The sequence below is a fragment of the Candoia aspera genome, chromosome 1 (assembly GCF_035149785.1).
Source record: "Candoia aspera isolate rCanAsp1 chromosome 1, rCanAsp1.hap2, whole genome shotgun sequence".
Lineage (NCBI taxonomy): Eukaryota > Metazoa > Chordata > Lepidosauria > Squamata > Boidae > Candoia > Candoia aspera.
This window is the reverse complement of record NC_086153.1, coordinates 173,299,606-173,443,784: the sequence shown is the minus strand read 5'-3', so window position 1 is coordinate 173,443,784 and position 144,179 is coordinate 173,299,606. Positions and strand designations below refer to the sequence as shown.

The following is a 144,179-nucleotide window of genomic DNA, read 5'->3' as shown; positions in this document are numbered from 1 at the left end:
ATTGGCACATTGTGGGTGAGTTCAACATGCCTTGTGGGAGGACCTTCCACTGGTACCGAGCAGTAGGCTTTGAATTGTTAAGTTCCGGTATCGTAAATGCGAAAATAATTCTGTCCTTTTGTGCCAAAGGTATGGAAAAAAAACAATCCTTGAGGTCTATTACAATAAGGTCGTGTCCTTCCGGAATCAAGTTGGGGTTGGGAAGTCCACACTGCAAAGGTCCCATGGGCTGAAGGATGGTGTTGATAGCCCTAAGATCCTGTAGGAGGCGCCATTTGCCAGACTTCTTTTTGATGACAAATACCGGAGTATTGTATGGGCTGGTGGAGGGTTCGATATGGCCTTCAATTAACTGCTGTTGGACCAAAATATGTAAGGCGTCCAGTTTCTCTTTGGTGAGTGGCCATTGATCAACCCATACCGGCACAGAGGTTTTGAGAGAGAGAGAGAGAGACCCTAAAGGGTCCTGTAAAGCCATTAGGGAAGTTGAATAAAAGCGTGGAACTGTGAAAGCAAGTCACGGCCCCATAGGTTACAGTGCAAAGGCAAGATATAAGGCTTTAGATAAGCTGTAATATGAGAATGAGCAGTCACAGCAGAAAGCCAATGAGAGCTGACCTTAGCGGCCTGTGCTCCGCCTACTCCTTGCACCGAGGAGGCTTCGGCGATAGGCCAGGAGGAGGGCCATTCAGCGGAACGAATGACAGAGACATCGGCGCCGGTGTCAATCAAGCCTTCGAAAGAGCGACCATTTAGTGTGACAAGGAGGGTGGGTTTAGAGGTTTGGACTGGTTGCTGCAAGGCAAACAATGATGGCATATCAGGAGAAGGGAGAAGTATGAGCGTGGCGACAATTGTTCCTTTATCTAAGGAAAAGCACCTATCTCCCACTCCTGCCAAAGCAATTTGTGTCAAATCTGACGAGTCATACAAATAGGGAGCAGCAACCATTCCCTCAAGCGTGAGCAAGGAGTTGGGAATAAGCAAAGCAGGGGTAAAAGGAGGGAGGGGTTTATGCAGCGTGACAACAAGAGGAAGGGAAAGGACAGCCCCTGGATCGTCATACAAAAGATCCTCTGCCAACTCCACAGGGAAGCTGGTGATGGGTAATTCAGCCTTTGGGGCGGGGTTAGCTGACAACCCCCGATCTAGTTTTCCGAAGGCTGGTGAGGGGAGGAGTTGTTGCGACATTGCGAGGCCCAATGATAGCCTTTGCGGCACCTGGGACAAGGAGTTTTAGGTTTGGAGGGGGGGGCGGCCCCCTTTGAGTGGAAGGGGGCGCCCCACCTCCCCCGGGTGCACGGCATTGATTCTTAAAGTGGCCCGGCTTCCCACAATTGAAGCAATTTCCATGACGAGTGATTGCGAGGGCTTCCGGGGAATGGAGCTGAGGGGAGGGGTTAGTAGAAGGTAGCGAGGTGGTAATGGCGGCAGCGAGAGCGCTCACTTTATGAGAGGTGGTACCAACGATTCTGCAGAGTTGCAGGAAGTCTGCAAGCTTTACACCCGGTTGATTGACTGCGGGTTGCAGAATGGTCTGGCAGTCATGATTAGCGTTAGAGAAAGCAAGTTTCATTAGCAGCTCTTGTTTAGCCGTGGCATTATCAATTTGTCGGTCTAAAGCAATCTGAAGGCGACTTATGAAGGAAGCATATGGTTCATTTGGTTCTTGCATTATTTTCAAAAACGTTTGGGTGGATTGAGAGTCGGAATCATCCACTCTTTTGAGAGCATTCATGGCGCACATGTGAATGATAGCAAAACAACGACGGGGGGAGTTCTGTTGCTGGACTAAGGTTGCGAATTGTCCCTTTCCTAATAATTGATCTGCGGTCACCCCTGCGGGAAGACCTCTTCTAATTTCTACTTCCACCCCTTTGTCGTATTCAGATTGCCACACAACGTATTGCGCCGGGGTCATAAGCATAGAAAAAAGCATTTTCCAATCATACAATAACATAACAGTGTTAGCAGTAACTAAAGAGTCTAAAACTCCCCTAGTAAAAGGAGAGTGCAAGCCGTAGGTGGTTACAGCATCTTTGATTTGTTTCAAAACCTTAAGTTCAATATTGTTATACAAATTTCCTCCCGCCGCCCCTAGGCCGATGGTCATGGGAAAGGCAGAGGGACTCTCCATTTCCAATGAGAGGGGGGAGGAGAGGAGTTCAGTGATGGCGCCTCCTAGGGGGTGGTGTTGAGGGGAGTCGGGGGTTGGAGCTGAAGGGGGAGGAGGAACGGCTGGGTATGGAGGGGGTGGTGGTGAGGCAGCATCGAGATGGGCGGCAAGAGGGGGTGGGGTTTTTGGGCCGGGAGGAGAAGGGCAAGTTTCCGGGGAAGACGGGGGAGGGAAAAGAGTGTTGATGGCCGCCATAACAGCCTTCCAGGCAGTCAGAATAGGCACGGGTGCTCGTGGGGTATCATGAAAATATTTTCCTATCCTTTCCCAAGTGGATGCTTTGAGCGACCCCTCTGAAGGATAGACAGGGCAGTGTCTCTCCATGTACAGTAGGAGTTGAGTCACCGAATTTTTTGAAATGGGAAAGATGGTCGTACCGTTAGCCTTTTGACAAGAGTTAGCCTTCTTCACTAAATCATAAAGTTCGTCCCTATGAACTGACGAAACTTTGGAGAGTGGGGAGCCCATTACTTACGATTGCAGAGCCTTTGCCAGGTGCGTAGTAACGAGAGTGAAGGCAGTGCACCTCTAGACAGAGATCACACTGTGAGACCGAAGGGATCCCGGACGAGCCCCCAGTTGTCGCGTCGCGCGACCAGTCCTTCGCCCTTCGGTCTATGGGATTCCCTGGGGGGGAATGAGCCAACGATTCCCTCGCGAGGGTGAGGTCGAAAAAACAACGGTAGGTACAGGATTCTTTTGTGGTGAGAGACGCCACATCTCAGGAGGTTGCTGGTACTGCCTCCTGGTGCCACGCCCCCACCTCCTTTTATTCAGCAGTTCTATCAGGGCGGGGGAGTGAGTACAAAGAGAATAGGGAAATACAAGTCATGCCCTTATAAGGGAATATACAGCATTCTGAGGCTACGTGAGAGACATGCAATCTAGCTGTGCAGTAATGGAGTCAGGTTCGTCACATTGGGCCCTGAAGATGGAGATGTATCTTCGCAGAGAGGATCTTTGGCTGCCAATTGGTGAGCAAACCCCCCAAAATCCCAGTGCTGAATGGCTGAGACAGGATGAGCGGGCTAGAGCCACCATTATCCTGGGAGTTGAGGACAATCAGCTAGTCCACATGCGAGGTATGCAGTCTGCAAAGCAACTTTGGGACGCTTTGAGAGACTTATATGTAAAGGCAACAGCAGGGAGTAAAGTTACTCTGACGAAAAAGCTGTACAAAGCCTACCTTGCAGAAGGAGATAGCCTTCCTGAGCACCTGCATTATATTCAGCAGCTGTTTGTTGAGTTGCAGGAGAGAGGAATGGAATTTACACCTCTCACAAAATCCTATATCCTCCTGTCCTCACTAAATGAAACATGGGACACGCTGATTTGTACCCTGGAGGCTATGCCTGAAGCAGACCTCACCCCATCGTATGTTACACAGCGCTTACTCGCTGAATGGGAGAAGAGAGAGGAAAGATCCCCCCCCATCTCTTCTGGAAAGCTGCAAGACCAGAAAATGAGAGAAAAGAAGGGAAAGGAACCTGAGGCCACAGCGCTAGCAAGCCAGCGATGCTTCACTTGTGGTTCAGCTGGACATTTGCAAAGAGACTGTGCCATGAGACCCAAGAGTAGAAAGACAGAGCAGAAGAACACAAGGGCAACACAGAAGAAGGCTCTTCAGACAACCCAAATTGCACAGGTTGCTGAGAAGGGTAATTCTGATGTATGGGTGTTAGATTCTGGGGCCAATTGTCATTTATGTAATTGTAAAAGCTCTTTTGTGTCACTGTCTAAAACTGAAAGACAAAGTGTATCTTTGGCTGATGGGACTGTGACCAAAATTATGGGACAAGGTGACTTGTATTTATCCTGCTTAGGAGAAACTGTAAAAGGTGTGTTGTATGTGCCAAATTTACAATCAAACCTTTTATCTGTGGCACAATTGGCTGCAACAGGGTATATCATAACATTTAAGAAAAATGGTTGTGAGATACGTAAAAATGGGAAATTGTGTGCTACTGGTATGTTAAAAGACTCCTTGTACCTTGTGCAAAATGCAAGGAAGCCAAGCTGCAAGGCTGCAGTTGGCAACACACCATATCATGACCAATGTGTACACCTGATGCACAGGAGATTTGGTCATGCTAATTTCAAGTATATAGCACAAATGCCACAGCTGTGTGCTGACCTAAAGATAAAACCCTGTAATAAGTACTTAGACTGTGTAGTTTGCAAAGAATGCAAAACACTAAAAGCTCCTGTGAGTAAGCACAGTGACAGAGTTACAACTAGACCTTTGGAAATTGTACACTCTGATATTATTGGTCCTTTTGCTCCAAGTCTTGGACAAGCAAGGTATGCAATGACCATCATTGATGATTTCTCAAGATACACATTTATCTACATCTTAAAACATAAAGATGAGGCATTTGAGAAATTTAAAAGTTTTGTGACATGGGCAAATGGAAAATTCCCTAGGCCTGTATCTGCACTCCAATGTGATAGAGGAGGAGAATACCTTTCTCACAAATTCAGAAGGTTCCTAGTGGAAAAGGGGATAGAACAAATTCTTTCTAACCCGTACACCCCTCAGCAAAATGGTGTTGCTGAAAGAAAGGGCAGAACCTTGCAAAATGCGATGGAATGCATGTTAAAAGATTCACGATTATGTTTTAAGTACTGGGGAGAAGCTTTATCGACTGCTTGTTATGTACAGAACAGGTTGTATAACTCAATGATTCAGGACACTCCATTCCATTTGTTTTATGGTGTGAAACCAAAGGTAAGCCATCTTAGAGTGTTTGGTAGCACTGCATGGGTTCACATTCCAAAACAGCAGAGAAGGAAAGGAGGCCCCACAACAAAGAAAGCCATCTTTGTTGGCTATGAACAAAGCCAGAGGAGCTACAGGTTCATAATGGGAGAGAAATTAATAATTAGCAAAAGCGCTTCTTTTGCTGAACAAAACTGGGGGAGATTAAATTCTAGCTCTCCAGTTGAATTGACCACCACAAGAGAACAGCAAGGACTTGCTGATGGTGATCTTTTGCCTGATGAGGACATTAAACCAGAAAAGCAAACTGAAGATCTGTCTGATGAGATAGATGCTTCTCAGGAAAGTGATAGGAGTCAAAATTTAAGCCCTGTATTACCTCGCAGATCTCAGAGGAGTAATAAAGGCGTTCCTCCATCACGTTTTCAGGCTGAAACAGTAAAGGCTTTTCACATATTTACAGAACCTGAGTCTTTAGAACAAGTGAATGCTTTACCACCTGAGATTGCACAAAATTGGCATTCTGCCATGCAACAGGAATTAGCATCCTTGAAAGAAAATAAAACATGGAAACTGGTAAATCTACCTCCCAATGAACGCTGTCTGGGTTGTAGGTGGGTTTTCAAACTGAAAAGGGATGCTGATGGCAAAATCCAAAAATATAAAGCAAGGTTGGTTGAAAAAGGGTTCACTCAAAGGAAAGATTTAGACTTTGACAAGACTTTTGCACCAGTTACTAAAGGTGAATCAATTAGATTACTGTTAAAAGTTGCTGCACTCAAGGGAATGTCAGTTAACTACTATGACATTCAAACTGCATTTCTCTATGGTGATTTAGACCACAGATTATACATGCAGCAACCCTCTGGCTATGAAAAAGGGGAGAATCTAGTCTGTGAACTGCAGAAGTCAATCTATGGGTTAAAACAAGCTGCTAGATCCTGGAACCAAAAAGTAGATGAAAAACTGCAGAATTTTGGTTTTGAAAAAGGAAAAGCAGATCCCTGTGTATATATGAAGGACAAACAAGGCTGTATGTATCTGTGCATTTATGTTGATGATTTGCTGCTGTTCACATCAACAGAAAAACAAAGGCTTGATTTTGAAGCCTGCATGAAAAGCCATTTCATATTAAAAAGCCTTGGAGTTGTGACCAATTACCTAGGTTTGGAAAAACACAGGAAGAAGAATGGTAGCTTTCTGTTAAACCAAAGGGGAGATAATGGTAATGTGAATGGAAAGACATATAAAGTCAGAGAAGATTGGTTTGCATCTTAATCTGTAGTGTAAAAAGGGGAGTGTTGAGGTTTTCCTACTAACAGATTAAGACTGCTATATGTGCCTAGTCATTTTGGCCCGGTGAAAAGGTTGCAAGTGATTGTCTCCTCTCACGTGCTTCATGCAAATAGCCTGGGGGGAGGGGAGGAATCCTGCCCGGACTTGTTCTTCACTTCCTTTTTTTCTCTCTGCTGGAAATGTAGCTCAGCAAGGCTTGCTCCAAAGGGAGCTAAGTCCTTTAAATGTTTTGTTTTTGTTTTTGCTTTCTGTAAATAAATTATTTTTATAGAAATGCTTGGTGTGTGACTTTTTTGACCTCTCCTGGGCTAAAGGCTTTCCCAGCATCTGCCAACATAAAGCCCATAAAACAATTTCTAATCCAACTCTGCTATCACTCTTGATTTAGCTTAATATCAATCCTTATGCTCTCCTCCTATTCCCTCTTTCTTTCTGAGAACTGTTTTAATAATTTTAATTATATATCAGGAAGGAAGGAAGGAAGGAAGGAAGGAAGGAAGGAAGGAAATATATTCACACACATTCACACTACTTTCATTATGGGCCTTTCCATTTCATCAGTGTTTTCACACTCCAAGCCCTCAAAAACACTTTACAGATAATCCGCTATTATCTTCACTTTTATCCTCTTGAGATGTTGAGAATAGGAAGTGAAAATCACTGCCTTCCTGAAGCTGCTGCAGGTTATGTAGCAAAAAAAAAAAAGTATTTACCTCACCCTGAAGAGGAGAGGAAAGGAGCAATAGCTTGGCATTTTGCAAGTGTAGAAGAGAGGGGGGAAACTTCTAACACTCTTGAGAATTTAATATTCTCCAGCAACTGAGTGGGAGCTGGATAGCTGTTAAGCTAGCATTGTCCTTACTAGTCCTGAAGTTCAGGAGCCAGGACCATGGGTGAGGCAAGAGAATCCACCACTGCGGAACCACAATGTCTCTAACAACAACAACTGGATTTGAGACAGTTTTAGCTACAGCACAGCAGCAAAGCTGGAAGTAAATTGGCTCCTGGGAACGGGGAAGTTTGGAACTGTTTTCATACTGGTTCAGAATATTTGTGTGGAAGGGCCCAGTGCTTTCAGTAATTTACTCAATTAAATTATGACAAACATGACATGCTGTCCCTTGTACTTTCTACCTGTTTTGCTGGGACAGGACCTGCAATTTGTGTGGGATATATGCAGGGCACTAAATTAAGTTGTGGGTGTCCGTGAAAAAATCCTTTCGCCTTTTATAAATGGAGTAGCAAATTAAAATCCAAGCCATCAGTATTGCAAACAAGGATATAAAACAATGCAAAACAGCTTATCAAATGAGACTGAGATACTAATGCTTGAGTTACTACTAAGTTACTGTTAAAAGATGTAGAAAATAAATATTAAGCACTTCTCCAATTGTCTCCTTCACTGTTTTCCAGAGGCCCTACACCTTTGCAAGCCTCTGTATTTGGCTTCTTAAATCCACCCAACCATCCCCCCAAAGGAAAAAAAAACCTGGGCTGAGTGTTTGGGTCCCATGAGTTGTGGAGATCTCTGGGAGCATAAAAAGGGGAGCGGTGGATCACAAGACACATTTTTATACCCATTTGAGCTAAAAAGGAAACGCTGTGAAAGGCACAGAGGAAACCATTATTTTATGTACCCAATAGCTCTGTGCTAGCCTTGTCACAGGGTTCATCTAAAACATATACACATTGTTATACTGGGATGGGCTGTAAATTGGAAATGTCCCCCTAAGAAAACAGACTAATATGATATCTCATTACACATGTTCTTGATGTACTTGCCTTGGTTTGTGGTCATGCTGCAGTTGTGTTGAAGGTTTATGCATCCCGTTTACTTCCATAGAGTGATGACTAAGGGTGATGTAGCAGACAGATACAGAAAGGGGCACTAAGTTCACATTCCTGCTCCTGTTCACCTGAGGGAAAGTGACGAAGACTTACAAAGGCTGGCAGGGGTTGATATGGGCTAGCCTCGTACTTCATGCAGCTGCAGCCATGCTCAGAATCAAGAGGAAAGAGAGGAGTAAGACAGTTTGTCGCCTTACTTTTGGACATCAGCGCACGTTGTTATTGCTTTTGGAAGACTTTCGGAAGCAGCACGATCTGACTAAATTGGGAATACTTACAGATTTGGGGCAAGTGCCCCTCCCCTCAATACTTCCTTCCCTTAATTGAGAAGTAGATTGTTGCAATACTATAGTTGGAGAAGCTCACACATGCATTTCCCCCACTCCTTAGAGGCAGCATAGGATACAAATATGGTTAATAAATAAATAAATGGTCCATGACAAGCTATTAGTGAAGTTACCTGCCCCTTCCACTTCGGAGAACTGAAGGAAAGATTAAGCCCACTGGGTTTTCTTTATTTCCTATCATTTGTCAAAATGACAGGAATCTCAAATGGACATCCCCTCCTATGTTTTGGTTATTCGCATCTTCTAAAGCATGGTTCAGATAACGTCCTGATCTTGGGCAAAAAACTTAACAATGGCTCCTCTCAGCCTTCACATTTAAGAATTTGAGTTGGTAATTCTTGCAGAGCTTGTCAGGTATCTGCTACCTAAGTGGAAAAGCAGCCTCTTTAATACCTGAAATTCTGTAATGTCCTCTATTGGTCTTACCAATAATAATTATTTGCAGGGATACTTTTATATTCAGTGAATAATATAAAGTAATCAAAACAGAAAGGGAAAATCCATATAGGCTACAGAACATCTTGTAAGAAGGTTGGATACCATTGTTAAGGATATGTCAAAAATAGCAGTTGCTATGTTATTAAGATTTTGTTAATTTATTATCATAGCAACCATATGAGTTAAGCTAGGCTGAGAGGCAAATATGGGCAAGGCTGTCCAGTGGGATCGATGTTAAACTTCAGCTGAGATCTTCCACAATCACAAGGCTGGTTCTCACACTCAACAGCTCTCCCCCCCTGCATCCGGAGCTTGAGATTTGTTGCTTCAATGGCAGAGAACACAATCAACAGATCTAACAACTCTTTGATAGTGGGTTCTGACATACTGCGTCTCCTGAAAAAGAAAAATATCTAATATGATTAATACAAAGAAATTATCAAGCAAAACAATTAAGGTTTAGACTTGCTAGGATACTTTGCATGAAACTTGTTTACAAGATCTGGAGCCCTCACATGACAGCTATCCACCCACTCATGGTCCTGAAAATGTTTCCACTGGATTAGATATTGAAGTTTCCCCCAATGTTTTCTGGAGTCTAAAATTTCTTTCATTTCGAAATGCTGTTCTCCATTGATCATGAGGGGAGCTGGTACTGGGGTTTCAGAATGCCATTGAAGAGCTTCATGCAGACGTTTCAGAAGGCTGCAGTGAAAGACAGGATGGATCCTTTTCAGATTTTGGGGGAGTTTTAGCCTCACAGTTACTGGGTTGATGATTTGTTCAATTTCAAAGGGTCCCACAAACTTCAGGCCTAGTTTTTTAGACTGCTGCAATGATCTTAAATTTTCTGTAGACAAATATACTTTCTCTCCCACCTTAAATTTCCATTCTGGAGACCTGTTGTTGTCAGCATATTTTCTGTAACTTTCCTTGGCCTTTTCAAGTGTTGTTTGAATTACTGACCATTGGGCACATATCTGTTTCATCCACTCACTAGCAGCATGGGATACAGATGGTTGCTGTGGTAGTTCAGGGATAGGTACAAAGTCTTGGCCATATACTACTTGGAAAGGAGACAGTCCTGTACTTTGGTGAATAGAATTATTGTGAGCAACCTCAGCAAAGGGCAATAAATCCACCCAGTTATCTTGCTGGTAACTTATGTAACATCTTAAGAATTGCTCTAAAGTAGAGTTCAATCATTCACAAGCTCCGGCCAATTCCAGATGATGCGAAGATGATAAGGCTTGGGTAGACCCCACCTCTCTTATAAATGATCTCCAAAATTGGGAAGTATACTGGGGCCTCCAATCACTCACAATCCTATTGGGTATGCCATGTAGGCAGTACACATGCTGAATAAAGAGCTTTGCTAGCTGTTTTGCAGTTGGCATACCTGCACAGGAGATAAAATGTGCTTGCTTAGAGTTACTACCCAAATCACGGTTTTCTTTCTGCTTTCTGGCAACTCCCCTATAAAGTCCATTGCGATCTCTTTCCAGGGTGCGGTGGGATTAGCCACTGGGTGCAGCAACCCTTGTGGCTTTCCTCCTTTCTTTTTAGAGACTGCACAAACTGGCAGCTGGCCACATAGTCCTTTACATCTTGTCTCATGTTAGGCCACCAAAATTGTTTGCGAATTAAATGCAGTCTTTACCAGTCCAAAATGCCCAGCTGACTTGGCATCGTGGCTGCATAACAATATCTCCCTTCAAAAGGTTAGGTAAAGGTAAAGGTTTCCCTTGACATTAAGTCCAGTCATGTCTGACTCTAGGGGGCGGTGCTCATCTCCGTTTCAAAGCCGAAGAGCTAGTGTTTGTCCATAGACACTTCCATGGTCATGTGGCCGGCATGACTAAACAGAATGCCGTTACCTGCCTGCCAAAGCGGTACCTATTAATCTACTCACATTTGCATGTTTTCGAACTGCTAGGTTGCAGGTACATAAATCTTATTTTCCAACCACCAGAGTTCCTCTCTTTCTGTAAGGGAATCTTTATTAGTGTGCAGCCAGGGATTGTTCTGAAGTTCCTTAATTAGGTTCTGTTTTACGTCACCAGACACTTTCGGTTTTGTTGTTGTTTCCTTCGCCTGCCTCCTTGTAACTACCAAGCCCAGTTGTTGCTTAGAAAATACAGTGCCTACTACCTCTTCCTTTTGGCTGTTATGTTGGGGAAGGCGCAACAGTGCATCTGCCAAAAAGATTTTCCCCCTGGGAGATACTTCAAAGTGAAATTGAATCTGCTGAAAAACTGTGCCCACCATATTTGCTTGGCAGTTAGTCACCGCCTTGTTTTTAAAGCTTCCAAATTCTTATGATCAGTCCACACTTCAAAAGGTTGTGCAGCCCCCTCCAATAGATAACTCCAAGTTAACAGACCCCAGCGCACAGCAAATGCTTCCTTTTCCCAAACATGCCACCTGCGTTCTGTTTCACTAAACTTTTTTGACAAATAGGCAAATGGCTGCAACTCCCCCTTTACATTTTCCTGCAACAACACTGCTCCAGTTGTGACATCTGATGCATTGGCGTGAATGACAAAGGGTTTAGTGGGATCAGGATGACACAGGATTGGTTCAGCAGTGAGCAACTGCTTTAAATTGTCAAATGCTGCCTGACATTCAGGAGTCCACTTTAGCAACACCCTGGGGCTTTTAGTCTTTTTTGCTTCTCCAGTCCCTTTCGTCTTTAATAACTCAGTCAGTGGTAATGCAATTTGTGCAAATTGTGGGATGAACTGGCAGTAAAAATTCGCGAACCCTAGGAAACTTTGTAATTGCCTCCTAGTTTTAGGGGCCGCCCATTCTAATACATCTGTGACTTTAGTGGGATCCATCTTGATGGCCTTTTCAGACACCCTATACCCCAAATAATGCAGTTGGTTCTTATGGAATTCACACTTAGACAGTTTAGCATACAACTTAGCATCCCTCAATTTTTCCAGCACTTTGCGCACCAGCTGGATGTGCTCTTGTTCACTTTCTGTATAGATTAAAATGTCATCAAGATACCCCAAACAACCTTTGTACAAATGTTCATGTAACACCTCATTTATCAACTGCATGAATACTCCAGGACCCCCCTTCAACCCAAATGGGAGAACCAGGCACTCATAGCTCCCCAAAGGGCAATTAAAAGCTGTCTTCCACTCATCCCCTTCTCAAATTCGCACTCTGAAATACACATCCTTTAGGTCCAACTTTGTGAAGATCTTCCCCTTTGACAAATGAGACAATAAGTCCTTCATTAGGGGCAAAGGATACTGGTTTGAACTGCAAATGCCATTCAGGCCTCTGTAATCGGTGCATAATCTCAAAGACCCATCTTTCTTTGTTCGGAAAAGCACCGGCGCAGCCAAGGGAGAATTGGCTGGGCGAAAAATCAGAAAAATCTGAATATTTCCACACAGTGGCAAATATATTGGAAAACTGCTTTAATGGGAAGGTTGACCAAAAAAAAACCCCCCACACATCAATTTTACAATAATGCAGGTGTTTATTTTTTCATATCTGATTTAAACTTATTAATCACATATAACAAAAACATATTGGTTGTTTACTACCTAGTTACAATTTCTTAGATAATTTAATGAAATCAAGTTATATGTATTATTTTACATTCTTATCACCTTATTGTAAATAAACTTCAATTTAGGTTTAAAGAGAAGTTTTAAAAATTGACTCTTGCTTATTTCAAAACACCACCATTAAAACAAATCTTGAATAAGCATTATGTGCAAACCAGGCCAGTGTCAGTTTTTTACAGAGGCTGAAAGGTATTGCATTGCGCATAGTTTTTCTGTGTCTTTCTTAAGCAGTGTTACTAAGCTGGCCAGAGCTATGTATCTCAGGATCCCATCCACCCACTCTTATACATGCACACACATATACATACATACAAATATGCAAACCCACACACACACACACACCTTTTAATGACTTACCTGTTTGATTCTAGCTGCTTCCCTGTGCAGTAGGATCCATATTTCAAACTTCAGGGGTTAAACAAAGTGACCAATTTCCTCTGACTAATCGAGCATGCAGTTTGCTTGTATTTGGCCAAAAGGATTTATTACATTGAGCAACAATAAATGTTTCAAGTACCATTATGGGGCAACTCTGTGTTGCAGTTCATTAACTTAAAAGCGGGAGGCTGCTGAAGTACCATTTCTATTTTGGGCTACTTTGTTTCAGGTTCACTGTGTATTTACAGCTCCCAAAGCAATAAAACGTCTGAGAAATCCGCCACGGAAACTAATTTTACATAAAAATTGCTAGCTGCGTAGGAGGGTGTTTGCTTGCTGTTCTCTCACCTTGAAGAATTAGCGACTCCTGCTGTATCCCACAGCACTCTGTTTTTTGACATGCCAATCTGTAATGCTATAGCTTGCTTCCTCACACTGTAGATGCTCAGAATTGCAACCTTTTATTCTGGACTGATGAATCCAGAACCGCAAAACAGAAAATGGGTTTATTATTTTATGCATTAATTTATATAAACCATTTATATCTAACTATTCCACTTCTAAAACCGATAACAAGGTCATTAAAATCATAAAAGTACAGAAACAAAATCCAGTAAATCCAATCCAACAGCCTCATTAAATTCACATAAACCCCATTCACATCAAGACCAGCAGTAGCACAACAGGATAATAGAATCTAAGAGTGATGTCAGAAGGACTTTCCACAACAGTAGGTTCATAAACTAAGACCAAGTTTCTCTTTCCGTTTCACTCCCCAGGAACCGCTAGGACCACCAAGATTTTTCTTTGGATAATTTATGCTACTAGCAGCTTTACTGATTTGGCCGTACCCTGCATAGTGTGCACGTGTATTTGTTTGTTGTTTCAGCAAACTTTTTAATTCAGTTGCTATTCATTTGTTAAGTATTATTTATTGTCTAACAGATCCTTTTTTGTGATCTGCAGAGCCTCTTGAGAGCTAGTTTGGTGACCCATGACAATGCCCTACGAGGACAGGCTGAAAGAACCGGGAGTGTTCAGTCTAGACAAAAGAAGACTGAAGGGAGACACGATACCAGTGTCCAGGTACATAATAGGGGCCCATAGGAAAAATGGTGAGAAAGTATTTTTGTTGCCACAGAAATTAGAACCAGAAATAATGGGTATAAGTTCCAACTATCTAGATTTCATTTAAATATAAAGAAAAACATCCGGATGGTGAGATCTGTACAACAGGGGAACAGTCTTCCCTAACCTTAAAGGCTGTGGTCCATCTCTGCAGGTTTGTAAGAACAGCTGAACAAGCCCCTTCTTGAGGATGTTGGTTTGTTTGTGCACTGCAGAGGATAGAACTAGATCTCTGTGGTCCTTTCCAATTTCATAACTGCATGATTCTACTAATCCTCCAAAGGACAGTCCCTTCAGCTCCTGCTCAATTTTAGGCAAGCCTGCTGCCAATTCCTCCACCGGTAGGGGGAGCTCTAATGGGTTACTTCCCCTCTTTCCATGGATCCAATAAAGAAAATACATATCTCTAGTTATGAGCAGACAAGAATAGCTTTACTTCGCTATAGGTAGTCCTCTAACCACCTCCTTTAGCCACCATTTACAGTTACAACAGTGATGAAAAAGTAACTTTATGACCAATCCTCGCATTTATGACCTTTGTGGGTCTGTAAAGCAAAGGAAAGCTGAAGTAAGATCATAAGCACAGTTACAGTTTCACTGCTTCACTTAACGACCAAGTTGCCACTCCCAATTGTGGTCGCTAAATGAGGACTACCTGTACTTGTGTTTGAAAAGCAATATTCATACAGCTGTGACACATGAACAGTATTGCATAGGTACAAGAATATAGATAGTTCTTGCTTACTGGCTGCCTCTTTTAGTGGCCATTCAAAGTTACGACGATGTAAAAAAAGTTTTGTGACCAATCCTCACACTTACAACCATTGCAGCATCCCGTGGTCGCATGATCACCATTCATGTGCCTCACAACCGACTTCTGACAAGCAGAGTTAATTTAGAATGTGGAAGTAAAATTTCAGGCCACAGTCATGTGATGTTTCACTTAACAACCAAATGGGAAGTGACATCGTAAGCCTGCTGCAGTCACATGATTTTCCTATTTAGCGACTGCAGTGCTTAACAGGTACAGGTAGTCCCTGCTAAGATCCCAACTGTGGTTGCTAAGCAAGGACTACTTGTATCTTACAACGGCAATTGAGACTGGAATTTCCATCGCTAAGCAATGTGGTTATAAACTAAATGTCATATGAACATGTCACTTAGTGACAGCAATTCCGTCAGTCCCAGATGCCATCGCTAAGAATCAAGTGATTGCGACTTCTGACTTCCTGCCAGCCCATTGACTTTGCTTGTGGGAAGCCAGCAGGAGCATCAGACACTGCAATCTCATGGCCACCAATCACGTGACCACGGGGATGCTGCGATGGCCAGAACTCCAAGGACTGGTCATAAGTACCATTCATTCAGTGCTGTCATAACATTGGTCACTGAACAAATGGTCATAACCTGAGGACTATCTGTAACTTTAAAGCACAGTAGCTACTGAATATGAAGGCAATGAATCTCTCAGTTCTGAGAGGCTTTCTCAGAGATAGTAATCTCTCCCTCTTCCTCTTTCTTTCTCACTAAGTAGCTGGAAAGGTTCCTTGAAAAGACAATACAGTACAATCAAAATCTCAGTTCAAATTCAAACAATTGAACTTGGCTCTCACCATTCCTAATCCAACACTCTGATTACTGTCTGATGATTCCCTTCGTTTTTAGGTTTAAAAATCTACAAAGACAAAAACTGCAAAGACCCAGGGAGGGACATTTTGGGAATTATATATTTTCTGCTATAATAAAGCCCAGGCAAGCAGAAGGCTTAATGAAAACTGGGTGCAACATGAGGAAGTGGACAGAATAAGGGATGAAATCAAGGACAGCCAACAAAATCAGGATCTTATTTCCTCTCTGGAGAAGGTCATATCTCTTCAGCCAATTACCTTCAGAAAAAAATCTAACTACAAGCACACACATTGGAGTCAATAGAAAGCTCAGGTGCCAGCCTCCCCTCCTTGCAGCCATCTTAGACAAGATTTATAAGCTCCAGAAAGGGAACACAAGATATATGACTTCAGACTAAATCACTCCACTCCCATGTTAATAGAACTACGTAAGTAGACTAGTGGAAACTGTATGATGCATGCCTTGGCTGGAAGAAGATCCCATTTTTGTATAATGTCAGTCATTTTTCCTTTTAATTTCTTGATATATTTTTTCAATTCCTTGTAAAAAGATATAACTTATTTATGGTTTCACTGATTCTGAGCCAGGGGATTGACTGTATTCACAGAAGTGCATTATCTGTACAATCTTTGTTGATGCTGTTTTGTTTTTCAAAATCTGTAAAATTGAAGTGTGATTAGACACAGAAGCAGCAGCTAGTTCAAAGAAAAGGAACAGGTAGCATGAAATCCAAGGGTCACTAAAACAGGATTTGAACATGAGTATCTAAAAATGATGTCACGTATCTCATGCCATCATTTATGTCACATATGTCATCATCATCATTCCAGATGCCTGTGTCCCTGGCTAAGATCAGTGTGGTAGTTAACAAATGCTAGGCTCTAGAACAGGGAGAGAGCCACTTTGGCGTAGTGGTTAAAGCATCAGGCTAGAAACTGGGAGACTGGGAGTTCTACTGGCAAACCACTTCCAAAATCTTGCCAAGAAAACTGCAGGGACTTGTCCAGGCAGTTGCCAGGAATCAACAGTGACTCAAAGGCACCACCACCAACAAAAAAAAGAGTGGGGTGGGTCACATTTTGACATTGTGACACAGTTAAAATTTTGTGTGTGTCCAAATCTTCAGCCTTACAGAGGTTTCCCCTTTAACTTGCATTATTTCACATTCAAAAATGTAGTAAATCTCCCTGCTGCATCTGAGGATTCTCCTACTCATTTTGCCAAGTATAATGCTGGGTTGTCCCTCTAATGGCATAGGTGGTTACGATAAACTATTCCCAGTTCTAGGTTTCTGCTGAACGTTGCATAATGCTCATTCTACCAGTACTGTCCTGCTCTGTTGCTGTAGGTCTATGGTTGTAATGAAAGAAAATGAAGGGTAAGAATTTGCTGTAGAAGATAAATATGCCATATCCTGGTGTACACTGCCATCTGGTGATACTGTGTTATGCATTCATCATCCTCTGACAGCAGGGGAAAAAAAACACTTTCCTTTTACTTGTGGTGTCCTTGAAGATATCCACCAGGTGTCCCATGCATGCTTTCTCATTCAGTTTTTCCTATATGTCTTGATCCAGCTGTGACAATATTTCATCTGCACCCAGCAGATGAAGGGGAAGCAATAAATACAAAAAGATAGTCTTGCTGCTGTTTCCTTTCAGACTTTATTTTACCCAGGAGCATAAGCAATCATATTTCCAAGGAATTTTAAAATAATTAAAAATAGAATAAAGCTAAAGATTTACAAAAGAATAGGGCTGAGATACATGGAGGACAGAAGAATATTTTTTTTTTGCTCTGCAATCAATACATAGAGTGGGAATTTGCAAGAAACAACTGTGTTTTGTCTGCCAATCGTAACAGATCTTCTGTAAGGGGGGAGGTCTACCCTAACATTATATCCCCAAGTGTTACAACTGCTTCACCCACATAACACATGCCCCCACCTGTCCTCCTAATGCTCTTTTCTTTCAAAAATCTGTTTTTCTCTAACTGCTTTTATAGTAGATCTTCTAGACAATAACAACTTCCTTGTGCAGTTCAGCGGTGTGTTGGGGGGTTGTGATAGCATCAACTTTACTTGTAGGACTTTGTTTTTAAAAGTGCATACTACTTATATAACAGGGAAAATAAAATTGGGGGTTTTCCATGAGCATTGTGAAACAGCCTGCAGGATTATGAACTAGACTGTATTGGGAATTCTGATCAAATCAGGTTGCAAAATTTACCATAGCCTGGACAAGTCTCTAGCGGACAATGGTTAGGATTAAAGTTAGTACTAGGATCACTGATCTCTGCTCCCTCTGAAGGACTGGAGGATAGGAAGGAACAGCTCCTCTAAATTCTGTACCCAGTATGCTATATGAGACAGTTCATATTTGCAGACAGAAAACAAAAGTTCTGGAATCTGAACATTCTAAGAACATGGAAGTGATGTTTCATCTATCATGTTATTAGTTGCCAAAATCACATGGCCTTTCTAGCACCTCCTCCTCCTGGATTTCCAAATCACTTTCTGAACACAGGATATTGCGCTATACTGTTTGTCTGCTGAACAACTGCTGCTGCTGCTGCAAGGCCTCACACATGAAAGGCCTTCAGTTTGCATCCAGCTTATGTCTCTAACTGACCTGGAACAAAAGCCCTCTGTTACTCTTTATGGCTCATAGCGGGAGGGTTCCTCATGTCACTTTTACTTCAGCACATTACTTGTATCTGTCATTTTATTTTTAACTGCCTGTTACTTTTAGCCTATTCTCTTTTTAGAGTTAGTCTGCAGAAACATTTTTGGGGAATCCTTCTGCCAACTGACTGATGGGGAAAGAGAATAAGAGGACAGGCAGAAAGAAACTCAGCTCCCCAAGACCCAGGAAAGTCTGAAAACAACTGATGATTGATGAACTAGTTCTGATGGTGGACCATCAGTAAACAGGGACCATTTATTCACACGAAACAATCGGTTTGAAATGGAAGCCATGGAGAGAAACAATGGAGTGGGCCTCCTCCCTCTCTGAATGTGGTCTTATTTCCTAATAATAATCAAACTAACAACCCAGGCAGAAACAAGCCACAGAGGAATTCCTGATCCCATTCTGATCTTCCATCAAGCCAGTGCTTCCCCTTGGCAGATGAGGTATCCTTCGCCTATCTAAACATCACCTCCATTAATGACAAGCTTGACTCTGGTTGAACCCTCTTCTAAATCATCTGTCTGCTTGCGTGTGTGCTGAATGCAGCCCCTTGCTGCTGGCTAGAGGGATAACTTACCGCCACCTAGAGAAGAAAGGAGAGACTCCTCCTAAGTTTCCTACTCCCTGTGGCTGCCAGTCTGTAAAGTACTGGACAGTTTCAATCTCATGAGGCAGGACTCCTGGAACAAGAGATTGAGGGATGTGAGTAATGATTATGGGAGTGCAAAATAGCTGGAAAAGATCAAACTGAAATAGAATGTGAGGAAGAAGTGGCAAGTTTCTGGAAAAATAAACTTGACAGCTATTTGACTGATTCGGAATTCATGCAAAAAATGAGTATATAGCAGATGGAAAAGAAGCAGATTAAGGGGGGATGGGTGAGAAGAAGAAAAGTATAGAAAGCGCAAGATCAAATCAACAATTTTGAGAGGAACAGAAGGGTGGGGGAAGATCTGGAAATGCTGCCATTTGTGGAGAACCAAGTTGGAATTTCAATACAGGAAGAGTGAGAAGAGTTGAAGAATTAGAACTACAGAAGATGGTACAACCTCTTCAGATGCACCCCCCCAAAATTTCCTTTCCTAACTTCCTCCCCTTCAGCAAAGGATCGTTACCTTGTCGTGGTGCTGGAGCTTGAGCACCTCAATGATGCCATGAGCTAAACCGTGAAGGGCCACCAAAGACGGGAAGGTCATGACAGAGAGGTCAGACTAAATGCGATCCCTGGGGAAGGTAATGGCAACCCACCCCAGTATTCTTGCCGTGAAAACTCAATGGATCAGTACAACCAGAGATATGTCGGTATACCATCGGAAGGTGAGACCCCCAGGTCGGAAGATGGTCAAAATGCTACTGGGGAGGAACAGAGGATGAGCTCAACTAGCCCCAGACGTGATGACGCAGCTAGCTCAAAGCCGAAAGGACGGCTAGCGGCCGACGGTGCTGGTGGTGAACAGCGAATCCGATGTTCTAAGGATCAACAAACCATTGGAACCTGGAATGTAAGATCTATGAGCCAGGGCAAATTGGATGCAGTTACTGGTGAGATGTCAAGATTAAAGATAGACATTCTGGGCGTCAGTGAACTGAAATGGACTGGAATGGGCCACTTCACATCAAATGACCACCAGATCTACTACTGTGGACAAGAGGACCACAGAAGAAATGGAGTAGCCTTCATAATTAATAGTAAAGTGGCTAAAGCAGTGCTTGGATACAACCCAAAAAACGACAGAATGATCTCAATTCGAATTCAGGGCAAGCCATCTAACATCACAGTGATCCAAATATACGCCCCAACCACAAATGCTGAAGAAGCTGAAGTAGAGCAGTTCTATGAGGATCTGCAGCACCTACTGGACAACACGCCTAAAAGAGATGTTATTTTCATCACAGGAGACTGGAATGCTAAGGTGGGCAGTCAAATGACACCTGGAATTACAGGTAAGCATGGCCTGGGAGAACAAAACGAAGCAGGACATAGGCTGATAGAATTTTGCCAAGACAATTCACTCTGCATAACAAACACTCTCTTCCAACAACCTAAGAGACGGCTTTACACATGGACTTCACCAGATGGACAACACCGAAATCAGATTGACTACATCCTTTGCAGCCAAAGGTGATGGACATCTAAACAGTCAGTAAAAACAAGACCTGGAGCTGACTGTAGTTCAAATCACGAACTTCTTCTTGCACAATTTAGGATCAGACTAAAGAGATTAGGGAAGACCCACAGATCAGCTAGATATGAGCTCACTAATATCCCTAAGGAATATGCAGTGGAGGTGAAGAATCAATTTAAGGGACTGGACTTAGTAGATAGGGTCCCGGAAGAACTAGGGACAGAAGTGCGCAACATTGTTCAGGAGGCAGCAACAAAATACATCCCAAAGAAAGAGAAAACCAAGAAGGCAAAGTGGCTGACTTCTGAGACACTAGAAGTAGCCCAAGAAAGAAGGAAAGCAAAAGGCAACAATGATAGGGGGAGATATGCCCAATTAAATGCAAAATTCCAGAGGTTAGCGAGAAGAGATAAGGACTTATTTTTAAACAAGCAATGCGCGGAAGTGGAAGAAGACAATAGAATAGGAAGGACAAGAGACCTCTTCCAGAAAATTAGAAACATTGGAGGTAAATTCCAGGCCAAAATGGGTATGATCAAAAGCAAAGATGGCAAGGACCTAACAGAAGAAGAAGAGATCAAGAAAAGGTGGCAAGAATATACGGAAGACCTGTATAGGAAGGATAACAATATCAGGGATAGCTTTGATGGTGTGGTCAGTGAGCTACAGCCAGACATTCTGAAGAGTGAGGTTGAGTGGGCCTTAAGAAGCATTGCTAATAACAAGGCAGCAAGAGATGATGGCATCCCAGCTGAACTGTTCAAAATCTTGCAAGATGATGCTGTCAAGGTAATGCATGCTATATGCCAGCAAATTTGGAAAACACAGGAATGGCCATCAGATTGGAAAAAATCAACTTGTATCCCCATATCAAAAAAGGGAAACACTAAAGAATGTTCAAACTATCGAACAGTGGCACTCATTTCACATGCCAGTAAGGTAATGCTCAAGATCCTGCAAGGTAGACTTCAGCAATTCATGGAGCGAAAATTGCCAGATGCACAAGCTGGGTTTAGAAAAGGCAGAGGAACTAGGGACCAAATTGCCAATATCCGCTGGATAATGGAAAAAGCCAGGGAGTTTCAGAAAAACATCTATTTCTGTTTTATTGACTATTCTAAAGCCTTTGACTGTGTGGACCAGAACAAATTGTGGCAAGTTCTTAGTGGTATGGGGATACCAAGTCATCTTGTATGCCTCCTGAAGAATCTGTATAACGACCAAGTAGCAACAGTAAGAACAGACCACGGAACAATGGACTGGTTTAAGATTGGGAAAGGAGTACGGCAGGGCTGTATACTCTCACCCTACCTATTCAACTTGTACGCAGAACACGTCATGCGACAAGCTGGGCTTGAGGAATCCAAGGCTGGAGTTAAAATCGCTGGAAGAAACATTAACAATCTCAGATATGCAGATGATACCACTTTGATGGCTGAAAGCGAAGAGGAACTGAGGAGCCTTATGATGAAAGTGAAAGAAGAAAGTGCAAAAGCTGGCTTGCAGCTAAACCTCAAAAAAACCAAGATTATGGCAACCAGCTTGACTGATAACTGGCAAATAGAGGGAGAAAATGTAGAAGCAGTGAAAGACCTTGTATTTCTAGGTGCGAAGATTACTGCAGATGCTGACTGCAGTCAGGAAATCAGAAGACATTTAATCCTTGGAAGAAGAGCAATGACAAATCTCGATAAAATAGTTAAGAGCAGAGACCTCACACTGACAACAAAGGTCCGCATAGTTAAAGCGATGGTATTCCCAGTAGTAGCATATGGCTGTGAGAGCTGGACCATAAGGAAGGCTGAGAGAAGGAAGATAGATGCTTTTGAACTGTGGTGTTGGAGGAAAATTCTGAGAGTGCCTTGGACTGCAAGAAGATCAAACCAGTCCATCCTCCAGGAAATAAAGCCAGACTGCTCACTTGAGGGAATGATATTAAAGGCAAAACTGAAATACTTTGGCCACATAATGAGAAGACAGGACACCCTGGAGAAGATGCTGATGCTAGGGAGAGTGGAAGGCAAAAGGAAGAGGGGCCAACCAAGGGCAAGATGGATGGATGATATTCTAGAGGTGACGGACTCGTCCCTGGGGGAGCTGGGGGTGTTGACTGACAGGAAGCTTTGGCGTGGGCTGGTCTATGAAGTCAGGAAGAGTCTGAAGTGACTGAACGAATAAACCACAACTTCCTCCCAGTCCCTGACCCAGCCACCTCATTTCTTCTTCAACGCTAATACCACTCACTTCAAGGTATATAGGTTTCTGAGGAGATCATGGTAGGAGGACAGTGCTTTGCTTTCTACTGAAAACATGGAGCTGGCCTTGATTGGCCATCACATCAATTCAGATCTGAGCAGTGAGGTAAGAATAGTTAGGGGTTCTAATTTTTTGCGGGGGGGGGCAGTACTTATAGATGTATATCATTCTACAATGTAAATTTAGATACTTTCATGACAGTTTAATTTGGGGGGGTTATTATCAATTCTTATTGGATATTTAGTATGTATAATTATTCTTTAACAGTACTTCATAGCAAGATATATATTTACACATTCGTTTTATGTTTAATTGTATTTTAAAATTTATGTATTATTACTTATTTAAATTATAGAACATTTAAATATCATTTCATGGAATACAAGAAGATGAGACAAGGTGTTAGAATGAGAGATACTCTAATCTAGTCTTGACTGTGTATGGGAGAATCGATTATGGTAAGAGGGCAACATCTGGCCATGTTATCTGGGAGTGTTCCTGCTCTGTGAATTCTGATGAAGTAGACAGGGTATTCTTTTGGTTGTCTCCAACTACTTGTGGGCTTGATTCCTGCCCCTCATGGCTCCTTAGACAGGTGTTCTGACAGGCTAGATCCAGGACACAGTCAACACTTCACTATGACAGGGAGTGATGCCAGCAGCCTTGAAAGAAACTATGGTTTGCCATTTCCTAAGAAGACCTCCTTGAATCCCAATCTCTAACTTTCCCTTTTTGGAGATTATTGAGACCATGGCTGGTATTCATCCTAGAGGAAGCAGATTATTTGTCAGCCCTTTGAGATAGGCAAGATCAGGAAAAAGACATCTTGAAGACTTCTGGAATGCCCTTGTTTTAGGGCATAAGTAAAGAATCTTGAAAGCCTGATAAGAGTTTCCCTCTGCCCTCTCTTATACCAAAAAAACCTGAGTTGTTTTAGGCTCTCTTGAGCTTCTTTCTCACTCTTTCTTCTTTCTCAGGGCTAAGTTGTTGTTTAATTAAGCATTCTTGCATTGTTTCCACAAAGTTATAGCCATACCCCTCTGCATCACCTCTTCTGTCACACTCACTTCCCCACCCTGCTTGGCAGACACCTGAGGTCACCAGATAAGTCTTGCCATGTAGGATTGGACAGAACTAGAAAATCTCCCCTGCTTTCCTGTTGTACGTCATCCTATACTAGAGAGTCTGTTGTGGCAGAAAGCACAGAATCCTCTGCATACTGTCTATTGATAGTGGTGGCAGTTCATGGGGATTAAGCTTGAGCAGAAATTTCAGATGAAATTGATGTACAATGTGTGGAGCGTGGACATCTGTTACACCTTCTCACAACTTCTCAGATTCAGGGCTGCCTTTCCAGTGAGTCAGATATTCCAAACGTTCCCTTCTGCATCTAAAAGTCACAATACAGTCCACTTCATATTCTTCTTTTCCCTCCACTAGAACAGAGCAGGTGGAAGGGTGGAAGAGAGAGGAACAGTTATAGAATGCAAGAGGCAAGGAGGCTCGTCACAAACAAGTAGCGCCTGATGGAATACCAAATCTTCATTGAAGCAGGCAGCTGCAAATGAAAGACCACCAGGTTAATTCGCTGAGTAACTGGGAAGGGGCCAATAAACCGAGTCCAGTCTTTTAGATAGGCCAGCAGAAGGTAAAAACTTACTGGAAAGTCATGTTCAAATCCTCCAATCTTGGCACCTCTTCCCTTGAAGTGCCTACAGCCCATTTGTATGAAGCCTTTATCAAATCTAGCTGTTCCTTTAAGATGACCTGAGCAGCTTGCCTCTCCCTCAGGAAGTATGAGCTGTGAGGAACCACAGATTCTGGAAACCTGGAGGGCAACATGTCAGGGAAATAGCCATAGACTGCCTGAAAGGGAGTTATGTATTGAGTTATTATATGTAAATTCTGCAATAGTTCAGTCTAATTATCCTGCTGAGAAGAGACATATAGCACTTGAAATACTGTTCTAATAATAATATTTAATTATCCATTAAAAATCAGATGATTTGAGGATGACAAATGAATCTGAATGTCTAATACCTGAAAAGGGGCCTTCCAAAACTTGCATGTAAATTGAGAGCCATTGATCTAAGAGCACATGATTTACTAAGCCCCCCTCCCCACCCCCATTATCTAAAAATTTGCTCTATAAAAATTGTGCAGTCTCCTGAGCTGATGGAAGGCCCTTGCAAGGAATAAAATGAGGCATCTTGGTAAACAAACTATCTACCACAAAAATGGTTGTGTAACCCTGTGCAGGGGGAAAACCAATAACAAAATCCATTGAAACAGAATCTCATGGTCCCATTGATAAAGGAAGGGGCTGAAGTAAACTGGCCAGCCTTCCAAAAACCACTAGAACTCTGAGGATTCAATGCAAAATTTTAAACATTCCCCCACATACAGTAGTTCTGTTCTCACAGCAGAGTTGCAATACATCTTCGCATAAAGGAAAGGGAACATAGAAATGGCCTTTGTCAAGCAAATGTCCATCATTTATAGAGAAAAAGGAAGGATCAGTCTGTGGGTCTGCCTGGAGGTCATCCATCTGAGCCTTGAGATATGCATCTTGTTGCTGCTGCAATCTAATCTGATCTGGCAGATGTACTATGTGTCTCCCTGCTTCCAAACTTTCTGGAAGGTCTAATTGTGTGTGTGTGTGGGGGGGAATTGCTTGGTTTCAGAATCATAAAAGGAATGGATGAGCACAGAAGATAATATTCAAGTTTATGTGATAATACATCTGTTCTGTGAGCCAGAAATATACATGATATAGGAACTGACATGGGAAAAAAATGGCCCACCTGATCTCGTGAGGCCTGAGGGATCATGCCTTCTGTGACCCATTGTCAGCCCTTCCAGGTAAACCAGAGAGGAAACACAACCAGACGAGCTACTTCTACTTTATTGTAGGTTACATTAACAGAATCTTGCAAGTCTGAAGGCACAAATCTCCCGCTGCCCTTTTTTACTGCCTGCCAAGTTAGGGCAGATTGTTTCTAAGTTTCTTTCTTTGTCCGTTACTCAGTTGTGGGATCCTCCCCCTTTTATTTGATCATTCCTAAGCAGTATGTCTCCCCCACATCTTCCAAGGTCATTCTCACATTCCATTACACCAATACACACTTGAATTGGGTGGATTGCTCCAAGAAATGTCTCTGTTGTTGGAATGCTGCTTTTATCACCAGCAACTCTTTATTGAAAATATCATCATTCTTTTCAGTTGAGAGCAGCAATCTGGAATAAAAGGCACATGGCAGCAGCTTTTTTCTCACTCCCATCTTTGGAGCTTGGAAGAAATTGGTTCCTAATGCTGTTTGATGTGTCTGTTTGCACAGAAAAAGGGTCAAGAGATAACAGGATGTCTGAGTGGCACCTGTAAAAAAAAGAATTTTTAAGTCCTACAGTGTTGCTTGATCTTGAGTAAACCATTTGAACTTACATTCTTTCTTTAAACGTTGACAGGCTTGTTCACTCTACAAAATTAGGGATGAACATTCTATAAACATTTACAAAACTTCAACAATTTTTTGCTGGCAGGGACCCCTCAAAGAACTGATGCCATCTTGATGAACATAGAGAATTTTCAATGCCTCTCTGAATAAAGACTGGGGAGCCTTTCAAGATTGATGTCAGCCTTTCAAGGTCAGGAAACAGACACCACAAAGACTACTGGTGCTTTATTGTTGTAGGGTATAATAACAGAACCTTGAAAGCCTGACAGTTTCCATCTGCTCCTCTTATACCAAAAACAATCAAGACAGGGTTAACTTGAGCTTCTTTTTTCACCTTTTCTTCTTTTCCAGGGCCAAGTTAACGTTTATTTGACCATTTTTGCATTCCTTCTTCAAGGTTATCTCCTTACTCCTCTACACTATCTCAAAACTTTCCAGTAGGGATTCTGGCCTAGGCATGGGACCGAGTACAAAAAGTAAGGATTAACAATTGAAGGCATTGTTTTTCAGTGATTCTGCTCCTTCCTCAGTGGGAAATTCCAGTCAGGGGTTGTGAGAATGAAGAGATCAGCCAAGAAACCTCTTCTCTGTGGAGCATGCCAGGGCTTGGTCCTCTCTCCTGGCAGCCCTCTGAGGTACACAAAATCAGGAAGCAGTTTCCACAGAGAGACTAGAACTATACTTTGATATAACCAATAGTAACAGAATCTTGCAAGTCTGGTTGTGCTTTTCTTTCCTCTTGAACCTCAGTGAGTCAGGGGAAGTTAGCCTGAGTTTCTTCTTAATGCTACCTCCCTTCCCAGGTGTTAAGAAACACTTCTGACCGTTTTGATTACATTACGGTTTCTAAATATTTGCTTCAAGCCTGTCTCCCTGACTCTCTACATCTCCCTTACATTTTATTATCTACATGAAACTGCTCATCAGTTTGGAGTGTGATGTCATCAACTGGTGATGACATCCAGCTGTATATCACTACCCCAGGCTTCATAGGAGAAGCTCTTCGTGTCTTGATCCAGTGCCTGGAGGCTGTGAGACAAAATGGGCCAAAGCTGAGTTATTGACATCTCCAGTGTTATCTCTTGATGAGACGGTACTTTGAAGGAGCAAGTTCCTCACCTCCTGGAATCACGGTTCTTGCTAGATAGCCAGGTGGAAGCCAAGGCCATGGGGCCCTTTGCCTAACTTTGGCTGATGCACCAGGTCCAGCCTTTCCTGGAACATGAGGACCTTGCAACAGCGACTCATACCCTAGTCACCACTCGCTTGGATTTCTGCAATGTGCTTTATGTGGGGATGTGTTTGAAAACCACCTAAAAGTTTCACCTAGTCCAGAATACTGTCGGCCAGCTGTTGGCTGGCACACACTGGCATGGGCACATTATAGGGAAGGGGCAAGGCCTGCACTGGCTTCCTAATGGGTTCTGAGTGCAATTCAAATGCTGATTTTGTCCTTTAAAACCCTACATGGTTTCCCCCTGCCCAAGGTGAATGAGAACCTTTTGGTGGCTGCCCACTTTTAGAAGGTTAAGGGGATGGAGGCTTGCACATACTGCTTCTCTGCTACTGTACCTGCTTTGTGGAATATCCTTCCCCCAAGATACAATCAGTCTTCATTTTATTATTTCATAAATCTATCAAACAAGAGTTACTTAGAAGAACATCTGAATTTTATTTTTATTTTATTATTTATTTTATTAACTTTATTATGGCTGCCCTCCCCATAAGACTCTTGGCACCTTCCGATATCCAAATATACAATTAAAACAGTTAAAAGCATAAAACAAAATGCAGCAGCCCAGACTGAAAACAACCATAACAATTTAAAAAAAAATACAACAGGGGCTCCACTGAGACAGAGCCAAAAAATATACAACAGGGCCTTCCAGCACTCCAGGAAAGTGGGTGCCATATGCGTCTCTGGGGGGATGCTGTTCCAGAGGGAAGGGGCAGCAACAGAGAAACCATGCTTCCTCAGTCCCTTAAGATGGCGACATTTACTTGAGGGGACCTGGAGCACACCCACTTGGCCTGAACATATTGGGCAAGCGGAAACAACTGGAGATCGTGACTGTGAATTGTGATTACTGCCATCTATTCATTAATTCTAATTCTAAAAAATAATTACTTAGTAGTTTGTCATGTATTTTATTAGATTTTTTTTCAAGTTTTAATTTTATTTTATAGTGTTATTTTTATTTTATACTGTGGATGTTGTAATGGATTGGATGATACTGTTAGCCACCAAAAGTTGTTTGATTGTAGCAAACAAGAAATTATACACACACACACACACAATGTGTGTTTGTGTGTGTGTGTGTGTGTGTTTGTGTGTGTGTGTGTATGTGTATGTGTGTGTGTGTGTATGTATGTATGTGTATATATATATATATATATATATATAATCAATATCATAGAAATTGATTCAAGACATTATGGATCTGGAACCCTTATTTTTTTTATCTAAAGTATATGAATGAGTTAGCCTAAGTGTGCATTTTATTTAAGCAAAGGAAGTATTTATCACTAGATAGGGTAGTAGATGCAGTGTTAGGTAGGCTAATTGTAATAGATTTTTCAATTTAAAAAAGTCACTGGATGTAAGTTTTGAATAGATAACTTTAATCACATGGGCTATGTTTCTATAATCAGAGAGCAAGAAAGGCATTGGGGTGCCATCTAAAGGTTTTATACTGAGCATCAAATCTTCAGGATGGGTGTTTTTAATAACCTGGACAGGACAACAGATAAAAGTTTTTTGGTTTAGAATTTGATGAAAAGAGCTTCTAGAAAGCCATTTGTTGCCTAAGTTAGATTTGGAAGATAAGCTCTTACTGTTGGTAAAGGTTTAGCTTTTTTCTACCAGGAAGTAGAGGGGTCTATGTGGAAAATTATCTGCTTGCAGAAAAAGCTGGGCTTACGTTTTTATTATAATTCCATGTCCAATCACAGTACCCTGATGTCTGATGGGAGGATGAGTGCTTTGCATCCACATGGAAGCTCTCCGTAGTAACTGAAGGATATAGAATTGGATTTTGACAATACAAAGCAGCTGAAAAAAAAATCTTATGCGGGGTGCTCCCTCTGCAAGCTGCTTTTGATATGTGGAATGGTGAGAAGTTCTGGAGCTGTGTACTGCAAGTAGGTTGAAAGGTCATACAGCCAGAACCTTTCATAACAATTTAGCCCTGCATCATAAGCCAATCCACGTGTTCACGTATCTCCGGCAAGTCACCATTGTCGGCAGGTGAAATAGCAGCTTTTCAATAAATCCAAAGACATGACTGCTAAATTTCACTCAAAGCTAAGGAAGAAGTGGGTTAAACACGAGACCTTCCAGGCTAAAGATGCCATAGTAGATATGGATTAAAGTTGAAGAGAAACAGAGGTTGGAATGAAGTATTGCTAATGCAATGATCGATACACAATTTTACCTCTCTTTGCCATCTTGGAATGTTAAGAAGATGATGAAGACTCTGAACGGGACAGACCTGCATCCTGTCACGGTGACTACGATCTTACCCATAAAATAGGAAACCTCTGTATTCCGCTGTATTTTGAATCAGTGGTTTCAAACTTCCTGAGATTGTGGAACCTGCCCTAGGGTTCTGCAGAATACAGTTTGAAAAGTTCTGGTCTGGATGGTTGGCTTAAATTTATATTATTTCTGTCATTTGCTTACTGACATAAATACCCAATTGATACAAGTTGTTATTTGTGTCAAACTGTAATTTATGTCAAAATATCAATTCAAAATAAAAACAGAAAAGGAAATTAGACCGTTTCAAAAATAAAACCCGTATTTCAGGTATTATGCAAAACTAAGCAATCTTCTTTCTCCCATTAAAATATGGTTTTAAATTTGATTATTTTATTTTCAATGAAATGGTTTCATGAAGATGCAAGATTCTATCATTGTCTCATCTGATATACTGAGCAAAATTATAAATTATAAAATGTAATATAGGTATGGAATACTTATTTGTTGCCCAACCCTAACCCAGGGGATATAATTTATTTTGGGGGGGAAAGGGGCTCACACAAACTCATTTATCACTTTAGGGCAGTGTTTCTCAACCTTGGCCACTTTAAGATGTGTGGACTTCAACTCCCAGAATTCCCCAGCAAGCAAGGCTGGCTGAGGAATTCTGGAAGTTGAAGTCCACACATCTTAAAGTGGCCGAGGTTGAGAGTCACAGCTTTAGGGGATCGCAGGAAGGCCACAAAATTTGAGAATTCCTGACTTAAACAGTCTCCCTTAAGCCATTGTCTTTGTTCACCATCATAGAGGAAAATAACAGGCAGCACAAGTGGAATTAGGAGCGCAATCATCCGCTTCTGGATCAATTTTTAAATAGAAAATCTCCACGTTGAAAACTAGTTCTCGTTCTTTTTGCATGAACCGTTGTGGGATCACAAAGGAATGCCTTGTGAAACTCACCTGTGGTGGGAATCGGTGCTTCATCTTTGCACGCCTAGTTTCCCATTGAGCTGCTTCCTTTGACCCGGTTAGTCGGGTTTTGTCTTGATTTGGACCAAATTCCCGGCTCTCATCCCAAAACAGGCATTCGAGAATGAGCGGGAGTCCGGTAGCATCTTTTCCCACACATTTTGCTAAATATTAAATCATTTTTAAAAATAAAAAATACGTAGTTTATAAAAATCAATAAAACGGAAAAGGTGCTACCGGACGCCTGATTTTTTGCTGCCATAGACCAACACGGCTCTCCTACCAAGAATCTTTTCTCGATTTCCTTACGTGCAACCGTGTTCCTTTTTTTTGTTGTTGTTGCCGTTCAAGCATTTTCTCGCAGTTTGCGTTTCGCATTCCCACGTCTCGCTCGCTTTTGCAAAGCCCTGGATTCCCACCCAGGCAGAACCAAAATCCCCTTCCGCCCGCCTAAACTCTCCCCGGCTTTGCTCTCCCTGTTATCAAAACAGCTTCTGCCGCTTCCGTGACAAGGCGGCCAGAGAGTAGAGCCTTATTCGCCGGCCTGCCTCTTGCTGTCTTCGGATTTGCTCGTCTCTTTTCGGAAATTTGCGCCTCTAGCTCTAACACACAGTCTCCGTTTCGGTTACCACGGGAGGGGCGGAGGGTTATCGGGCAAAACGAAGAGCATTCCTCTCTGCCAAGAAAGCAAGCAGCCCGAGAGGCGTGTTCTTTCTCTTGGTCCTGCCCTCCTCTTGGATCATGAAGGCGAACCTGCGCTTTCTCGGTCGGGCTGAGCAGCTAAAACGTCTGCATGATCGTTCCCGCTTCAACAGCAGGCGGCCCCCTCCTCCGCGATTCCGCGCCGGTCCGCGGGCAGTCTCTCGGTCGTTCTTTTCCGCCGCGGCCGTTCAGCCCCTTCGGGCATTTCCGTGGGGGCCGTTCGGTTCTTTCCGTGCGCGGAGAGGAGGGAGGGGGCGTGCGCGGGGCGGGGGCGGAGGAGAGCCGAGGCATGCTCGGCGGCGCTTGCTCCCTGGCTGGCTCCTCTCTCTCCCTCTCAGTCGGCCGCTGCTGCCTGCCTGTCGCCGGGGCTGGGAGAGCCTGAGAGAGCGTGTGTGTGTGTTATGTGAGTGACGCGGCGGAGGTGTAGTTTGACGCGGTGTGTTACGTGGGGGAGAGAATAAAACTGCGGCGAGAGCCTAGGCGCGAACGAAAGCAGTGACGGAGCAGCCTGTAGCCGGTAAGAGGAGAAAAGCAAAGAGGAGGAAGGAAGGCGACTAACAGCCCGAGAAGAAAAACAGGGAGGGGCGGCAGCCACAGGGCCGCCACCACCAGCACCAGCATCGGCGCGGCCGTTGAGGCGGGGTTGCTTCGCGGGCGGGTGTTGGTGGGGAGACCGCGATCGGGGGGAGCGGGCGAAGGATGGGAGAGCCGAGCCCCGGCCTGGCGAGCCCAGCAGCGCCGGGTCGTGTCCCCCTCTGCCCCGGGGTGGCCTTTATTTTAAAATGGAGGCGCCTGTTACCCCGCAGCCGCTCCTCTCCCGCCGAGCCCGGCCGCCGCCGGCCCGCGCGAGGAACAAAGAATAATGGCGGATGGAGACGGCGGCCGGGCGAGCGAGCAAGCGAGCGGCGGAGGGAACGGCGACGCCGCGGCCGCGCTTCCTCTGCGGGGAGGGGACGACTCGGCGGCCGTCCAGGGCTCCGGGGAGGGGGCAGTAGCGGGAATCCTGCTTTCCCGCCGCCGCCCTCTTGACCTCCGCGCCTAGAGGGAACCGGCCTGGTAGAGCGCTGCCGGGCGTCTTCCCCCTCTTGGCGTGGCCGGGTGGGAGGCCCCTTCCTGCCCTCCGGCAGTGAGAAGCCTCCGTGGCCTGAGTCGTGGTGCGGATCGCCGCCTCACGCGGGCGGGCCTCCCTTCCCTTCCCTTCCCTCGGCTGGTGTGGCTTCGGGCGCGGGTGTCCCGCTCGGCTGCAGTGGTGACTCGAGAGCAGCAGCTTGCTCTGGCAGTCAACCCCGTTTTTTCCTGACTCTGCTTGTGCTAAGAGACCTCCCCTCCCCTGCACCCCACCCCCTACGCAGCTTGGCCACCCAGCCCTAGGTAAGGAAGAATTTGGCGGCCCAGCCCCAGAACCCGCTTTGGGTTTTCCCGCCCCTCTCCAGGCAGGGAGTTCCCTGGCACTGTTCACGGGGTTGGGGCAGCCTGGCCAAGCTTGGATGCTAAGATCTGCAGTCTCTGCCGTTCTTCCTTTCTGTTTCTTGAGTTCCACATAGCCAGATGTTTCCAGGGTCATTTGTCAGAAGACCGTTTAATGCAAATTTTAAGAAGCTCAGTGGTTTTAAATTATAAAGACATGCCCAAAATGTGCATTGAGATTAAAAAGCCTTCCGACTTCCTTTGTAATAAAGTGCTTTGGATCAAACCTGTATTCTTGAACAAATTGTTTTCCCTCTCAGCTCTCTCCCTCTCTCTATATATATATTGTGAAAGGTTGGGCCTATCTAAAACAAAGTTATATATCAGCTTTTGGGAGGCTTGGTTTCACTTTTGCTCCAGTTTCACTTTTTGTACTTCACCTGTCAGGCTCGGTAATCCATGACCATGGTTAGAAGGAAAGTTATATTAAATGAAGTAATTCTTGATTATTGGTGGTACATTTTGTTTAATATTCTAAATATTAAACAATATAGCATCCATTTATATTGTGCTAAGCATAATATAAAGCAGCCCTTTTAGAATTAGGGCTACTAGATCTACGCTGCAAAGATACAGACAGCCTCAAGGTGATAGTAAATATATAGTATCTGGGCTCTCATCAAGTGGTTATCTGTACTTTTGCACTCCAGGTCTGCCAGCCCTATTAGAATATTCTAAGGCTAGAAAACAAACATGTAATTATATTCTATCCTAACAGCTTTTAGGGAAATATAGTAGTACTCAAAACGCTGAGACGGCGGCTAGTGTAAGGGAGCTTACACCTAACTTAAACTGCAGGATTTTTTTTCCAGTTTCAAATTTTATTTATAGATAATTGTAGACAGTTTATAACATACATTATTTTTAAATGCATTATTAAATTATCACACTCAGATTGGATATTAAAACTACAGCCATCTCTGAATACACCATAGAAAAGCATTCTCCAGCTTGTGCAGATTGGACACTGTTGACCCCTTCCAAACCTCAGTGAAAAAGTGCTCATGGGGATTAAAGGCTTTTTCAAAACCAGAGGATTGCACTAGTTAAGTGGATTAGGGTAAACTGGGTGTCCCTGTTGTCGCCAGCTGTTGTTGCTAGCTGATGTAGTTAGATTTCACAGATTTCATCCTTATCTTCCGTTGGCAGCTACATGCTTTGACAGAAAATAAAACTTGGGCCTAAAAGGTGCTAAAGCCTAAGAAGCACAGGTGCTCACATTCTTTTTTTTTTTACTTCCCTAATAATTATGTCTCTCTCTCTCCAACTGTTCTCCAATACTTCATGTTAGTTATTGAAAGAAAAATTATTAGGAGGAACACCATATCAAGATTTAAAGTAGTTTATTTGATTTGTATTCCACCTTTATTTTTGGTCAACTCAAGACAGTGTACACACCTCATGCTCCCACCTCCTGTTTTCCCCACAACAACAACTCTGTGAGGTGGGTTGGGCTGAGAGAGAAATGACCCAAAGTCATCCCGCCACCTTCTAGGCATATACTCTATTCTATATTTGCCTGTTAAAGAGAAACAGAGTTAGGTGGACCTTTTAATTCTATAGTCCCATATACTGATCAAGTTTACTTTACAAAAATGCAAATATATTATCTATTGCAGATAGTACACAGGTAGCGTTGAACTACACAGCTTAATCAATGGTAAGGATGCAGGGACTGTAGTTAAGCAACATTTAGAGGGCCACAAGTTTCTCCCTCAAATATAATTGGAGGAGGAAACTCCATAACGGTAGAAGCTGAAATCCCTGCAGTGTTGAAAGGAAAAAGTTGTTTGGAAGCTATATTTTCAGGCCATTTTGGTTCTTTCAAGTAGTTCTGGTTTTATTCATATCTGGAGGGTTATATTATATTGCTGTATCTAAAACAGTCACTCCGTTGCTTTTGGTTAATAGGATAGTTAGTATTCATATGCCAAGCACAATAATCCAGGATGCATTTATTCACTGCTTTCCTCCTCCTGTACTTTGAATAAAAAATTTCGATTTGCCTGTTAAAGAGAAACAGAGTTAGGTGGACCCTTTAATTCTATAGCCCCATATACTGATCAAACACCTTATTTGTTAAAATACAATGACTATTCTTCATATAATCTGTTCCGTATGGATATCATCAGAAGATGTCTGTTTTTTAAAAAGTGTGCAATACTCCATTTTCCAGGGGATGTTGCTTGTAAGTGGAGCTTTCTATTGGATTGCCTGTGCTGCAGGCCATAAATGGACTTCTAGCCAAGTTTACTTTACAAAAATGCCTCTGAAAAAACCATTGGCATTAAGGAAAGCTTGGGAAATATAATAGGACTACTAAATCAGGGCTACAAAAATTCAGACAGCTACAGGAGGACAGCAACAAGAGTTTGGGGTATCTTATTACTGCCGTCTACTAGTCATTCAGATTTTTGCACCCTGATTTAGTAGCCTTAAAAAAATAGGGCTGAACCAATGTTGATGTGCTTCAGTTTTCAGTAGTCTGTAATAGGCTACTGTAGTTACTTGTTCTTAAAAGAATACAGAACTTTTTCCATCTTGCATTTATTTTTTGCAAATTTTATAATATTTCTAATTGCTACATTATGTGTAAGGATTTTCAGAAGAATTAAATGTACTTCAGCCATGCATTACAAACCTAACATTGGAAACCTTGATATTACATATCTATTAATAGCCTGAAAATCTAGTCTATTATTTAAACTTTAATCCTAACCTCAACTATGAGATTCAATTTTTACTTTTTTTGTATATTTCCATGTATTTGCTGTTCACCCCAGATAAAATCAAAATATGTTGTGGCAATTTGTGTGGTCTGCTTGTGGATTGTGTAGAAAATTAGTTTCTAATCCAATAATTTCAAAATTTTTGGAATCATGTTTACCTGTGTCAGGATCATATTTGAAGATAAACAGTTCTCATCAACCGGAGTTGCATTAAGCCATGATCTGAATGAACCACTGTTGGCTTTTTTTTTTTTTTACATCATACTAAGTCACACAAATCATGTTTTATACATCATAGTGGCTGGATTCATATAATATATTACTAAACAAGCACCAAACAGATAACATTTTGTACAATATGTGAATCAATTCATAAAGTTGTCCCCAGACCTGTTACTCCTTTTTACCTTGTATGTGCTCACAAACAAATGATTTTCAGACTTTGTTCCCTTTAATATCTACCTCCAAAATACCAATTATTTCATGGTTCGGGGGGGAGTTGTTTGTTTGTTTTTGGTGACCTTTGCGTCAGTCTTGACTCCTGGCGACTGGACTGGTCCCTGCAGTGTTCTTGGCAGGGTTTTTCAGAAGTGGTTTGCCACTGCCTCCTTCCTAGGGCTGAGAGTGAATGACTATCCCAAGGTCACCTAGCTGGCTTTGTGCCCAAGGCGGGACTAGAACTTACAGTCTTCCGGTTGCTAGCCCAGTGCCTTAACCACTACACCAAACTGGCTCTTTGTGGTATAGCACATACACAATCCTGCACAGAGTGAAGTATAAGCAGCCTTTCATGATTTTGTCATAAAAGGCAAAGTGAAACTTTTAACTAATAGCTCTTCTGGCTCAAGCTTGAGTTGATAGGAAAAGTGTGGGAGAAGTTTTCCCACAATTCTAATGTGTATCAGTGATGGGTCTCTGTTAAAGGGCTCATCTTGACTTGAGTAATGATAATAGAAAGTCTTCATCTGCCTCATGATCTTTTGCTTAGGTGCATTTGCTAAGCTATAAACCATGGTTTTACATCAAAATGGTTGGAGTCATATAGGACATTAAGGCAAACTAAAGTCACATATTCATTATGGCTTAAGCACATAGTATAAATGAGAACCAAGCCTATATCTCCTAGAAATTTGCATGTAACTTTTCAGATGACTCCATCTTGTAAGTCCAGCAAACTTAAGAATCACCGACCTGGAACATACCCAACACTTGTGGCTTTACACAGAAGAAGAGTGGTAATGCAAATAGCTTATCTTTAAGAGAAACGTGTCTGCCATTACTCATCTGTCAAGATTGTAAGAACTTCTCCAATGATTCACTTTAGCAGACTTACAGTTATTCTGTAATCATGCTGTCCTAATTACATGCCTAAACCTGCAAACTTACGCAGATCACTTGGACATAAGGCTGATTGGACTTTGGAAGATTGACTTCCATGTAAATATTGGGCTATGTGTGATCAATTTAAAATAGTCACGTGTATGCAAAAACTCAAAATTGCATTGTTTTTTGAAGAATAAAACATTGAAATCTATGGATATTTAGGTATAGATGCAGATAAATTATTTGTTTAGCCCAAAGTCATCTTTTACTTCATTTTTATCCGAATAAGATACATAGTAACTAAGTTTTAATATGTTTGCAAATCTAAGGCAATTATCCTCCAATAAAATTAAAGCAAAAATATTTATTCAATCAGCTGTCTGCATTCTTGAAAAAAGCTTACAGCATATCAGATATACAATAAAACAGTTCAGAACAGAGCAAAACTTAGCGGCCTAGACAAGTGGCTCCACAAATACACTAACCCCAGGCTTGTGAAAAGAGCTAGGTCTTAATGGCCTTCCAGAACCCTAGAAGAGTGGTGCCATGCGTATCTCGGGGGATTTTTACCAGAGGATAGGGACTGTGACAGAAGGCGAAGGAACACACAAATAACTATTTTCCTTTTTGCAGGTAAAATTGTTTTAGTAATATATTCTTCATTAATGGGTCTGTAGTAATATAATTTATCCTGATGCCCTTACATTGGTATTATTAAAGAGTTTACCATGTGCCATTTACAATTTTGAATTGCTCCAATAAAATTAATAAAATTCTATTTCTGGTAAAGGCAGTGTTTTTTAAAAGTTCATGTTCATTTTCACAGAAACAATATAGCATCTCAAAATAACATGCCCATGTTTTTGTAAATTGTTAATATTCATAATTTACAAATGAGCAAATCTTCATTTTCATAGAAAACCCTATATTGAATCAATGACTGATAAAATTGTGCACCATCCAGAGCCTGTAGATTGGGACAGTATATAAATACTGAATAATAAATAAAACCATTGATTCTGTGTAGATATTAACTAGACAGCTAGTTAGCCTTATATCCTGATTGTGTAATATGAATCTAGTTGCTATTTAAGAATAATATAATTATATATAGAGAGAAATAAAATTGTGACACAAGTTTTAAAAACCTTAAAATTTTAAAAAAATATTTTATCCATCCTTATAGACTGTGAACTTGTATCACTGCCTTAAAAATTTGTAAACAGTTGAACATTGCATTTTAATAAGAGGTTTGTACCAGTTTCTTCCTCTTGTTGCCTTTTTTCCCTTGACATTAGAGTTGCACAGGACTATATCCAGACAATAATATGTCCCATGATTGCCCTAAGCATGCCATTTATATTCAAGTCCCGTTGAATTCAAATGATTTAATCCTGATTAAATGAATGGCAGATTCAGTGATAATTGTTGTTAAACTGGAAGTAGACAGCAAGATACCAAAGGAAGAGATGCATGTGAATGAGAACCTTGAACACTACAGTCCATGAATGGGACATTATTAATCCTGCTGAATCCTGATAGCCTTAGGTTCTGGGTTAATAGTGGTTAGCAAAGAAATTGATAAAATCCCTGGATGATTGAAAAGAGCATGTCAGAAGAGTAATAGCATGATGACATGCTTCTTTAGTTTGTAGTGTGTCATCAGATAAGGACAGAATAATTGTTTCTCTTTACCTATTCCAAATCTTAGGGATAAGGGAAATTCAAAATGTAGATAAGGAATTGGCCCTTACTACTTTCCAATTGATCTATAAGCAAACACACTTATCAGCTGATCTTAAACTATATAACTCAGTCAATGTGCTTTCATTCAATTCAGAGAACAGTTGTAGGTCTTTGTCTTTAGTCTTCAGTAAAAATTCAGGCCATGTTAGCATTGAGAATAGGATGTACAAAATGATAGGACAGTGACATTCGCTTTGTGTAAAACAGTTAACAGCATTCTGCCTTGTTTTAGTTGTACAAGTTTGGGGGATGTGTAGGTACAGTCAAGCTTGATTCATAGTGACTAAGGTTCAAAATATATAGTGTCCCTGAGTGTATCTTTTACAATGTTTCATAAAGCCCTGCCTTTGATAGGCTACAATCAGAAAATCTTAAGAGTTGGAAGGGGCCATTTAGACCGATAAGTGTGACCCCTTGCTCAGGGTAGGAATCTGAGTTAAGAGTATCTCACAACAGATGACTGCTTTCACTTGAACATGTTGAATAAAGGGGAACCCACCATTCCTCTGGGTAATTGGTTTCATACTGTTCTTACAATTCAAAAGTTTTCTCCTAACATTTAATTGCAATCTTCCTTTCTGTAACTTAAATCCATTACTCTGAGTACTGCTGTCTGGAACAAAACAGGTATCTCCTGTGTGATACCTTTTCAGATATTTGATGAGTAATGTCATATCCATTCTCAGTTGTCTTTTTGCAAGGCTAAACAGTGTCTTCAATCTCTCTTTATATGACTTTGTTTCTGACCATTCTTGTTGCTCTTCTCTGAATCTTGGAATATTTCTTACAAGGTAGTACCAGAACTGAACACAGTTCTTGAGATGGAGTTTCATCAAAGCAAAAAAAGGGAATTGATTACTTCCTTTAATTTGGAAATTATAGTTCTTTTGATGTGGCCTAAAATTGCATTTCTATTTGTTGCAGCCACTTCACAGTACTACCTCATATTGCAAATCAAACATTTGTTATGATCAGAGATCAGTAATACTAAAAGAAATTTGCAGTAAATGTTAATGCATTTTCACTGGAGCCACACAGAATTTGGCTGCTGTATTGGTAATAGTATATATTACCTCATATTCAATTTGCAGTCAACTCCTGTTCCAAAATATTTTTCATCAGTACCATTACCATCCTAGATATCACCCATCCTATACCTGTGCATTTGATTTTTGTTTGCTAAGTGAAGAAATGTGCACTCATCTTTACACTGTTACATTTCATTCTGTTGCTTTCAGCCTTTTTTCCAACCTATCAAGATAATTTTGAATTCTACTTCTGTCTTCTTGGTGATTGGCTATGCCATCCAATTATGTGTTAGCTGCAGATTTGATGAGCATTCCATCAGCCTCTTCATCAAAGTCATTAATAAAAACATTTAACAACAGAGACTGATCTTTGTGGCACCAACTTCATTTCTATCTCTAATTTGAAGAACCATTGATCAACACTTTTTGGATACGATTTTAAGTCAGCTATGTACCCTCCTAGTTATCATGCCAGTTCGCACTTAACAAGCTTGCTAAAAGCCTGTATTGTAATGGAGTGCTTTGTCAAATGCTGTGGTGATGTCAAGTTACATTATGTCCATTGCATTCCTGCAGTCTGTTAAGGAAATTAGAAAGCCAGTATGGTGTTGTGATTAAGGCACCAGACTAGAAACCCATAGACTGTGAATGCTAGGCCCGCCTTAGGAACAAAGCTAGCTGGCTAACCTTGGGCCAGTTGCTCTCTCTTAGTCCTAGGAAGAAGGCAACGGCAAACCACTTCTGAAAATATTGCCAATAAAACTGCAGGTACTTGTCCAGGCAGTTACCAGGAGTCAACAGTGACTTGAGGGCACGTGCATATGGACACACAATTAAGAAAATTACTCAATCAGAAGATAAGTTTCATCTGGGACAATTTGTTCTCAACAAAACCATGCTGAATTCTGTTATTACTGCACTGCTTTCAAGGTATATATTCTAAAATCTCCCCATATATTGGGTCAGGCTAACTGATCTCTGCTGGAACTTCTTTCCCCCATTTTTGAAGATAGGGAAGTTGGTTCTTTTTCAGTTATCTGGCACTTTGCCAGTTGTCAGGATTTCTCGAAGATAATATATAAGAGTTAGCCAAGCTCCCTTCTGCTTGACATATAAAAACACACAATCTTAATCTGTGCTCAGAATAATCAAATCCAATTCAGTGGGATAGCTCTAGAAGTATGCTGTGAAAAAGCTGGCAGAGTAAACAAGAATCTTATGCAGGCTCATTCTTGGTTTCTATAGTCCAGTACTGCTTATTGAAACAGCCACTTAACTGATCATTTTAATCTGGGATAAATTAAATGGTGTATTCTGAAAATAAAGTATGTCCTATGCTACTAAGTTCTGGGCTGTCTCCAAAGCTGAAATAGGCTGAAACATTCCCTGTCCATTATATAAATAAAATTTGAACAGGCTGAGTTGAGGCTCCAAAATGTGTTTAAAAATTGCTCAATATCTTACTAAAACTTTAAACCGCTTGTCTGTAGGGATTTTTTCACCATTTTTGTTTGTTTGTTTGTTTTTATAAGGAAGAGTTACACATTCCATAGATTCACATATCTAATGAACATAAACTGGACACAAAATAATATTGTGTAATCTGATTGTTGTTGCAGCCAGTACAGGGTATGACAGCTCTGTCTCATGGTACTGTAGGTGGAGTTAATATTTCTCTAGCCATCATAGTTGTCCAGCTAAGAATGTCATTGGAGGCTCTTAGCTATATTTTCATTAAACTCTAGCAGACAGTTATTGCATCAAAAGTCAGGATGGCTTTCATTGCCAGAGCATTTGGGGGTTTTAGGCATAGAGTATTGTTTACTATAACCTTTAGTCAATATCATGCTACTTCAGTGGTAATTGGAAAAATAGCCATATTTTCATAATATGGTCGGGTTATGGTAAAATAGTTTTAAGGAAAATTAAAATTCGTTTCAGGTATGGGTAATTGAATTTTGATAAATCCTTATTTTAAAGTTTGCAGGTTTGTTCCATGTGACATATTCCCAGTTGCATTTATAAAAATACTTCATAAGCATTTATGTTTATTTCCTGGATATATATTCCTCCCACGGCTCAGGGTGGCTTATATATTATTCTGTCCTCTAACTTTTCCTCAGAAGAAGCATTAGATTAGACTAGACTAGACTAGACTAGTCAAGAGAGTGCTTGACTAAAGCACTAGTAAGCCACCTAGTAAGCTTCCATGGCTGAAGGTGGACTTGAATCTGAATCCGTCTAGTCTCAGTTCAGCTTCTATATCACACTGGCGCAGAATGTTTTGTTGTGTATCAACCAGTGAGATTTTCTTTGTGTGTAACTAGGACAAACATAAGGCTTCTAAATAAAATTGCACTTCTTTCTGCTATTAATTTTGCTATCTCTCCCAACTGGGGAAGGCTGTCAGTGATGGCATGGAGCCTTGATGATGCAATTTTAAACTCTCATTATCACAGCTTTCCTCCTGAGTTGTAAGGAAAATTTGCCTCTTTTTTTCCTGCTCAGCCAAAGACAGGAGTTGCAGGTTTATAACCTCCTGCTTAACAAAGTTGGCTAATCACTTTGATTTGAACATACTAAATTGGGTCATTCTGGAAGATTGCCCTGTGGAATTCCTATGCTGGTCTGGGCCTTATACATCAATTGTAGATTATTGGTTGGTTTCCTGATTATACTCAGTAGTGTAAATTTTATGGAGGTTGAGTCCTGACCAAAGAGTGATCACTTCTTTATCATTAAGAATTGATCTCCCTCTCAATTAGTCTGATCTGTAGACAGATGCTTTCTCCTGGTAGAAGCTAAGGCAAGAACTACACCCATTGAATGAAATGAATATTGGGGTATTTTCCTTTTCAAAGTGTTAAGCTTGAATGAGATGGTAGAGAACCATACAAATCTAGTAATAGGTGAGAAAAATTCCCAGGTACTTGATTATACATCTCTATTCAAAACCTTCAGGAATATTTCATTTCTGAGAGGAAGAAAAATACATTGGGTCCAAGAATTACTTCTAGAGGATGGTTTGGCCATGACTCTGTGGCTGCTGAGGTTTATTTGATCATTACATGCTGTGTCATGCCCTATGCTAATATTGGAGGAGGGGTGTACAAATCCCTTTTGAAAATTAAAAAAAAGAAGCCCCAATGAAACAGTGGCAGTGCCAGTTTTCAACAGCCAAAAACAAAAACTCCTTTTTATTTTACCCACTGTAACATGGCAGTTAAATGATCATTCATCTTATCAGTTATGACCAAAGTTATGTCAGAAGTTGCATAGGGAGGAAATGTCTGCCAAGCAGGGCTTTTGCTCATCACAGTGAGAAAAACCTCATTAGTACTATTCTTTAGTACATTTACAGTGGATATAAAGATGTGTTAGGATAACAACTTTAAAATTCCCAAAGGGCCATATTCTCCAAGAGGAGGAAAAGAGCAAGCAGGTTTTAACAGGTAGATCAGAACTGTTTCTAAAGACGGCGGGAGGACATGTAATCTGAAATGTGATGCATTGTGGATTGGAGTCTTCGGTGAGACTATACTGAAACACTGAGAAACTATAGTAACACTGGGCCTTGTTTCACTTCAGTTCTTCCCATTCATTCATCATAGCACAGAGAGTTTTACCTTTTCATCTTCAAAAGTAGAACTGCTATTATTGCACACAGTGATGGTGAGCTTAGCAGCAATTCAAGTTTCAACTCCATTTGCGCTTTAAGAGTAATAAATATCCTGCAGATGAGCTATAGTAACAACCCTGCATCTTTGATTGTTTCAGAGATAAGCTTGCGTTATAGTGAATTTTATATTTAATAGTGCTCTAAACTCTAAGAAATAAGAAAAGTAGATCCAAAATATAGTACAGTGTCTTATATGCTAAAAAATGCTTGATTACCACAAGTGTCAACTCATTTGTATTCCACTCACAGGGACTCCTACTGTAGAAAAGGGAGGAGTTTTGTTCTGTTTTTGGTACACAGTTCCTTGTCTTACCTGCAACTCTTTATAGTCCCATAAATATGTTCCAAAGGATTGGGTGATTCTCTGGAATAGTTGGAGGTTACAGAGGAGGCTTTAGGATAAGGCATGCAAGTGGTCTCCCTACCATCGTGATACCATGCTGTCAACATTCAGTGTCAAACAGGCCAAATGTCAGTTCAGACTAGACTTTCAGCTTTGTTGGACTGGGAAGGAATATAAGAAATTTCCACATAAAGTACATACCATTTCTGCTGTATGACAAAGCTTAATTCTGAAATATTTGGGCCTGTGATTTTGTACGGTGGTTTGTTTTTGGGGGGGGGGGTGAGAGGAATATCAGAGTTTTATGATTTCTTGAAATTTGTGTTTATCAGTCAGAAGTTACCAATCGTGCTTGTGCTAAATCACTGCAGCATTTTGGAGAAGTAAAATCCTGAGTTTTTAAAATAAACTTCCAGAAGTGTGAAATAATCTGAAATGAAGTGGTAATAAGAACAACAATAACAATAAATACTGCAAATGTAAGCATTTGCCTGCCTCACTACCAGGGAATGTTGATACAGTAGTTTATTTCTTGGGGGGGTGGGAAATAAAAACTAGCCCAAATGCTAGGTTTTTAAGAAGTAAAATGTCTTACTTGTAATGCATATTGTGTGCTAAGAAGTATGATAAGTTATAGGTCTTCCTTTTTGTATTAGTCGTTTTAGAACTTCCTTTATCCAGGAATATATGATTTTGAAATTCAGTTCTTTGTTACAAAAGTAAGAATACTGGAAAGTTTGATAAAACTATAAATTTATTATCAAACTATTTTGCTGAGAATTCAATTACACCAGAAATTTACTGTAGAATAAATTATATTATCAGTGATTGATTTATGGATTATGTTCCATCAAGTCAGTGTAGACTCTTAGCAACTGCATAGATTTTCTCCAAAACAAATAGTTTTTTAAAAAAAAGACACCCCTCCCCTCCAGATGCTTGTGATTCCCTGGGGGATCCCTTAGGGGTGATTTCCAGGATTCTCCTTAGCTCTGGAGAATTCTTCAGGCTGCAGGAGTCCTGCCTGCGCCCAGAAAAAGCTGCGCTGCTGGCTCCACTTCAAAAACAAGGAGCTGATCAATGAGTCATTTCCCAACGGACATCCCTGCATGTGGACTTTATTTTCTTCATTGACACACAGACTTCTTAAGTATAGCATTCCCAGTGTGTTCAGCTTATTTTATGTATCTCCTGACATGCACTCACTTACATGTAACAGGATAGGCAGAAACACATTCTTATACAGAGCCATTTTTACTTCTTCAAATAAATACGCATTTATCACAACAGACAACATATAAGACTTCTTTTAAACAGACTTCTCCAAAGCATATTTAACAAACTAATCCCCCATAGGTCTTGCATTCACTCATGCAGAATATCCCCCTGGGTAATTCCTTAGGTGAGCACTAGCGCAGCTGCTGCCTCGGATTTTGCCCTTCCTAACGGAGGAGTTGACTGAAGAGAGTAAATAGTGGGAATTTTGGGTACCTTGTTCTTAATTTTAACAGAAAGCTTGGCAAAACAGCCAAACCATGGATTTTAGAAAGGTTGATTTTAATAAATTAAAGAGAAGTAGAAAGATGGCATAAACTTTAAGCAAACCTTAAGGCAAAGATAATTGTAGCCAGCTGGGACTTACTGAAAAGGAAATTAAGAGGAGTGTAATCTCAAACAATGCTAATGAGGAAGAAGGCTAGGAGACATTTAAAGAAGCCAATTAGGTTGAATAGGCAACTTGTGAAGATGCTGAGACTGAAGAAGATTGCTTAATGTAAATTGAAGGAAGAGCTAACTACCAACAAGGTCAGCTCAGAAATGTAGGAATCGGGTCAGGAAAGCAAAGCCTAACAAGAGAAACAAAATCTAGCAAGAAGGATTTTTGAAATATGTCAATTGCAAGAGGAAGACAAAGCAGGCAGTGGGCTCATTACTTATTCCAAATGGAGAGATCTTAAAAGATGACCAAAATAAATCAGAGGAACCTAGCTCTGTCGTACTTCCAAAGGAAGTGGTGATTTGAGTAGCATAGATTGAACACAACAGGCAAGGGTGCAGGTCAATAAGGATATGGTAAAGAATCTAGCTAGTTTGAATGCCTTCAAGTCCCTGGCAAAATACGTCTTTGAGTAGAGAAGGAACTGGTTGATGGGCTGTTGGGATCTCTGTCAAGTATCTTTGAGGAGATCTGGAGAGGTGCCAGAGAAGAGCTAACATGTTCCCCTTCTTCAAGAAAGGAAGAAAGGATCCCAGTAATTATCAACCAGTGACACATCAATATCTCAAAATATGTTACATCAGATTTTTAAAGCAACCCATTTGTAAGCATCTTGAAGATAATGCCTTAATTGCAAAGATTTACACACATTTTTGTCAATTTCTGTAAGCAATTTCATCATCTCCATTGAAAAGTAACTATTTTAAAGGACAAGAGGAATGCTGCAGGTATTATCTGCCACAGTTCCAGCAAAACTTTTGACAAGATTCCACATGACATTCTCATTGAACAGTCATTAGTGTGGTTTGGATGGCATCACAATATGATGGGCCTACAGCTAGCTGGCTTCTTTTCTTCTTTTAATGACTTTACATTGAGTTAGAGAGCTATAACTAGTTGTGTCCCACAAGGAACTGCCTTGGGGTCAGTATTAATGCAATAATTTTTAATGAGCTGGATAACTGGATTGATGGGCTGCTTATCAAATTTATGGATGACCAAAAAAAAAAGGTTTGACCAGCACCAAGGAAGTCAGAATTAGATTGTAGTTTAATATGGACAGGTTGGAAGACTGAGCTGAGATAAACAAGATACTCTTGGAAAAGGGAGAAATCTAAGGTGTTACATTTAGGGAGGAAAAATGTAGGACAGATATACAAGATGAGGGATTCATGGCTTGGGGCACATCAAAAAATGACTTGGGTGTGGTCGTTGACAGCAAGCTGAACAAGAGACAGCAGTGTGAGACAGCTGCTAACACAGTTCTGGGTGCATCAGAGGAAGCATAAATCCTTAATCCCTCTGTTCATCTGGAATACTGTGTATGATTCTGTGCACCACATTTCCAGACAGATATTGTTAGGTTAAAGCAGGTTCAGAAGAAGGCAAAATATGATACAGAAAGTTGAGGATAAGCGCTGTGAGCTCAGACTGAAGGAACTTGGGATGTTCCACCTAGAGAAAAGAAGACTGAGGGGAGACATGGTATCAGTGTTCCCCTAACCCCATAGTGAAGATGGTGAGGAACCATTTTCCATTGCCATAGAAACTAGGACCAGGAATATTGGTTGTAAATTGTAGCTATCTGTATGTCATTTAAATACAAGGAAAAAGCTATTGTTGGTAAAATCTGTGGAACAGTCTATCTATGCAGGTTGTAAGTTCTCCACTTCTGGAAGTTCTTAAGGAGAGCCTGGAGAGCCATCTCTCAAGGATGGCTTAGTTTTCCCCACAAATTGCAGAGGGTTGGACTAGTTGATCTTTGGGGTCCTTTCCAACTCTACAGTTCCGTCATTTTGAGATTGTATGCACCTGCAGCCTTACCATTTTTCAACATTCTCATGGCATTTGTGACTCTTTGGGTTGTTTTTTACTTCAGTACTAGCATTTATAGCATTTATTGTTGTTTCATTATTTTATCATATAACTATCATTCCAAATACTGTTTCCATCATTCCTCCACATCAGTTTCATCCGAAATCATTTTATCACCTTCAAATTCCACTAACTCCATCGGTGCCTTCTTTTTTATCTCTATTCACCCATTTCTGAAACAATTTTATATTTCCATCAAAATCACTCTGCATTTCATCTGCCTCTTTTAATCTTAACTGTTCCTTTGATTACACTCTTTTTAACTATGCAGCAACCATTCTGTTAATATGCATTTTTCTCCTCTGCAGCCTTTCATGTCATGCTTCCAGCAAGGATCCTTTCTCATTCTTTCCATTTAACTTTTTTCTGTGCTCTCATCTTCATCCATTCACGTCCCATTGCAGAATAATTATTTCTGTTGGATCACATGTGTTCAGAATTTTCCCCCAAACTCATCTCCTGTTCTTCCATCATCACCTTTCACTGAAGTATAACATGCAGCTATCACCAATCTATTAATTCTATTTTCATGCATGCCCACAACATTCTAAATGATAACAATTCATACTTCCTGACCTATATTATAGCTCTGTCATTCATTGTTATGCCTAAAGGTTCACTTCTCTGCATGTATTCATCAACTCCCCAAGATCAGATTAGCTTTGTTGAGATCTGTTACAATCTTCCTCCTCCTCTTAGTTTCCCAGACATATAGGTATTTTTCTTTCATTTCTTAATTCATGCTCTGTCATTTACTCCTCTTACATTCTAATTTACAGTGTTCCATACAGCACAGTCAGCACCAAGTTGGCCCATAGATACTCATCTCCTCATATTCTTCATGATTTTGCTCAATCAAGGTTTTCACATAATGCTTTTTTTGTAAGATGGAGTTGATTGCCAGCTTTAGTTGAAACTGTGCCCCTTGTAGTTTTTCCTGCTTAACAATAAGAATAGTAGTGGTCAGTCTGGGCACATTTTGGCCAGAATGCCGTATGTACAACCAAAGCCCAGCATTCTCATACAGTTTCATGCAAGGTAGAACGTCTAAATTTTAATGATAGCAAGTTTTATCATAAACTAGGTTATGATAGTAAGTCCTCGACTTACTATCGCAATAGGGACCGGAAAATTTGTTGTTACGCGATGTGGTCATTAAACGAGGTATCGTGACAGCACATTTTACAACATTTTTTCGGCGATCGTTAAGCAAATCACTGCAGTCATGGAGTGAATCACATGGTCCCCCATTGATTTTGGTTGTTGGAAGCCAACTGGGAAGGTCACAAATGGCGATCATGTGACACCAGGACACTGCAACCATCATAAATACATGCGGTGCCAAGTGCCCAAATTTTGATCACGTGACTGTGGGGGCACTGATGGTTGTAAGTGCGAGGACCGGTCATAAGTCACTTTTTTCAGCACTGTGGTTACTTCAAATGGTCGCTAAACAAATGGCAAATCAAGGACCACCTGTATTTGCCAGAATTATTGTTACATAATTCATTTTTATGCTACTTCTATCTTTAATTTGATCACCTGTTGTGCTAGTGGTTTTCTTAGATAAAAGAGCATAGTAATCTTAAGCAAGATAGGAAAAACCGGCAGAGACAACTTCTGGAAATGAGAAATGCTTCTCCCTTCTTCTTACCCTGCATCATGTCTGACTTATTCAGTAGGTCCTCTCTCTTCTTGTGTGAAAGGACTGGGAGGCTGCCAAGGGAGTGGCAGAACAGGGAAGCCGAGTTCTACTGGTTAGTTTACATAAGGTTTTCTCTAGATTGAACCCAAGTACTGGAAATAAGTGCTGTTTGAGTTTACTCCTAAGTAAATACAAATTGTGTATTATTTTTGTACTGTTAAATCTAATTGTGAGCAGAACTGCAGTAATTAATTTATGGCCAAGTATGTAAGTGAAGGAAAGTTGTAATGTAATGTAAAATAAAACAGTAACTAATAAATACATGTTTATTATTTTTTACAATAAATGCATATTCTTTATTTGTTAAATGTGAGTGGTGATGTTTATAATAATAATTATTATTATTATCATTATCATTATAGATAACTAAATGACCATGGAATCTGGTGCAGAGAACCAACAGAGTGGAGATGCAGCTGTTACAGAGGCAGAAAATCAACAGATGACTGTACAGGCACAACCACAAATTGCAACATTGGCCCAGGTACAAATTTGTACAGACTGATTTATTTCCCATATGTGGGATCTGCAACTTTTTGGGTTGGTGAACACACTTGAAATTTTGTGACATTTTTGTGGCAAAGGAGGCTAGTGGTAGGACACCCATTTATAAAAAATTACTGCCATAGGGAAATAACAAATTTTAAAGCACTACGGGTATTTTAAATAAGTTTTATACATCTTTTTTAGTTTCAGTGGAAAATAGTATCAGCTATTGAAGATATTTTAAAATATTTTAAATAGTCAATTTAATAAGTCAGTTGTAGAACATCAGAACTCTTGAAATAATGTGATACAAAATCCCCTGTTTTGTTCTGAGTTTGGGAGAAGACTTAAGGGTATTCTAAGCTCTCAGTGTTCAGCATGGCTGCATATATCTAAGACCATTTTAACTTGTAATGTTTTATACATCTGTGCAAAGCATGAATTTACCAAAATACCATCTGTCAACCTTTGAGGTCCTTGCTTCTACATAGTATTGTTGTTTTCCAGCCATATAGGCACATTTCATATTAAAGCTGCCCACCATTTTATTTTCTGAAGAGGTTTATGGCAGTAATGGCAAACCTTTTGGACTCAATGTGTCAAAAATTCAGAAAATGCCTAACTTGGCTCTGTTGGCATGTCACCCCCAGCCTGAACAAAAGAGAAACAATTCTTTACATATTTATTTATTTAAATAAAATACAAACCAATTTTGGATGGCTAAATGGGGGGAGATAGGTGGGTGTGGGAAGCTGCAGTGCCCTTTGTTCATTCAGTTTCTTTGGTAATTGAAACATGGAGAATAGTTGTTGGGTGTTGGTGAATACTGGCGTGTCACCTAAAATAACGTGTCATGTCACCTTTGACATGTGTGTCATAGGTTCGCCATTACTGGTTTATGGGGTCCATTTGATGTCTTGGAAATAAAGTCTTGGAAATAAAAATGAGAGTGGAGATTGACAATTTGCTTTACAAGATACCTTCATTCTTTAAAAAAAAATTAAGTAAAAGAATAGGAAATCTCCTAGGTGCCCTGTGGTGTTTAATGCCACATTGTAGATTCAAGAAGTAGCCTTGGCAGCTGCCATTAAGTTCAGTTTGTGGTTAGGTGATTGTTGAACTAAATGTTGTGACACAGCTCCTATTCAGAACAGAAAGCAAAAAACCACATCTGACTAATATTTATAGTTTTAATATTGTATTTTATTTGAAACAGTCAAAGGCTGTTAAGTTCCCATTAATTGCAGCAGGTCAAACTGTGACTCTCCAAACACAGCCTTTAACTATATCGTGAGTGGACAAAAGATTATTGTTCTCTTAATAAGTATTATCAATCAGAACATCTAAAACTAGCCTATATAAATGGTGAAATGGGTAATAGATTGGACTAAGCAAAGGATAGAAGGGAACAGTTAGAGTGGGAAAATGCAGAGAGTATTATATACAGTTGCTAGAGTTACTGTATCTTCTGTTCGAGAAATATTCTGATTCCATAACCATTACTAGTAATACTAATTTTCATAGCACTTTATATGATCACCCTTTCTTCTACTTACTGAGGATGGATAGTAAATTGTTCAAATGTAAGAACAGAAAATTGTTCAAAATAACATTGCACTATCTAATAGTGAACACCTACATGGAAAATGTAGTGGATTTTTAGGGATTTGAATGTAAAATATTCATTGGTTTGCAATTAGCTTGAAAAGTTGGTACTAAAACTCTCAGCTGTACAAAGCAAGAGTGTATATTCACATCCTTGGATGTTTCTTTCTGAGGAAAAACTAAAATGATGGCTTCTGATTTATCGTGAACAATATGTACATTCACAATTTCTGCAGGATCCCTGTAGCGTGCTACAAACAGGTAGTAAAATATCTAAGCTTTTGCATATTGGAAGTTTCATAATTTTGTACTATTGATCTATAAATAATAGATATAACTACATAAAGTTAATGATATTAATTGCATGAAAGGAAACAGATATAAATGATCGTAGCTATTTATTTCCAGGGGCTTTCTTGCAAAAGCTAATCATTGCTAAGCTTACCCAGGTGGTTCAAATATTGCATCCAAATGTATATCTGCATACCAAAGTTTTGCTATATAGCTGGAATAGAATTTTAACTTAGGCAGTTTTGCTCCCAGCTAGGCATTCCCTGAGACATTTAGTGTTTCAGGGAATGCCTGGGTGCACACAAGCACTCACATCTCTACATACAGTTTGTCTTGTATACAAACGAATTCTCTCCCTGCAGGAAATGTTATACTACCTCTCCAGAGTATGATAGATCTGGGGATACATCAAGGCTACTAAAGAGAGGAGGCATAGCTGTCTCCCTTCCTCCCCAGTGATACCGTTGCAGCTGACCTTAACAACAGGGAATTGAGAGCTCAGCCACATATTATTGGTGGAAGCAAGGGTTAGTGCAAGATAGGGAGCAGGTGAGTTCTGGGAAACTGTGGCAGGCCGCACAAGAGCCATTTAGGAGCTGCAAATGATCTGCAAACTGGGGGATTCCTATCCTTACTCTGACATTAAAACGGTTTTTTAAATGATGTGTCACTCTCTTTTGTTAGGTATCTATGCCAGCAGCTCATGCAACATCTTCCGCGCCCACTGTGACCTTAGTGCAACTGCCTAACGGGCAGACAGTTCAAGTCCATGGTGTTATTCAAGCTGCCCAGCCATCAGTTATTCAGTCTCCACAAGTCCAGACAGTTCAGGTAAACTGTAAGGAATTTTTTTAAATTACCACAAGAAGTATAGAAATACTGGGAAATGGCTGTATAATGAGCTATGTTAGGCGGAATATACCTGTGACATGCCAATTTAAGCTTATGAGCGTGAGTTCTAAACAGTGCCTTGTGGTAGTTCTCTATTATTATTATTCCACAGATAATCCATACTACTTTAGTTTTATTATTTTGTCTTAAGTTTGAATTGTGACTTCCTGGGTACAAGAATACATACACACTGGTTAGGATTTAAAAAGTTACTTTCAAAGTGTGTGCTCAGATGGGACTTGGAAGCTTCATGGCTAAAGTGGATTCTATCTTCTTTCAAAGTTCTTCTCAGTAAATTTCCTCTGTGATTCAGGTACAGAAATGTAGGAGCAAGGGTGGTGTCACAACTTCCTTTTCTATCCAGAACTTTAATTGGAGGAAATAACAGGTTGAAAATAGTGATGTTTTTGATGGAATACGCAGTCCATCACAAGAAAGTAGTAGCCTTTTTTAGTTCCTACTAAACAGAAATATATGTTTGTATCATTGAAAGTACATGCACACATGCACCTATTAATTTTATTTAATCAGTTAATATATCACCTACCATAACAAGAATAAAAAAAACTTAAAGTGATGTAAGAGAGTTATTTTAAGAAAGAGACAATGTATTTCCATATTTGTGTATGACTGACTAGTCACTTAAAATAGTTCATATAACTCCTAGGCGAGAGAACAGTTCTCATTTTTGGGCTAAAATAAAAGGTTTGTGTACTCCTCCAAAATGACAAAATCTAAACATTTTATATGGTTCTCTAAGTAAGCAAGTTCCCATATATCATCATTCCTTTGCATTTATAAGTATAAAAGCAGGAACTATACAAATTGTTTTGATGTTGGCTTCCTAAAATATCTGGCTGACCAGATTGAAATCATGATGCTGGATTAGACAGATCTTAATTCTGTAGGACTTTTTATTCTTAAAGATTTGAGTAAGTGAAATATCCAATTGGCATAACTATAACTATAGGTTATAACATCAGAAATAATTTCCTATTCCCCTTCTTCTGAAACTAATTATTTACCATGACAGAGAATTTTAATAAACCTAAAAGCTTGCAATTATTTTTAAAAAAGGTTGGGCTACTTAAAGTACTGCCTCATTGGAATATATTTTTTCTCTTACTGAGAACCAATAATCACAAAAGAATCAGACTACTTAACGCCAGTTTTTGTGCAGTTGTGTAAGAAATATTGTTTGTTTGTTTTAATCGATACATACCCAGAAAAAGATATTTATTTCTTCATTTAAATAAAGATCACTGTTCTTCCATTTCATTTTTTGTGTTCCATAATTTTTCTTAAACTTTCATTAATTTAAATAAATAACAATATTATCTTGTTTAATACACAAAACAATACAATTTAGGCAGAATGCAGGAATTCTTATTATAGTTATTCGAGATACATGACTGACCAGAGTAGAATTTAGAAAGAGATGATTAAAGGCAAGAGTGCAGGAGGAATATTGCAGTATTAGAACAAGTATTTTAGTTTCTTGTGGTTATACCAAACACTGTATACATTTGCTGCGTCCTGAGCTACATATGTCTTACAGTAGCAGATTTCCCAATAATATGAGCTTTTTTTCAGATTTTTTTAAACATTGCTACATATTCAGTTTTTCTCTGTTGTGTCTTTATACCCCACAGAAGGTCAAATCAGGAAATGATGCCAGATCCCATCTGAGCAGAGCAAGTTATATCTTCCATCCACTACCAAATACTCTCCTTTTTTCTTTTTAGCATTCCTGATGTCAACATTTATGGAATTCTGTTCATGGAATTTCTTTACATTTTTCTGAAAATGTCCTCCATGTTTCAAATGTTTCAGAAATGATAGATTGCTGTTTCCATAGCCCTGCAGACTTTCATATATAGAAGATGATTTTATGATTTTAAAATAGTACCTGTCATGAGCACTGATGATGAGCAGGAGGGGGCCTCTATCCAGGGGGGAAAACGCATGTGTAATACTGAGGAATTAAGCAGCCATTCAAAGAGACACAGATCAGACCCGCCTTGACTTTTGGGGTTTATCTGTCTGGGTTTTTCTCACACTTCTTCAGTTTGTTAGGATTCTGTTTTATGTAGCAGTAATAAACACTAGAGACCTACTCCTCATCTCATCGTGATTTGTGATTGTTAGGACAGTACCTTCTTAATAATGTTTAAAATGGTAAAATTACTATGCTTTTATATCTAGATCTCCACTATTGCAGAAAGTGAAGATTCACAGGAATCTGTGGACAGTGTCACAGACTCCCAGAAACGAAGGGAAATTCTTTCTAGGCGACCTTCTTACAGGTATGAATGTAATGTCACAATGCCTGCATTCAGCAGGTCAGCCCGTGGAAGATCTGCTAGGGATTCCATCCTATAATTAGAATCTGGGAGCAGGCAAACCTAGAGTATGGATTATGGCTGCCCAGTGTGGGCTATAATTGGATTGTGAGGCCTGTCATTCAGGAGTTCCGTCTTACACAGCGCGTACACACTGTTAGGTCCTGTGTGAGGGAATTACTGTGGTGGAATGATTGGTTACTTTAATCAGTAGCTTGCAAGCAAAGTGGGAAGACATAAAATAAGTTGTTACATTCATATTTGAATTCTTTCATTCATGAAATATATAAGATACTTTCTTTAGAGCAATATCCTGTTCAGAGGAGTAATGTTTAGGAATCTGCAAGGTGTCTGTGTATGGAACAACCAGTCAGATTAATGTAAAGTGTTAACAATGTTATTTGCTGTATTATTCCAAGCACCGTCTGTTTGTAAAAAAGCTCCTTTTTTGCACAAGCTGCCCTTTCTCAGTTTACATCATCAAAGTTTTTCCTTGTGCTTTCTTAGTGTGCATGCAGAGTAAAATCATAAAGATATGCTTCTTGTCATTTCATTGTAATAAAATTTCAGTTGAAATATTTATTGCTGTGAAGTGGTGGAATGGGAGATTTATGAAAGGGAGCAAAATATCTTGATTCTCCATTGAGTTCCCTGGGGCATTTTAACTTTCACAGCTAGCACAGGATAGATCTAAGGGATAGATTGAGGAAGCTTAGGATTCTTGTTCTCTCAGCAAGTCCTTGACAGTGCCAATTTTGGCCTCTCTGTTAGCAGATTTGTATCAGCAGCTGGAAAATGGTATTCTATCCCTGACATTGCAAAGGAATGGCATAACTTCAAAAATCTATCTGGCAGAGAACTTACTCCAAATTCTGAAGATCTTTAGACAGTATAAAATGCCCTCAACTTCTTAACTCTCTTAATTACTTGCTCGCAACTCTGATTAATCTTACCTGTCTTTATCTTTACCACTCTCATATTTTTACCACGTTCACTGGAAATCTTATCGTTCCATAGCCATTTGCTCTTTGGTATCTTGGTTTCATACTTATTCCTTTCAGTTTCTAGTTCCTAACCTGCTTGCTAAAAATCATTTTCCTTAGTACTTATTACCAGTCCAGTAGGTATTTCTCTAATTGTGAAGTCTTATGACTTGGCAATTTTTATTTTTTTAAAACTAGTGGTGGTGGTAGTAGTAGTAGTACTATGACTACAAAGGAGATCCTTAAGCACAATCTAGTAGAATCTAACAAATCTACAGTATGATTACTTTTGAGATATAATGCATTGTTCTGTTTAGTCTGTCTCAAAAGCAGTAATACAGAATTGTGAGAGGTACAGGAAAAAGTATCCAAATGCTGAAAAGGCTAGATGAAGGGGGAAGGAGATACAGTAAAACTCTGAATTGTTATGAGCAGTTGATTTGGAGCAGACAAAAGAAACTAGCTTTTAATTTCTCATAGTACATAATGTATGTTTTTGAATTTCATTGCTATTATAACTCATGGACAAGGACAGGTAGGTTAAAGATTATTATCCTGGCAAGAACAGAAGTACAATTACCTTCATGCCATACTTCTAAGAAAAATATAGCTGACCACGATTAGGTTGGATTCTTAATACTCTCAGGATTCTCTACAAGTCTTCTGTTACATGTACTGTATGATTATCATAAACATAGCTACTGGATTGGTTAAGATTTCTCCAATATTACTTCTTTTTTAGGAAAATATTGAATGATTTGTCCTCAGATGCCCCAGGAGTGCCAAGAATTGAAGAAGAAAAATCTGAAGAGGAAGCAACAGCACCTGCTATTACTACTGTCACAGTGCCAACTCCAATTTATCAAACAAGCAGTGGGCAATATAGTACGTGACCTCTGTTTCTTGTATGATAGCAGGAAAGGAAAAGCATATAAAGTCTTAATTAAAAATAAAAAAAGTGTTTAGTATCCATTTTATAATTTCCCCACAAAGTGCTAAAAAATGCTCAGAGCCTTATATTTGCCACTTTCAAATTTCAAAATTGTGTCACATCTGAGGAAATATATGACAACATGCCAGAAGATTATTGGAACAGAAGAGAAACCTGTGTAAGGAACGTCTTGCTGTTACTGAAAGATAAACCCAGTGTTTGCTGTGCTGGCAAAACAAAACATTTGTCATTAAACAAACATTTAACAAGGGAGCAGGGCCAATGAAACTTGGTTAAACATTAGCATGCAGGTATTTCTTTAGTTTAAACATCTCTTAGAAAGTTAGCATGTGCTGTGCCTACTGGTGCTTTTAGTACTATGGCCATAGTTCTGCCCCATCACCTTCCCAGCAGGTTGGTCACTGCCCTCTTCACTGTAAAGGATAGAATGCTCTTTACCTGTTCATGTACCATCATGGCTATAAGGATCAATTTTACACCAGCAGTTAAGGTGAAAAGTTTCCAGGCAGTAAGAATGTAACATTCATATGGAGACTGATTATATTATATAATACTTGCTCAACAACAGCTATTGCATGAAAGCATGATTTATGTTCTAGTTTATCTCATGACAAGCATTGCCATGTGAAATCATCCTTACATGTTCAATGTTCAAGGCTGGGAGGGTGGATGAAGGACATAGAGTTTTGTGCTTATTATTTGCTCTGGTCCCCAGTGTGGTCCTGATTTTCTTTTAGGGACTGGTGTTGCTGATATCCATCATCAATATGGCAATGCTGTGCATGCAGGTATTGTCTGCATGAATGGATTGGTGTATATGTGGTGGAGCTGAGGAGCTGATACTGGAAGCATTGAATGAGGGACCATGTGTGAATGGTATTCTTGTTGCAGTCTGAATGGGATGTGGCAGACTGAGGAACTTCATGAAAAAGGATACAGAAATAAGTACAGAAAAAATTAACAACAGTAATTGAAGGTGAAGAGCAAAAGAAACGTGAGACACAGAGGCAACAGATAAGAGAGCAACAGGATGAAACGGATAAAAAGATGTAAGAAGGGCAAAATATATAAGATAGAGAGGAAACCATTTTTACCATTGGAATGAACAGAGCTTGGTTGTCAGAAATAGATTGGTAATTTTATTGCTTTTCATTAATCATCAGCAAAAATTTATCACCAATTTTCTTTCACTAATTACGCATACTTTTCATTACCAAAAAACTAAAGAGTCACACAATAAATGCATATTGTTATTAAATGCTAGTATCTGGATTGATTAATTGAAGAGTTAGGAAACAAATTGTAATCTTTAAAAAGTCACATCTTGCAAAATGCACATAACAAATTACACTTTTCTACACATTGAACAAAATTCAATATGTCTCTTCAGAAGTAGATTAGTACAGAATTTTGTTGCATGTCACTATGAAAATTAATAGTTGCTACTAAGGGATTGTGCCTGGCCAATGCATTTTGGCCATCAAAGAATTAGGAACTCATTGCAAAAAACCCCTCCCCACCCTCTTTTAAAGATTTGGGGCCATTGTGCCATAACTCAGGTTTAAGAAACAAAAACATGCCATTGACAAAATTGTTTCAGCATTGCCTTGTGTAGTGATTTATCTGTCACTTCTTGAAATTGCTGCTTCAGGTTAATGTCTGCGTTAACAGCTGTAATGAATAAGATATATTCAGAAAGTCATAATATAATCACATAGGAAACAGCATAAAATTAATATGTTTTAAACAACCTTATTTTCAGACTATTTCCAGTGTTCTTAATATCTGAACTGCTCACCTACCTTTGCCTGTTTCCAGTTGCTATCACCCAGGGAGGTGCAATCCAGTTAGCAAACAATGGCACGGATGGAGTCCAGGGCCTGCAGACTCTAACCATGACCAATGCAGCTGCAACCCAGCCTGGTACCACCATTTTACAGTATGCACAGACTACTGATGGACAACAGATTCTGGTACCCAGCAACCAAGTAGTGGTACAAGGTAAGATAAGGACATTTTTAAATGATTTGCTCAAGGTTAGTGCTTTGTTTGTTTGTTTGTTCTTTTATTTGTGAAATTGTTAAAGTGCTGGTTACTAGAACAGGAGGAGGCTTTTTTTTTCCTGTTCTTCAAGTAATCTGTTGGGGATTATACTTCAGCAGAGCTGAAACAAGCAAGGGCTATAGCCACACATATTTTCTCTCTGACACAAATATGTAAACTTAAGGGAGAACAGAAATGTAGACATTACACACACACACACTGAAATAAATTCAGAAGCTTTCTGTGGCCACTCCTGGTAAAGGGTTTAGAAAGAATTCCAGAAGCGATGCTCTGCATGCTTTTACTACCTTGCTTCTTTTTTTTACACTGTTTTCTGTCTCTTTGAAGTAGACAGTTGAAGGAATGGACAGATAATTCCTACTAGCAATTAATACTGATTTCTTGCACAGTAGGTTTGATACTAGAAATGGGTTTACATGAAACTAGCCCAAGGCCCACACGTTGCCTCCACCTAAACTCTTAGATAATAATCTCTTTAATCTTTTCTTTAAAATTTTATCTCAGATTCTCCCAAAATTATCTTTAGCCTTATTGGTAGCATTCTTTGGGCAAAGAGTTGTTTAAAACATAATTTGACAGGCACAGTGACTAAATTGGATCTTATTAATTCTATTATATAATTCATTTTTATTGAACTATTGGTTATTATTGCAATTAGAAACAGGAAATCCACCCCATGGATTAAAGGAAGTTTGGGATTCTGATCTTGGTGACAAATTGGCAGAAATTACAGAACTGGATGGATTCACCTCAATTTCAATACAAGAACTGCAGATTATAACTGGAAGATTATATATCACTGGCACTTGACTCCAGTTAGATTGGCACATATATACGAAAATAATTCTTCCAAATGTTGGAGAAGTTGTCAAAAAAAAGGCTCATCTTTTCATTTGTGGTGGTCATGAGATAAAGCTGTACCCTTTTGGTGTAAAATTTTGGGGGAGACAAGTACCATCACTAAACAAAGAATTGGATGCTCCCCAGAATTAGGCTTCCTGCATTTATTTACAGGACCTAACATAACAATTGAGATGTGAATTAACAGGGCCTCTTCAACTGCCACATTAGAAAAATAACACAAAGTTAAAATAATGAGACATCAGAGGCAAGAACCACAATTTTATCAAATTTGAATGGATTTTATGGTTTACCACAATAGCAATAGATTATAATATGGTAATAGTTTACATATATGGTAAATGTGTACATGTACAGTACTTGTATATTTACTTCTTAGTAGATTTGTCTGTATTTTTGTATCTTTTTTCTTTGCATCTTGGATTTCTATTAATTTACTTACTTAATAATGCTTGTTAATCATAGTTCAATAAAAACTAATTCTGTTATATGATTCCTGGAAAGTCCAGTAGCTTGTTCGGGTCGAGTTAAACATATTTGTCGAGTAACAAAAGATACATGAATCTGTAACATATGGGCGGGGATAGGTGCAGTGAGAGACGAAAAGAAACCTTCAGAGACAACATGTAGGAAATGTAAAGGCAGGAAAAACACAAGCGGGAATCTTATTAATGGTAGATACGTAGTGGGAAAAGGTAGAAGACACAAGAGCAGTGGTTGTAGGACAGGGTGTTGGAGAGAGGGAAGAGATACATAAGACTGGATGAAAGAAGCCGAAGCAGTAGTATGCAGATGAGAATATCCTTTGGCGGTCAAAGAGGGTCTGGGCAGGAAATACGAAAAGTGAACAGGAAGGTGGAGAGATTGTTTAGGTAGGTCCAAAAGGGAAAGTGAGCAGGGGACAAAGTAGCTGAGAGAGCGGGATAGGGGAAAGAGGTAGAAAAGGATTTTCAATGCAGAGAGAAATGCTTGAGAATTGCATGTTAGTTCTATAAATACAGAACAGCAGAGACTTCATATTTGTGCTGTGAGAGTTGCTGTCAACCATGCCAGTTACAGTAATGGAGGAAGAGAACTGCCACCAGAATGGATAGTATTAACAGATCTTCATATACCGTTTTTTAAGAGTTGTCTTCCCGTACTGCCAAATATAACACTTTGTGATGCTTCTTAGCTGCTTCAGGAGATGTTCAGACCTACCAAATTCGCACAGCACCCACAAGCACCATTGCACCTGGTGTTGTCATGGCATCTTCCCCAGCTCTTCCCACCCAACCAGCAGAAGAAGCAGCACGGAAAAGAGAAGTCCGTCTAATGAAGAACAGGTTTGTATACTATTCAGTAACAGCCAAAAATACTTTTATTTATAAAGCAGAACAACTTTCCTCACTCCCATTCTAAAGAAAGTTTTATTATATAAGATGGAATTAATGATACCAAAGAAATTTAGCTTTATCTGAAAAACAAGTATAACATGTAGCTGGGAAGGATACCTGACATTCCCAGCAGACTGTAGTTAATAGAGCCAGAAAGTGCAGGGACACAGCATTTTTTCCCAACAGAAGAGAATATATGTAGCTCATGGTTGACCTGTGGAGTCCTTGGTGCCTTCTGAGCTTGGTTGTTTGCCTGCAGGCATTTCCTTACCCGGCTAGGTAACATCATCAGTGCAAGTGAGGGTGGGGTCTGCTCCCTGTTTATATACAGTAGCTTCCCCAGCCAGTGTTGGTGGGGGTGTGGTTTTCTCCTTGGTAGTTCCTTGATTGGGGTATTGTTTTCTGCTTATTGAATCAAGCAGGTTGATTGATTGATTGATTGATTGATTGAACCAAGCAGAATCGATTGATTGAATCAAGTAGAAAACAATACCCTAATAAGGAATTACCAAGGAGAAAACCACACCCCCACCAACACTGGCTGGGCAAGCTACTGTATATAAACAGGGAGCAGACCCCACCCTCACTCGCACTGATGATGTTAATGAGATGTCTGCAAGCAAACAACCAAGCTGAGAGCACCAAGGACTCCACAGTATTATTTCCCTTGGGTCATGCCCCAAAATTACCTTGTCAACAGTCAAAACCATATCAATTGCAAATCAACTCTACAATATAAATATCAGCTAGGAATAAATTATTTCAAGCAAGATAGCAGAATGATAAATATTCAGCCAACTTAGATGATATGACAAATCAAATTGATTTATAAAAGAAAATACTTGTTGGCTCCTCATGCAAGTATATCAACCAAACCATATATGACTCTCTTGATGTTTATTTAATGCAAAACTGCATCGTCAGTGGGCAACATACAACTTCTCAGAACTTTTAAGGCCAGTCCTTACACTTTTCTATAACTTTCCTCCATCCCTTGTTTTTGAGTTGTTGTTATCTTTCCCATTGCTGTCATACCCACTACAAAAACTTCAAACAGCTGTTTTCATTCCTGATTTCTCCCTGAATTCCAAAATGTCCACCAGCAGATGTTCTGGGTTCCCACAATCAGAATTTGGAGATCTTTTATGTAGTGGGCCAGACAGACAGCCAATAAAAATAAATTCAATATATGGAAAGAATCAGGTGATTTTAAGAATGGATTTTAAATGTTTGTGTGTAATGTGTATGTGTGCATTAATATGGATAGTACACTTACATGTATACATACTATCTATTGATTGTCTCTATTTCCTTTGATGTACTCACATATGGCTCCTATTCCTTGAAAACTAAATGCAGTCCTCGGTTTGGAAAAAGATGTGCATCAACAGTTTGGTTTATTGTCTGAAGAAGGAACTCAGTTTTTTTTTTTTTGTTTTGGAACATGCCAGATGAAACAAACAAATTGGCCCTTTCTGTGGCATATTCTGAGAGAAACTATCCAGTGTCCTTGGTTTTGTGGCATTCTAAACAAGACGAGTTGGAGCATTTTTAGTTTGTTAGACAAACCCACTTGCTGGAGAAAAACACAGCGTGTCGCAGCAGTTTGCTAGTTGATCATTAAGCCATGAGATGTCTTGTATTATGCAGCTGGCTCAATAAATTATTCAACTACCTCAAAACAGCCCTTAGGCTAAGCAGTAGTGACTTACTAGCAGGAGAGGAAGAAACATCCACCCACATTAATACTACTTAGATCTTAGGTTCCTATCAAAGATAAAAAATATCTGAGATTTAAAAATATTTACCACCAGTACTAAAGAAATAGCTGAACATTAATGAAAACTGTCATGCAGTAATGTTTTATTTCCCCCCTTTCTGACCAAGCAATTTATAATTATTGAAGCATTGCTGAGACAGTAACCTTACGGGCACTTGTTCTAGAGTAACTCTTAGTCAGATTTACTACTGGATAAAAAGAGAATGGGCAACATACCAAAGCCTATTGTAGGAGAAAAAACAATTGATGAAACTTTCCCCTTTGATATAATTCAGACTGCAGTTTTAATCTTATTAGAAGATAAAACCATTGAACATAGTGAGATTTATATCTGAATTAATATGCAAAGGATTGTACTTTTCAGTATTCATTGCAGAATAATGTCTTAATACAAATGAGTTTTAAATGACTAAAACTCTTTTCAACCTTTACCATAATATGGGATTAAAATATGGTGGAACAATATGGCTTGGAAGATCTGGTTACTCTGCTCAAACTGGCTCTTTTAGTAGTCACCTGAATGCACAATTGTTCTGTACAGTGCCCATTTGGAATATTTCAAAGTTCAATTTTTGGCTGAGGCCTTGCCCAACCTATTTATCATACACTTTGTAAGGCACAGCATCCACCATTTTTCCTTAGTTCTGATGAAAAATAGGGGGGAAAGGGAAATGAAGGAAAATAGTTTCCAAGAGAACAGTAAGAAAATAACATATCCAAAAAAAAGGGGGAGAAACATTGTCTTGTCTTCTGAGCCCTTCTGTACTACTCTGAGCACTGATATTTGTCCATACTGTAACTGTATGTCCTATATTACTCAGAATTCCACTGCCATTGGCACTTCTATCTATTCTGATTCCATGGATTTCTAATCAGTATCTGAGCCTCAGTTCTGCATCACAGAATAAAATCAGAAACCCTGTCATGAGTACTGATGGCGAGCTGGAAGGGGCCTCTATCCAGGGGGGAAAACGCATGCGTAGTACTGAGGAATTAAGCAGCCATTCAAAGAGACACAGATCAGACCCGCCTTAACTTTTGGGGTTTATCTGTCTGGGTTTTTCCCACGCTTCTTCAGTTTGTTAGGATTCTGTTTTATGTAGCAGTAATAAACACTAGAGACCTACTCCTCGTCTCAGCGTGATTTCTGACTGTTAGGACAAACCCTTTTTTAACCTAGAGATCAAAAAACCAAAAATGCTTGGTCCTCTAATATTCCCCAAACCATCTTTTCTATTCATAATACTATGATGAGGCACAGCAAAGAAATGCTAGCGAACATTGGTCCTTGCACTCACTGTTTTGGTCTTTTGACTGTTGATACATGATTTACATAGACAGGTTTCCTCCTGAACTTTATTGGCATGAACACCCTAATAGAAACTGTTTTCAAGAAAGCTGATTTCTAGAACAACCACTATAAAGTGAAGGTGGTCATTGACTCTAACAAGGTATACAGGTTTAGCAGTTCTTCAGAAATTGCTTAACCATAGGAAACTTGATCTATCTCAATATATTAAAAGAAATGAAGTGTACCTTTAAAACGACCGGGTTAAGGGCATTTTACTGGAGACACGTATGTTGTCACTAGGAGTCAACACTAACTTGGTGGCACGTAATCAAATTGAATTGAATATCTTCAAAATGGCAATGACTATATGTCTTCAAATAAAAAAAAATCGACATACTGAATACTATCATTGGCAAAGTTCAACCTCAACTTACCTACCCCACATTAAAATTAAATGCCTTCCTGCTTGGAGGCTGGAGATAAACGACTGATTTGTAGTAGCAGTTGGTATCACCATGCAATCAAAGTGCAGTTAAATTCAGGTGGCAGATAGTGCTTCTATATAGACCAAGCAGATCTGTTATCAGTGGAAAGTGCAAATTATTCAATTCTGACAAAGCAAGAGCAGTTTTAAAAGGGTTACATGATCCTTAAGGTGCAATTAATATATGGTTGGCTTTATTCTGGGTAATTTTTACTAGAACTCTGGTGATAGCAGAATTGACAGAAACTTATGACACTGGCCTACAGGAACTGAAATACATCCTCCATGATGCAGTCTTAAGCTACAGAACTGGTCACACTGCATGCTGGCCTTGGATATGAACAGATGAATGTTCTAAATTAAAATTCATTGTCTAAAAATGATGAGACCTATATCCTGTACCAGATGCCATTTGCAAAATATCGTAACTAAATATTTCAGGTGCTACACAACTAGATTCTTTTGCTTAGTCAAGAACACTGCCATTAGGTAAATCTTATGAAGTAAACATCAGCCTTAATCAATTTATTTATTATGATCGTAGAGAGTGCTCTATGAATATATATATAAATCTATCTTAATAGATGATAAACAAACTAAAATTTAAGACAAAGTTAAAATACATTTATAAAATAACCTAACTAACATATGTGAGTGAGGTCCAGGATGTAGTCTATACTTAAATTATAAAATAAACACTAAAATGATAAAAGTATAACAACATCTAAAATTGCAAAGAAGTGATAGGTTCCAAACACTAATGCTTCCTTAAACGCTGCTACAGTTTCAAGATGATTGGTATCCTATAACTTCTCCAATTCTATCTATGACCCTTGTACTTAAGAACTATAATGAATTCAGAATCTCATGAGGGATACATGCACTGTTACTGTACTCAGAGAAATAGGCATGAATCTCTGTCCATTCAGTCGTGTCCGACTCGTGGTCACTTTGTGGATTGATGCTCTCCTTGCCTCTCTATCTCTTACAGCTTCCTTTAGTTCCATCAAAGTCATTCCAGTGTCCCTTCTGATGGTGTCAAGCCAGTGAGTCCTGGGGCAGCCCCTTCTTCTTTTACCGCTGACCAATCCCAGCATAATTGTCTTTTCAAGTGGGTCAACGCGCATAATATGACCGAAGTATGACAGTTTTTGTTTGGTGATCTTGGCTTCCAGGGATATTTTTGGTTTGACTCTAAAAATATCCCTGGAAGCCAAGATCACCAAACAAAAACTGTCATACTTCGGTCATGTTATGCAAGCTGACTCACTCAATGGATAGAGATTCTGAATTCATTATAGTGAATGGCATGAATAGCATACCTTTTTGTGTATGGTTAATATCTAATGGTCACTGTAGAGAATCTTATCCTAAATGTGGAATATGCAAGGTTCCTAAATGTCTGCACAAGCGGGTATTGACTGTAACTGTGACATTTGTAGTAGTCACATTTATAGGCAAATGATTGTTATAGCTCAGGAGCACAAAAGATGTGTTGGGAGCCATATTCAGTCTGCCAACATCACTTTTGCAGCCCCCCTTTAACTCCCACCCCCACCCTTTTTATTGAAGGACAAACTTTATACTCTATAAGCCCTTTGGAATCCCCACCCATTTTTGGAGCAGGGCTTTTGACAATGCCATCAAAAGCTGGGTACAATCCTTGAGGCAACGGAAGTTGCACACTCCTGCTTAGGTAATGTCATATGTTCCAGGAGAAATTAAATTAAAGAACTGACACACTACCAGTGTCAAGAAGACAGGTAATCTCTTATGCAATGGTGTCATACCTGTTGTCCAACAAAAATAGCATTGTGGCAACAACCAATGAAGTAAAGAATCTGAGAGGGGAATAATTAGGTTTTCTCTTCTTAGTTGACTTTTAAATCCAAATCAAATAACAGAGAAAGAGTAATACAGAAGTTATTGATTGGTTCACACCAAGAAGCACCTTAGTCTACCTATGGAACAATAAAGACGGGCATATGGCTATTGCAAATAAACTACAGTTGCCATATATTTGGTGAAAATTTGTGGTTCTGCAACAAGATCAAAGTGGAGGGTTTTAAGCTGATAAGCATCTACTCCTACCATAAAGCAAAAATGTTTGTGATAAGGGACAGTAGAAATATGAAAATAAGGATTCATAAAGTTAATAGACAAATTATTCAGTATTGTTTGCATAAAAAGCAGAAGATAGAAAAAATGACACCACAAGAAATGTGGATATAGAGAGTTAAGAATTCCAGCAATCCACTTTGGTACAATGGTATATTGTGAGTAAACCTTTTTTTGGAAAGCTAAGAAAAAAGGTGTTTCTTCCAGTGGAAATGCTCGTACTTAAGCCATACAAAACTGGAAGTTTGCATCTCATACAGATGAAACTCCAAAAGAATGTGATTTTCCATTCCAGGTACCATTTCTACCTTCCTTATCCACTAGGGATGAATTTGGAAAAGCATCTTGCACTGTATAGGAATGTTCAGTTCTCTTCAGAGTTGAACACTTGAACAATGGCTTAGTATCTGAATTCTTAGGCATTTATAGGAGGGTAGGGAGCATTGATTTCAGCACTGATATAGTAGTTATATCCTGAACAAATTGGAAGATGGGCTCCTGAACTGGCAGTTAACATTTGTTTGATCTTAAGTCTCAACAAGTAGAACTTCAGAGCAACAGATTGTAAAATATTCTTAGTTTTCAATTTTGTACAAAAAATGTGGTGCCTAAAAATGCACAATGACAATATGTTCAAATAAAACATTTGTTGATTTATCATTTTGGACCCATATTGTTGGCAGCCTCTGATATTCCTCAATTGTTGGCCATATTGGAAAAGGTCTTGCTGAGCTCTTAAACCTACAGCTGAGTTATATGAAAATTGAACATTACTAAGAGAAATATTGATAATTGGAATATCCTATTTTACCAAATCAGCAGTCTTGCATTCTAAATATTGTCAGATATGTATCTTACAAGATTAATCCATCTAAACTGAGAGCTATTAAGGAATGGAACAGCCTGCTTCCTGAAGTTGTGGGTGCTCCATCACTGGAGGTTTTCAAGAAAAGACTAGTCATTTGTCCAGAATGGTATGGGGATTCCTGCACTGGGCAGGAGGTTTGACTAGAAGACCTCCAAGGTCCCTTCCAACTGTATGATTTTATTAATAATATTTTTCTTGTTTGGTAAACATCCCAGCAGATATTCAGAAAAGCTTGGGTACCAGATTTTTTTATGTGGGAGATGAAGTTTGAAGAAACTTTTAACACATGATTTGGACTTGCTCTTTGTCCCATTTTGGTTTAATGCTTTCTTTTGCATTAATATGGTATTGAAAAGAGAATTAAGGTTTATGATGTCATTGTAATGTTTATACACCAAAAATTTGAATTAATTGGTTCATGAAGAATTCTAGGTACATCCTGCTTAGAGTGCAGCAAAGAAGATTAATGTGTGGCTGGAAAGAAACTATAACCCCAGAAGTAAAATCTTAAACTGAAGAAACATGTTCATTTTGGTCTTTGAATTGGCCCTTTTATAGATGTAATAAGAAGATCAGTATGACTTTATGTGGTCACCATTCAATCTGTTGTTGTTCAACAAGTGAGCCACTTTGTAATGCAATCATATTTTACACAAACATATATTTTGTTTTATTTCAGGATTAGCTTTTTTTATAATTTTTCTTTGTTTTTCTTTTGCTTGTGCTTTGGCAAATAAAATAATAAAAATGTTATCAAAAAAATGAACCATCCTTATATACTTCATTGTTAAAATGGTTATCTTCAGAAGTTAAGATTAGGTTTTGATCCACAACCATAGTATCCGAAGAGGAAGCCAAAGAATTATCTGAATTGGAAACCTTCACATCAGAAAGCCAGTCGTCTTTAAGGTACAGTGCATTCAGAAAGTATTCAGACCCCCTTCGCTTTTTTCAATTTTGTTATGTTGCAGCCTGATACTACAATCGTTCAAATTCATTTTTTTTCTCATTAATTAACTCAGTACCCCATAATGACAAAGTGAAAACAGAATTTTAGAAATGTCTGTAAATTTATTAAAAAGGAAAGACTGAAATATCACATGTACGTAAGTATTCAGACCCTTTACTCAGTACTTTGTTGAAGCACCTTAGGCAGCAATTACAGCCTCGAGTCTTTTTTGGTATGATGCGACAAGCTTTGCACACCTGGATTGGGGGATTTTCTGCCGTTCTTTGCAAATCCTCTCAAGCTCAATCAGGTTGGATGGGGACCGTCGGTGGACAGCCATTTTCAGGTCTCTCCAGAGATGTTCAATAGGGTTCAAGTCAGGGCTCTGGCTGGGCCACTCTAGGACATTCACAGAATTGTCCCTAAGCCATTCCTGTGTTGTCTTGGTTGTGTGCTTAGGATTGTTGTCATGTTAGAAGGTGAACCTTCAGCCCGGTCTGAGGTCCTGAGCACTGTGGAACAGGTTTTCATTGAGGATATCTCTGTACTTCGCTCCATTCAGCTTTCCCTCAACCCTGAGCAGTCTCCCAGTCCCTGCTGCTGAAAAACACCCCCACAGCATGCTGCCACCACCATGCTTCACTGTTGGGATGGTATTGGGCAGGTAATGAGCAGTACCTGGAGTCCTCCAGACATGACATTTAGAATTGAGGCCAAACAGTTTGATCTTGGTTTCATCAGACCAGAGAATCTTGTTCCTCACAGTCTGAGAGTCCTTCAGGTGCTTTTTTGCAAACTCCAAGCGGGCTTTCACGTGTTTTGCACTGAGGAGAGGCTTCCGTCTAGCCACTCTGCCATGAAGCCCAGGTCAGTGGAGGGCTGCAGTGATGGCTGTCCTTCTGGAACTTTGTCCCATCCACACAGGATCTCAAGCTCAGAGTGACCATTGGGTTCTTGGTCACATCTCTTACTAAGGCTCTTCTCCCCGGATTGCTCAGTTTGGCTGGGCAACCAGCTCTTGGAAGAGTCCTGGTTGTGCCAAACTTCTTCCTCTTGAGAATTATGGAGGCCACTGTGCTCTTGGGAACCTTCAGTACAGCAGAAATTTTTTTGTAGCCTTCCCCAGATCTGTGCCTTGCAATAATCCTGTCTCTGAGCTCTGCAGGCAGTTCCTCTGACCTCATGGCTTTTGCTCTGATACAGTATGCATTGTCAGCTGGGAGGCCTTCTATACAGAGGTGTGTGCCTTTCCAAATCATGTCCAATCAATTTAATTTACCACAGGTGGACTCCAATCAAGGTCTAGCAACAGCTCAGCAACTATCAAGAGAAATGGGAGGCACCTGAGCTAAATTTCAAGTGTTGCAAAGGGTCTGAATACTTATGTATATGTGATATTTCAGTTTTTCCTTTTTAATAAATTTACAGACATTTCTAAGATCATTTTCACTTTGTCATTATGGGGTACTGAGTGTAGATTAATGAGAAAAAAATGAATTTGAACGATTGTATCAGGCTGCAACGTAACAATTGAAAAAAGTGAAGGGGGTCTGAATACTTTCCAAATGCACTGTAATTTAGGAAATTTATATTCTTTTGTCTGAGATACAGATGAAGAGAAGAGGAAATTGCAGGGGGTTGCATTATGGTTGCATGTACTAGATTAGGTGATAATGTCTGAGATGCATATAAGGATGCAGGTTGAGGCAATTCCAAATGGCTAGAGACAGAAGCAATATCTATGAGTTAATTCAACTATCCAGGGATAGAAAGATTGTAGCCAGGGGGCATTGGTGGAACAGAATTGGGTTTTTCCCCCTCTTATTGTGGTACATCACATAATATTTATTTATTTATTGAATTTTATCACCACCCATCTCCCCCCCCCCCCCACAAAGGAGGGACTCTGGGCAGTTTATAGCCAGGGAAATGCAGTTTCAGAAAACAACATGAATAAAATTGTTTCAAACAAATTTTCACAGTAATCTGGAAAGACTGCTGTGGTGCACTGATAAGAAAATCAATGAAAATCAAGAGGATTTCAGTGCCCTTGGCTCATGAAGGAAGGACAGGAGGAACTTGCAGACAAATCTCTCAAGCAAAATGAATTAGTTTTAAAAAGTAACTCAGAATGGGAGATGTATGAAAATGATCTATCATGGAATTCTTTCAAGAATTTACTGTTCTCATACTTTGTTTTTATTATTCTAATTTTTTTCTAAATACTGCTGGCACTGAGGGTCCTGTACTTTCTCTGAAATTGGCATCAAGAACTTTAGCAGAGGCATCTGAATAGTAACTTATATAGAAGTTATCAATTCAGCCTTGTCAGGAACTACTGTTAGAATCTGTTCCATTCCCACTGTCACTCCAATTGAAGGAACAGAATACAAAGACATTTTCCTTCCATGAATTTTCAATGCCAGGAGAGTTGTTATATTTAGCTTTGGGCTCCAAAATTGACTGCTTGAAACCAAGTTAGTGCAGCAGTAAGAAGGGGGCTAGAAACAGATCTTATTCCACTTTTGGCATTGAAAGGGCTCTAGAGAATGAGTACAGGTGAATTCTCCAAGAAAAATAAAAATGGAGTATTTTAAAGACTGAATAACAGGAAGAAAATAAAATATAATTGAGATGCTAACTCCAGAAGACAATCCAAATTATACCAATTGTGGTTGAAGAACAATTGAAGAGAAATGGCTAGTGGTTCAGCATGAGTGGGTACACATATGGAGAATGAGTGAGGCCCCTGCCGAAAACCATAGTGCTACAATGTTCCAAACGGCAGTGCGTAGACATGGGACCCATATGCGCAGAACAGAGGCCACATTGACAAATTCAGTGCTTGAATTCTTATCAATCTGACAACCAACTCTTTACATCAGCACTAAGGGCTGTCTGGCTTGGACTTTTTTTTAATTCCAAATCAACTTTACCAATAATTCAGGCAGGCTTTTGGGTGACTGGGAGGAAGGGGAGGTGTTTGACACATATATTGATCTCTTAGGCAAAACAGTCAAATTCCCAAGAGGGGAGAGGATAGTCCTGTGAAACATGTTCATGCCATCTAGACATAGTCCATTTGTAATCTGGACAAGTGGTAGTTGACAGCCTCTGTGAAATGGTTTCATAGGACGGAGAGATTGATCCTGTCTGAAGAAGCACCCAATAAATAATAAATTAAGGCTAAATGCATAATAAAAATTAAGGCTTGATGACCACCTTGTATTGAGGAGAGTGGCTTTCTTGCTGAGAGCGAACTGTGGGAGGAGAACAAATATCAGGGAGTCATCAGTCACTGCCCTGAAATTGTGAAAGATGAAAGGTCCCCTGTGCAAGCACTGAGTCACACTTGACCCTTTGGGGGGACGCTGCTTTCGTGACGTATTCTTGGCAGACTATAGCGAGGTGGTTTGCCATTGCCTTCCCCAGCCATCGCCTTCCCCAGCAAGCAAGCTGGGTAGTCGTTTTACCCACCTGGGAAGGATGGAAGGCTGAGTCAACCTGAGCCAGCTACCCGAGACTCCAGCTTCTGCTGGGATCGAACTCAGGTGGTGGGGAGAGTTTTGGTTGCAATACTGCTGCCTACCACTCTGTGCCACACATGGCTGTGCCCTGAAATTACCCCTCATTAAATTGTGCGAGGGCAGCAACTGTGCCTGACCTTACTACTGAGGTGCATTAAACCTGGGTTGTGGGAGCAGCGCAGCTTATGCTGATAGACTCTCAGCTCAAGGACAGGAAGAATGCACATGAATGGGGCCATGAGGAACAATATGTAGAGACAAAACCTTATAAGTAATTGTACTGAGCTTTGCAGAGGATATGGTTGCTTTAATGCTTTGAGAAATAGATTTACTGCATGCTAATGAGACTTGGTAATAGTAGGTGCTGTTTGTTACACTTGTTCTCCTGTTGACCCCTGATGGTTTCTAAGCTTCTGGCCTTTCAATGTGTTTATTTTTTCATTTAACTTACTGCTTCTCTGTATGGGAGGGAGAACTGTGTTTGCTCTAGCCCTAAAATTATTAATAATATTGGACTTTAAAACCAGCAATGAATGTTGAAAATTGTCCTGACTCTGAATATTATTCTGTTTTGCCTACAGGGAAGCAGCACGTGAGTGCCGCAGGAAGAAAAAAGAATATGTCAAATGTCTAGAAAACAGAGTAGCTGTGCTTGAAAACCAAAACAAGACATTGATTGAAGAACTAAAAGCACTTAAGGACCTTTATTGTCACAAATCGGATTAATTTTAGTTCCCCATTTTTGGTTTGTTAATGGGGAGAAAAGACTGGTTTGGTGACCGCCAAACAAACAAAATGAACTTTTTATTTTCTAAGCATTTCTTTTTTTCTTTTTTCTACATACACAACTGTCTGAAAACAACTATGGAATATGATTCATCTGTGCTTGGCATTAAACTGTGAATGTTGAACACCTGCCTTCACTTCTTCCCCTCCTGAAATCGATTTCATCACAGTACACCCTGATTCTGAAGAAAAAGAACAAACGTCCTCTTCAAGAAATAATAATCTTCATTTGTGAAGTTAACTGGAGATGGGGGTTTCTTACAATAATATCAAGAGTCAGCGTAAGCTCATCTGAATGCCTTAGCGAGAGTCACCCAGGACTTTTGCCCTGAAGTACTCAATGGGCCACGTATATAACCAAGGTATGATGCGTTGAGGCGGCTGTGGTTGCCAAATTATTGCATAATTTCAAATATATGTTAGCAATTGTAGAGTTTCAGCTATATGGTGGGATGATGCCAAAGGAGATGTATTTCAGGTATACAGCCATAGAGGAATAGGAGTGAACTGAAGAAATTAAGGAGGAGTCAGGTTGGACAGTTATGAACACAATCCATTTTTTTGTACAACAAAAACAGTTTCACTTATTTTCTGTAACGTAGTAAGTTTCATGTAGTCCGACTTCTGAATTCAAATGAAAACGATCACCTTTCGTACTTGGTTGGGATATGAAGTGGCAGGAAGCAGTAGTGTAGTATATGTTTAAGATGGGAACAAAGTAGTACATTCACTACTTTTTCATTCTGCTGTATCCAAAAGCAAAATTATCCAAGGTAACAATTAGAAGTATAGTTAGCATTATACCCACTTTGGTTAAAGAAAAAAAAACTTACAACTGCCCTAATTATATTATGCAAGTAATAATTCTGAAACTTTACCTCTTTCAAGATTTTTAACATTTCTGTTTTGCTTAAAATCTCCTTTGATATAATAACCTTTAAAAGGAGTAAATTCATTCTCTGTTGCATCATCTGCATCTGTAGTGTGGATATGATAAAGAATTTTTTTTGCTAAAATTCTATTGTATATTCAGATGCTGTTACATTGATCCAGTGGACACATTTATCGAACACATTTAATGTTGTCTACAATGTGTTTAAGCCGACTGATGCGAATAGGACTCCATGTAACTTAAGGTTTTAATTATATACACATAAAATTGCCATATGCAAAGATTTTAATCACATTTTGCAGGAGCAAATGTAAGAATTTGCAGCCATGAGCACAGCAAATCTTTTGAAATCATTAGAGTTTATTCAGTCAAAAAGTATATCCTGGAGTTGAGGTTGGCATTAGAGTTAGAATGGGATCTCATGGAGAAAAATGTCTAATCCCAATCATTATTTCAATGTACATTTATACAAGCTATTAAAATGAACTTACTTAGGCGGTAGCTGTTCTGAAAGATGAAATACCAGGGTATATTGGGGAGAGTTTATCAGGTACATTTAACATTGTGACAATATTTAGGGACTAAATCATTTTTAAAAGCATTTTTTCCATGAAAATAAAAAATAATATTTTTTATAGAGGGACAAATAAACTTAAAAATGAACTTTGTTTATGTGGTAAGTTGAAACCAATTCTAGATTTAGAAAAGATAAATTTTCCACTCTCCTTTTAATTTGTTAGGCAAACGTGCACATCCTCCTACTGGCATAGAAATAGACACCTGAGTATTTGTGTAATATATTTATATATGGATTGTGATCTTTCATAAATTGGATGAGATGGAATAGAAGCATATAATAATTAAGTGCTGCTATTCTGAAAACTTCATTCTCCCTTATCTAAAAAACAATGATTCTAGCAAAGATTTGGGAGTATATGTTATAGAGAGCTGAAATCTACAATTTATAGCTACATTGTGAAGTTTGTCCCCCTGTCCCTGAAAATATGGTAGAATCATGAACTCAGTGATTTTGCAGAAGTCATTCTTGTAACACTGCTGTCATGGTATGTGGTATTTTTTTGTTTGGATAATTTTGAAAAATCGTCTTGTGAAGCTGGCTGTTTTGAGGTCACATAAATGGGTTAACTTGTATAAAAATTATGCAATAATCTAAGATTTGTTTTAAAGAGTTAAGTATTGGAAAAGCGACCACCATAACTCTCCCCACTATTTTGACATCATTGGTAATTATTGAGTTTGATTGTATTTCAGCAGACAAGCCACCAGCGGGATGGGTTATTTGGGGGCTAGATAATAGCCTTTACAGCTTTTAAGTGTTCTGTGAAAGAGGCTAAGCCTAGATCACTTGTAGTATCACAGGATCTATTGTACTGGTTCTATAGTAAATATAGAATTTACATTCTGAGATTTTTCACCAGCAATAAGACAACATTTCAGCCCATTTTATTTATCCTGTACAAAGTTACTTAGGCATCTGGCATTCCATATGTAATTTGAATTATGTTTTAATTATCCCAAGTATAGAGCAGGTTGGTTCCAAAATGTGCTTTGCAAGTAACAGCCAAAACAAACAGAAGATAGTGCTGAAAAACCAACCGTCAGTTTGTATATTGCTAATTTATTGAGTTAATAAATTTATTGAATAGTTACTCTCTATTGTACACTTGGCCCCTTTGCTGCATAACAGAAATTTTGTTGAGTTTGTTGACAGGTTTAACTAAAACAACTGGCATAGAAAGGGCTAGCTCCATTATAGTCATCGTACATAAGAATTGATTTGAAGTACAGTTTCTATATTTTACAAAAGAAAAAGCATTATTCAGGCAGTACAAATATTGCCTGAGGTGCTCTTCTAAAAGATATTCTTGGAAAGGTTTATGTATGTACATATATAAAATATATATACACAGTATATAATCTATAGCTCTGAGAGCTTTTAAGTCAGGAATGCTGAATATTATAGTATATTGAGGTCAGGAAAAAAAATAGTCTGTATGTGTGCAGAGACATGCTTATTGTTTCTTCTCTCTTTGACCCCCCACCCCAAATATTTTGAGCTCTATTATTCTGGCGCTTATTGATACATTGTACTGTTGTTTGCTTACCCATTTTCAGTTACTTTATTTCACTGCAGTTTCTGTTTGTTACAATGGTGAACTATGAAGTGATCACAACTGTCTAAAGCTCCTCTTGTTCCCAAGTTCTTCACTTTGTGCTTTGTCTGTTGGGCAGCTATTCGTTTTAGGCAAGAACAATTGGAAAACATTTGGGTGATATGGAGGGAACAAAAGAGAAAAGGGGTTTCTCAGTACTTTATTTGTGTAATTTTACTCTACACTTGAGCAACTGAAAAAAGCATTGTAACTTGAATTTGAAAGCACACTTCTGCTCAGATAAGTTTGGTCACTGTACAGTACGTCTGTTCGGGAATCTACAGTGTTCTGTAAAACTAAACAAGAGTAAAATTACGTAATGACTGCTATATAATATAAAGACAGCTTTCAGCATAATTGTAACTAAGAACTAAAATACATGATCAGCAAATACATATGTTTATTGTGGACATGTACCATTTGAAATGCTTCTGGGATGGATGTTTGCTCACATACATTAAAATTAGCACGTTAAATGAGAAAGACGCTTTCTACTTCTGACATCTTAGTTTTAATGTGTGGGGATATTGTCTGCAGATGTTCAGTTTTCCACTTGTAGCCTGAAGAGGAATGGCTCAGCAGCAGATACATCTCAGTGTATTAATGTGACTTTAATGTGCTCCTGCTTATGGCGGTCTTAATATCTGTATGCTTGGATCTCATTACTCAGTGGACTCCCACAATAATCCTAAAGAGACAGTTGTTTTTCAGAGGCATCTGCACAAGGCAATACCAAAGATTTTGATCTCAAGTTAGGGAGATTCCAATAAGAGAGGCTAATATTTAATTGTAAAAATATTTGAAAGAGAAAGGAATCCTGTATTTTACCTAGGGAATGAGCAATATAACTAGATTTTTTTTTAAGCACAATATTTCCCAGTGCCAACTGAGTGGAGATTGTATTAGTTATCTGTAGTGTTTCTAACATAAATCAGATTTCTTATGTTGTATAAATCCATGTTTGCAGATGTTACGCTTATCAATACATGTACAAGACACTGAGCACCCAAAGAGTTCTGAACACTTTGAGAAAGCACAGCCAGCTTTGGACTGTTAAATAAATAAATGGTGCTGAAACTTTAGCAGTCTACAGTTTTGTAATAACAAGTTTCATTTTGAACGTAGTATGAACATGGTCAATAATTAGAATTGAATTCTAAATATTGCAGCCTCAAGTATAATTTTTAAAAAATGTAACTGAAGCCCAAAACAAGCAGGCACACATCTAAGTACAAGTACATTTTGGTATTGCAGGTACAGGTTCCTATTGGCCATTTCAAGCCTTTTAAAAATTTGTCTCCACAGTTAGGAATTCTTGGGGTTCGTTCAGGATTATTATGAATAATTATACCTTGTTTACCTCTGCAAGAACGTCATACATCTTTTTGCACCCACTTGCCCACTTTCTCAGGGTTACTGTATATTTTAACATTGCTACTTTGTAGCGATGTTATATATCATTTATTTCTGCAACTATAGAGTATGTGTCAGGAATGTCAACAGGTTATCTCAGCACAATGTTTCAGAGTACATGGCTGAAAAAACAAATCTCAAGGCCTTTTGGAATTGCAGTGCATTCTCAGTGGGAGCATCTTAATTTTGCATATGCACAGAACACAACTGAGCTGTGTTTACATGTGTTTTTTTTTTTAACCCCACAGTGAGCCCAGGGCATTTCAACACTCTTATGTATCTGTGGAGTCTCTCATTTGAATGCTATCTCTTAATTGACCTGTTGATCATGTAGCAAATCAAACATTGGTGCATGCCTGTTTCCAAACAAGTATTTGCTGTACCTTGGGAAAGTATTGTATCACCTTATTACCTGAGCCTCAGACTTATCCAGATAATGTTACTGACATTCTGAAAAACAGGATTCAAGAATAAAACAAGTTGGTTGTAGTCAAAAAATTCGTAACAAAAACTAAGAGTTTCAAAATGCTTTCTGTAAGTTGTACTTCATCCAGGTGCCACTCCATTTTTGGGTCATGGGGTTGGTTATTTGTGAAACAATAAATGAAATGTTAGACCTTTAATTCCATTTAAGAGTTTACTATTCACATATGTTTCATGTTCTGGTTTGAGGAGCAGTAAGGAATGGGGAAGAAAGTTGTGCAACTTCTGATCAATTTATTCTTCTTGTGTTTGGATCTCAACTTCACATGAATGTGAACTTCCTTTAGAATATTGTGGGAGCAGGGACAGCTGTGCTAGTTTTATTTAATAAAATTTATCCTCCCTGTAACTGATTCTTTATCCAAAACAATCAGCACAAAAACAGGGTACCAAACTTTTAAAATGTTTTTATTACAAATTAAATTACTAGGCAGAGAAATATGAACTAGGATTAAGTTAAATTGAGAATTCCTTATTATTTTGAAATATCCCAGTTTTAATTTTGTAATTTATCCAGTTGTATTTCATTTTTTTTTGATGTACTGAGTTATACTGAATTTTATTAACATTATGTACATACTAACGGCTTTGTGTTTCAGATGCTAGTAATTGCTTTGTATATTAAAGTGATCTTTGTGAATTTGTGAAATACTGTCATAAAAGTGCTTTTTTCTTACTGTAAAGTTTGTGGTATAAACTGTCATAAAACCCTTTTTACACATCTATGTGCAGATACATAAATATGCTTTTAAAATCTTTTTGAAGTCTCTTTTTTCTGATGGGATAAAGTATTTAAAGGGTTTCACTTCCCCTGTGTTTGTCAGTTAGTCAGCTGAGAGTAAAATATAAAAAGATTAAGTTGTGTAGTTCTTCAAGCAGGAGTGCAAAAAATGTTGTTGGCGCAGTCTATCTGCAAAGCTCCAAATTCTTTGCCCTAAGTTGACACCTGCTGTTTCACAGCTGCATCTTTTCACTCCCTGCCTCCTTCTTTCGCTAACGTGTTTTGTCACCCTGACCTTTCCCTGCCATGCTGCTGGCCTGTCTTGCATCCCACCATCCTTTCCATGCCACATTTCACCCCGTTCTCTTTTACTCCTTGCCATACTCATTTGAATGTGCATATTTGAGTGTATATGTGCGTGTGTATGGTGTGTGTGAGTACATATATGAGCTTAAGTGTATGTGAGCATGTCTGTTCAGCTTTTTTAAAAATTTAATATGAATAGTCCTCAGAAATGTATGGCCTCAACCTGTTGGAATATGCACACCCTGTTCTGGAGTATATATTTATTATTTCTATTGAACAAAATATAAAAATTAACCATTTTTTCTAATCAAAACAGTACATTATGGGATGCTCAAATAACTGAACCCATCTTCCAGAATATACAAATATAGGATGCCCTGCTAAATATGAAAATCCATAGAATTCTGCAGTAGGCATATCTTTAGTGTTAAACAGGCTGTCCCAAAACTCTTTCATCGGTTTTTTAAAGGTTTTGGCACTAGATTGACCCATAAAAGAACTCTGAATTTCAGCTCAAACTAGGTTTGGCTTCTAGAATGATCCCTGTAATCCTCTGCATGCACAAGTACTTCCTCTGCATATGAATTCCTTAAGATTGGAGAAATTTAAAATAACTAAAAATTACATACCATTGTTCTCATTATACCACAAAAGAGCAATTTAATTTTAAGATCCACTTTCTCAAAATAGGTTTTTGAACAATACATTCAGAAGGTGCCTTTCACCCACATAACCACTTCAGTATAAGACTTGCTTGCAATGTGAAAATATGGCTCTCCAGAGACACATTTGGGGCTAAAGATTCTGCTATCCAACTGGTAACATCAGGGCCTTGTTTATGTTACTGATTTTTAATACTTCAATTTTATATTATGAGCTGCTCAAAGTCTTCAGAAATGGAGTGGTAGATAAGCCAAAGTCATCTGTCAGCCATCCATGTGTTGCCACTGGGCTGTTTTGTTTATGCTGTGCAGGTCTGGATGGGTAAGAGTCAGCTTTGTCTCAGCCATGACAAGAATGAGTGGGTATGGGTTTTAGGGTCCCTGTATGTAGTGATTTTCTATGGATGCTTGTAATTTATTACCGTGGCTTCTCCCCCTCCTTATCTCAATTACTGATACTCGAATGTCTGAGTTTTCTCCGGGCTGTCTTGCTACCAAACAAAGCCCTCACAAAGCTCTACTGTCCAGCATCTGAATCTCTGAACAGACACCACAGTCCATCCGCCTGGTCTTTTCACACCCTCACAAGCTGTTCCAGGCTTTTCCTCCCTGTCTTCTCCACATCGCAAGGCTGGAATCTCTGGGTTTGGCAAACTGGGTTGTTCCTCTACTCCACATTAACCAGATGATGTCCTCTCCAGCAGCATGTCCTACAGCATCTGAAATATTAAAAACCTCCCTTCCTCTGCTTTTCCTTACTCTTTTTATATGGTATTCTATATCTAAAGCAGGTACAAGACACTTCATAGGTGTATTCCAGAATTTTTCCCTTTTCTGCCTACCTGCTCTTGTTTGAGTCATCTGCCTTCCCTAACAAAAATCCATGATCTTGGCACAGACCCAACTGTTTCCCTCCAGCTGGGCATTTCACCTTGCCACAAACTATACTGAGAAAGAAGAGACATACATGTCAGAGTAGTTGTTGACTCCTTGCCAAGGAGAATCAAGTTGGCTTTGTAGACCTGATACGATGTTGCAAGTGGCATATTGCCCCTCACATATCCATATCCAGAATGTGTCAGAGAGATTACCAAGAATATTCAAACCCATCAACAGCTATCCCTCTTGATCCATGTGGGAATGAACAACAGCCAGAACAGACTTTGAAAGAGTCTCTGGAAACTATGAGGCCTGGGGCAGGAAGGTGAAGGAATCATGAGCACAGTATCTGGGAGCACAACTAAGCTAACCTATCCTTGCAAGTGTGTTCCTTCTGCTCTCCATAAAAATGAAACCATTCCCAGCTTCCCCACAAGTGTAGCTGGTGATAAATATGTTTGAAGTTATGTAATGTGAAAAGTGACTCTCTTAAAAAATGGCTGTAGTTATGCAAGCTGTAGATCACAGGCCCTATCTTTCTGCTTCTTGTCTGTACTCTGAAAGACTAAACCTCCCGGATAAAATCTGTGACATTCCATTAAAAAAAAAAACTTTGTAACCCAAGTTACTGCAATATGAATTTTAAAAAACAGTATAAAAAAAGATTTCAGTCCTTCATTTGGTCCTTCTGTACACAACTTTCAAAAACTTTTTGTGATGAATTCCAGATACTTTGTCAATGCTATTTACCTTTTTTTATATACATATAGTCAAACATAATCCAAAAGATGTCTAAAAAAGTCGCTTGAAGTGTTTATCAGCTGAATTGAAATTTTATTTCCCTTTCCAGGCCACTGATAGGTTAAGATACGTTCCTTTAGGCAAGTAATAAAAAAGTCTGAAGTCTCATAATCTGTATTACATAGAGTGAAGGATTAAGAATTAGAGCCAGCTCCATATCTCTGACAACCCATGTACCCATCTAAGGAAACCCCCAACTCTACCCCAACACTTTTTCTGAAGCAATTTTTCTTCCTTCCAAAGTATGTCCCCTTTGGCCTTCACCTGTAGTTTACTGAGGAAGTTATATTAACTGACCACCTGGCTGAAACAGAGAGAAGGAATGAATATGGACAATTAGCCCATTTATGCAGTGACCATATACTGTTTTTCAGTTATTTCTTCAAAAATAAATTGAGGGATTGCTATCCTTTGATGGCTCACCTGATTAATTCCTTACTGTAACTATGAATAAATCAAGAAGGAAGTCTACGTAGAAAACTGTCAACCTAATTAACTCCAAATAAGGAAACAAAAAAAAAAAGATTAGTTTTACTTTCTCATAAAGTACTTCCATTGTGATGGTCACAATATTTTTTTCAAATTACATAGCAGTTGTGATCTGTTGTTCTGCTGGAAATTAGAAACCAACAAGTCTTACTGCAGGTGTTGCTAAATCTTCAGCCATTATAATTTATTACCAGAAGTAATAATCTGAATTCAACTGAATTTTTCACTTAGTTTGGAGACAAAGGTCCTATTCTACAGTTTGGGTCATGATTTGCCCCCTAATCATTCAATCATTTATCTAAGCTGCCATCATCAGAATGACGAGAGAGAGTGAGATGCTGTGTGGAATTTTTTGATCTAAGTATTAGAGCAGGGAGAAGGAAGGAGAAGACATGAGCTGGCAAGAATTCATGATCAGACCAATCACAAATCCCCCTTCAGGACATGCCTCTGGGCTTTGAATATATGCACATCATTACCAGGGTCATAGAAGACTTCATGCACTGTAAAAAGTTCTCTAAGCATCTTCAGGAAGTTCTGGTCCCGCTCATAGCGGAGGCGGCATGACAACAGGATCACAGTCTCATCAGAGCAGAGATAATCCAGTGTTTGAAGAAGATCTGCAAATGTTTCTTCCAGATAAACTATGTCTGCACCCAAGATAATGTCATATCCTCCTGAAGAAAAGTTTGTCAAATCTTGTCCCCAGGTAAGTTCCTTTACTGCTGCTCTTGGCTGAAGGTTGACAGGTAAATTAGCTTGCACGTTTGACTCAAGCAAGGCCAATGTTGGCTTTCGGTCGGTGATTGTAACTTGAGCGCCTAAGGTGACCCCCCAAAAAAGTTAAATATGAAATGAATTAGGTCCTTACAGAGCAGATTTTAGGGGAACGAAAGAAGGAAAATTTCTATGCACAAAAGAAGCTCATATGGATAACATTTAATATAGCCCAAACTATTCAAAACAAAAATGATCTAATATTCAAAGAAAACTGAAGCCCCTATAGATTTCTCTCCTTGTATCGTTTGACTGCTGTGTGAATTTAATTAATTAATTAGTACCCTTACATAAAACTTAAGGAAAATTTATGATTATATCCTTCAGGAAGAAAACCTGTAGGTATGAGTTAGCCAATCGGCTAATACTGCTATGGTATTCAACTATACAGCAATTACTCTTGATTAGCTTTCCCACCCTGGGCAATATCCAGTTGTGGGGACTTCAGTCTCCACAATTCTTAACAATGGTCATGCTGAGAATTAAAGTCCAAACTTCTGGAAGGTACCAGATGGTGAAGATTGTTCTAGGCATGCATTTTAAACTGACAGGGGCAAAGTTGTGAAATACTCAATTATCTCAACCTCCCTCAAAGAGAATTTTTTAATTTGAAAACTAGCATTCATTATTAGGGGTTTCCAAGAGGTGAGCATAGAAATCTTTTCTAAAACTACTAAATATGAAGCAAAAGCTGAGGACTTAAAGAGAATCCTTAGAATAATCCTAGTGACAGACTGATAAAGTTAAACAGTATTCTAGGAAAGCTGAAAAATGGGTTGCTTATTATATCCTTTCTGTTCCCATATTAGTAAAGCTAAAAGGAAACCATACCATTTGAGATGCCCATTAAATGCCCAAATGAACTACTCTGGAAACATTGGCTCCAGTTTCCAGAGTAACTTACCAAGTAACACAGCTACAATTCCAAGTAAGCCAGTTCCAGCTCCTAGCTCAAGCACCATGCGTCCTTGCAGATCAATACCTCCTGTCTCCAAGAAAGTGCACAAGACTACTGCCTAGGTCAGGATTAAAAAAAAAAGTCTTTTTAAGACTACTGATTCAAGTCAAGCCAGACAATAGTATTTCTTCTATCAGCCGCCTGAGAAGCTTGTGAAAATGATTAAGGAGGAGATGTCATTTTCAGGCAAGCAAGTGAAAGTCTTTATTTTGGAGCTTTTAAATGTGCACACCTAGTTTTTATTTTTCAAGAGTGAAAATTAGGAAACTCCCAACCGAAATGAGAACAGAGGCAGAAGTCACCTTCCCCGCAGGTAAGGGGTGGGCTAAGGACGTTGTCATCTATTCCTGCCCTCCGCAAGTAGGAGGTGGCGTGCCCTTGCACTGGGGCCAGCAAGAGGTGCAAATGAGCCTGACTTCTACACTGCACTTTGACAGAGCATGATGAAGTATAAGCATATGTTGGAAGGATACTCTATTCAAGCAGGTTTTCTTCAGGAAAGGGTGAATCTGTACAAAAATCATACTTCTGTGTAAGGAATATCTTTAGACATTTCCAAAACGACCGAAATTTTACCTCAGGATACAGTACTACCTAATCTCTTTCTAAATGAGTATCTTTGAAGACCAAACAATTCAGTGCTCAGAGAACACCAGGTTTTATCACTTTCTCTCATAGCCAAATCAACAATTTTAGCAGGGCAGCAAGAATACAAATGAGAGTATTCAATAAGATTGCAATCTTAAATCCATTTATAGGAAATAGGGACTTATGAAAGCACAGAAATTCTAGTAAATATATACTGTAGATTTTTGTCCCCAATCTTTGGAGAGCAATTTTTGAGCAATGGAAAATATTAAGAGTTATTAGGCCAAGTATCTTCAACACTAAGTATTAACAGCTGTCAGAAAACTGCCAATTTCTAAAACAATGATACTATAACAAGTTAAGCAGATGACAAACTAAGAATTGTGAAAGAAACACCCTAATGAACTACTAGCCACCACAAGGGAAACTAACAGTAGCTTGCAAGCCACAGTATCTATTGGAGATCCATGTTTTGTAACATCACAATTAAAATATCTTTAAGGAGATAGACAACTATATTAATCCCAGCCTAAGCTTCTTTGCCTAAACATTATTTCACTATCAGTGATATGGTAGCGGTTAAATGTCATTAAAGAGTTAAAATTCTCTCTCTATGCCAGACTAACAGGAGAGGGATTCTGAAGGAAGATAATTGGAAGCTAGCTATAGGGTCTGCTATTGGTGACTGCTGGCTGAAAATGAGGTAGAAACAGATTCAACTCTGGGTTAGAGAAAGACTTTTTAATTTAAGCATCGATTCCTAGTAAAGGAAGAACAATAGGAATAATAATTAGGAATATGCAAAATCTACTGTTCCATGAATAGAACATACTTGTGTTTCTCAGAACTTTTCATTTTGCAGATTCCAGCCATTCCTAGGGTGATTCAGTAGTTTTCCAAAGTAGATCTTCCAGAACTGGAAGTGGTTCACAGTATTCTGGATATACACAGAATTACATTACCATCCTGTCAAAAAATGCTGCCGTTGGAAATTTTGGGTGGGATAGAAAGGAACAAGAGATACTCACAGTAGGAAGGAATGGAAAATCTACACCAGCCTTCCTCATTCTGATGTTTTTCCTTTTTTTTCCTCCCAATGATGGGAGTTGTAATCTAACTAATTTGGAGGTTGTCAAGTTCCCTATCAAAACCTTGGCAAAAATCTGGATCAACCACTCAGCCAGAGCTCTCAGACACAATATTATATAGTTAGATCAGAATTTTTACTGTCTACTAGGATGAAGCCAAATAAAGCAGATGATTGCCATCTGTCATGGGAGTTCAATGCAAATTCTCTCTTATTATCACTAACCCTGGCAGTTCAAATCCACTGCCTCTTCCTCCAACTGTATAACTGACATAACTTTCTTAGAAAGCATCAACTCCTGGCTTGACTCTCAGAAGGCTGGAAAGCTAAATGAGAAAAAGTTATCCAAAGCATCTCCATGCTTCAATTAAATAGGATATATCATTTTAGAATTTTGTCACTTTTGTTGTTGAGTGCAATAAACACTCAGGCTATGGAGAGGACAGAAACCCATTAGTTCAATTGCTAAAGGGCCCTGTCTAGCTTCTTCAGATCTCCTTAGTGCACCATTGCAACTCCCCACAATGAATCAATGCAGATTATACGCACCGCATCCCATACCACAGCAGCTACACCCAACTGCTTCCAATTCTGCTTAATGTGAATTGTGTGGTTGGCAAAACAGAATGTAGAGGAAGATTTATGTAACTTCTGCATCCCCCAAAGAGCTGTGCTGTCATAAGGGATCAAAGCCATCTCTTTGCCTATCAAACCAGGGAAAAATATAGGATTGAAAAATCAGTCGTCTCCCATGTGAAACCCATTCACAAGAATCAAGTTTTATTCTCTCCTTCATGTCACTTCTACTCAATTTTAGTTCACTTTCATTCCATTAGGTAGATAATAAAAATACTTACACTGAAAACTGAACTTTCAGTTCTACTCCAGTGATGAAAACCAGGCTAAATACAAAATGTACAGCACTTCATAAAGATATTAATTTCTGGCGGTTGTCTAAAATATACTTATTAATATGTGCCCTCATGACATGGATGATTATGTTCAGCTGTTGACTAGTTTTTGTACTCCAAAGCATGTAACATGTATTAATCTAATCATGCAGTCAAAAACCTGAACATTAAATTATTAAACACACACATATATTTGGATCACTGCCATATGCCCCACATGGGGCTGCCCTTAAAAACCACTCAAAAGCTAAGGTGGCCCAGAATGCAGCAGCTCAAACACTTTAGGTATGCCCATGTAACACCACTATTTCAAGAGTTGCTAACTGGTTATCAGTTAGTTTCTGGGCACAATTCAAGCTGCGGTTGTCATCTTTAAAGTCCTTCATGATTCAGGACGTGGGACCTCCTGTTCCCAGCAATTATATTGGGAAGAGTGGGCTCCTCCAGATTCCCTCTCTTAAAGAATGTTATTTACAGGTTTCCCAGAGTTGGACCTTCTTGATTACTGCCCACTTCTCTAGAACAGCATTCCCCTGGAGATCTGACATGCCCTGACATTATTGAGATTGGGGAAGCAATTAAAACCTAGTTATTTTAACAGGGCTTTGAGGGGTAGATTACTTGAGAGGGATTCTCCTATGTAAGAATCCATGACTCTGTGGGGATATGATTTCTTGTGTAGGAATATGTTATGTAACTGTTTTAACCCTGTTTAAGCAAGGTAGGATTGTAAACCACTCAGAGTCAGTTGATGACTGGGGTGGCACATAAACTTCATGAAATAAATACAAATGAAGAAATATAAAGAAAATGGAAACCATTTGGCTGTTACTCCAATATAAGTGGAAATAAAAAATTCTATTAAAGTTGATGGTAACAGCATCAGATGGACAGAGAAACAGTCTCTCTGAATGCCACATAGGAATAGCATTTTAGATTTGTAGAGTCAGAAATAACTATCAGGCAATCAAGTCCAACCCCCTGATCACCGTAAACGTTTCTTATATAGCTCTCATAGTAAACTTCTTCAGAAACCCCATTCAGACCTTCATTATCTGACGTGCTCAAGAAGAGATGAAACCCTAGCCAACCCTTTGTCCCTGCTAATCAAGTGACATTTTCTGCTGTTGACACATGCCTACTCAGAATAAATGTCTGCTTTCAAGGACAAACCAGTGTCCTGATTCACAGAAAGGCCAATCTCACATCATGAATTTATTTATTTTTCAAATTTAGTCACCGCCCATCTCACTCAAAGAGCAACTATGGGCAGTTTACAATAAAGCAAGATGTATCTGTAAAGATTTCACTGCTGCAGATATTATCATCCGATGCACAAATCCTTGCAGCATCCAATGTCATTACAGGAACATCAGCTGTGCAATTATCCAGACTTCAGATAATGAATATTTGCGCTAGGCATCAGTCCTCAGTTTATGTGTCGTATGATGTTAGTAATTCTGTTTTAAAGGAGAGAGACTTTTTCCTCCATTACCAATACTTCTCATCTGAGAAAACTCTGGTCCACTACTTCCTGAAACCAATTTAGTTGCTCTGCAACACCAGCTACACATAAACATTGGGTTTTTACATCACACTGACCCACAGAGAGGTTTGTTTGGTTCTGGCTTAATGTTATTGTGTGAACCAAGTCCACTATGGTTTATTCTGGAAACCCTGACTCAGCATGATATGCCAACCCAGCTACCCCATTGGTACAGTATATAGCCTACTCTTCCTAAGTGTGTGACAATTAAAGTACTGCTATTGCATCAAGTGCATTTTGTGGAGTTATCAAACCCAGAGGATCTTTTATTTTTAAACACTGCACAGAATAAAACATTTCTCAGGAAAGTCTCTCACCCCATGTCTCAGCACTGAATACTCAAAAGCCCTGGGATGTCAGATATCCAAGGATTTAATCAGATGGCCTAAGTGGCCCTTTGCAACTCTATGGTTCTAAGGTGATCAAGCAGAATGAGCAAGCTCAGTGGAACAATGACTTGGTTTGGTCTTGTCAGTGTTAGTTTTTGTACAGAAGGCTCAAAACTCTCCCTCTAAATCGTTTTTAACGTAGCACTGTCATTTAGTTCCCCATATATCTATCTTTACTGATATTAATTTATCAATCTCAGCCAAAAAACGAGATTGATACTGAGCATGGATAAACATGCTTAGAAGGGTTAGTTTTAAAAAAAATAGAATGGGGAAGAAGGCTGAGGATATTTTACCCCTTGCCCTTCAAATCTTGAGACCTAGTCATTATTATTATTGACTTCTAAAAGTAGGTCTTTTAAATATGTTTAAGGACCTATTCTATTACAAAGCAATTTATTATAAAATGGTATGAAAAAAGTTTAAATTTTCCAACCCCCCCACATTACAAAGTAGAGCTGTATCATCCAATTTCACCCAAATTACAAGATAGCAAAATCTGTCCTAAAATTATAGGTAAATATTCAGTGCCGCTGAATGAGTTCTCAAAATTAGTTTGAAGAAAGAAAGCCCTGAAGACTGTCCCTGAAAAGGCATTACCAAGTTTCTGTGCCACAATGAAAAGTCTGTGCTCCTTAGACCTTAAACCTCTCATCATAGAACAGAAACAGCCTTAGGCCAGGTACATATGTGACATCCAACGTAAGACTTCAGCCTGAGCCCAGAAACAGATGGGCAACTGATTAATGTAGAATCAGCTCATACAGCTCATAATAATCTCCAAACTCCAGTCATCATTTTGACAATCTTACATTTAACTCTTTATAACCCATGTTACATCTGTAAAAGTCAGGTTCACACACGTTTTACTATGTGTTAACTGAGTAACTCACAGTTGCCTGGATTCACATGATACATTAACCCAACACTATAAATAAACCATGCTTTAACTTCATGAAATGTATGGAGCCAACAACAGAAAGCACTGCAACAATATATCAGGATGCAACTAGCATGACTGAAAAATCACAGTTAGCAAGCCAGCCAGAGCCAGAGAAAGTACTCCTGATTCCTGTTGCCAGTGAATTTCCAGAAACACTCACACAGTGCATACCTGTTCCTTCAAAGGGCAGATGACTCTATCCTAAACTCTGCCAAACAGGGATATGAATCGCTGAACCTTGACCTGCAGAGCTACATTCCAGCCTCCTTTCTTCCATCCATTCCACAACTGGCGCTGGCTTAGAGTCTCTACTTCTTCCCTAGAAGAAGATGGAAAAGAGAAAGCACACCAAGTTGTTTTGGCTCATCCAGCACTTGCATCTAGCTAACACAAAGCAAGGAAAGCAAGGTGGAATCTTGTGGCATTCATGGACTAGCTAGAGGTATATCTCCCATGACACCCAGGGCCACAATTTAATATTCTACCTAGTGTTATGAGTGAACCTAGCCCATGTGCTACTTTGATGTTTTGATGTGTCAGAGGAACTCAGAACATTTGGGCAGTTGAGTCAGTTAAGTTTGGTTTGGTTAAACACAGAGAAGTTTGTCATGCAATTTTTTTTAATCCATTCAATTATATCAGATTCTCAGAAACTGCCTGGACAAGTCCCTGCAGTTCTCTTGGCAAGGTTTTTCAGGAGTGGTTTGCCCTTGCCTGCTTCCCAGGGCGGAGAGAGAGTGACTGGCCCAAGGTCCCCCAGCTGGCTTTCATGCCCAAGGCAGGACTAGAACTCACAGTCTCCCAGTTTCTAGCTAATGCCTTAACCACTACACCAAACTGGCTCTCATCTGTCATGCAAATACCTGCTATCAATTCTTCTCACAGCTTTTGATCTGCAAGAAAGATGCAGCCAGCTATTTTTACCTAGCCATGTTCCAATGACAGAAGAAGGTGCAACTGGTAAAATTCTTCCTAACACAACTCCTTAAAGATACAGACCTGCTTATAGAGAAGATATATTTTTCGGTCATTCAATCAATTTTAATTGCTACAGTTACTGACACAAAGGGGAGAAAATAAAGCACACCAAGTATGTGTGATGGTGAAAGGCCCCCTGTGCAAGCACTGAGTCATGTCTGACCCTTTGGGGGGACGCTGCTTTCATGACCTTTTCTTGGCAGACTATAGCGGGGTGGTTTGCCATTGCCTTCCCCAGTCATCACCTTCCCCAGCAAGCTGGGGACTCATTTTACCGACCTCAGAAGGATGGAAGGCTGAGTCGGCCGGAGCCGGCTACCCAAGAATCCAGCTTCCGCTGGGATCGAACTCCAGTCGTGAGGAGAGTTTCAGTTGCAATACTGCTGCCTACCACTCTGCGCCACATGAGGCTATTTCATACCAAGTATACAGTATTCTAAAAGAACCATAATACTTGTCTAACTTTATGCATCAACGTTACAAACAAATCAGGGGCAGATTAACAAATTCTGGGATTCCTAGCCCTGGAGCCGGAACATAAATTCCTAGGACAGGCAGTTAATAGCACTGAATGAGATTCTTAGTAAGATTTATACTCCAAAAGAAAAGCCTCATGCAGTTTTGCACACAATCAAATGTATAGATTTTAAGAATTGTATTATGCCTTGCAAAACAAAGCTTTTGCTCTGCCATGAGAGCACTCAAAATTGCAACCCAGTCTTTTTAAAAACTGAAACAGTAGTTAAAAATACAATGCATGTAACAACAAAAACACTGAAAGCAGAAAGTCCATAGTAGCATAAACTTTTTAAAAAGTCAACGTATTATTGTATCAAAAGGCCTTGAAAAATAGAAAGTTAGCACTGAAAGTATAATGAAGTAGGCCTGCCTGGTGCGCCTCTCTGGAAAGTGAAAGCGTCACCGACGGCTAGTCCTGAAATACAAAAGGGCTGAATTGATTAAGCGGAGTGAAGATACCTTCGGGCGTCTGATCTAAGTCGCTATTAAATTTGTTTTGTGTGGTTTGGTGCATTGCATTGACCCCCTAATGTAGCTTGCAAACCATGCATTATGGAAACGCCCTAACTGTGGCTTATGCAAGACACCATGGTTTAGTGCAATAAGTGAACTCCGCCCTAGTCTTCCTTAGCTATCAGCCAAGAAACCGCGCACGCTACAGCCCTACATTGGCTTCCGCTTCTCTTACTGCTTCCCTGCAAAGTTCTCTTCTCCCCCCGCCCCCGCCCTAGGCAGGACCCCCGCCCGCCAGCTTCCCCATCCCTTGCTCACGCGACGCTGAGTATGTGGAGATCCTCCCGTCGTCCCGAATACGCGAGCGCCGTAGAGAAGCTAGCCAACGGGAGGCCGGCTATAGAGATACCAAGAGAAAAGGGCTGGAAGGAACGCGTCGCCTGCATGTCGGAAAACAAGATAGAGGACAACACTCAGACCACCTTATGGACGCAGGATGACGTTGCTATACTGTACCACCTGACCTAAGATTTAAGGAATATCATTTGCTTCGGAAGATGGAACCAATTACGGATCACTAGTCAAATGACAGAAGGTAGGTATTTCTAACCTATGTCTATCTCTACGGATACAGTCTCCTCCTCTGCATTGCAGCCACAACATCTTCCGCCGGTGGGCGGGTCCGTGGGTTGAGTCTAGCATCTGCAGCCTCTGGTTTCGGTTTGCGTCGAGAAAAACGCACCATTACCCGTTGTGTGACCGTTTAGATCCCTCCGTCTGAAAATCTTACTTAGGAATAAATTCCAGTTCAGTAGGTTTGCTTTTGAGTAACCGTGATAACAATTCCATAAACCCCAGCTGTTTCTAATAGCTGGCCTCTCGTGCAAGTCACAATAAACCACCGGGTACTTCTTTATATAGCGCTGTCTTTCTGAGTCCTACGTTCAGGTTTGCTAGGAATTAAATCTAACTTGGAATTCTTGCGTATATGAGTACACGTGCCCATTTCACGAGCTTCCATCAGAATCACACAAGCTACAGTGATTTCTTCAGTACCAAGATGGTGAGTCCAGCAGAATTTGTAGAAGACGTTAAACAAATCTGGCTAGTTAGTGTAATCTACTTACCCCCTTCCAAAACCCAGTATAGCTATTTTCAGGTAATCCTAATAGCAATCTGAAATCATAGTTACAGTATTTGTTTCTTTCAAACTCCTTTTAATGCTAATGGATGGTGGCCATTCTGAGTTTGAAAAATAGATCTAACCAATAGAAAAGCTATGAACTAACTGGGAGGGTGAGAGAGGTGATGCAAATTCTGTCCCTTACTCTTTGCATGTGATGTTCTGCTGCCAGAACAAAAGGAAAGAACTTGCATCATGAGGGCACAACACACATTTTGGCATCTCTGTGGTTAGAAATGGACACATATAACTGCAGCCAGAGGAGATGGGAAAGTTTTTTTTTAATGCATTCTCTCATGCTTTCCTTTTTAAAAAAAATCACACTTTGCTATTATAATTTTTAAAAATGAAATTAAGTACTGTTTCCTTGGTAGAAACATAAACTGGCTTAAGATCTGATTCAGGACACTTTTATTCATACTAAGGAAATAGAAATAACTAAGTGGCAGAAGCCAAAAAAGGAGAAGCCCCTTGAAAATACAATTATTAGCACACCTCCCCAATTGCTGAAAAATTCCATAAAACTGAATGTCTGAAAGATGTCAAATTCAAACTAAATGGCAAGTGTGGAAGCATCCATTGATTTCAGGATAGTTTTTGTTATGGACATTTGCATCAAAGGATGCCGGATCCCCCTTCCCAGTTTTTGATTTTATTTATTTATTTATCAAATTTCTCTGCTACCCATCTCGCACACAATGACTCTGGGCAGCAGAGAAATTTGGTAAATAAATATTACTTTATAATATTTTCAGTTCTGCTATCTTTATGTACCAAGTAGAATATTTTGCCAGGCTGGTGAGGGGTGTTGGCATATCAGACAAAGCACAAACATGTATTTTTAACCAATCATCTTTCTCCTAGCTTCCAGAATAATCTGGATGAAAATGAGGACATTTTTTTCTTCACCAACATAAAGTTTTTTGACTAGGTTCACTACACTGTGCTAAACCATAGTTTAACCACAGTTTATACAATTAACCATAAACTGGCCAGATTTGCCCAACAGGCTAAGCAATAAACTGTGGTTTATAAAGTATACTGGCTGAGATTGCACAACATGCTAAATCACAATTAAGCGAACTACAGTATTGTCTCCTGTAGTGTGATGTGTCAGCCTAGTTTGAACAGCTAAACAAAATGCCGTAGTTCATACAATATGCTAAGCCAACAGTCTGGTTAACAAAAGCGCACATGCACATGTGCTTATACACACATGTGCAAAGGCACACATACCCACCTCCTCACCCACACCAATGTAAGTCAGATTTCTAGTGAAAAGGATTGCATAGGGGAAGAGCCACAGTGAAGATGCTAGAATTATTTCCTGAGCAGGCTCATGCTCATGTTTACAGAATGCCTGGGATGTTACAAAAAAAGCCATTATGGAATTAATGTGTCCACCACATAATAATGGTGAACTGTGGTCTAAATGGGTCAGAACAGGGAGGGCATTGCTTTTTTATGTCAACAAAGTGGAAGTAAATGAAACACTCACTCTGAATGAAAATGTTTTACACATCATTTTTGGTTCTGTTATTCCATTTTTAAAAGTACCATCCCTGCATGAGCAGAGAGCTGGATCAGTGTACAGTTATCACTATCTTTTTTATATGAAGCTGTAGCCAGAAGCTGGGAGGGAGCCATCTGCCACACAGGAAAGTAATGGAAATCTGCATACTAAAACAAATGGTAAAATCAAGATTAATTTGCATCTATTGTAAGAAAGCTACTTATTATTTTTAAGTCCAAGATTTTGTTCTTAACTCTCTGTTTTTGCACTCCTCTTCCATCCTCACCATTCTCCCTGAGCTTCCTTTTGGGTAACATCTGACTTCTAATTTGTGCTTTTCCAAGCCCCATCTGTATTTTGAATTGAAACTTACTGTCAACCCATCAAGAAGAATCCAATTTGCATGTTCACTGCTGAACTCCCTCACTTCTGGCACATCTCTGCCCGCTCAGAAGTCATCAAGTGCACTGATAGAGAGACTGACAGATCCATGATTAAATCTGCAGGACTGAGAATGAACAATGCTGAGAATGAACGTGAGGCGCATTTGTTGCCAGTTTGCTTCCAGGGTCCAATCCCAGGTGCTGGTTCTGAACTTTAAAGCCCTTCATGGCATGGGGCCGGGCCCTCTGAGCAACCGCCTCTTCCTGGTTACATCAGCCCGCCCCATCAGAACTCTCAGAGAAGGCATGCTGTGGGTACCATCAGCTAGGGACCTGCATTTGGTGGGTCCCAGGAGATGTGCCTTCTCTGCTATGGTGCCCACCTTATGGAACATCCTTCCCCCAAGATTAGATCAGCTCCATTCCTTCTGCTATTCCAAAAGGCCCTCAAGACCTGGTTATGTGATCAGGCCTGGGGCTCCCAGGGAACCAGAGACTTGCTCAGATGGCTCCATTGTTGAGGGGGCCTTTTTTATCCTCCCTTGTTTAGGGTTTGTATCTTTTTTTATGATATTTACTAATGTGATTTTTATATTTTTATCTGTTGCTTTTATGTTTATCTGTTTGTTGTACGCTGCGCAGAGTTGCTTTTGGTGAGATGGGCAGCTATAAAAATTTGTTTAATAAACAAACCAACCCCAACCCCTGAGAAAGTAGATACTAGCTAGCTTTTAACAAAGCAGACAGCACAGCTCTTTGTTAAGACCAACTGTACCATATTTACTGAAATATAAACTTTCTCAAGTTATTCTTGAAATATGTTCTTTGGAAAATAAGTCAGAACGCCATATATTTCATAAGGCAGATCTGACTGACTTTGGAACAAAATGCAAACATGTCTTGAGTTTTTTTTTGGAAGATGCTTAATCAGAGAAAACTTTGCCAAATGTTTTGGAAAGCAAAGCTTGCCAGCAGCACCTGGATTATAGGCTCGTAGCATATCCATTTTGAGTTTATACTAATGCCTTATCCTGCTAATATTTATTTTGTGGTAACTATTTCATTCCTATTTAATCCAATTGCACTGCTTCTATTCCAAGTACCATTCTAAACAGGCTTTCCAGAGAATAAACCTGACTGTAGCATTCACCTCTGTGTATTTGTTGCTGCACTGTCAGTGTTACGTAATTATTTCTAATTTGCACTGTTACGATGCTGGGTGCACAATGTCTAGCGCAGGGTTTCTCAGCCAGGGTTCCATGGAGCCCTAGGGTTCCGTGAGAGGTCAGTCACGGTTCCCTGGGAGATCACAATTTATTTTTAAAAATTATTTCAAATTCAGGCAACTTCACATTAGAGGTAAGTTTCATTCTTTATTTTTTGTTTAAGAACACTGTTAATGCATATATACAGGCCCACACATGAAACAAATATAGTAATTTTGTAACTTCTGGCCTCTATTTGAGCCTGAATGTGCAGGGGCACCCCAAGGCCTGAAAAATATTTCAGGGGGGTTCCTCCAGGGTCAAAAAGTTGAGAAAGTCTGGTCCAGGTCAAGGGTTTCCATCTGTGGTCAGTTTCAGGTGGCAGCCTACCAATTGTATGTATGCATGTGTGCCTTTGAATCAGTGTTGACTCCTGGTGACTGCCTGGACGAGTCCCTGCAGGTTTCTTGGCAAGATTTTCGGGAGCGGCTTGCCCTTGCCTCCTTCCTAGGGCTGAGAGAAAGTGACCGGCCCAAGGTCCCCCAGCTGGGTTTGTGCCCAAGGCAGGACTAGAACTCACCTCCTGGTTTCTAGCCCAGTGCCTTAACCACTGTTCAACTACTAGGAACCTCCAGTACTGTATAGGGCAAAAGGGGTGGTCACCATGCCTTCCTTGTAACTTTTTTCCACATAAAGAATCCAAGATATAATTTTAGAAAAAATAAATGAAAAATGAGGTCTACCAAAATCACAGAATAATAAGCAAAATAGTAATAAAAAGAAAAGGGGGGAAATGTGCATGCTGGGCCTATTCTGTTTATATTTACTTGTTTCCATTGTGCCAAACTCCTAGTTTCCTTTGAATAAAGTTCGACTCCCAGGGACTCCACGGATGCCACATCCCTTCCTTTTCTTAGCAATGCTACGTAAGCGGTTTGCCGCGCCCTTCCAGCCCAGCCCTGGTATTCCCCGGAGATTCCTTGTGGTCTTCGCTACCACCAGCTCCCGAAAGCAGGCACGGTTGGCTGGATACTGCCATCTGCCGACTCGAAGCTAGCACGACCAGTCAGCTGCGGTTACACGGGCGTGCCCCTCCCGTCAGGGCTGTGTGAGAATCGGGCAAGAAGCACGCCACACCATCCGGGACAACGTTACTATAGCAGGCACCAAGAACAAGGGCTGAGCCGGATAGAACAGCAGTAGCAGCCTCAAGATAAGACAAGACTGGAGTCTGGGGTCGTTTCCGGTCTGAAATCAAATCAGTGCTCCTCTCCACGTCGAGTCAGCACAGAAGTGTCTCCCCAGAAGAAGCGCGTCCCGCCCAGTGTCCACAAGAGAAGCGAAGCCCCGCCCTCCCCCGCTTCCTTTTCGAACGCTCGCCGAGGGCGCACGGAGCGGAGCGCTGCCAACCCCGCCCTGCTACGTAGTTTCGGGTGGCACCGGGGGGCTGTCCCCCGGGCCCTGGGACGATACGGCCGTCGCGGTCACGTGAGGGCGTAAGGCGCGGGACGCGATTGGCTGGCGGTCGGGCGCCGCGTGAGAACGCCGTCGCAGCGCTGCCTGGCGGAGAAGGGGCGCATCCTTCGGTCTTCCGGCTCCGGCTTCTGGGCTCGCCCCACTGAGGCGGCGGCGGCGGCGACGCGGCAGCGGCGGAGCGAGAATGAGGCGGCGCTGATGTGGCCGTCGCTGCGGCCTCCTGCAGCCCCGCTCGGGCCCAGCCCAGGCGGCCCCGGCGACAGCAGTTCCGCGCCAGCATGGGCAACACCGTCACCTGCTGCGTGTCTCCCGGTGCCAGCCCGAAGCTCGGTCGGGCCCGCGGGTCTGCACTGGGGGCGGGCGGCGGCGTGCGAGCAGGGGCCGGGTCCGTGGCCGCGGGGCTAGAGCGGAGGGGTGGCACTTACCGGGAGATCGCCGAGGCAGACTCGGGAGACTCGGATCCTGGCGGAGGGGGCCCTCACCTGCAGCACATCAGCGACCGCGAGTTCCCGGATGGTGAGTGGAAGTGGCGGCTGCTGCTGGTACATGCTGCCTCCGCAGCTGGGGCGAGCGGGACTGGGGAGCCGCCTTCGCCGTGTTTCCGAACTGGCATCTTCCTAACTGAGCGTTTCCCTCTGCGATCTTTCGCAAATGTTCGGCACGGAGAGTAAGTGAGCCTCCGTTTAAAGTAACGCATAAGCCGGTCGGCTTGCCCTGCGCCCCGTTGCTCGCGTGGAGATCTCTTTTCCAACCGCTATGCATAGCTCTCATGGCTTCTGTCACGTTAACGCAGAGCAAGGGCGGTTTCCCATTGTGGATGTGGGACGGTCAACTTTCTGGAAGGAAGTGATTTGGTCCACTCACATAACGGTTGCTAGGGTGGAGGAGATATACTAAGATATACTTGTGAAATACAAAAGGTGTACACATGACATCATATGTACATACGAAATCATAAAAGTTGCATCTATTTACAAAATACAAATTTAGAAATCAAATAAAACCTCTCATGAGCAGGGCTGAAGGAGTTACACAGAGTGTAATAAAGAAAATAAAACTCTGGGATTTTTTTTATTATTGATCAAGCCCCCTCCCCCAAGCCCAGTTCCAGGATTGAACTACTCTTATTCAGTTCATGTTGTGCAGTTCAGCAGTAGGCAAACTTTTAATGGCCAGGGTCACACTTAACATTTTCGGAAAAACAAGGGTTGCAGTACAGGTAGTCTTGAACGTATGACCATTCGTTCAGTGACAGTTAAAAGTTACAGTGGTGCTGAATGAAGGGACTTATGACCAGTCCCTGACAATACGACCATTGCAGTGCCTCTGCGGTCACGTGATTGCCATTTGTAATGTTCTCTGATGGCACTGAACGAATGTTGGCTACGACCGGTCCTCGGAGTTCTGGCTGTCGCAGCACCCTTGCAGTCACATGATCGCGAGCTGGGTGCTTGGCGACCCGTTTGCACTTACGACATTGCCAAGCACCACGTGATCACCATTTGCAACATTTTGGGAAGCCGGCAGGGTAGGTCACAAGCCACTGGCGTAAGTCTCTCCCATACACTCACCCTCCCCAGCCCCTCTGCGCTCATGTAGCTCCGGCTTCTCACACACCCCTGTACACCCTTCCCAAATCGGGCTGCAACCCTGCGCACCCTTCCCAACCCCTGCGGCTCCTCTCGTGCATCTGCTCACACCCACATGCACCTCCCCACACCCCCTCACTCCCTTCCCCACCTGGAAGCAGCCACTTGCCTGCCTGCCTGAGACTTACAACTTCCTGCTGGCTTCCCAATGACTTTGGTTGTGGGAAGCCTGCAGGAAGTTGCCTCGCCTAACAACCATGGGATTCAGTTAGCGATGGCAACCAGGACTACAGGGATAGCAGGCACTAAGCGATGCAGTTGTGCTCTACAACTGCATCATTTAGCAATGGAAATTCCAGTTCAATTGTCATCATAAGTTGAGGACAACCTGTAAGTCGGACAATGATGATAGTTATATGCAAAAGCGGAACCAGGATGTTTTGTTTTTCTTTGAGGTGCTATGGGATTGATTGATTATGTGCAAACAAGTTGGTGTCAACTCTTAGTGACCACATAGATACCTTTTTCTCCATGATTGTCCCTGTCCTGGTGGTGATGGTCTTTAGTGATGTCTTTTCATAGTTTCCCAACAAAAGCCTATTTTAGGGGCTTTCATGTGCATCCCATTTTAAAAGAGTAGGAGTTTGGTCACAGTTTTTTGTAATTCCAAGGTGCGTTTGGGATTGCATGTGGCCCTAAACTTTAAAATGCCCACACCTACTCTAGACTATGAGTGCATTTATATAGATTTAAATGGAATTACATGTACCAAAATAATGGGGTGGTGGGGAGGATGTGTTGGTTTCCATTTTCTCCAATTTAATACTGGAATGTTAAAACGGTTTTGATTCTTCATGCTTTAAAGCAGATGGTGTATTTTTTTAAAAAAGATGACATTCCTTAAAATAGCTGCATGCAAAAAGTTCAAAAGCACTCCAAAAACAGCACTGAGGATTGAGTGTGCTTGGATCAGATTAATTTTATGGATGACTTAGCAACCAAGAGCCTACTGACTAGTAAGAGTAGAATGGTCTGTTGTGGAAAGGATAGGACTAATACTCTTTGTTTGTGCTAATATGCATTTAGAAAGATCTTCACTTCTGTAATACAGAAGGCTGACAATACTAGATAAAATGGTGCCAAAATTTTTAACATTCCTTTTCATAAAATTCATCAGGAAGGAAACAATGCAAGGAAATCTTGGTTCCTTGGTAGCAAGAATGACTTGTGTGGATAATATGTAGGTGAATTTATTCACCTTTTAAACTAGCAATATATGAGAAGTGATTTACTACTGAATTTAATGAATGTATAAAATATTGCTGATTGAGAAAAACAGCTGCAAATGCATATAAAATGCACAGTTGTACTCTTCAACTTCACTTTACTGGTTATCTGTGAATAATCTTTGAACTGTTTGTGTATTAGCTACTTTGAAGCATTGTAAACTGGAGCATGATGAATGTGAATGTTGGGTGGTGATTACTAGTGGTGTGCAGAACATTTCCAAATTCTTTCCAATTCAAAATGCCCTGTTTTGAGCTTCAGACAGTTACCTTCTGCACAAGATTGCTCTTTTGACAATTTTGGAGGTGTCCTGAGTTCAAAACAACATTAATTGAAACACTTCCAAAATGATTGAGATGCCCCATTTGAATGCAGAGTAGCTTCTCTGCACTTACAGCAATTGTTTATAACTTAAAAGAGTGCATTTCAAATTTGAAACAGTTTGTATCTGAAACATTTTGCATAGACCTAATTATTATGTGGTTGTTTTGCCACATGATTAGCTGCCACATTGCCATAGTGGTACTAACAGTCTTTAAAACCTTTTAAGTCCCAAAAGGAAGTTGGACTTGGAACAATTGTAATGTAATCTAAGTTGTTTTATGAAGTTTTGACATCTATTGCTCCAGACAATAGTTATAATTTAAAGAGTTCATAAAAGATAAATATGATGTTATTGCCCCTGATAAATGGTAGGGACGAGCATGAGAAAGAGCCTTTCTTAAGGATCACCTCATGGCAGTAAGAGCAGCAAAGCATAACTCTTTCTCTGCTCTTACTGTATCCCCTGTTGCCAGCCTTGAAGACCATCTAGAAACTGCAATTGGTCCAGAATGCAGCAGTGCAAGTAGTTATGGACTCATAACGGTAGCTCTGTGTAACACCATGATTTCACAAGCTGCAGTGGCTCCTAAGAGGCCTCTGGGTGCAGTTCAAAGTGCTGGCTATTACCTGCAAAGCCCTACATGGTGCAGGACTGGGTTATTTCTGGACCACCTATCTCTGGTTATTTCTTCCTGTCCTAAACATTCTCACAGGATGGTCATGATCCAGATCCCCTTCTTGATGGGACCTAGGAAGCTGTCTTTTCTGTTGTGGCACCTGCTCTTTCACCCCCACCCCCTGCCAAGATTCTTATGGCTCTCAACCCTATTTATCTTCAGGAAAGCTTTAAAAACCTGGGTTTTCCTCCAAGCAATGAGCTAGGACGATAAATGAACCCATCTTCTGGAGTTGGAGTATATGGTTGGTGAGCTCTTGCTGTATGTTGCTGATACATTGATTTGCAGATGCTGGTTTTTGTCGATATTGTATGGTTTTTATTTGCAATATAGTATGTTCTGGGGGCGGTTATTTGATGTGTACAGCACAAAATTGTGATTATGTGAGTTGGGTGGCTAAATAAATCTTATAACTAAATAGTTTGCAGAGGAGAATCCCATGCGGAACATTGGGGAAATAGTAGCTAGATCTGAGAGGGACAAGAAGTCACTGAATGCCAGAGTATTGGAATCTGAATGGTAGACAGATTCAGGATTTTGATAACACCCTATCAGTTATTTAGATATTCAGACCATTCAGCCTATGAGTACTACGAATAAACACATCTCCCTGCCATGTCTCTCAAATGTCAGTCCACATATTTTAAAGAGTAACTCCATCCTGCTGAAGAGTTACTATCTTTGAAGGTAAAACCTAATTGAAGTGATGCTGTGTGAAAATAAAGCTCTGGGTAGCAGCGGTGTATGTATAAAACACATTGACCATTTAAAAACACTAAAATAGACTAGCATGTAGGAAAAATGAAGGAAACACTTTGAAAAATAACTGTACAACAGAAACCTTAAGGAATAAAGGAGGAGTCATTGATTCAAGGAGTCAAGGTAAAGACAAATAGTGACTTCAACCTGTCCCAGGTATTCTTTGTATTTATTAATAAACTTTGAGTTCCTCTGCTCACTAGGTTTGTTGTTTTATTGGTTTTGTTGTGAGCTGCCTAACATTGCGTATAAGATAGGAGGCTATATATAAGAGGAAGGAAGGAATATGAGACAGTGGTTAGCATGTGGCTTGCTATAGCTCCACTGTAAATCATTTAAAAAATAAACCCCAATCATCATAACAAATAAAATAATTGGTTTGTTCTAGTTACTGGGATTTAACATTTTATTAAAACTTTCCAAGCCTGCAATAACACCCAAAACAAAAAAGTTTAAAATCCTAAACATAAAAGTAATAAAAAACCAATTTTAAATGGCTACTGAAAATAATGGTACTGCATAAAATTAAATATTGTAGGAACTGAAAAATAGTTGTCTTTAATATGTACCTTTAAGACCAAGAAAGAAATAAACATAAGAGTTCGGAGTTATCGTCAAAGTTTTCAGTTGACTTGTGTTTACTTGACTTGTGTTTACTATCTGGACATGGTATGAATCATGCTAAGTCTTGATACTGCTCAAAGCAGATAAAGAATAGACACAAGGTGTGCTTCATAAGGCACTTCTTAAAAATAGATGTCACAACTCTACCAATTTCAACCAGTAATATAACATTACACTCTAGGGCAGCCTTTCTCAATCTTTTGACCCTGCAGGAACCCTTGAAATATTTTTCAGGCCTCCGGGTACCCCTGCACGTTCAGGCTCAAATATAGGCCAGAAGTTACAAAATTATTATATTTGTTTCATGCGTAGGCTTGTATATATGCATTAACAGTGTTCTTAAACAAAAAAATAAAGAATGAAACTTACCTCTTTAATGTGAAGTTACCTGAATTTGAAATAATTTTTAAAATAAATTGTGATCTCCCAGGGAACCCCTACTGACCTCTCACGGAACCCTAGGGCTCCATGGAACCCTGGTTGAGAAACCCTGCTCTAGGGCTTGCTTTAGAAGCAGGTATCATTCAGTATTTCCACAGGTTATTTTTTATGGATCCTATTCTTAGGGTACGCAGAACACATCATGCGACGTGCTGGGCTTGAGGAATCCAAGGCTGAGGTTAGAATCGCTGGAAGAAACATTAACAGTCTCAGATATGCAGATGACACCACTTTGATGGCTGAAAGCAACGAGGAACTGAGGAGCCTAATGATGAAGGTGAAAGAAGAAAGTGCAAAAGCTGGCCTGCAGCTAAACCTCAAAAAAACCAAGGTTAGGGTTAGGGTTAATTGATTGATAACTGGCAAATAGAGGGAGAAAACGTAGAGGCAGTGAAAGACTTTGTACTTCTAGGCGCAAAGATTACTGCAGATGCTGACTGCAGTCAGGAAATCAGAAGACGCTTAATCCTTGGGAGGAGAGCAATGACAAATCTCAATAAAATAGTTAAGAGCAGAGACATCACACTGACAACAAAGGCCCGCATAGTTAAAGCAATGGTGTTCCCTGTAGTAACATATGGCTGCGAGAGCTGGACCATAAGGAAGGGTGAGCGAAGGAAGATCGATGCTTTTGAACTGTGGTGTTGGAGGAAAATTCTGAGAGTGCCTTGGACTGCAAGAAGATCCAACCAGTCCATCCTCCAGGAAATACAGCCAGACTGCTCACTTGAGGGAATGATATTCAAGGCCAAACTGAAATACTTTGGCCACATAATGAGAAGACAGGACACTCTGGAGAAGATGCTGATGCTAGGGAGAGTGGAAGGCAAAAGGAAGAGGGGCCAACCAAGGGCAAGGTGGATGGATGATATTCTAGAGGTGACGGACTCGTCCCTGGGGGAGCTGGGGGAGGCGTCAACCGACAGGAAGCTCTGGCGTGGGCTGATCCATGAAGTCATGAAGAGTCGGAAGCGACTGAACAAATAATAATTCTTAGGGTATAGTCCTACACATGCTTAAAGCATACTGAAGCATACTGAATACTCTACAACTTTATTTTGACCAATTATGCATAGACAATTTATAACAATAATTTATAATAATTTATAATAGATAATCTTTAAGGAGATTGACAAGCTGAACATGTATCCCAGGTAGTTAAACATTCCTGTGAACTGAGGAAATTATAATTTGTTGATTAACCAAAGTTAGTATTGTTTTCATGCATTTAGCAAAAAGAATTGCCATTTAATTTCACAGTCAGAGTTGAGTGATAGAATACAAACTAACCAAATCCTATGGGTAGATTTTAAGAACATTATAGGGACCAAAGTACCAGAGTAGGCTTGTTACCCATTCAGATAAAAATTATTTTGCTTAGTATTCTTGCATGTGTGCAGGGAGTAACATGAAAAATAGTTGACTTTTCTTATATATCTGAAAAATAAACTTGAGATAATGTTCTTCTCTGTACTTCAATTTAATAAATATTGAAATATTAGGCTTTATACACTTAGAGCTATGTTTCTGAATATGTGTTTTGGATACATAGCAGCATTTTAGCATTATAATACTAATCATAAATTAATGGAAGGCTTAGTTTAAATGATTTACTCTGTTTCTTGGTGACTTAAAATCACTGTTTGTAACATACCATAATTTAATTGCTGCTGTTATTTCCCACAATTGGCTCATTCTTAGGAAGATTTGATAAGAAATGTACATGGTTTTAGTACTGGTGCTAAGACTTTTTAACGTAGGGGTGATGTGAAAATATACTTCATCTATAATTTTAAGCTAGGAGTGGAAAAAAGGACCCACCCAGAGAGTGGGAACATTTTCCAGGCCTTCTCCCAGGGACTACTGCAGATTACACGTATGGACCTCCCTAAAGCCTCTTCCTTTTCCTGAAGCTGTACTCTTTGCTATCACACACTCTGATGGAACACCATGAAGCAGTAGCTCACAGAAGCTGTTTTGCCACCCCTCATTTTTTCCAAGTGGTGAAGATTGAAACCCTAGAATGTGTCATTTCATAGGACTCTGATTATGAACCAACCGTTTCCTGAGGAACCGCTTTTCCTTCGCTTTGTAAAGGTGTAGAAAACACATATGCGTGCTCAAGAGGAAAGCTACAGAATTTTGGATACTTGGATATTTATAGGCCAGAAACAACCCATATGTCAGATTTTAACTACACTATTGCTTTTTTCAACATTATGCAAATCGGGAATGTGCAGCTTTTTGGGTTGCCTTTGATTTTTATCCTGGGAGCTGCACTCTAAAAATAAGTGAGACCATAACAAAAAGTATAAATGGATTTAATGTTAATTAAATAAAGAATGAAACTTACCTCTTTAATGTGAAGTTAATTAACAATTATATTAAATACAGTTGGTTATTCCCCAAATATTCAATAATTTTCTTCTAGTAGTACATTGAAAATTACAATTTGGTGCCAAGTTTTCAAGGATCTTTGAATGAATATCTCCAGGGTTTGGGGGCTACTTCTTGTATGAATGTCTCAGAATGTCTCTAGGGTAGGGATCTGCCCAAAACATTAAATAAGTTTCATTCTGTGCACGGAACGAACACATTGTGTCTTGCAAGTTTTGCTGGAACGTTCTGGGCAGGACACCAACCAGCAGAAGTGGAACATACTTACCATTCTGGGTTCTGGCTGAAAAACATTTTGGAGGGATCTTAAAGGACAACTAAGGTTCTACCTTCCTCTTCCATGTCGCTTGTGCTCCAGTGGGCTGGCCCATTCTTTCCAGTTTTCCTCCTTACTTTCTCCCCATTTCCTCTTAGCTGCTGCCATTGTATCCCCATGCAGCATATCCTAGCTGCCTACCTCCTCTTCCTCTCTGTTTCCTTCAGCCACCACATCCTTGCTTGGCTGCTGACACAAATCTGCCCAGAGCATAGATGTCCCAAGTCCATGTTCAGACAAAACACGTGTGACAGATCCATGCCCAGATGGAACGCATTTCAGTCCAGACACAGACCACCCCAAGATAGCTATTCCATGCGTGAAAGGGTCTATGCACAGAATGCTTTGCACATCCCTAATCTAGAGGTAAATAAAATGTTTGAAGTATTTTAAGTTGAAATGACCTGTGCTGAACTTGAAAGAATTATTTGGGGTCCAGAACAAGCTGCTTAGCTGTCTCTGGAAGTGTTCTGAATTCAAACCAGACTGTTCTGACATTGGTACATTTTGTTAGAATAGCCTGTTTCTAGCTCAGTCTGACTTCAACAAAGGATCGTTACCTTGTCATGGTGCTGGAGCTTGAGCACCTCAGTGATGCCATGAGCTAAACCGTGAAGGGCCACCCAAGACAGGAAGGTCATGACAGAGAGGTCAGACTAAATGCGATCCCTGAGGAAGGTAATGGCAACCCACCCCAGTATTCTTGCCGTGAAAACTAAATGGATCAGTACAACCAGAGATATGTCGGTATACCATCGGAAGATGAGACCCCCAGGTCGGAAGATGGTCAAAATGCTACTGGGGAGGAACAGAGGATGAGTTCAACTAGCCCCAGACATGATGACGCAGCTAGCTCAAAGCCGAAAGGACGGCTAGCGGCCGACGGTGCTGGTGGTGAACGGCGAATCCAATGTTCTAAGGATCAACACACCATTGGAACGTGGAATGTAAGATCTATGAGCCAGGGCAAATTGGATGTGGTTATTGGTGAGATGTCAAGATTACAGATAGACATTTTGGGCATCAGTAAATTGAAATGGACTGGAATGGGCCACTTCACATCAAATGACCACCAGATCTACTACTGTGGACAAGAGGACCACAGAAGAAATGGAGTAGCCTTCATAATTAATAGTCAAGTGGCTAAAGCAGTGCTTGGATACAATCCAAAAAATGATAGAATGATCTCAATTCGAATTCAGGGCAAGCCATCTAACATCACAGTGATCTAAATATACGCCCTAACCACAGATGCTGAAGAAGCTGAAGTAGAGCAGTTCTATGAGGATCTGCAGCACCTACTGGACAACACGCCTAAAAGAGATGTTATTTTCATCACGGGAGGCTGGAATGCTAAGGTGGGCAGTCAAATGACACCTGGAATTACAGGTAAGCATGGCCTGGGAGAACAAAAGGAAGCAGGACATAGGCTGATAGAATTTTGCCAAGACAACTCACTCTGCATAACAAACACTCTCTTCCAACAACCTAAGAGATGGCTTTATACATGGACTTCCCCAGATGGACAACACCGAAATCAGATTGATTACATCCTTTGCAGCCAAAGGTGGTGGACATCTAAACAGTCAGTAAAAACAAGACCTGGAGCTGACTGTAGTTCCGATCACCAACTTCTTCTTGCACAATTTAGGATCAGACTAAAGAGATTAGGGGAAAGACCCACAGATCAGCTAGATATGAGCTCACTAATATCCCTAAGGAATATGCAGTGGAGGTGAAGAATCGATTTAAGGGACTGGACTTAGTAGATAGGGTCCTGGAAGAACTACGGACAGAAGTGCGCAACCTTGTTCAGGAGGCGGCAACAAAATACATCCCAAAGAAAGAGAAAACCAAGAAGGCAAAATGGCTGTCTGCTGAGACACTAGAAGTAGCCCAAGAAAGAAGGAAAGCAAAAGGTAACAGTGATAGGGGGAGATATGCCCAATTAAATGCAAAATTCCAGAGGTTAGCGAGAAGAGATAAGGACTTATTTTTAAACAAGCAATGCGCGGAAGTGGAAGAAGACAATAGAATAGGAAGGACAAGAGACCTCTTCCAGAAAATTAGAAACATTGGAGGTAAATTCCAGGCCAAAATGGGTATGATCAAAAACAAAGATGGCAAGGACCTAACAGAAGAAGAAGAGATCAAGAAAAGGTGGCAAGAATATACAGAAGACCTGTATAGGAAGGATAACAATATCGGGGATAGCTTTGACAGTGTGGTCAGTGAGCTAGAGCCAGACATCCTGAAGAGTGAGGTTGAGTGGGCCTTAAGAAGCATTGCTAATAAGAAGGCAGCAGGAGATGATGGCATCCCAGCTGAACTGTTCAAAATCTTGCAAGATGATGCTGTCAAGGTAATGCATGCTATATGCCAGCAAATTTGGAAAACACAGGAATGGCCATCAGATTGGAAAAAATCAACTTGTATCCCCATACCAAAAAAGGGAAACATTAAAGAATGTTCAAACTATCGAACAGTGGCACTCATTTCACATGCCAGTAAGGTAATGCTCAAAATCCTGCAAGGTAGACTTCAGCAATTCATGGAGCGAGAATTGCCAGATGCACAAGCTGGGTTTAGAAAAGGCAGAGGACCCGTCCCTGGGGGAGCTGGGGGTGTTGACGACTGACAGGAAGCTCTGGCGTGGGCTGGTCCATGAAGTCACGAAGAGTCGGAAGCGACTAAACGAATAAACAGCAACAAAGCTCAGTCTGAGCTTGAAAAAAATTCATACACTTCTAGAATTATCCTGTTGACAAATGTGTTCAGTGTGTTGCTGTTGCTATGTATGGAATCATACATATATGAATCATATCAATGTCTGGATGCTTGGCTAAAGAAGAAACTCAGTCCAGGCAAAAGAGATTTTATGATGTGCAGTGGACTTCTGGACACACTGAGTGCACTTGCTTGTATAGGATTATACTTGTAATAACCTAAGTAGAGGGTGGTGGTACTCTTGCACAGTGGGAAAATACTTCAATGCTTTGCTGTAAACTGAGTTCTTTTACTGTAAGGGGTTCAATATACAGAAAGTTGGTTATCAGCAGAATAAGGTGGTGAAGCTTTTCATGAAGTGTACTATCTTTGTTGATAGTTGGGATGTTTTCCTGTAATGGTGGCAGTCTGTGTGATACGTAACCTTTATCACTTGATTCTGTTGATTGTATATACTCATGATATGAGTATAAATAAAGCAGTTATCAATGTAGGTATTATATACTTGGATGGTCACAAATTTAATGTGGTGGCCTCTGTGTACACTGTAATACTGCATCAGTGAATAGTGGCTCCAGGAGGTACTTCTTTTGTATGCTGACTCAAGATACACATAGGCTGGCATACATATGCATGCTAGGAGCATGGATATGTGATACATGAAATGTTTACATTGGAATGTGCTTCACATGGGGCTCATTCCACGTAGTAAACTGGTCTCTCTTTCAAGGGTATTTCATTGGAGTCTCATATGCAGATTCCATGGTTTAAGCTTAGGAGGCACAATTCCGGTCTTTCCTGGAGGAATAGTCACAGAAGGTAGTATTTGACCTCTTCTCTTCCACCTGATGGCCTATGGAGTGCTAGAAAGTTCCATCCCCCCGCCCTTTTCAAACATGTATATGAAACTGGTACAAAAATATTCCAGATACTTGGTCTAAAGTGTCATCAGTACACAAAAGTTACTCATCTCCACTTCTCATTTCCATACACTTATCCCAAGGAGGTGGCTGAAGTTTTGAACAATTTTGAGTAGTTTGTTTGTTTGTTTTACTTTTTGAACAGTCTGGAGACTGTTTGGGGGTGATTGAGGTAATATGGAATTTAAATCAGATGAAATGGAGGGATCATAGATTGGAAACTGTGTGTCTTGAATAGATGCTTTCAACTGGGCTGAAGTGGGATTGTATTTTTGTGGAAATACTGCACCAACTGGGAAAGTTCAGATAAAATTAGCAGTGCTTTTAACATGTTAGGTTGGTATACTAGCTGCAGCTGATCAAGAGAAGATAGACTGTTTTGCTCTTCATGAGGCTCTTTTTGAAGATGATCCAGAAAGCTCATTTTGTGTAGACTAAAGCTGTGGTTGCAGGTGCATTTCTAAACTCAATTTAAAATGTTCATTTTAACGTTTAAGACAGGGATGGGAAACCTCTGCCCTCCTAAAATTATTGAAATCCATCTCCCATTAGCTTCAGTTCACTATGGGTCATATCACCCTACTTATATGTGAAGAACTGTTACAAAAGCCTTTTCATTTACCATTCAGGTCTCTTAAGTTAATAGCCACTAGAGAGAGAGAGATCTTTTCCATGTGACCCACACACTTTTGCAATGATTCTTTGCAATAGGACTTATATTTAGGAATGTGCACAAAATGGAAAATGTGTTTTCAGACAACATCCCATCCAGAAAGTTCTATTGAAATATTTTGAGTTGGTTGTGCTACAGTGGAACAAATCTTGAAACACCTGAATGTTCTAAGTTGATTCCAACTTGAAACATTTTGAGTGTCCCACCCAGTGAAATGATGGGAACTGAGTATGAGCCGCTACTCTCTTATTTTTCACCCCAGAGCCACACAAATAGATGGGATATCAGTCCATGTTGACTGCTATTTATCATATTGTATATCTTGCAGAAAGGTTAGGGAATGGAACAGTTTAAAAAGTGAAAGAACAAAATATCTCAATTCTATTTGACAGAACGAAAACCTCTGTTCATACCCTGAGGTGTTAGATCTAACACTAGGACAAATAAGAGGTGGCATGTTACCCATTGCTAGCCCTGGTTAACATTCTCTTGCTCAGAATATTGTCTTAATAGATCAGTGTTAACAGATCTGGGCAGACTTGGGTATTGGCTGCCCAAAATAGGAGTGGGTCCATCACCATGATTTCCTCTCGCTCACTTAAGTAGCGTAGAATGCAGCAAGCCATTAGATGGCATTACTGTTCTCCCTGGTAATGCACCAGGCATGTTGCCCTAATAAGAGTTCACGTGCTTGTACCTGCCAAAGAACATTTCATGCCAGAAGCTGAGCCCTGGCTGCTATTGCTACCTCAGTCCCCTCTTTCTGGAGGGAGCCTAATCTCTTTTCTTCATCTTGGACCATTTCTACAGCCAGGAAGTCTCTGTAGAAGTGGGGGAGATACAGGTAGTCCTCGCTTAACTACCATAATTGAGACCAGAATTTTGCTTGCTAAGCGAAGCGGTCATTAAGCAAATCACTGCAGTCATTAAGTGAGCCACATGGTTGTTAAGCAAATCACGCAGTTCCCCATTGATTTTGCTTGCCAGAAGCCAGCTGGGAAGGTCGAAAATGGCAATCACGGGACCACGGGATGCTGCGACAGTCATAAATGTGAACCAGGTGCCAAGCACCCAAATTATGATCACGTGACCGTGGGGACACTGTGACGGTTGTAAGTGTGAGCACCAGTTGTAAGTCAGTTTTTTCAGCACTGTCATAAGTCTGAACCATCACTAAACGAATGGTCATTAAATGAGGACTACCTGTAGTCATTGTGGGGAGTTAGTCATTGTCAACTATGCTTCCACTCACCATTGGATCACCTAAGCCTACAAATATGGAGTGCTTGTTGTACCCATAGTTTTTAGCTGGCACATGACTCCAGACTGTCAAAGTTCTGACATTCTCAAGAGTTCATTTAGGAATTTTCAAGGAAAAAAACCCAAGGGCAGAACACAGTCTAGGTGACACTCTCTGTGCTTAAGAGATATGTTGCAAAACAGAATGGCTCATACACAGAAACTGCCTTGGCTATGAATCTCCCTTTCCAAAGATCGAGGAAATATGGCCATGTACTTTGCCATGGCATGCCTGGTTACTTGTACTTGAAACGGCTCCTTTAACAGCAGATAGGTGGGTTCCACCAAATAGAGACATTCAGAGACATCTGGTGTCAGGGTCAGTAGTGCTTGACCTTGGTCTAGCATCCACTTCCCCTGAATACTCTGGTGCAGGAGTCCCCAACCTCCAGGCCACGGTTAGGAACCGTGCCACATAGCAGGAGGTGAGTGGTGAGCAAGCGAAGCTTCCTCTGTATTTACAGCCGCTCCCCATCGCTTGCCTTACCACCTGAGCTCCGCCTCCTGTCAGATCAGGGGCAGCAGTAGATTCTCTGTTGGGATGCAGTCTGAGTTTTGCGGCAACGGCTGGAAAAGTGCCAAGCTCAGCAGCAACGGCAGAAAAGTTGCAACAGAGCCCAGCTTGACAGTTAGAAAGTGTGCCAAAAAGAAAGCAAGCCCATTGGCGGCTATCTCCAAGTGGCACGAAGAAAAAAGAATAAAAGGTCGGGAAAAAGAGGAACGTGTTGTCAGGGACAACCCTTCTTCTTCAGGCTCAGCTTCCAGACCTCGCCTCTTAGGATCCAGAACCGGGAAGACCTTCCCAGCCTTGCACAGCCGGACCACCAGACAAGCCTTCCTTCCTGCGCCTTCGCTGCCCTCGGCTGCTTCCAGCCCTGCCCTGCCGACCCACCCTCCAGCACGTCCTACCTTCCTGCGCTGCCTCCACTCTCTACCTCTGCCTGCATTGCTGCTGCGCTGCTGCCGAAGCCGCCAAAGGTTACCAGGCTGGAGCTCCTTGCCTGAACCTGCTGGTTTCCATGCTGGTCCTAGTGCCGGATGAGTGCCTTGTGAATCCAAGGAATTCTGTGGCTGGATCTGCTTTGACTTTGCTAGCTGTCTGGAAAGGACTCTGCTCTTCAACGCTGCTGGCACGCACACAAGTACTCTGTGTCAAGCCTTGTTGTACCCAGTGCGAATACTGCCAAGTCTTGTTTTTGCCAGAGTGAATCTTGCCAAGCCTTGCTTGGATCCAGTGAGAAATCTACCAAGCCTTGCCTTCTCCAGCACAACCTTGCCAAGCCAAGCCATTACCCTGCTTACCACCATCCTGAGTTTCATGCCAAGCCTGCCATGTGCCAACCAGCAACTAACCACTGAATCTGTATCACACTTGCTGTATTAATAAAGATTATTACTTTACCTTCCATGTCCAGTCACAGTTCGGAACAGGACATTTTCAAAGGAGCACGAACCCTGCTGTAAACTGTGCATGCGAGGGATCTAGGTTGCACGGTCCTTATGAGAAGTCAGAATCCGACACTTATTTTAGTCCGCACATGGCCTGCCCATCATTTTATTTACCACTTCTGTCTGCACCTCTTTCCCGCACTGCGCTCTTGTCTCAGTCACAGTTTTGGTAAGCCCACAAGCTACCCCTAGCCAAAATGAGTAAACAAACATTGCTGGAGAGCTTTGAAAAGGGGGAAAGACCCAATGATGAGACAGCAGAAGACTCTAAGACTGCCAACAAAAAGAAAGCTGCATTTAAAAGAAAATACCAACAGTCCTACTTAAATTACAGGTTCATTGCAACAGGTGATTCACATTCTCCAAGTCCACTTTGTATAATATGTAGCGACCGGCTATCCATCGAAGCCATGAAACCTTCAAAACTGCTTCGCCACATGGAGACCAAGCACCCTGCATTAAAAGACAAGCCTTCGGAGTTTTTCAAAAGAAAAAAACGTGAACACGAAGAACAGACGCAATTATTGAAGGCCACCACCATCAAATGTGTCTGCACTGAGAGCATCGTTCTTAGTGGCTAACCGCATTGCTAAAGCTAAGAAGCCCTTTACTGTTGGTGAAGGGTTGATCCTGCCTGCTGCTAAGGACATTTGCCATGAACTTTTAGGAGAGGCTGCAGCTCAAAAGGTAGCACATGTTCCTCTTTCGGCTAGCACCATAACTAGGCGAATCGATGAAATAGCAGAGGATATTGAGGCACAATTGTTAGAGAGGATTAATGAGTCACCGTGGTACGCAGTCCAGGTTGACGAGTCTACCGATGTTGACAACAAGGCAACAATGCTTGTTTTGTGCAATACATTTTTCAGGAGGATGTGCATGAGGATATGTTAGGTGCACTTTTGTTGCCAACCAACACCACAGCTGCAGAACTCTTCAAGGCTTTGAATGATTGCATATCCGGAAAACTGAATTGGTCATTTTGTGTCGGTATGTGCACGGACGGAGCAGCTGCCCTGACTGGACGGCTTTCTGGTTTCGCTACTCGGGTCAAGGAGGTCGCTTCTCAATGTGAGTCTACGCACTGTGTCATCCATAGAGAAATGCTGGCTAGCCAAAAATGTCACCTGACCTTAACAGCGTTTTGTAGGATGTGATTAAAATTATCAACCACTTTAAAGTGCATGCCCTTAACTCCCGTCTGTTCGCGCAGCTCAGTGAGGAGGTGGACGCAGAGCACACACGTCTTCTCTTATGCGCAGAAGTGAGGTGGCTTTCTAAAGGTGGATCACTGGCCAGAGTTTTTGAGTTACGAGAGCCGCTCCAGAGGTTTCTTTTACAAAAACAGTCACTGCTGGCAGCACATTTCAGTGACCCGGAATGGGTCGCAAAACTTGCTTACTTGTGTGACATATTAAACCTGCTCAACGAACTCAATCTGTCACTTCAGGGGAGAATGACAACTGTGTTCAAGACGCAGATAAAGTGTCTGCATTCAAAGCCAAACTGGAATTATGGGGGCGACGAGTGAACTTTGGGATTTTTGACATGTTTCAAACGTTAGCAGAGATTTTGAAAGAGACTGAGCCAGGGCCTTCTTTCTCCCAGCTGGTGCATGATCACCTGTCTCAGCTTTCAAAAGAGTTTGAGCATTACTTCCCAACCACAAAAGACCCCTGAACTGGGAAGGAATGGATCTGCGACCCATTTGTGAATAAGCCAGGTGAATCAACTTTGTCCATGCCAGAAGAGGATCAACTGCTTGAGATCGCAAATGACGGTGGCCTTAAAAGTATGTTTGAGACAACTTCAGATCTCCATACCTTCTGGATTAAAGCCAAGGCGGAATATTCTGCGATTGCCACAGAAGCACTGAAAAGCCTTCTTCCATTTCCAACATCCTATCTTTGCGAAGCAGCCTTTTCTGCAGTGACAGCAACCGAAACGAGATTACGGAGTAGAGTGGACATAAGCAACACACTTTGGGTGTCACTGTCTCCCATCACCCCCAGATGGGACCATCTAGTTGCAGGAAAACAAGCTCAGGGCTCCCACTGATTCTGCATTATGGTGAGTTGTATAATTATTTCATTATATATTACAATGTAGTAATAATAGAAATAAAGTGCACAATAAATGTAATGCACTTGAATCATCCCGAAACCATTCCCCACCCCCCCCACCCCTGGTCTGTGGAAAAATTGTCTTCCACGAAACTGGTCCCTGGTGCCAAAAAGGTTGGGGACTGCTGCTCTGGTGGAAATATCCAGCTTTATTATGGCACTTATCCATAAAAGTACTCATGGCAAACCTTAGTGCTTTCAGGGATTACCTTGGAGCCCACATCTTTGGCTGCCCAGATCTCTACCATGGGCATCCTAGCAGCAACAACTTTGCCCTGTGAGTCAAAAGTAGCATGTGGTATGAAGCAGGTCCTATCTGTATGGGCCTGCATTCTGTCACATTGGAGATGCTGGCAATTACATCAGTAAACACCTCAGTCTCACCCAGCTAGTGCGTGGTGATGGAGAGATAAGATGTGCACATGACTGAGATGAAGTGGATATTTGTATAAGGGTTTACTGCTATCAGTGCCAATACGTCTTTCCTGTATTAGTGATACAAGAAGGGTACAACCTGTCTATTGAATGTGATGGCAAAGGGATTGGCAGTCAGAAGCAAAGAAATAGAGCAGTATCCACCATCATTACCATACCAAAGCTGCCAATTGCTCAATTAGGTCTGATGCCTTTGGACCACACTGCCACTTGCTCCCCCACCATCCCAGGGATGCTTCAGTCACTGCCCCTTGTTGGCAGTATGGGTTGCCTGCTGCTGCCTTCAGTTACAAGGGCACTCAGATGTTGCTTCTGCAAGTGTTTAGCAATCCCATAACAGCAGTCATTTTGGATTCTTGCTCTTCTAATGTATGCCTTGCAGTCTTTGAGTAACCAACCCACCCACTGTGGTTTGGATGTAGGAGGGTACAACTCTTCCTGGGTGTTACTCCAAATCCCTGAGTTGCTAAGGGTCAACACAACCACTTCTGCTTTGCCTGCCTCACCTACCATGATGCCAATATTGCTGCTACAGGAGGAGCAGGCCTATTACTAAAATGAAGTGTCCTTTCAGTGGCCATTCTTCTTCAATCTTGCCCGGTCATGATTGATTTAGAAAACGGAACTTTTTGTAAGGGTGACAGACTGGATGTAGTTACCAACCTAAACCCAACAGGGCATTCTCTCTTTTTTTCCCAGAACTGGTTACCTTCTCAGATTCGTCCTCTGCTTTCTCTTTCTCTTTCTCTTTCTCTTCTTCATGCAGTTATTCTTCCTCTTAACCCATCACTGTCCTGTGCTGCTGCAGCTGCAGTTCCTGCTGTGGAGGAGGAAAGGAGAGGGGATGTGTGTTTGTTTAAATATAGGAATAGGGTGGCTTGTTTCCCAGGCAGTTAATTCATTCTAGTAATTACTTCAGTTAATATAAATGTATTGTTCTGATGCTGCTTTTTGATTGGCTTCTGACTGTTATATATATACACAAACACATTCAGAAGAGTGCCAGGGGCATACATTTATGGACAGGGGGGGTATCTTCAGGAGTGGTTTCATCTGGAGCTAATAAATTAGAGAAGCTGGGCAATACAGATTTGTATTTTTTTTTTAATTCTGTTCATTCTGGGGTGTGGTTGTTTTAAATTTAGAGTTGCCTTCCTTTCTGGTAAATAGAATATTTCCTGAGAAAAATAACAGTATGAAAATATAAAAGCGGGTCATTATATTGCACGGGGAAGCTCAAGGCAGTATCTGTTCTGAAAACCTCATTGAGTCTGATTCAGAAACTCCTGTCTTGGGCTCTCTGAGTTTCAGAGAGAACCTTTTAGTTTGCAAGTACCACTACACATGCAGCTTCTGCCTCCTGTCCTGGGACCTGGCCCAGAAGTGCAGTTTAGAAGTGCAAGTGATTTCTTGGACGCCTCAGGGAGTTCAGCCCTGGGGAAGTCAGAAAGCCTGCTGCATGCATACGATGCATGTTACCAACTTCCAGTTTAGGGTATTTAGAAACGGCATGCATCGCCATATGCTTTGAAGCAGGAATCTCAGTGCAAATTTTGTAGAGGAAATTACTTGCAAAAATCCTAGATTACTTGCCCTTTGGAACAAAGAAAACAGATCTGAGCTTGTTTATTGTATTCATAAGAACTCAGAAAAACTGTATTTTGAATGACGTTATAACATTTGGCAATTACCTTTTAGGCCTGTTTTTGTCACTGCAATCATTATTGTTTTATATATACATACCTGGCAGGGGAGATACCATGATCATCTATCTTCTATTAACTCTCTTTGTTAATGTTGTTTGGAGATTGCTCTTTCTTGATTTCTGCTTGCTTAATGTATTTTGCTTGATGAGCCAGAACTGGCCCTGATTCAAAAGCCCCTGATTCTGTTCATGGTCAAGACTATTTTCTTCCTGCTTAGGCCTCTCCCACCATAAATCTTCTCTTTCTTTTCCCCCATCAGCAGTGCACATAGTACTAAGAAGTTCTGGCTATGGGCCAGTCAGCAGTTTGCACAGTGAATAGCAATTGTGGTTCTGTTTATATTTTAATAAATTGGGCCCAGTCAGAATTAATGAGCAAGCTTGGTGCCCATTCTAAATTAATAACGCCAATGATAAATAATGGCAAATAAATAGCATTAGGTTTTGTTTAAGAAAGCCATATGCTGCTCACCTTTATACATTGCTTCTAGATTAAAATTTTGCCTACTGGTAGAAATCTTTAAAAATTATGCAGGCATGTTGTGAAGGATGATCTATATGGTGTTTTTATTAGACTGTAAATGCAAACCAGTGAACTTTTTGGAAGGTACTTTATGAATTTGTAGTGAAATAGTATTTTACTGGTCTATGCTACGTTGTGGCTCAGCGAAAAGATAGCTATATGGAACTGATCCATGTAGTTTGCACTGAGGAGTATGTTTCAAGTCAGAGGTACTAATATGTTGCAGTTAGAAAATCTGCAGTCCTCTAGTGGGGAAAACTGTTTTGCTATGGTACAGGCTGTCACTGGTCTTTGAATATAAAATTGTGTGTCCCAGTTCAGTCCTTCAGACCAAGTGTTACTTCTTGGCAAAACTTGCACTGTGTGTCTACAGTCTTCACTGTTGTTGGCTACAATGTACAGTATGCATTGATTTTGATTGATATATTTACACCCATATTTCAAATTTCTGCTGAAGGATAAGTAAATCTGGTGTTTATGTAACATAAATAGCTTTGTGATTTAACTTCTTCGCACTTGGGTTAAAAATCAAGTCTCAAGTATCACTGTCACTCTGGCCCTCCTCCCCCTCCCCCTCTCCCCTTCCCCCTCCCCCTCCTCCTCCCATCAATTTATAAGCTGTCTCAATCACTACAGCAGCTTTAGGCAACAGAGGGGGTTCCAACCCCACTGGCACGGGCACCTATAAAAGGGGGCCCTCCATCCTGCTCAGAAAGTGCGTGGGGCAGGCCCCAGAGTCTGGTTCCAGTTTCCATTTCCTCGGCCTCTGTCTGGCTGAGGCATGGCTGAAAGGGGCCAGACTGCCCTCTCCTGCCCAGTTGAGGGTATAGGAGCCCCATCAAGTGGTGCAGGCCAGAGAGGGGTGGGTTTACTGGTCTCCACTGGAGGGGCAGAAGCAACTGTGCATTAATGTGGTTTGGCCCTCTCATATAATTTGATCGGGGGGGGGGGAGAGTACTGAAAAGTACGTGTGTACTTTTAAATCTAGTATCTCTGCTGTTCAGAGCTATTGTTAAGATTCTGAGATACAGTTCGAAGTGTCTGTGCATGTGAGATTAATGTATAAATTCTAGGAATATTTATTAAGTATGTCCTGGGGTCTTACAGAAACAGATTCACAGTTTAATGCTTCTTAAGCAAGATTTGGGTTTTCACTCTTATTTATTCTTCCAAAAAGAAAGTCATTTCTGAATAGCATCACTTCATATTCTTTTTTTCAGATTTAGCACTGGAGTCAAACCCATCTGATCATCCTAGAGCAAGCACAATTTTCTTGAGCAAATCCCAAACAGATGGTAAGCTAACTTTTGCTCATTCAGCAGAATACCTAGGAATGGTTGGGTGCCCTATTTGAGAAGAGAAGGTGGTTGTCTTATGAGCAGTGATTGAAGAGACTTTCTTAGCAAGCACTATTTGCGGTATTTCCTAGCAAATATGATTTGCTACCTGCTACTCCTGTCAGAACATACCCTTCTAGTGGGAAAATTTTTCAGTCTAGCCCAGTGTTTCTCAACCTTGGCAACTTGAAGACTTATGGACTTCAACTCCCAGAATTCCCCAGCCAGCACATCTTCAAGTTGCCATGGTTGAGAAACACTGGGCTAGCCAAGTTATCTCAGATTATCATGCTAATGTTTACTGATAGAATTTTCTACTAACATTCCTCTTTGATGGATGAATGAAACATTACATCATTGTTTCCACTTTTCTAAAACCAATATTGATAAATAATTGTTTCACAACTTTCTAAGTATTTTTATCAAAACAATGCAGTTTATTGTTTGTTTGTTTGTTTATTTATTGGCTTACTTTATATGTTGCCATTATAAGCTGAACTTTTGAATCAGTAGGTGCTCTGATTCACAGGATGAATTATTGCTATTGCCCATTCAAAGAAACGAACAAAAAAAGGAAGTTGGTTCTGTGGAACTGAGTGGTATTTATTCTCTGAAATGTGCTTTAGTACCTAGGTGCAATAAGTTTCCAAAAAAACCAACAAGCTGCCTCACTGTGTTCTTTATGACCCTAAATTATTCTCAGATAAACCAAAGCAAAACTGAATATGAAGAGAGGGAAAACTTTAAACAGATGCTGTATTTTAAAATAGAATTTAAAAATCAGAGTATTGATTGATTGAAGTCATTTCTCCCTTTTCAGTGAGAGAGAAGAGAAAAAGCAACCACATCAACCATGTAAGTACACATAATAGCTGTGAAAGGAGTAGATACAAAGAATAGTCCATGCTTCCTGTTTCTCTGTAGAATGAAAATCTTTTATTTTCTGGTGAATAGCGTAGAAGAGGGTTAAAGACATACAACTGGACTTTCATCCCAGAGTTTGTCTGTCTTCCTTATTTTTGTGGTGGTAGAAAAGGGCACTTGTAAGATAACTTTGAAGGACAATAGGAAGTAAAAGGATTTCAAACATTTAAGGTTGCAGGGTGTGTAGAATTCCTTCTCAGATTATTTAAATCATGGGCTACAGTTTTTCAGTAGAGACAGCAAGGGAAAAGGGGGGACATTTGAATTAAATTACTGTACAGAACAATTTAAATAACTTTAGCTTCCTCACATTCTATGGCTCCCTTACTTTACATTATAGTGGGCAAGCGAAGCTGTGCTTGGCATTGCCCAAACCTTGGAACTTGCAACCAGAGTTCATGTGATGGGGAAAAGAAAAGTTCTTCTCCTGCTCACAATCCTAGAGCTACAGAGGAAGAACAGTCCCACTGTCTCCCCTCCTCTTATTCCTCTTTATTGCTGGGAAAAGCCGTATATGTTATTTCAGAGCAGCAGAAGAAAGTTAAGTACCATAGGGCAGCGGGTGGGTGGAGGGTGATGGCAAGGTATTCTTTGCAAAAAGAAGGGAGTAGGTAGAAGGAAGAGCAAGTGCTGCAACACCTGACAGTAGCTTCAGAAAGGACCCCACAAGCTGTGCCCAGGCCTTCTAGCAGAGAGCATGCACACCGCAAGTTGTGCATCTCTGAATTGAATAATTAACTGAGTGGTGAAAATGTGATTAAAATAGTCTTTAAAATCCCCTTTCACAGAATAAATCCAGGTGTGAACAATGGGCTGCTGCATATTATCTTGACCTAATTGGTGCTTCAGTTTTAATAAATAAGTAGTCACTCTCTCTGAGCCCTAGGAAGACCACAGTGGCAAACCACTTCTGAAAAAATATTGCCAATCCACCGAATGGACTTGTCCAGGCAGTCACCAGGAGTGAAGACTGACTTAAAGGCAACCCTCTGCCCCTCCCCCCAAAAAAGCTGTGATAGAACAACACATTCATGTATGCTTTAATAGTAGTAAGGACTTCTGTAATTCATGGAGTTAGTGGCACTGAATCCCTTGACATGGGCCTTCTGTATAAGTACTGTCTGCTAAAACTGATAAAACAAACCTTCTATACTTCTGCTTCCAGTTTGTTTCAGAGACACTTTGCTGCCAGGGTAGCATAGAACGCCTCGGGTTCTAAAGCACAGATAGGCAGCAAACCAGTGATGTATCTAATCGCTCACCCAAGGCCTCCGGATTGCTAAGAACTCAGCAAAGAATGTTGGATTGCTTGGATCTTAGTCTGAGCATGTAGACCACAGTTCATCACAAGCAAGAGTGTGTTTTTTTGAAGCAGAGGGATTTGGAAAATTTGCCTTGTTCTGCAAATGTAAAGGGGTTATTGGGCATAGGGGAAACATCTGCAAGGGTGCAGTCAGCTCACCCCTGTAGTAGTATATATCATCTCCTTTTACGGGTGAGTCTTTGTCTCTTCATAGTTTACTATAGTCCTTAGAGACTTTGATATTCCTTTCCGGGATCCGAATATAAAGTTTTGACTTATTCCTGCTGCATTAACTGCATTTGTTTCCCTCCACTGTGGTTTCTTTATGAAATCTCAGTGAATTTGGTACCAAGAAAAGAAAAATATTGGTGTCCATAGGTGGCCATTGCCCAGTATATGGTTGATGCTGATTTTTTTTTTTTTTTTGATACTGTATTGATTCTCAGGCTAGCTATTTAAATGTCCTTTTTAGTGTATCTTTGTTTTGTTTAGTAACATTGTCTATGTGGTTCTAACATGCAGAGCACTGAATCCTGATTAAACCCAGAAATCATAGCTTTCAAAACAATTTTTATAAACTCCTGTATATTTTTTCCTTTCCATATAGGTTTCCCCAGGGCAGCTTACAAAAAAGTATAGTTCGTGTTCAACTATATTTATAGATGACAGCACAGTCAGCCAACCTAATCTTAGGAGCACAATAAAATGGTATGTATCACTTTGTGTGAGGTTATGTTGGATCAAGCTCACTTGAGTCTATGACTAACAGCAAATCCAAGAGTCTCATACCAAATCTAGAGGAAGTGACAAATCAGTATATGCTGAAACAGATTTTTTTTTTCTTGTTCCCAGTATTGGTAGAGCAACATCTATCTGCTAGCATCAATTTGGTTCCACGGTACTCTAAATTTGAGATGTGGGGACAGCTAATATTTAACCCACCCACCCCCAGATATCCATTGTATTTATTTCTCTGATTCTGATTTCTAATCCTATTATTCCTGTTCTTATCTTTGACCCTCTTTAAAGATATATATGGTTGATTTGTAGCTTTAAGATATTTAACTTAGAACAATACATTCTTGGCTGAAATTCCATACCTACCCTCAGATTTTATGGCAGAATTTATTATCTCATAGATTAGGAGAAATTGAAGTTTTCCTTTAAATATCTGAACTTTACAAGAGTCTGAGCATATAGAATCCTGTAGTCCATGAGAAAATAGTGCTAGTATAATTAATTTGGAATGCAAAACAAGGGCCCATTTTGAATAAGATCAGCTCATTTAAATAATATTGATATTACATACAGGTAGTCTTCATTCAGTGACCATTTGTTTGTTTGTTTGTTTGTCAAATTTCTCTGCCACCCATCTTGTACACAACGACTCTGTACATTTGTAACTTCACAAATTTGAAGTTACAATGGCACTGAACAAGGGGACTTATGACCATTCCTTGTAGTTGCGGCTGTCACAGTGTCCCCATGTGATTGCAGTTTGGGTGCTTGGCAACTGGCTTGCAATTACGACGGTCACAGTGTCCTGTGGTCACGTGATCTCCATTGGTGAGCTTCCCTGCCAGCTTCCAATAAGCAAAGTCAATGGGGAAGCTGGCAGGAAGTTGCAAATGGTGATCGCATGACATCGTGCCTAACAACCATTCTCCTAATTACTGCAACTGGAAATGCCAGAACTGCCTTTGTAAGTCGGCGCAGTCATGTGATGTCACGTTTTATGACCATGTCACTTAGTGAAGGAATTTCTGGTCCCAATTACCATCATTAAGTGAGAACTACCTGTGTTATGTTATGTTATGTTATGTTATGTTATGTTATGTTATGTTATGTTATGTTATGTTATGTTATGTTATGTTATGTTATAATATTTGTAGTGATTGCCTATTCAAAATCACTATCAGAGTCACACAAGGCTTTCATGGATATCTGATTTAATAATGAATAGTATGCAGGATCACAAGCAAAGCTGAGAATAGGAAAAGCGCGGGCTGTCTCCCAGTAAAACCCCAAACGGTTCCCAGTCCCTTCCTCCAAAGCCAGCACAAGTCCATGCCCTGCAGGTGCCGCTAACGGTTCCTGCCGGTCTGCGGGAAACATCCTTGACAAGGCGAGATAACTCAAACATGCCTTCCTCATCCTTCCCTCCTCGCATCGCAGCCTGGTACAAGGAACAGGAGCAGCCCCCTCCCGTACAGCAACTCGTGTCAGCACCAGGGCATGGGAACCCCTTACGATGTTTTCCAGGAACGTTGGAACAGGGACCATGACAATATTATATTATATTATGAAATAACTGCTAAAGCTTAGAACTAAGACATTTTAAAGTAATTTGTAGATCATTTCAGTCGTGACATACATGAAGCATGATACAACTGAGTTGCAACTATCAATGTGGCAGCATTCAGGGAAAAGAGATTGGAGTTTATTCACCTTTTTTCTGTAACAGGATCTTAAGACAAACTTCCAATTCTGTTGGTACCAGCTGAACACAAGTTCAACCCACTTTAAGCTTTGTTCGTGAGTGCCTTGTACTGTTCATTGTCCCTTGCCAATCCAGCAGGATAAGCCATACAAATCAATTTAGCCCTTTGCAGGCAGGTCCTACCATGTTAAGAGTCAGCTGGAGTCAGGCCATGCCTAAATCAAATAAATTAAATTAAATTACTCCCTTCCCCAAATTATATTCTTCAAATATAATATTCAAATTATAAATATTAATAATTTGGAGCTTTTAAATTGTGGGGATTAGAGAATTGCTCTGCACAGTGAATGCTGAACTCAGAATTTCCCTGAGAAATTTGAGCCTTGAATCTGATGTGTTTTGAGGCTGCTCAATCAAGGCATCCCTTTCTTTGCCTAATGTACCCTAGCACTAATGTCCACACCAGCTGTTAGACTCTTGGGTGTTAGCTTTGACTATTTCAAGATTCATGCTAGTTCACAAATTTGCTTTGGACCTTGCTTGGAATAGGAGAATTTTTGAACCTTACATTAATGCTTGAACATGTATTTCTGTTCTAAATTGATACTGTTCATTGAACTTGTTTCTGTTCTAAACTGATGCTTTAGAATTCAAGGTGAAAAGGGCACCTGGAAAAGAGGAAAGAACTATAGTTTCAAACATGATTTGGGTATAAAAATATTATTTATCTAACAAATTGTGTATCAAAATTACATTCTTAGTTCTGCTTACAATTAAATGACTTCCTTTCTTTTCACAGTGTTACTTTAGCAATATACTATCACATAAAGAACAGGTGAGCATTTCTAAAATTGTTGTTTGTAGTTTTTTGTAATGATGCTAATTTAGCTGCTTGCTGTTGAAGTATCAAGAACTGACTATTATTTTGTTATATTGGGATTCCCATAAAAATATTTTTTCCTTTCTTTTTTTCCTGGTTTTTTGTTATTTTTAACTGTAAGAATTGTTTAGTGTAACTTTGTTATTGAACTGTAGTATATCTTGGTATTTTGTCTATATTTTGAATTCTTCTAAAAGAATAATAATTTCAAAAACTACTGGGATTCCCATAGTGGAATAACTTGATATGAGCTTATGCCCATACATAGGAAGAAGGACTTACTTAAGAAAATATAACAGTCTAAAGACTTTTGAGTAAGCTATCATCTCAACATAGTTTTAAAAAAATAAAAACCATTATTTTGCTTTTTAAAAATGAATTTATTTAATTTTAAATATATTAAAATTTATGAGACTTGGGCATTTAAAAAGTAAATACTAAGTTCCTTTAAATGGCTAATATTAAATGTGAATATATACATGTTATCTTGACTTTCCTCAACTGTGGTACCTTCAGATGTATGGACCAACTCCCCACACACTAAGGAAGTGTTTGCTTGGGAATTGGGGGGATTGAAGGGTGCTTAATTTGGGATAGGGCGATGGACTTATCGGTTAAATTAAATCAAGGCCCCTATCCAATGCACTGTACTAAATTAGGGTTATTTATATAAATAAAGGATGAATTTAATAATGTATATAGTGTGCATATTTATACTTGATCTAATATACCATAGGTGTTTCACATTTGCTTACTGAAAATAAAATACTTAAATCTGTCCACTATCAGATCTTCCTTCAGTCTTTCAATCAAAGGCATTATGTTTGTTTTCTACTTTGTTATTGTGAGAGTGGGCTTGGAGGAATCAGATCGCAAAGAAAGGACAACACTGTGGTCTGTGCAGGTTTCTGTATTCTGACCATAACCCCACAAACCCTTGTGGGTGCTTCTTGTAGCAGAAAGCCTATATGGATGTACTATTAAGAAACACCTCTCACAGATTTAAAAAGAAGAAAGAAAGCATACAAAATTGTATATGCAGTGAGACAGAGATGCAAAGTCTAGTTTTTAAAATGAAAAACATACTTTATTAAATATATATTACTCAGAACAATAACATGGCTTACAGAAGATATGAAGAAATATGACTGGGAGATTTGATTTAATCTTCCTCCTTGCTTATTTAAATGATCCTATTTTAAATTAACTGAACCCCTCTCTTGCTGAATTTCACTACTAAATTATGGGGAGTTCGCCCGTGAAAAGCCTTTAGGCAGAAGCAGTTGCATAACAAAACTACATAAGGGTTGTCCTGAACCCTTTTTAAAAAGCTTCTTTTATCTGAAGATAGTCATCTGGCATCTTCTGCGTGCATAGCAGCTATCTAAGTGGGGAAGAAAAGCTGTCTATCATGCATACTGCTTAAGTCACTGTTCCACTGCAGAATGTTAAATATAGTCCCATAGGGATGAAGGGGCTTCCTTAAACACAGGCTACACAGTGACTCATCAGGCATAGCTCAGTCTGCATTTGGATTCTGTGATTTTTTTTTTTTAATGGTAGGGTTTGTATCCTTCACAAATTATGGGAAAAGGCAGTCTTTACGGGAAGCATTTTGAGCTTGAATGTTTATGCCCTTTATGGTAGCTTTTACATCTTGGTCTTGATTCTGTATCAAAAGTCTGCTCAGATGAGATTTTGGCCACTTCCTTTCCCAGGCACACACACAAGTCCCCTAACATCTCATACAGATGGGTCTTCTGTCTTTTCTAGAAACTGTTGATAAAGGAGTTGGGAAACCTTTTTGAGTGACCAGTTTTCTGCTTGTAGTATCTAGATTCCCCTTTCCTTTCTCCCTGCCTTGCCTTGTTTTTCTTTCTGACCACTTATGCTTATTCTTCTTCACTTGCCCGTATCCCTTGTGTAAGGGTCTCCCACTTCTCCCACCAGCCTTGCCCATCCAACCAAGACAGCCTGTGGTGCATAAAGCAGTAATTGCTTTCTGTGGTCCACCATCTTCTCCCTTCCCCCCATCCCATCCCCCAGTTAGAAAGATAGGGGCAAGCTAAGCAAAATATCTTCTAATAAAATAAAATAAAAGGGCAATTGTTTAACTGGTAGTTTGCTGAAGTTGGCAAAAGGGGGTTACCAGCTCTCAAGATACAAATCGGCACAAAAATGTTTATTTAAAATAATACTTGTCTTGGAAAACATTAAACAGCAGATAGAAACAGGATCAATGCTGGGCTTAGAGAAAAGTATTGGAATTGCAGAGTAAGCTTCAAACAAAAACTCTAGATAAGCTCATCCAAATGTAGATTGAGCCTGATTGAAAAATAGTTGCAAAGGCTTTGAGGGCATCTGAAAGAAAATCAGAACTCTAACACAGTCTGATCACTTACTGATCCTAGAAGTCTGCATGCGACTGATTTTTTTCTGAGTCCTGGAAATTTTTCACTCCATAAACCCCTGTTTTCCTTCCTCTATTAACTAGCAATCTATCTCCTGGCTAGTTCATATAGAGAGCAGAGTTGCATTACACATCAACATTTAGTTTAAAATCACTTTTGCATGTTCTATACTAGTGGGTACCTCTGTGGCTTAACCTTGCTAGAAGTGTGCATGATAACTTCCTTTACTGACACATTGATGTTAAGTGGGGTAACCTTGGAAAATGTCTCCAAAAATTACAAAGTAGTAAAAAAATATTCATTATATATTCATTCTTCATTTCTCTACTGAATCTCAGACCTGAGATGGTTGCTTTCTGAATGGCCATTCAATAAAGGTTATTGTTCATCAGGGGCCATACTTATTTTTCACATATGAATCCTATTCTCCAGCCAAAGCCTCATGTAAACTCTTACCTGATCAAAAGTAACAAGTGTAGTAGCAAACGTTGAAAGCTATGAAGTATACAATAATATATTTTATTATATTTGCATTAAATATTTAGGATTTAACAGCAAAGGTGAGAGAGTGGTGGAGAAAAAATAGAGTGTCTTGGCATATGACCACAGGCAAGGGTTGATCAAAGCAGTTTGAGAGAAGCTTCGCTAATACCAGTGGTGTTCCTCTTCGTTTGTTGCAGGGATTCAGATAGATCACTGGATATTTTTGATGAAAAATCACATCCACTCACGGTAAATCAGATTTTATTTCTGTAGTCTCACTTGATTTCTTGACTATGTTAAGTTTGTATTTCTGAAATGTCAATACTCGCTTTTTCAGCTTGCTTATCAGCTAAATCAAGATTGCAAGAAAAATGAAGTTGGATTTTTAGCTTTCATCTTCCTGATGTACTAAGAAGCATTTTAGTCAAAACATATCCAGACTGAACAGGCTTCCTGAATTTTGAGACATACTGCGGAGTGGCATCTTTGAGCCTTTGGTCCTATACTTAATTCCAGTATATCTTCTTATAGAAGGCAAAAAGGATAGCTTTAACTATCCTTTTTGGGAACATTGCAGTCTTTCTGTAATTCTTGTCTGGAAAGAAGACACACGTGCAAATGAAGCAGCTTCCCTGTTTTTCTGAGCTTCCTTAAATTCTTTTAGAATGCAGCTCTATGAGATGCTGGAGGACTCTTCTCCATTTTAGAGCAATTGGAAAAGAGGGAGCTTCAGTAGGAAAATGGATTTTGTACACTCATGTACACTAATCCCTTTGGGATCTACAGATCTATAAACTATGTCATACAGGATGCTTCCACAGTACTAAAGCACTTCCCCACAGCTTTATTAACAGGCAGGGCTGAGGGACATGGGCATGTGTCTGAGATACAGATTTTACCACCTGCCAAGTTACTTGAGTGAACAGTCTTCCAGGGGACAGATATTCCACTGTGGCTGAAAAATATCCCAGCTTGGTATGGTGTAGGAGGATGCAGAGTGGAGCAGAATGGTCATAAGTACATCAACAGAGCTCCCTCTTGCATTACCTCGTGCCCCTCCCAAGCCCTACCAACCAGCAGTAAGTTTCTCTTCTTCCTCCTCCTGGCACACAAATAAAAGATCAATATACTTATGTCAAGATCAGTGAAATAAACCCCTGTCAGCTGAGAGGGAGCTTGCAGGTACATTGATAGAACTTCATCCCACATTATGCTGTGCCCCTCCTATGCCCCTCAGCCAGTGGGCATTTGCTTGCTTGTCTGTCTTGACATGGGATCTTCTGGAAAATCAATATTCCTATGTAAGAAAAAAAACATAAACCTTTTCAGAAGTGCAATAATCACATTGAAAGATGGAGACCACAACCAACAGCACCCAGCACTAGTCAATGGAATACACAAAATGGCATTGCAGTAGCCCAAGTGGTGGCACCCCACCCTCAGATAAAGCCAGTAGGAGAGTGGCCACGTGAAATCTGTTTTTGTCAAGACCAGTGAAAAATCTAAAATAAATCTAAAAAATCTAAAATTTGGGGTATAACCAGTGTTCTTTTTTTTTTTTTTGGTGCAGGCATTAGACTTTTGAAAGACTGCTGGATGTATGTTTAGACTTGTATATATAAGGAGTCCACCTTACCCAACTCATACTTTCTGAAGTGCTTGTTTGGGATTACACAGGCAGATAGCTCTGCACAAGCCAGTGCTTGCAGCCCAAACCAAAATGGCCATAGAGGGCAAGATCCAGTGGCCAGATGAAAGGGCCTGCAGCAGTGGCCAATAGGAGCTAGGCAGATCCCAGTCCTTGACTGCGCTTTCTCCAGCAGAAGCATCAAGGTATTGTAGATGGTCCATACTGCAAGATGGTCTATACTGCACGGAGAAGAGGGATTACACCACTCAAATAACAGAACAACTAAAGACAACTTCAGGCTTCTACCATGGTGGGCTGGGGGAGATGGAGTGACATCATGAGGACATCTTCCTTAAAAATGGATATTGAGGTATCTTCCTGCTGCAGCAAGCAGGACATGAGGATGACCCCCAAGAGTATCATCCTATGCATTTTTGCTCAATACTCAGTCCAGCTATATTCAATGGCATTTTTAAAGTACTTCCCAATTATGTCATGTTTCAGCGAGAAGAGGTTCCAGATGACTACTGTAAACATGACCCTGATCACAAGCACATTTATCGCTTTGTACGTACCCTTTTTAGTGCAGCACAGCTGACAGCTGAATGTGCAATAGTGACTCTGGTAAGCCTTGCTTTATTATGATTGTCTTGTGTTTAGCTGAAGAAGTCTTATACTGTCAATGTCAAATATACTAGAATGAGTCAACGCTACCTAATGGCTTTGGGCCAATAATAAGTCCAGCCTGGTCCCTATCTCAACATTAAGGATACCTCTAATGCATCATGTATGAAATAGACACTACTGTAGGAAGCTTATTTTGGAGGTGTCTATTCAAACTGACAGCACCCAGGCAAGGGAACACTGATACTCAGCCATATAAATCAACATCTTTCATAAATCCATGCATGATCGAGATAAATAGTTCAGCTTTCTTGTGCTATTTCTTTAGATTATTGTTGTTGCTGTTTTGATGTTGAAACAGTTCTGACGTTTTAGTGTAATTTTTGGTTCTAGATTCTGCAGGTAGAAAATTCTGTATGATGGTGCCTCGTGTGGTCCCCAACAGACAAATTATTTCATTATGGCATAGCTTTTGTGGGTCATAGTCCATTTGCAATTTCTGCTCTTCTATGGGAATTCCTCTAAAAGAGTTACAACTACACAAAAAATCCACTCTTACAGTCTCTCAAATATATATTTTAAAGTGTTTCTGCCACTAGTTGGCAGTGTTTCACCACCAAAACAGCAACATTTGGTAGCAGGCAAAGGGTGATAGGAAAGTAGACTTGCTTAATGCATCTTACTGTTGTAAAAGTGCTTGTTCTGGAAGTTGCAGGCTTTTCGGTTGGGGGGGGGGTTGTTGCTGTTTTTGTCTCATAAACATACTTAAACTAAAACAGAAAGGAACATGTTCCTGCCAAGTTGGTATTTGTTCTAATCTCTTTTAAACCTTAGTTTAATTTTAAGGAAGAAGAAGCTATATAATTAAATGAAAATGCTCTTTTAGGAAATAGGGGGAACTGTTAGCAGTGTACAAATGTGTACGGGAAAGTCTCATGAGAGTTACTTCCTATAAGGTTGGCTGAGATCACATCCTCTGTTCGTCACTCCACCCTTTCAGTGGAACAACAAGCATCCACAAGCTTGGGATCCTGAGCTCAGGGGAGGCTAAAATCTTGAAGGTACAGAATATACAGTGAACCAATGAACTGACAGCACCTACGCAGGGAGCACTGATATTCAGCCATATAAATCATCTTTGAGTCAAGTCTGATTCCTGGTAACTGTGGGCATCCCTCTATGTTTTCTTGGCCACCGTGCAGGAGTGGTTGAATGTTGCTTTCTTTCAGTTTGATTGTCAGTTTCCCACTATGACCACCTACCCTGGGATCCCCTGAAGGTCTCCTATCCAAGTACTAAAAAGGCCTGTTGTCATGCGTACTTGTCCTGATTACCAGGAAACACACTGAGGCGAGGACTTGGTCTCTAATATTTATTAGTAGTACTTAACAAGAATCCTAACAAACTGAGAAAGCGTGGGAAAACCCAGCCATATAAACCCCAAAGGTTAAGGCGGTCCCGATCTGTGTCTCTTTGAATGGCTGAACAGTTCCTCAGTGCTACGCATGCGCTTGACAGTCTGGGTGAGAGCCCCCTGCTCGCCATCCTTACTCATGACAGTACTGATGACGAGCAGAAGGGGGCCCCTATCTGGGGGGGAAACACATGCGTAGTACTGAGGAATTAAGCAGCCATTCAAAGAGAGACAGATCAGACCCGCCTTAACTTTTGGGGTTTATCTGTCTGGGTTTTTCCCACGCTTCTTCAGTTTGTTAGGATTTTCTGTCTTATGTAGCAGTAATAAACACTAGAGACCTATTCCTCGTCTCAGCGTGATTCCTGACTGTTAGGACATCAATCCTAACAAACTGAAGAAGCGTGGGAAAAACCCAGACGGATAAACCCCAAAAGTTAAGGCGGGTCTGATCTGTGTCTCTTTGAATGGCTGCTTAATTCCTCAGTACTACGCATGTGTTTCCCCCCCTGGATAGGGGCCCCCTCCTGCTCGCCATCAGTACTCATGACACCTGTCCTGCTTTAGTTCTGAGCACAGGCAAGGTTGGCCAGGCGGTGGCACCTACTGAAGTATTCAATAGTTGGTCCTGGCATCTTTAAAACAAACATTTGCTTATTTAGAGAACATTGAAACTCAGTTTTCTGTATAGAATTAAGTTGATTATGTTTGCTGTTTGATCAATTTAAAATAAATTTTATGGTGGATGTGGGTTAGAATTTCAGTTGTAGGTCACTTTTCCTCAGGGGGAATATTGGAAATATTCAATAAAGAATAACATTATGCAGTGGCAGGGGGAAGTCTAAGCAGCATTTTGGCATCCGTCGTCTCTCTCACACACACTTTTTCCTCTCTTCCAACACAAGAGGCTGCTGCAAAAGGCTAGCGCAGAGCTGCCACAGAGCTGAACTGATTGCTTGCAGAGCACATTTGAAATTAGGTTGGGGCCATGGTGGCCCACCCAATGTAGACAAACGGTATTGAAAAATACATTTTTGAGACTTTTCTTGTCTGTGTGATCTACATAGAAAATACGAGAGCCACTTCTTATATCCATGTGTTGCAATAGACTTCTGGTTAAGATGGCAATGTGAGTTTGAGTCACTAAAAATGTGCAAATGTTCTTCTTTGTTTTCAGGTTTACTTAGAAAGACTCTTGACCTATGCAGAGATTGACATCTGTCCAAGTAACTGGAAGAGGATAGTTCTAGGTGCTATACTGCTAGCTTCTAAAGTGTGGGATGATCAAGCTGTTTGGAATGTGGATTACTGCCAAATCCTGAAGGATATTACAGTTGAAGACATGTAAGCCAGCAAGTTTAGCTGAAATTGCTTGCCTGTGTCTTATCCAGCCTGTGTCTTCTTTAATTTTATTTTCTTTATATAAAATATTCTATCCTATCCTTCTAATTATGTAGATAACGGATTCCAAAGTTGTGGATATGTGTCGGACATGTTTGGTAAAGTTTAGTCCTTGAACATCCCCCAAATTCTGTTAATTCATGGTTTGCTCTTCTTTTCAAATACGACATTTCTCTCTTCATCACCACTTTAGTAACATGTTTTCTTGTTTATGCCTTTGCTAATTGACAATGAGAAGATTTAAAGGTAATATAAAATAATTTTTACATATTGATTGTTAAAAGGAGATAGTAGTGGATTCATTACAACCAGAATAACTGGTGTTTTGTTTTGTTTTTTAAACAAAGGCAAGGGAAGGGCAGATAGATAACAATGATAGTAAGTCCCAAATGAAAAATCTCTCTAAGTAAAATCTACTGCAGGGAGAGGCAATGTTTGGGAGGTCACGGCCACAGTTTTGCCTTCTGACCTTTCAGCAGGGCTGCAGGGAAGCAGTGATGGTATCATTGGAAGGAAGGTGGCTTTTCTTTTGGCTTTTTAAAGAAGCTTTTTGGGGGGAGGAGTTTAAGAATGGAAATGGAAGTGGCTTGTGTCTTAAAATCTCCAAAAAATGGGAAAAACAGCCAAAAATTACGCAGCTGAAATTTGTAATAAATTGGCAGAATTTCAGTAGTGTAATTTCTGACAGTTTTGGAGATACTATGGTAGTTTTAAGGGTGGAAATGGAAGCAAATTGCCTCTTGGAAGTCTCCCATTTTTATATCCTCCCTAAGTGTGTGTGTGTGTGTGTGTGTGTGTGTGTGTGTGTGTGTATTTAAAGGCTGTCAGAAATCAGACATTTGTCGGTGAGTTGCAAGTAGGCTATGGGCTGACCACCCCAGATCTAGCTTGAAAGACAAAGGATCCTGGACCTTTGAGCACAGGGAGCAGCAATAAATCTTGAATAGGTCACCAGTAAAAAAAGGTTGTCCCCATCTATCTCCTGCCATATGTTCTTTGACAACATGGTTCTCCTTTCACACAGATTACATTTAATCACCTGTTCTGGCCCAACCTTACACCTCACTCTACCACCCCACATTGTAAGCCAGCCCCTCACTCTGAGCAAACTACTTAAAAGTTCTCCTGTATAAGGAACCACTGAATCTAATGCTTGTTGGTACCTCAAATGGGCATCTTAACTTGAATCAGCCTCAGGTGATTTTGGTCAGCCTATTCATGTAGTGGCTGGTGGTGTTTGTCCATATGGCACAGATACGGCTGTTTTGCACTGCACTGCAAATTTGCAATAGTAATTTGACCCATTCCTACTATTAGGTGATTATATTGATTTTGAGAGATCACAGAAATCAAAACATTTTGGGATTTCAGTTTAATAGAACTCGTGCTTAAGTATTGCTGCAGACATGTGAAGAATTCTGCTTGATATTCTTTAACTTGATAGTGCAGAATTTCTGTAGCTTTGGTTGGATAAATCTAGCTTAGTATTAAGACTGCAGTGTAGGTTGGGGTTTCTGCATGGGAGAACTAACGTTGCTTTCCCCAGCTGCAGTCCTCCTGAACTGTCCTGCCCAGAGAGATACTTCATTTGAGGGTGTGGGTGGGAGCTCCTAGGATGTCTGAATTGCTGCCTAGTGTGAATGTGGACAGGTGGGAGAAAATGTGCTGGATGTAAAGATACTGGAGGCTTCATCACTCCTCAAGAAGATACATGCAGGAACATGACATTTTATTATGATAGTATGCAAACGAAGAAGAGATATTGGTGGATGAGGTGGGGAATGAGTTTTTGAAGAAAAGTTTGGGGAGTGAGATTTGGGGGTGACAGAGTTACAACTTGACTAACAAAATCATGCATCAGAACTATCCTTGCACATTACTTCCGATTCTGTAGCAAGAAATGTAAAATGAGGAAACTGTATTTATTAACTCTGATGCACATGTATGTACCTCACATGTGTAGATCTTTAATGGACTATCTTAATAAGAGTGGAGAGGAATAGATTTAGCTAATTGCTAATTCCGTAGATTACAGTGTATATAAAAAGGGAGCCAGCCATTCTTGCATTGCACATCATAGTAATAAAACAACAAGGGCCTTTCTTGTTTTCCTAAGCTTTAAACCTATTAATAGAGTTATCTGACAAAAGTATTGTATTTTTTCACAATTAAAATGTATTAGCAAGTCCTGTACAAAGGGAATAAATGAAGTCCTGATGAGGTGATCATCAAAACATTATCTGATTTGCATTTCTATAAGCTTTATGACCATATGAGCAGGAAATTAATTCTGGCAGTAGGTTTAATGGAACTGCAGTCCATCTTCTAAAAGCAAGCCACACAAAGCTGCTATTCTCACAGTCAGTAGCATCTAGATGATTGATTCCGCTTTATTTTCAGTCCTTAGAAAATGTTCATATTTACATACGGGAGAAAGACTCGCTTTCCATCTTGTCGGTGGGTCATCAAGAAATGGATGTTTTGGTATACACTCTTACTTGGCGGTTGTGAATTCTGTGGCTCTGAGGTCTAGAACTAAAGCTCCCTCCATTGTTTATGAGATGATAGACAAGGGTTCTGCTTTGCCCAGAATAAATTGAGGACGTTTTTCAATCCGTTTGAAAGTCAAGTACATTTATGTTGCAGATGCTGGGAAAGCCTTTAGCCCAGGAGAGGTCAAAAAAGTCACACACCAAGCATTTCTATAAAAATAATTTATTTACAGAAAGCAAAAACAAAAGCAAAACATTTAAAGTACTTAGCTCCGTTTGGAGCAAGCCTTGCTGAGCTACATTTCCAGCAGAGAGAAAAAAGGAAGAAGTGAAGAACAAGTCCGGGCAGGTCCTCCCCCCAGGCTATTTTGCATGAAGCACGTGAGAGGAGACAATCACTTGCAACCTTTCACCCGGCCAAATGATTAGGTATAATAGTAGCTTAATCTATTAGTAGGAAAAACCTCAACACTCCCCTTTTTACACTATAGATTAAGTTGCAAACCAATCTTCTCTGACAACTCTTTGTGTCTTTCCATTCACATTACCATTATCTCCCCTTTGGTTTAACAGAAAGTTACCATTTTTCTTCCTGTGTTTTTTTTCAAACCTAGGTAATTGGTCACAACTCCAAGGCTTTTTAATATGAAATGGCTTTTTATGCAGGCTTCAAAATCAAGCCTTTGTTTTTCTGTTGATGTGAACAGCAGCAAATCATCAACATAAATGCACAGATACATACAGCCTTGTTTGTCCTTCTTCATATATACACAGGGATCTGCTTTTCCTTTTTCAAAACCAAAATTCTGCAGTTTTTCATCTACTTTTTGGTTCCAGGATCTAGCAGCTTGTTTTAACCCATAGACTGACTTCTGCAGTTCACAGACTAGATTCTCCCCTTTTTCATAGCCAGGGGGTTGCTGCATGTATAATCTGTGGTCTAAATCACCATAAAGAAATGCAGTTTGAATGTCATAGTGGTTAACTGACATTCCCTTGAGTGCAGCAACTTTTAACAGTAATCTAATTGATTCACCTTTAGTAACTGGTGCAAAAGTCTTGTCAAAGTCTAAATCTTTCCTTTGAGTGAACCCTTTTGCAACCAACCTTGCTTTATATTTTTGGATTTTGCCATCAGCATCCCTTTTCAGTTTGAAAACCCACCTACAACCCAGACAGCGTTCATTGGGAGGTAGATTTACCAGTTTCCATGTTTTATTTTCTTTCAAGGATGCTAATTCCTGTTGCATGGCAGAATGCCAATTTTGTGCAATCTCAGGTGGTAAAGCATTCACTTGTTCTAAAGACTCAGGTTCTGTGAATATGTGAAAAGCCTTTACTGTTTCAGCCTGAAAACGTGATGGAGGAACACCTTTATTACTCCTCTGAGATCTGCGAGGTAATACAGGGCTTAAATTTTGACTCCTATCACTTTCCTGAGAAGCATCTATCTCATCAGACAGATCTTCAATTTGCTTTTCTGGTTTAATGTCCTCATCAGGCAAAAGATCACCATCAGCAAGTCCTTGCTGTTCTCTTGTGGTGGTCAGTTCAACTGGAGAGCTAGAATTTAATCTCCCCCAGTTTTGTTCAGCAAAAGAAGCGCTTTTGCTAATTATTAATTTCTCTCCCATTATGAACCTGTAGCTCCTCTGGCTTTGTTCATAGCCAACAAAGATGGCTTTCTTTGTTGTGGGGCCTCCTTTCCTTCTCTGCTGTTTTGGAATGTGAACCCATGCAGTGCTACCAAACACTCTAAGATGGCTTACCTTTGGTTTCACACCATAAAACAAATGGAATGGAGTGTCCTGAATCATAGAGTTATACAACCTGTTCTGAACATAACAAGCAGTCGATAAAGCTTCTCCCCAGAACTTAAAACATAATCGTGAATCTTTTAACATGCATTCCATCGCATTTTGCAAGGTTCTGCCCTTTCTTTCAGCAACACCATTTTGCTGAGGGGTGTACGGGTTAGAAAGAATTTGTTCTATCCCTTTTTCCACTAGGAACCTTCTGAATTTGTGAGAAAGGTATTCTCCTCCTCTATCACATTGGAGTGCAGATACAGGCCTAGGGAATTTTCCATTTGCCCATGTCACAAAACCTTTAAATTTCTCAAATGCCTCATCTTTATGTTTTAAGATGTAGATAAATGTGTATCTTGAGAAATCATCAATGATGGTCATTGCATACCTTGCTTGTCCAAGACTTGGAGCAAAAGGACCAATAATATCAGAGTGTACAATTTCCAAAGGTCTAGTTGTAACTCTGTCACTGTGCTTACTCACAGGAGCTTTTAGTGTTTTGCATTCTTTGCAAACTACACAATCTAAGTATTTATCACAGGGTTTTATCTTTAGGTCAGCACACAGCTGTGGCATTTGTGCTATATACTTGATATTAGCATGACCAAATCTCCTGTGCATCAGGTGTACACATTGGTCATGATATGGTGTGTTGCCAACTGCAGCCTTGCAGCTTGGCTTCCTTGCATTTTGCACAATGTACAAGGAGTCTTTTAACATACCAGTAGCACACAATTTCCCATTTTTTCGTATCTCACAACCATTTTTCTTAAATGTTATGATATACCCTGTTGCAGCCAATTGTGCCACAGATAAAAGGTTTGATTGTAAATTTGGCACATACAACACACCTTTTATAGTTTCTCCTAAGCAGGATAAATACAAGTCACCTTGTCCCATAATTTTGGTCACAGACCCATCAGCCAAAGATACACTTTGTCTTTCAGTTTTAGACAGTGACACAAAAGAGCTTTTACAATTACATAAATGACAACTGGCCCCAGAATCTAACACCCATACATCAGAATTACCCTTCTCAGCAACCTGTGCAATTTGGGTTGTCTGAAGAGCCTTCTTCTGTGTTGCCCTTGTGTTCTTCTGCTCTGTCTTTCTACTCTTGGGTCTCATGGCACAGTCTCTTTGCAAATGTCCAGCTGAACCACAAGTGAAGCATCGCTGGCTGGCTAGCGCTGTGGCCTCAGGTTCCTTTCCCTTCTTTTCCCTCATTTTCTGGTCTTGCAGCTTTCCAGAAGAGATGGGGGGGGATCTTTCCTCTCTCTTCTCCCATTCAGCGAGTAAGCGCTGTGTAACATACGATGGGGTGAGGTCTGCTTCAGGCATAGCCTCCAGGGTACAAATCAGCGTGTCCCACGTTTCATTTAGTGAGGACAGGAGGATATAGGATTTTGTGAGAGGTGTAAATTCCATTCCTCTCTCCTGCAACTCAACAAACAGCTGCTGAATATAATGCAGGTGCTCAGGAAGGCTTTCTCCTTCTGCAAGGTAGGCTCTGTACAGCTTTTTCGTCAGAGTAACTTTACTCCCTGCTGTTGCCTTTACATATAAGTCTCTCAAAGCGTCCCAAAGTTGCTTTGCAGACTGCATGCCTCGCACGTGGACTAGCTGATTGTCCTCAACTCCCAAGATAATGGTGGCTCTAGCCCGCTCATCCTGTCTCAGCCATTCAGCATTGGGATTTTGGGGGGTTTGCTCACCAATTTGCAGCCAAAGATCCTCTCTGCGAAGATACATTTCCATCTTCAGGGCCCAATTCAAATAGTTGGTCTCTGATAGGCGCTCCAGAGGCATCGCTGAGGGCTGGGAGGCAGCCATGGCTTCTTCCTTCTTTTGCAAGTCACCTCAGCTAGCTTCTTTGTCCTGCAGACCGGCAGTTGCTGGAAAATCTCCAGGTGGCTCCAAAGAAAATCTTCACAGGTCTTTGCTACCTGCCTTTAAATTGTGCATGAGGTGTGGAGTTGACCTCTCTTTTCTCTCTGGGTTTTACTGTGTTGTTTACTGGGCACATAACCTGTTGCAGATGCTGGGAAAGCCTTTAGCCCAGGAGAGGTCAAAAAAGTCACACACCAAGCATTTCTATAAAAATAATTTATTTACAGAAAGCAAAAACAAAAGCAAAACATTTAAAGTACTTAGCTCCGTTTGGAGCAAGCCTTGCTGAGCTACATTTCCAGCAGAGAGAAAAAAGGAAGAAGTGAAGAACAAGTCCGGGCAGGTCCTCCCCCCAGGCTATTTTGCATGAAGCACGTGAGAGGAGACAATCACTTGCAACCTTTCACCCGGCCAAATGATTAGGTATAATAGTAGCTTAATCTATTAGTAGGAAAAACCTCAACAATTTACACAATGGACAACTGAGCAGGCAGCACTGCAACGGGATGGCAACTGTTGCCAGTGCACATCGTATAGGCTTCAAGTTCTACCTTTCCCACTGTCCATGCTCTTTATACCTCTGCCTCTACTGAGTCTTCTCTGCTCCACCATCCCTGGTCCTTCACCTATTTCATTATACTCTGTGTGGCCCAATATCACTAGAAAACCCAATGTTCCCTTTCTAGCTTTGTGCCAACACCAAATACCTTAAACACTAAATTTTTCATGTTTGTCAGTGAAATGAAATGTTTCTAAAATTCACTGAAAGATAACTGATCGTAAACAGTAAATTGTGGAGGGCACTGGGAGAAGATTTGGCTTTGATGAAGACATAGTTGTAATTTTTGACATTTCATATTTGTATTTGGACACACTGCATAACCTATCTTGGATTTATGTTAATTTTGGTTAACAAATTATTTTAAATTGAGTTTAATAGGACATGTTTAGTGTTCTACCCTAATCAAAATAGAGTATTAAAGTGGAACACTGTATTTTGCCAGTGTATTTTTAGCTAGGAAGTTATTGAATTCAGCTGCTTCTGAACAAACGGGGGGGGAGAATAAATTTCAAATATAGCATGCCATATCAAAGCATTGTATCTACGCTTTTATTCAAGAGTTGAACAGTGTTTTTTTTTATACAGAGCTGCTGGGGGTTTGAGAGTTTAATGCCTGTTTCAGATGGCTACAGGTAGTCCTCGACCTACAACCATTCCTTCAGCAACCATTTGAAGTTACAGCAGCGCTGAGTGAATTGTGGTTACAATTGTGGTCCTCAGAGTTCTAGCCATCCCAGCAACTCCGCAGTCACGTGACTGCCATTTGCAACCTTCCCTGTCGGCTTTCCCAGAAAATCAATGGGGAAGCCGGCAGGGAAGGTTGCAAGTTGCTGGGATAAGTCTCCCCCACCTGTGCACCCTCTCCCAGCCCCTCTACACTTGTGCTGCACTGCCCACTCACACACCTCTGTGCACCCTCGGTGCTGGCCCACACCCCCTCACACCCCCAACCTGTGCCGCACCTGTCTTGAACCCTTGTGCATCCAACCCACGCCGTGCCTCACACCCCCCTACGCACCTTCCCCAACCCTCACCACGTCTCTCATGCACTCTTGCACACCCTCCCCAACCCGCATCTCTCGCACATCCCCTTGCCTACCCTCCCCTGCACCCCTGCGCACCCCCTCGCTCCCCCACCTGGCAGCAGCCACTTACCTTCCTGCCTAATGACCATGGGATTTGGTTAACAGCAGCAACTGGGACTGCAGGGATTACTATTGCTAAGTGATGCAGTCGGGCTTTACGACCACATTGCTCAGCAACAGAAATTCCGGACCCAATTGCCATCATAAGTCGAGGACTACCTGTATTACCTACTTGTCCATTTTAAAATGTTGTATGGAATTTGGGCAGTTAGTGACATCTTAGATTGCTTCTGTTTTTTTCTGAGTCTGTCCATTCTAAGAAGTGCTGACCTACAGATATGAATGTATAGGATGGATTTTGCTAAAATAAGCAGCCCTGAAAAAATTCTCCTTGCCATCCAGGGTTGATAAGGTAACCTCTTAGGAGTTTCAGGACAGAGAATGCCTTTGCTACCTGAAGCTGCTTGCTTGCTTGTTTATTTATTGCTGGAGATGAATCCATGTTGCTTCAAGAGGCTTTTTACACCAAGATAATAGCAGCAGCTCTTTAGAGATCCATTTGTTGCCGTGGTGATATGCCTATTTCTTTTGTTGGCCCTCTCCTACTTCAACATACCCCCTTCCTGTTATGAACCTGGTGAAAATGTCTGCAAGTTCTTCAGAGCTAATCAACAGCATGCATCATTCTTTTCATCTGATCACTATAGCGCAGGGTCCTGTAAGAATAAGAATGGAGTATGAATTGTGTAAAGCTAGGCTAATGGAACTCTATAAGGAGCAGGGTGTCCGCATCAGCAGAGTGAGTATATGGCAGAATGTAACCTTTCTCGTGAGCTGAAAATACCAGAATTCAAATAGCACCCTGCCTCTATCCGTGTTGACCCATTAATTCTGTTCCTTTAAAAATGCTTTGGCTATACATCAGCATTCTTTACCAAAGGGTGGGTGGATGCCATGTTCTCCCTCCAGCTGAATAGCCGAAGGCCCTGATCTTGTGTTTCTGTCATCCCCTTTTCTTTCCCTCCAGGAATGAGATGGAAAGACACTTTTTGGAGCTGCTGCAGTTCAATATCAATGTTCCTGCCAGTGTTTATGCCAAATACTACTTTGACCTTCGCTCTTTAGCAGATGACAACAACCTGTGCTTTCTGCTGGAGCCCCTTAGTAAAGAGCGAGCACAGAAATTAGAGGTAATAGTGTGAGATTTTGCACAGGGCAGTTGCCTTGTATAACAGCAGCTTTTGTGGCTGCCAATTACTCTAGTGTTGTTTGCAAAGCATTTGGGATTTTGTTTAACATCTTAATTAAGGAAATTGTTGATGTATAGGTAATCCATCCTGAGGACAGGTGTGCATCCCCTGTTCCTGCAGTGCAGAAAAGGCTAGGAATGAGGCAATAGGGATTCAGATAGTTTGGATTTTTCATACTTTAAAATACTAGCTAACAAGTCTGATGCACTCTACATTTACCACTTTTGAGGCTGTAGTTCTCCTGATTAGCTTCAGAATTCAAAGGACATGTGAAGTATCCAACTCAAATCTCATTGTCCACAATCACCTAATGGATCTGTACATTTTTAGATAATTTTTAATACGTTTATAATATAGACTTCACATATCTATTGAGAACTTAGTCATATTATGTTAAATAAGCCTTGCTCCCAGGTAAGTATGTATAGCTTTATCAGAGATTGCTAAAATGGGATCTCCAAGATAGGCCAGTTGTGAGCAGTTGCTGGAAGTACTTTTGCATTACCAGTCCTAATGGTGTTGCATCCTCTATTGCTCTTGATTTCAGCCTAGGAAAAAATGCATGACCGTAAGGGCTGAAGCATGGTGGAAAATTCTTCCCAGCTGCATTACAGATTGTAGTGGTAGGAGAACTGTGGGTATCTCTGCCGATTCCTGTAAAATGTCTTTCTGGTGTGGAGTGAATGAACAGGTCCCTTCAGGTATCCAGGTCAATGCTTACGTCAGTACAGAAGTACCTTAGAAATTCTGAGGAGCTGGTGCGTCTTCTTGTGTACTTTCTCTGTGTTAGGAAAACTTGTATTTTACAAAAACAGCACTTGTCATGCATGCTGTTTCAAGGGAAGTGTTCCTGAAGAGTAAAACAGAGTAAAAAATATATTTAAAAGAGCTTTGAGACAGTGCTCCATGCAAGTATCAACGCTCCCCCGCTTCCTTCCTTTACAGCTGACTCTCTTGGCATGTGAGCCACTGTCTCTTTGGATAAGAAATAGTCTGGGCAAGCAGATGCTGGATTGATTATTAAAAATCATTATATGTATGAATCAAGCAAATGTTTTGTAGAGAGTCTAGGAAGTGGTTTAAAACGAGCTTTGTTTGGAAGTGCATTGAATGGACACACCTCTAAAGTACCAGTGGAACTTTTCACTGCAGAGAGGGCTCTAAAACTTCCAAACCTATTTCCTGGGAATATGTTTACTGCAGTACTAATTTGATGTAAAGTGGGATGTTCTTCCTTCATTCCTTGGCTCTCCATGCAAGATGGTTCAGCTCAAATAATACGTTTGCTTACCCTTCAAATTTTCAAAAACCTGGCTATTTGGTTCTTCTTTGCAGGAAAAAAAATAAAGTTAATACAAGCATAGATTTTTTCTTCCCAATTTAAAAGGCCCAACACAAATGTTTTGTAGGCTATCTCCAGGCTGTGTGAGGACAAATACAAAGATTTGTCAAAAGCTGCTATGAGACGGTCCTTCAGTGCTGATAACTTAGTTGGCATTCACCGTTCTAACGCCATCCTCTCTTGATCAAGATGGAAAGCTACAAGACTGTGGCACCAGCATTCCTAGCAGTGGGAATAACACCTTCACTCCAAGTTCACCAGTCAGCAATGATCGTGTCTTCCTGGTGGAGGACAGGGTGAGCGAATAAGCCCAGGAAGTTCAGAGCCAGAGGAGTTTTAATTCCTCGGGGGAAGAAGAGATGGAGCCTTGTCAAAAGGCACACTTCCTTTAAAATCCAGAGGTGCAGAAACTTTTAATGAGTCGTCTTCCCCTTTTCTCCTCACTAATCTCCTCAATCCACAGATGTTTGCTTACTATGTAGGCCTATAGCTGTGAACTCTCTGCATTTTAAATAATGACTAGTTTTAAAACTTAGACTTCGAGCATTAACACAATAGTCATAATGTTTTTTCCCCTTCGGAATCCAGGACCCAACTGCAGTTGCCTTTCCAAGTCAATGCAACAACCTTCATGCTAATAATGGCGAAACGTCACACTGGAACTGATGCCGTAGCATTAGCAAGTGAAGGTTTCCCTCCTCTGCCCTCCTTCAATACTCACACTTCAGACTTCTATTGATTGGTACACTGGTGGTCTATTTAGGACAAGGAGTTGCTGAGTAGCAAGCTATATGCTAAGTGTAAACAAAATCTCTTCATCTGAGATTGTTATGGGAGAGGGAAATGTTAGGGAGAGGAGCAAAGGAATGGTGTTCTGTATTCGCTAATAAGTAAAGAAGTTGTTCAGGGTCTATTTCTTGTCAGTTTTGATGCATCTTACGTACTCCTAGACAAGCTGTGGAGACAGGATTCATAATATACTTCCTTTTCTTGAAGTGCTGAAAAGAGTTGCCCTGAAATCCCTAACAAATGTGTTGACTTGGTGATGAACAATGCGGCTGCTCAGCTAAATTCTTCCACTACAAACAGTAACTATATAACAAGTCCTGCTTTTATTATATGCTTCCAACTAGCTTTAAATTCACAGTGGCAAACTCTGGTCCTGATGAGGGAGATATGATTATTCTCAATTCATAAAACAGATTATTTTTCCTTAAGAACCTAGCATTTAATTATCCTTGTTCTGCAGTAAACTTATATTGGCTTTTCCTAAATATTAAATTGGCTCTTCAAGAAAAGAAAATTGAGAGAAATAAATTCGTTCTTCTCCAGAACAGAAGACATAGCTAGCCTTTCCAAATTGCAGACCTTTACAGTTCCGGGTCACAATGTCTAAGTGGTTTGTACTTTAAAACATCCCACTGTGCGGCTCCTCTTACAGTTTGACTCTTTTTGTTCTATTTAATTATGAACCCAGCTTGCTTCTTGAGTGTTCAGCAGCACTCGAATTGTTAGTCTTATTACAGTGTTTTAATCTACCGGCCCCAGTCTGTGGCATCAGGTATTGATTATAATTCAATTTTGAAATAAATGCTACATCTTCAGGTGGCTTTCCTTTGTCATGTTTGTATTAAAAGAGAAGCTAATAATAAACTCTATTTTAATTAAACTGAGGTGTTGGTTGGTTGGTTGCTTTGCATTTTTCCCCTCAAGGTTGCTGGTTATGTCTACACTAAAACACTGAATGACATTGGTTGCACAGGCAGAACTCGGCTGCCTTTTATATCCTAGACTCCTCTCTGTGTACCACACAGGCAATCCGTCGGCATGCTCCTCTGACACGGCCTGCTGCCATGCCTGCTGGATTTCATTGATATATTTCAGATTTTTAATAGGCACTCTTCCAGTCTTCAGTTAAGACTTTCAGAGTGGTTTATGTTGATTGAAAAGCATAATATAATGATTATAAAATGAACAGTGCATAGCCGCCTTTGTCTAAAACAAAGAAACAACAACAAAAAGATCTGAACAGCCTCCGCAAAAAAGTCTTCACGTGGTTCCAAAAATGTTGCAGGGTCAGCCAAATTCTTCTCCTCCATAAGTCAGGTACTGCTACCAAGATGTCTCTGCCCCTCAACTCCACTTTCTTTTCCCCTGAAGTGGAAGTATGCGGTATGTGGATGTGAAATTGGAAAGCCACTCTGTTGCCACCTCCGTAAGACCTCAACTCAACACACATTTTATGAGGATTGTGCAACTTCTAGACAACCCCAGCAAAAGGAGCAGCTTCTTCAAGGAGCTGCTGACAGGTACAGGAAACTTGCCCATGGTAGATTTGAAGCACCTTTCCCCTCTCACATCCAAAGACTGCACAGCTGTACTCTGAAGGCAAGATTTTAATATTTTTAAATG

The 144,179-nt window shown here is 40.4% G+C and overlaps 3 protein-coding genes across 7 annotated transcripts; 2 read left to right on the top strand and 1 right to left on the bottom strand.

Moving 5' to 3' along the window:
- The first annotated feature begins 31,522 nt into the window (after positions 1–31,522).
- Positions 31,523–78,214, top strand: CREB1 (cAMP responsive element binding protein 1). 2 transcript variants are annotated; one of them, XM_063317939.1, is made up of 9 exons: positions 31,523–31,745; positions 49,203–49,324; positions 51,907–52,053; positions 54,319–54,419; positions 56,181–56,323; positions 57,128–57,178; positions 58,209–58,391; positions 60,490–60,640; positions 72,290–78,214. In XM_063317939.1, exons 2-9 carry the CDS (start codon positions 49,211–49,213, stop codon positions 72,432–72,434), a joined length of 1,035 nt encoding a protein of 344 aa, XP_063174009.1. In that variant the 5' UTR covers positions 31,523–31,745; positions 49,203–49,210; the 3' UTR covers positions 72,435–78,214. The 2 variants fall into 2 exon arrangements, with proteins under 2 accessions (XP_063174009.1, XP_063174010.1); XM_063317940.1 differs by lacking the exon at positions 57,128–57,178.
- Positions 78,215–80,684: 2,470 nt separating this feature from the next.
- Positions 80,685–91,006, bottom strand: METTL21A (methyltransferase 21A, HSPA lysine). 3 transcript variants are annotated; one of them, XM_063317942.1, is made up of 4 exons: positions 90,782–91,006; positions 85,274–85,428; positions 82,996–83,107; positions 80,685–82,135 (listed from the first exon to the last, which is right to left on the bottom strand). In XM_063317942.1, exons 2-4 carry the CDS (start codon positions 85,418–85,420, stop codon positions 81,738–81,740), a joined length of 657 nt encoding a protein of 218 aa, XP_063174012.1. In that variant the 5' UTR covers positions 85,421–85,428; positions 90,782–91,006; the 3' UTR covers positions 80,685–81,737. The 3 variants fall into 3 exon arrangements, with proteins under 3 accessions (XP_063174012.1, XP_063174013.1, XP_063174014.1); XM_063317943.1 differs by lacking the exon at positions 90,782–91,006 and adding an exon at positions 90,699–90,721; XM_063317944.1 differs by lacking the exon at positions 90,782–91,006 and adding an exon at positions 88,685–88,778.
- A 5,293-nt stretch (positions 91,007–96,299) lies between these two features.
- On the top strand, positions 96,300–143,436 carry CCNYL1 (cyclin Y like 1). 2 transcript variants are annotated; one of them, XM_063317937.1, is made up of 10 exons: positions 96,301–96,739; positions 117,712–117,786; positions 118,649–118,683; positions 120,663–120,763; positions 123,295–123,330; positions 126,467–126,518; positions 128,404–128,523; positions 131,115–131,281; positions 140,203–140,365; positions 141,835–143,436. In XM_063317937.1, the coding sequence occupies exons 1-10, from the start codon at positions 96,502–96,504 to the stop codon at positions 141,949–141,951; spliced, it is 1,104 nt and encodes a 367-aa protein (XP_063174007.1). In that variant the 5' UTR covers positions 96,301–96,501; the 3' UTR covers positions 141,952–143,436. The 2 variants fall into 2 exon arrangements, with proteins under 2 accessions (XP_063174008.1, XP_063174007.1); XM_063317938.1 differs by lacking the exon at positions 128,404–128,523 and having other exon boundaries at positions 96,300–96,739.
- Positions 143,437–144,179: the final 743 nt, after the last annotated feature.

Bases quoted from the DNA above. Each gene is read 5' to 3' on its own strand.
- CREB1 (XM_063317939.1), top strand. From the start codon at position 49,211: ATGACCATGGAATCTGGTGCAGAGAACCAACAGAGTGGAGATGCAGCT. The intron at 52,054-54,318 runs GTAAACTGTAAG...TTTTATATCTAG, and splicing joins CACAAGTCCAGACAGTTCAG to ATCTCCACTATTGCAGAAAG. The intron at 57,179-58,208 runs GTATTGTCTGCA...GCCTGTTTCCAG, and splicing joins TGGCAATGCTGTGCATGCAG to TTGCTATCACCCAGGGAGGT.
- METTL21A (XM_063317942.1), bottom strand. From the start codon at position 85,420: ATGGCTTTGATCCCTTATGACAGCACAGCTCTTTGGGGGATGCAGAAG. The intron at 83,108-85,273 runs GTGCGTATAATC...ATCCTGACCTAG, and splicing joins CTGCTGTGGTATGGGATGCG to GCAGTAGTCTTGTGCACTTT. The intron at 82,136-82,995 runs GTAAGTTACTCT...GGGTCACCTTAG, and splicing joins AATTGTAGCTGTGTTACTTG to GCGCTCAAGTTACAATCACC.
- CCNYL1 (XM_063317937.1), top strand. From the start codon at position 96,502: ATGGGCAACACCGTCACCTGCTGCGTGTCTCCCGGTGCCAGCCCGAAG. The intron at 120,764-123,294 runs GTATGTATCACT...TTCTTTTCACAG, and splicing joins CTTAGGAGCACAATAAAATG to TGTTACTTTAGCAATATACT. The intron at 123,331-126,466 runs GTGAGCATTTCT...CGTTTGTTGCAG, and splicing joins TACTATCACATAAAGAACAG to GGATTCAGATAGATCACTGG.